Source organism: Pristiophorus japonicus, chromosome 7, assembly GCF_044704955.1.
Source record: "Pristiophorus japonicus isolate sPriJap1 chromosome 7, sPriJap1.hap1, whole genome shotgun sequence".
In the NCBI taxonomy this organism is placed as follows: domain Eukaryota; kingdom Metazoa; phylum Chordata; class Chondrichthyes; family Pristiophoridae; genus Pristiophorus; species Pristiophorus japonicus.
The window spans coordinates 164,890,480-165,034,658 of record NC_091983.1 but is presented as its reverse complement, the minus strand read 5'-3'; positions in this window follow the sequence as shown (position 1 = coordinate 165,034,658).

The window sequence follows — 144,179 nt, the reverse complement described above, 5'->3', positions numbered from 1 at the left end:
GAGGAGTTAAACTAATATGGCAGGGGGATGGGAACCAATGCAGGGAGACAGAGGGAGACAAAAGGGAGGCAGAGGCAGGAGACGGAGGGGAGATGGGGGGGGGGGGGGTGGGGGACGGAGAAACCCAAGGCAAAGAACAAAAAGGGCCACAGTACAGCAAAATTCTAAAAGGACAAAGGGTGTTAAAAAACAAGCCTGAAGGCTTTGTGTCTTAATGCAAGGCGTATCCGTAATAAAGTGGATGAATTAACTGTGCCAATAAATATTAACAAATATGATGTGATTGGGATTACAGAGACGTGGCTCCAGGATGATCAGGGCTGGGAACTCAACATCCAGGGTTATTCAACATTCAGGAAGGATAGAATAAAAGGAAAAGGAGGTGGGGTAGCATTGCTGGTTAAAGAGGAGATTAATGCAATAGTTAGGAAAGACATTAGCTTGGATGATGTGGAATCTATATGGGTAGAGCTGCAGAACACCAAAGGGCAAAAAACGTTAGTGGGAGTTGTGTACAGACCTCCAAACAGTAGTAGTGATGTTGGGGAGGGCATCAAACAGGAAATTAGGGGTGCATGCAATAAAGATGCAGCAGTTAAAATGGGTGACTTTAATATGCACATAGATTGGGCTAACCAAACTGGAAGCAATATGGTGGAGGAGGATTTCCTGGAGTGCATAAAGGATGGTTTTCTAGACCAATATGTCGAGGAACCAACTAGGGGGGGGGCCATCTTAGACTGGGTATTGTGTAATGAGAGAGGATTAATTAGCAATCTCGTTGTGCGAGGCCTCTTGGGGAAGAGTGACCATAATATGGTGGAATTCTGCATTAGGATGGAGAATGAAACAGTTAATTCAGAGACCATGGTCCAGAACTTAAAGAAGGGTAACTTTGAAGGTATGAGGCGTGAATTGGCTAGGATAGATTGACGAATGATACTTAAGGGGTTGACTGTGGATGGGCAATGGCAGACATTTAGAGACCGCATGGATGAACTACAACAATTGTACATTCCTGTCTGGCATAAAAATAAAAAAGGGAAGGTGGCTCAACCGTGGCTATCAAGGGAAATCAGGGATAGTATTAAAGCCAAGGAAGTGGCATACAAATTGGCCAGAAATAGCAGCGAACCCGGGGACTGGGAGAAATTTAGAATTCAGCAGAGGAGGACAAAGGGTTTGATTAGGGCAGGGAAAATGGAGTACGAGAAGAAGCTTGCAGGGAACATTAAGACAGATTGCAAAAGTTTCTATAGATATGTAAAGAGAAAAAGGTTAGTAAAGACAAACTTAGGTCCCCTGCAGTCAGAATCAGGGGAAGTCATAACGGGGAACAAAGAAATGGCAGACCAATTGAACAAGTACTTTGGTTCTGTATTCACTAAGGAGGACACAAACAACCTTCCGGATATAAAAGGGGTCAGAGGGTCTAGTAAGGAGGAGGAACTGAGGGAAATCCTTAGTAGTCGGGAAATTGTGTTGGGGAAATTGATGGGGTTGAAGGCCGATTTATCCCCAGGGCCTGATGGACTGCATCCCAGAGTACTTAAGGAGGTGGCCTTGGAAATAGCGGATGCATTGACAGTCATTTTCCAACATTCCATTGACTCTGGATCAGTTCCTATCGAGTGGAGGGTAGCCAATGTAACCGCACTTTTTAAAAAAGGAGGAGAGAGAAAACAGGGAATTATAGACCGGTCAGCCTGACCTCAGTAGTGGGTAAAATGATGGAATCAATTATTAAGGATATCATAGCAGCGCATTTGGAAAGAGGTGACATGATAGGTCCAAGTCAGCATGGATTTGTGAAAGGGAAATCATGCTTGACAAATCTTCTGGAATTTTTTGAGGATGTTTCCAGTAGAGTGGACAAGGGAGAACCAGTTGATGTGGTATATTTGGACTTTCAGAAGGCTTTCGACAAGGTCCCACACAAGAGATTAATGTGCAAAGTTAAAGCACATGGGATTGGGGGTAGTGTGCTGACATGGATTGAGAACTGGTTGTCAGACAGGAAGCAAAGAGTAGGAGTGAATGGGTACTTTTGAAAATGGCAGGCAGTGACTAGTGGGGTACCGCAAGGTTCTGTGCTGGGGCCCCAGCTGTTTACATTGTACATTAATGATTTAGACGAGGGGATTAAATGTAGTATCTCCAAATTTGCGGATGACACTAAGTTGGGTGGCAGTGTGAGCTGCGAGGAGGATGCTATGAGGCTGCAGAGTGACTTGGATAGGTTAGGTGAGTGGGCAAATGCATGGCAGATGAAGTATAATGTGGATAAATGTGAGGTTATCCACTTTGGTGATAAAAACAGAGAGACAGACTATTATCTGAATGGTGACAGATTAGGAAAAAGGGAGGTGCAACGAGACCTGGGTGTCATGGTACATCAGTCATTGAAGGTTGGCAGGCGGTTAAGAAAGCAAATCGCATGTTGGCCTTCATAGCGAGGGGATTTGAGTACAGGGGCAGGGATGTGTTGCTACAGTTGTACAGGGCCTTGGTGAGGCCACACCTGGAGTATTGTGTACAGTTTTGGTCTCCTAACTTGAGGAAGGACATTCTTGCTATTGAGGGAGTGCAGCGAAGGTTCACCAGACTGATTCCCGGGATGGCGGGACTGACCTATCAAGAAAGACTGGATCAACTGGGCTTGTATTCACTGGAGTTCAGAAGAATGAGAGGGGACCTCATCGAAACGTTTAAAATTCTGATGGGTTCAGACAGGTTAGATGCAGGAAGAATGTTCCCAATGTTGGGGAAGTCCAGAACCGGGGTCACAGTCTAAGGATAAGGGGTAAGCCATTTAGGACCGAGATGAGGAGAAACTTCTTCACCCAGAGAGTGGTGAACCTGTGGAATTCTCTACCACAGAAAGTTGTTGAGGCCAATTCACTAAATACATTCAAAAAGGAGTTAGATTAAGTCCTTACTACTAGGGGGATCAAGGGGTATGGCGAGAAAGCAGGAATGGGGTACTGAAGTTGCATGTTCAGCCATGAACTCATTGAATGGCGGTGCAGGCTAGAAGGGCCGAATGGCCTACTCCTGCACCTATTTTCTATGTCTATGTCTATGTCTTTCCTCCCCTCCCCCCTTTCCCTGCTTCTGTACTTGCTTAAAACCTGTTACATCTCTAACTTTTTCCAGTTCTGACGAACGGTCATAGACCTGAAGCGTTAACTCTGTTTCTCTCTCCACAGTTGCTGCCTGACCTGCTGAGTATTTCCATCATTTTCTATTTTTATTTCGAATTTCCAGCATTCTCAGTATATTGCTTTTGTAGTAGTGGTGAACGGTTGCTTTTCAGACTGGAGGGAAGAATAGTTTTTTTTCCAAGGAGCCTGTATTAGGACCACTGCTCTTTTGATGTATATTAATAATCCAGACATGGATATATAGGGCATAAATTCAAAGTTTGCAGATGGAAAACTTGGAAATGAAGTAAACAATGAGGACAGTAACAGACTTCAGGAGGACATAAACAGATTGGTGAAATGGGCAGACACAGGACAGATGACATTTAACACAGAGAAGTATGAAGTGATCCATTTTGATAGGAAGAATGAGGAGAAACAATATAAACTAAATGGTACAATTTTAAAGAGGGTGCAGGATCATAGAGGCCTGGGGTGTATGTACACAAATGCTTGAAGTTGGCAGGACAAGTTAAGAAGGCTGTTAAGAAAGCATATGGAATCCTTGGGTTTATTAATAGAGGCATAGAATACAAAAACAAGGAAGTTATGCTAAACCTTTATAAAACACTGGTTAGGCCTCAGCTGGAGTATTGTGTACAATTCTGGGCATCACACTTTAGGAAGGATGTCAGTGCCTTCAAGAGGGTGCAGAAGAGATTTACTAGAACGGTACAAAGGATGAGGGACTTCAGCTATGTGTGAGAATGGAGAAGCTGGGGTGGTTCTCCTTAGAGCAGAAAAGATTAAGAGAAGATTTGATAGAGGTGTTCAAAATCATGCATGTTTTTTATAGAGTAAATAAGAAACTCTATAGAATGGTCAGCAACCAGAGGAAACAGATTTAAGGTGATTGGCAAAAGAACCTGAGGAGACATCAAGGAACATTTTTTTAGACAGTGAGTTGTTGTGATCTGGAATGCATTGCCTGAAAAGGGTGCTGGAAGCACATTCAGTAGTAACTTTCAAAAGAGAATTGGTTAAATACTTGAAGGGAAAAAAAATGCAGGGCCATGGGGAAAGCGTGGGGGAATGGGACGAGTTAGATTGCTCTTTCAAAGAGCTGGCACAGGTATGATGGGCTAAATGGCCTCCTTCTGTGCTGTATCATTCTATGATTCTAGGATTCTAAATGGTGTGAAAGGTCAAACCCAGAGGGCTGGACTGTTAAATCTGTCACTGATTAGGCCTTACCTCTTAAGGTGACATATAGCTTCCTTTGAGGAATTGTTCAAACAGGGTGCATTGAACGTAGAAACACAGGAACATCAGGAACAGGAGTAGGCCATTCAGCCGTTCAAGCTTGCTTCGCCATTCAATGAGATCCTGTCTGATTTGCACCTCAATTCATTTACCTGCCATTGCAACATATCCTTTGATACCCTTACCTAACCCAAGCCTATGGGAGAGAAATTGGCCTGGTTTGCGCCTCCTGTTAACGCCCGTGGGGGGGCGGTAACAGGGCGCTCAGGGGTTACTGACTGGGTGCGTTGAATTCACCGACACCCGCGAACTTCCCTGGCGGTTTTATGCTGGCGCTAATACTTGCCCCGTAGATCGTCATGTCATCCAGTACGCAGCACCCCGTTAGTGCCCCGGATGTGATATTCATTCCTGCCCCCAACAGCATCATTGGGCGTTAACAATGGCACTGCAGGAGGTGTTGTCACCTCGGCTGGCCACTTGGGGAACGCTAATTAAAGACAGTGGTGGTCAGGAAGGGCAAAATTCATTAATCTACCCAGTCTGGTGTCGTCTGCTTTTTTGGACCCCGTGATTTGTCAGCCCTGCACTCTCTTAGAGTGCTTGGGGCTGTTATGCACACAGCACAGGTGCCGTAACCCAATGCAGCATGAAAAAAAATCATTCACCCTTCCCTTTAAGTGAGGGAAGGCATCTGTACAGACAGCAGCACTGCATTGAACATTGCTCAGCACTCTGCCGATACCGCCCCTCTCATTCCCTTTAGCTTGATTTAGCTCTCCACTTCCCTCCTGGAGTGCTAAGTGGAAGTTCCCAGCAGCAGCAAATCTTTTTTGCCCGGTGATACTTTTATGCGTCGCGTCTCCATAGAGACAGAGCTTAGTGTTGCGCATGCGCACAGACCAGGGTGTGGTCTATTCTGCTTTGATGTCACCCAGCAAAGTTGTGTGTGCTGTGCTTCAGTAAATCTCACAATAACAAGAATAACAAAGTTGTGAATAATAATTATGGGTGCACATTTTACTATGCCGCATGTAGTAAGATTGGTTTACATACTTGGCATGTGGAGGTGATGGCTACGATGATGCCAATATCGCGCAAACCAGATCGCTCGGCCATTAATGGGGAGGAGGCCATACCCTGATCAAATCCCTGATCAGGGACAGGCGCTCACACCTACACCTTAGTGAGGCAGACTGTATTCGTAGACTGTGATTTAGAAAGGAGGTCATCACCGAGATCTGTCAGCTAATCAGGTCAGCCATGCAGCCAAGAAATGGCAGGAAGATTAACTGTGGAAGTGAAGCACTTGCCTTCTATGCTTCTGGCTCATTTCAAACAGCAACTGGGGACATGTGCTGCATCTCGCAGCATGCCGCACATTGCTGCATTCAACAGGTGACTGCTGCACTGTGTGCCAATTTCCCTATGACCATGAAGGCAATGCGAGACAGGGCTGTGGGGTTCTCCAGAATTGCTGGCTTCCCAAAGATACAGGGTGCGATTGACTGTACCCACATCGCTTGAGAGTACCTTTGGACGACTCTGAGGTTTATCGCAACAGGAAAGGGTTCCATTTCATAAATGTGCAGCTCATCTGCAATGATCTTCAGTGGATCATGGCAGTGGTTGCCAAATACCCAGGTAGCATCCATGATGCTTTCATCCTATGCAGGAGCGTTATATCTGTGATGTTTCAGGAGCTACCAGAAGGGTACAGCTGGTTGCTCGGGGACAAAGGGTACGGGCTCGCCATCAGGCTTATGACCCCTCAACACAATCCCCGCACTGAGCGAGAGCGTCGGTACAACATGTCACACATAACGACACGGAACATCATAGAGAGGATGATTGGCATACTGAAGCAGCGTTTCCGATATCTGGACTACCCTGGAGGCTACCTGTAATATGCCCCTCACCACGTCGGTCAGTTCACTGTCGTGTGCTGCATGCTGCACAACTGACAGTCAGTCAGTCAGCCAATCAGTGTGCAGGGGGCCTCGAAGAGCCGGTGGGCCTAGAAAAGTCGGCGGGCCCCGGCTGGCCGAGAAGAGTCGGCCTGACCCCGCCCCCCCCGGAGGGAGCGTTGTGGGGAGGAGCAGCCGACCCGAGGACTGTGGCTGCAGGAGTTCCAGCAGGGCGACGAGGAGGAGGCAGCCGATTGAGAAGAAAGATTATATTGGTGAGTAGGATTTTGATGGTCGCATTCTGCGTACGCGCCACCCGACGGCCGGGAATAGTTCCAGACAAGGGGTGATGCTGGATAAGGGAGTCCCGGATAAGAGAGGTTCAACCTGTATTGCTTTCATTCAAAAAATAATGCTGTGTTGGTTTATGTTGCTTTAATTCAAAAAATAATGTGCAGGATTTTGCTTAAATTTTAAAAATAAGTCGGTTTAGTAAACATTTGTACAGTTTTTCTTAACTTTAATAAAAATATTTGTATCAAACGTTTTAACTTTTCAATGAAGAAAATAACAAGTAGCAACACAAACAAACAAACAAACAAACTCTAGCTGCAGCCATCTCTCCTCTCCCTTATTCAAAGACCTGAGCGCTGTGCTCCACTCTTGCCCCTGTTGTTGCCTCTACCCCTACCCGTGCCCGTTGTCTCAGACTTCTGCTTCCTCAGCCCGATCCCAAGGTTTTTTCTGCTTTCTGCGCGAAGACGCATTTGTTGTTGGTGGGGTTGGACAGGGACAGACCTAGCAGACAGCATTATGGAAGAACCGGGTTCATCGTCGGACTCTCCTTCTGTATGTGGATGAATCCCTGGCACACGACCTGAGGTTGGTCTGTGGATTGTCAGCAGTTGATGCTGCCAATTGCTGTTGGGCAATGACAGTCTGGGTGTGTCCACTTATTGTAGCAGCTATCTCCGACATTCCCTCCCTAATCTGTCCTGACACTGCACCAGCTGCCTCCGACATTCCCTCTCTAATCTCCGACTCCTCTCCCTCATCTCCGACATCCCCTCCCTCATCTATCCCGACACTGCTCCCTTTCCTCCAGACAGTGTTGCTACTTCTACTGAAAGTCCCCCGAATTCTACCCTCACCCCACCCATGGTGTCCAGGAGCGATCTCGTTACATAGAAACATAGAAACATAGAAAATAGGTGCAGGAGTAGGCCATTCGGCCCTTCTAGCCTGCACCGCCATTCAATGAGTTCATGGCTGAACATTCAACTTCAGTACCCCATTCCTGCTTTCTCGCCATACCCCTTGATCCCCCTAGCAGTAAGGACCTCATCTAACTCCTTTTTGAATATATTTAGTGAATTGGCCTCAACAACTTTCTGTGGTAGAGAATTCCACAGGTTCACCACTCTCTGGGTGAAGAAGTTCCTCCGCATCTCGGTCCTAAATGGCTTATCCCTTATCCTTAGACTGTGACCCCTGGTTCTGGACTTCCCCAACATTGGGAACATTCTTCCTGCATCTAACCTGTCTAACCCCGTCAGAATTTTATATGTTTCTATGAGGTCCCCTCTCATTCTTCTGAACTCCAGTGAATACAAGCCCAGTTGATCCAGTCTTTCTTGATAGGTCAGTCCCGCCATCCCGGGAATCAGTCTGGTGAACCTTCGCTGCACTCCCTCAATAGCAAGAATGTCCTTCCTCAGGTTAGGAGACCAAAACTGTACACAATACTCCAGGTGTGGCCTCACCAATGCCCTGTACAACTGTAGCAATACCTCCCTGCCCCTGTACTCAAATCCCCTTGCTATGAAGGCCAACATGCCATTTGCTTTCTTAACCGCCTGCTGCACCTGCATGCCAACCTTCAATGACTGATGTACCATGACACCCAGGTCTCTTTGCACCTCCCCTTTTCCTAATCTGTCACCATTCAGATAATAGTCTGTCTCTCTGTTTTTACCACCAAAGTGGATAACCTCACATTTATCCACATTATACTTCATCTGCCATGCATTTGCCCACTCACCTAACCTATCCAAGTCGCTCTGCAGCCTCACAGCATCCTCCTCGCAGCTCACACTGCCACCCAACTTAGTGTCATCCGCAAATTTGGAGATACTACATTTAATCCCCTCATCTAAATCATTAATGTACAGTGTAAACAGCTGGGGCCCCAGCACAGAACCTTGCGGTACCCCACTAGTCACTGCCTGCCATTCTGAAAAGTACCCATTTACTCCTACTCTTTGCTTCCTGTCGGACAACCAGTTCTCAATCCATGTCAGCACACTACCCCCAATCCCATGTGCTCTAACTTTGCACATCAATCTCTTGTGTGGGACCTTGTCGAACGCCTTCTGAAAGTCCAAATATACCACATCAACTGGTTCTCCCTTATTAACTCTACTGGAAACATCCTCAAAAAATTCCAGAAGATTTGTCAAGCATGATTTCCCTTTCACAAATCCATGCTGACTTGGACCTATCATGTCACCTCTTTCCAAATGCACTGCTATGACATCCTTAATAATTGATTCCATCATTTTACCCACTACTGATGTCAGGCTGACCGGTCTATAATTCCGTTTTCTCTCTCCCTCCTTTTTTAAAAAGTGGGGTTACATTGGCTACCCTCCACTCCATAGGAACTGATCCAGAGTCAATGGAATGTTGGAAAATGACTGTCAACGCATCCACTATTTCCAAGGCCACCTCCTTAAGTACTCTGGGATGCAGTCCATCAGGCCCTGGGGATTTATCGGCCTTCAATCCCATCAATTTCCCCAACACAATTTCCCGGCTAATAAGGATTTCCCTCAGTTCCTCCTCCTTACTAGACCCCCCGACCCCTTTTATAACCGGAAGGTTGTTCGTGTCCTCCTTCGTGAATACCGAACCAAAGTACTTGTTCAATTGGTCCGCCATTTCTTTGTTCCCCGTTATGACTTCCCCTGATTCTGACTGCAGGGGACCTACATTTGTCTTTACTAACCTTTTTCTCTTTACATATCTATAGAAACTTTTGCAATCCGTCTTAATGTTCCCTGCAAGCTTCTTCTCATACTCCATTTTCCCTGCCCTAATCAAACCCTTTGTCCTCCTCTGCTGAGTTCTAAATTTCTCCCAGTCCCCAGGTTCGCTGCTATTTCTGGCCAATTTGTATGCCACTTCCTTGGCTTTAATACTATCCCTGATTTCCCTTGATAGCCACGGTTGAGCCACCTTCCCTTTTTTAGCTCAATGCTCTCCCTACTCATTCCCATGATCAGTCCTATGTCCTCTGCATCCTGAATTTCAGGTTCAGCTCTTCTTCCCACCCTCCTCGGCCGTCTCCCAGGTGTGGCTTGCTGCAACCCACTGGGACCCGCAGCCTCAGATTCTACCCCATGAAATGTCACGTTGGTTGTATCCTCAGGGGGTTCACCGGCTCCAGTTTCAATGTAACCATCTCATTATTGGGGTCTTCCTGCTGCCCTTCGTTGTCCAGCTGATCCTCATCCTGAAGTTGATGAAGAATATCTGGACTGACAGCTTCCTGATCGTCTGCTTCAGCTTCTGTCTCTTCCTGATGTGCAACATCTGCAAAACATAACAGAGCAGATGTTTGGTTAGCAGCAGGGGAGGGGGCAGAGGGGCAGGGTGACATGAGTACGCGGCACATTGGTGGTTGATTTTCTCTTGTGAGATTTAATCATATCAGCGATCCTCTGTTCCACGGCTGTTAGTCGCAGCCTACTTGGCGCACCGCCTCCAGTTTTTGACCTTTCTCGGTTGATCTGTGACACCTTCCTCTGCAAAGATGAAAATAGAACTTTTTAAGAGAGGGTCCTTCTTCTGTGGTGGCCACACACACACACACACACACACACACACACACATATTAGTCACATTTACAAATCTAATTGCAGTGAATAAATACTTACAGTAACTGCTTGGCCAAGGTCCTGCCACTTGTTTTTGACCTGCGTGCTGCTTCTCGGGGTCATGGCCACTGCATTAAACCCTTCTGCAACTTGGTCCCAAAATGAAGCCAGTGGAGAGGGTTTCAGTTTCTTTTGTCCCATTCTTCCTTTGTTCTCAAGCACATCCCATCTCTTCTCAATGATTTCTACAAGGGGCTCAATTTCTTCTGCTAGAAATCTCTTGGTCCTTCCCCCTTGCCTCTTCCCCTTCTCCTTTTCGTTCCCTAGGATCCATCTTTTGGGGCTAAGATAAAGGCCCCAAGTTTCCACATGATTTGCTCCTGATTTTTAGGAGCAACTGGTGTAGAACGGAGTATCTTAGAAATCGGAATTCTCGTCATTTAGTTTGCTCCAGTTCTAGTCAGTTAGAACAGTTTCACTTTGGAACAGAATTTGTTTTTCAAAAGGGGGCGTGTCCGGCCACTTACGCCTGTTTTCAAAGTTTCGTCAGTGAAAACTTACTCCAAACTAACTTAGAATGGAGTAAGTGAAGATTTTTTACGCTCGAAAAAACCTTGTCTACACTTTAGAAAATCAGATGTAGGTTACAAATCAGGCGTAAGGAATGGGGGGAGGGAGGGGGTTTAAAGGGAAGTTTACAAACATTAAACACTTCAGTTTTACAAATAAAGAGCCATAATCAATAATAAATGATAAATACATCAATAAATCAACCAATAAATCAATCAAAAAAAATTAATAAGAAATAATTTTTTTTTAAAATCAATAAATAAAACATTTTCTACTTACCGACTGCAGCACCGGGAGCCTTCCAACAGCGTGCTGGGATGCCCCCCTCCCAGTGTGTCTCTGTCAGTGTCTCTATCTCTCTGTCTGTCTGCGTGTGTGTCTCTCATTCTCTGTCTGTCAGTGTCTGTGTTTCTGACAGCGAGGGGAGGGGGAGGAGGGGGGTAGAGGGAGAGAGGGGGGGAGCAGAGGGAGGGAAGGGGGAGGGATGGGGAGAAGGGGGAGGGATGGAGAGAAGGGGGAGGGGGGAGAAGGGGAGGGGTGGAGAAGGGGATAAAGGGGAGATGGGGGCGAAAGGAGATGGGGGGGAAAGGAGATGGGGGGGAGGGAAAGGAGATGGGGGGGGAGGGAAATGAGATGGGGGGAGGGGAAGGAGATGGGGGGGAAGGAGAAGGGGGGGCGAAAGGAGAAAGGGGGGGAACGGAGAAGGGGGAGGGAGGCTGAACGGGCCAGGCCCGAGACTTCGGGCAGGGCCCGTCCCCAGCACCAGATTTACAGGTAGGTGGCGTTGGGTCGGGTCAGGGGGAGCGCGGGTCGGGGGGTGGTGGGAGGGAGGTCAGTTCGGTTCGGGTCGGGGGGAGGGAGGGAGAGGGAGGTCAGGTCGGGGGGAGGGAGGTCAGGTCGGATCCAGTCCGGGGGTGGGGGGAAGCGGGAGTCAGGTCGGTGTCAGGTCCGGTCCGGGGGCGGGGGGGGGGGGAAAGCAGGAGTCGGGTCGGGTCCAGTCCGGGGGGTGGGATCGGGTCCGGTCCGGTCCGGGGGCGGGGGGTGGGGGGGGGTGAAGCGGGAGTCAAGTCGGGTCGGTGTCGGGTCCGGAGGCGGGAAGCGGGAGTCGAGTCGGGTCGGGAGGAAGCAGGAGCTGGCCATGGGAGGAGCCTTATTCACGCAGCCCCAGTGAGGCCATTGGGCCAGGGCTAGGGGCTGCGTGCTTCGGCCCCTCCCACACAGTTTTGGGCGCCTGGAGCTACTGCACATGCGCGCCCACTGTAGCGCGCATATGCAGAGGACCCGGCAATGTTTTCAGCGCAGGGACCTGGCTCCGCCACCTACAGCTCCTGCTGCGCTGCGCCGAGGGCCAGAGGACCTGCAGGGAGCTGGAGAATATGAAGGTTTTTTTTAGGCGCACTTTGTGGCGTGAAAAACGGGCGTCCAGGTCAGGACTGCGCCGTTCTAGGCGCGGCTCGAAACTTGGGCCCTTAATGTCTAGATCCAGCTCCGATCCAATGTGTTCTCACAAGCTGCAGAACCAGATCAGGAAGTTCACCGTAGATGCACAGACACACCTGGCATGTGGAAAAAAAAAAATTTTCCCGGCGTATGCTCATTGACTTTTCAGCGCACACTTGAAGCTCCACCCCTGGATTTAACTTCGGGTACGGCAGCGCCAAAATAAAATTTTACTTGACAAAAATTGTATTTTTTTTCCCAGCACAAACACACAAAAAAATCGGCCGTACATCCTCCTGGGCACCAAAAATCAGCAAAGAGAAAAATAGAGCCCTAAGTCCCCTCGTTCTTCATTATCCCAACAAAGGAAATTGTTTTTCTGTATCTACCCTATCATAGAAACATAGAAACATAGAAAATAGGTTCAGGAGTAAGCCATTCAGCCCTTTGAGCATGTATCACCATTCAATATGATCATGGCTGATCATGCAACTTTAGTACCCCATTCCTGCTGTCTCTCCATACTCCTTGATCCCTTTAGCCGTAAGGGCCACATCTAACCCGCTTTTGAATATATCTAACGAACTGGCCTCAACAACTTTCTGTGGTAGAGAATTCCACAGGTTCACAGTTCTCTGAGTGAAGAAGTTTCTCCTCATCTCGGTCATAAATGGCTTATCCCTTATCCTTAGACTGTGACCCCTGGTTCTGGACTTCCCCAACATCGGGAACATTCTTCCTGCATCTAACCTGTCCAATCCCGTCAGAATTTTATATGTTTCTATGAGATCCCCTCTCATTCTTCTAAATTCCAGTGAATATAAGCCTAGTCGATCCAGTCTTTCTTCATATGTCAGTCCTGCCATCCCGGGAATCAGTCTGGTGAACCTTCGCTGCACTCCCTCAATAGCAAGAACGTCCTTCCTCAGATCAGGAGACCAAAACTATACACAATATTCAAGATGTGGTCTCACCAAGACCTTGTACAACTGCAGTAAGGCCTCCCTGCTCAAATCCTTTTAAACACCCAATCAGATCACCCCTTAATCTTCTGTACTCAATGGAATACAAGCCAAGTTTAAGCAACCTGTCCACATAATTTATCTCTCGAAGGCCTGATATAATTCTGGTGAATCTGCACTTTACCCAATTCAAGGCGAATATATCCATCCTGAGGTGTGGTTCCCAAAACTGAATGCAATACTCCAGATAGCATCTGACCAAAGCTTGTACAACAAGAGGAAGCTAAGACAAGAGGAAGCTAAGATTAAACACATCCATAAACGGGTAAATGTGACACGCCTTGTACCTTAAGGAGCAGATTCTGCAAGGTGACGTGCCGCGTGATGTCAGGAGGGACGATGTTGGGCATGACCGGCAGCTACACCTGGTTAATTGGTCCCATAGGACCTGTTATTACATGTACAGGAGATGGTTAAATGACTGCAGTAATATTAACAGGAGAAAATCTGAGGGGCATACCAATATAAATTCTGGACATTTAAGAAACACAGACAATGCATAAATAACTGAGGGGAGGTAAGGCAAGTCTGAAATTAAAACAGGAGGGGCTGGCAAAGTGGAACAGAATCCAGCAGCATGAGATGAAAAAGCAGGCTGACAGTAAGGTTGTGCACTGTTCTGCCAGCACTACGCTTGGACAGAACAACCCTCCACCCCTCATCCCCGCCCAACTTCTCTGGTACCTGACTGCCACAGCATGATAAAAGATCCAGCAATGCCCTGATACTGAGGCATTTGCCAGGATGGGAATGGATATGTGTGAACTATAGACTATCTCCCAATGGGGAATGTAAAATGGGACTGAGGGAGGAAATAGTTAAGGAAGTAGATAGAATCTGAGAAGAAGGTGTTGAAGAACTGCGACGGGATGAGATAGATTTGTCACTCATTACTGGTAATCAGCAAAATGTCTCTGGGGACATGCAGAAACCCTCAATGAAAATCAGGAACTTTTTGACTGGCTAGTCACTAATTAAGATTAGTAATTAGTTTGATGATTACTTTTTCAGTTATTAATGAAACAAAAGCATTTAATCACTGTCAGAGTGCACGCAATTTTCTTTGCAATTTGTGGGTAAAGTCAATCATAAGCATTACCTTCAATAAAGCCAGAAAAAAGAGCATTTACGCTATATACAGTTGAATTTCCTCTTCAATTATGTTGGTGTAACCTGGTTGTGGAGAAGGGGGGGCAAAACTTGGGCAAGGAATCGTTCCACCGCCTTCAGTCACCTGATGCCACTTCTGCGATTTACAACCAGAAGTGGAGTTGTTATGTACAATATATCTTCCCAAATGTAGTTTGGCAAGTGAAGTTTAATGAGATGCAAATGCACCTGTCTTTTGTGCCTTAGCAATGCTGGACGCTTGGAAAGACCTAGGGGCTAAAAATTCAGAAGTCCAGTTTGAGGCGGTGACACCGGCCAGCACTTTAGTGCTGGGCGATGTTTACCTCCTCCAACCAGGATATTCACTCTTAGTGTCCTCTGGGCGCTAGCCCTGATTCCTGGGGCTCTATCGCGGGAGCGCTGTTGAAGTTCTGGCGCTAAGAAACTGGCATCCTAGTGCCTAAAGGTGAGGCCAGCTGGATCATCCCAAAAGTTAAAGAAAAGACAAGGCAGCTAAACAACAGTGTCCAGCATCTAGGAGAGATGCATTAATGGAAAAAAAAAATCATATTAACTGGCCACCTACCCCCCCCCCCCCTCGGACGTATCGCCCCGGCAGCTTCTCCGTGATGCCTGCTTTCCCTGTAGGAAGTAGCGGCAGACAGCCGAAAGCAGACAAGTTCGTGACCACGGCACTACGGGAACGGTGCACACACTTGGCGTCACCGAGTGGGTGGTGCTAAAGCGGGCAGCGCTAACTATTAATGCCGCCACTAAACTGCCACTGAAGTTCGTGGGAGGCACTGACAGTGCGGCACTCGGGTGGTAAGCGCTTAAACGGGTGGTGCTAAATGAATTAATTTCTAGCCCATAGATTCTAAACAACTGCAGGGTGATTCACAAATGGAAAAGCTGCTTTATCTAATATAATCAATGGCAGAATGATTGATTGCTCTCCTCCAACCACGATTGTCTGCGGACACCTCTCGTCGCACTTACCTGATGGCAAGGACCATTCCCTTGGGTCTCTGGCAGGGCTGCTGCCACCTGATATTCTGCTCTCGCCCACTGGTCGGGTATTGATCAAATGGGAGACTCACCTGCAATTGTGGAAATGAAGCCAGGGAGTTAAAATGGTCCGGGCCTCCCACTGTCTAATGTAGCAAGGAGAGCTTGACACTCACTGCGCCACCCCAAAGCTAAACCCGCACCCCAAGTTAAAACCAGGACTACGCTGTCACGGCCCCGAGGAAATCAGTGCTATCGCGGCAAAAAAACATTATTTTTTAATTGGTATGAAGCAACAGAAATGGTAACTCAACAAATACAGAAAAGGACAAAAATCTGATGACAGATGGGCAGGAATCTGATGACCTCCCCAACCCCCTGGGATCCTCTCCTAGAACCTTTAGCATTCACAATCCCCAGTATAAAAGCCTTTTGAAACTGCCGCAAAAATATTTTATTTACAAGATTTTCTGGACAGCAGCAATGTTCAAAATACATTCAAAATCAGACTAAACAAAATATTGTCTGACACCTTGTGTGTGTGTGTGTGTGGGGGGGGGGGGTGGGCGAGGGGTTGAAGAGGGGGAAATACTTTACCTATTTAAATATAGCTTGACATTGAAGAACTTAACAACTCCCTCACGGGCATCCGTATCATATTTTGTTGTTAGTCTGACTCAAATCAGTTCAAATTGTGTGGATGATTTTCATTATTATTTTCAATGTGTTGCACAAATATTGTCATATATCTTAGAGGCATAAATATATTTTTCCAAATTCCATTATTATGTAAAAGTCATCTATTATTCCATAAAAAATTGTTCATCCGAAGATTATTAAATGTATCAGCTTCCTGTTTGCCACACTGGTTTAAAAACTCTATTGGAAACAGAATCCATTTGTCTGACCCAAGTCCAGAGAATACAGATTTTGTAGAGTGTCTGTATAGAAAACGATAAACAGTAACCCTATAGTTTTAGGAACAGATGTTAACTTTCATTTCCCAAAAAGATCACTTTTCATGGTCAGGTCAAACTTGTATTTTAGAGCTTTCACAAAAGTTAGATACATCTTTTCATTTGTCACAATTTTATTTTCTTAAGCAGATGCTGGAAACCTAGTAAACTATAGAATGATACAGTACAAAAGGAGACCATTCAGCCCATCATGCCTGTGCTGGCTCTTCGAGAGAGCTATCCAATTAGTCCCACTCTCTTGTTCTTTTCTCATGCCCTACAAATTTAGGCTGGGTATTCTGCGGTGAGTGTCTCACCTCCTGACTCCCCAAAGCCTTTCCACTGTCCACAAGACACAAGTCAGGAGTGTGATGAAATACTCTCCAATTGCCTGGAGGAGTGCAGCTCCAACAACACTTAAGAAGTTCAACACCATCCAGGACAAAGCAGCCCGCTTGACTGACACCCCATCCACCACCTTAAACATTCACTCCCCTTACCACTGGCGCACCGTGGCTGTAGCGTGTATCATCTACAAGATGCACTGCAGCAATTCGCCAGGGCTTTTTCAACATCACCTCCCAAACCTGCAACCTCTACCACCTAGAAGCACATGGGCAGCAGGCGCATGGGAACACCACCACCTCCAAATTCCCCTCCAAGTCACACACCATTCTGACTTAGAAATATATCGCCGTTCCTTCATCGTTGCCGGGTCTAAATCCTGGAACTCCCTCCCTAACAGCACTGTGGGAGTACCTTCACCACACGGACTGCAGCGGTTCAAGAAGGCGGCTCACCACCACCTTCTCAAGGGCAATTAGGGATGGTCAATAAATGCTGGCCTTGTCAGCGATGCCTTCACCCATGCTCGAATTTAAAAAAAATTTCAATGGCCCAAAAATTGCGGTTGGTGGCGTACCTCCGGAGTACACCGCCAAGCTGTGAAAAGAATACGAACCTACCTGATGGCGGCCCTCCTGTGAAAATATGCGGTCTGATGCTGTGAGTAGGGGGGCAACGTAATGGCCCACGGATCCCAGGGACGCAGCCTGTGCGGAGGTGTACCTGGGATCACGTGGGTCTGGTCCTCCAATCAGAAAACAGAGTTAAATTTTACATATTTCAGAAGGGAATCCCATAATCAGATTTAATTACAATTTAGAGGATTGGAATTTACTTCCTAATTAGTTTCATTTCACCAAATTCTGCTGATAATTTTATCGACATCATTAAAAGTCTAATATTTGCAGAAACAAGAAAAACTAATTTGATACAGTTAAACTATATGATTTCCAAGATGAAAATATTTAAATCACGCCTGAGGTATCTCCTATACTGATGCAAACAGGCCCTGTACCTGTTTACATCAACCGTAACATTTCTGTACGCAATTGCTGGACGTTGGTAGGCAAATAGTCCAACTCTGCATCAGCAATTGCTTTTTTGTGGGCCATGCGGATGATCTGTCAACAAGTATGCTGACAGACCGCAGGTTTGGGATTTAATAGCCTTAACTACTCTTTCAGGCGGATGCCCATGACGACTAAAGAGTGCTTGAACCAACATGGCATCTGCTGAATTTTCAGTGTGGATCGAGCGCGCATGCTCAGTACACCTTTTTGATGTGTTCAACGCCCACTTCTTGCCCGAAAATGGGTACAGCGCAAAGGAATTTCTCGTCCTTTGTTTCTGGGTTTAATACCTGTAGTTCCCACTAACAAAGAGTCTTAACCTGAAACGTAAATTTGTCTTTCCTTTTTTCAGATGCTGATGGACTTGCTGTGTAATTCCACCAGCTTCTGTTTTTGTTTCCGATTATTAACCATTCTTCTTCATATCTGTAAGGACTTCCCACAAGACTTCTTTTGATTACTTTGAGGGAAGTGGGACTAATTGGATAGCTCATTCAATGAGCCAGCAGAGGCAAGATGGGCTGAATGTCCTTCTTCGGTGCTGTATTGTTCTATGATTCTATGGGTTGTTTGATTTAAATCTACTTACCAGTTGAGTGTTCCTAAGGCCTGGTTTGGACAGCCTCTTATATAGATTTTATCTTGATTTTATAGATCAACTATGTTCCCCAGGGTTTATAAAGAAGCACATAAAGTCCTGTGTGCAATATACTTACAGCACTGTCCTTTGGCTAGTAGTTCAAATACCACAGTCAAATCTTGATAAACTCATTTTCCAGGAAATGGTATGTTATGCTTGGATTGTGATTTCTGTAGACGACATCTAAAAACTGACCAATCTCCAACATTTTTACCTTAGCCCATTTTAGAACATATTTTGCAACATGATCTAAATTTAAACAATATACCAATTTCACTCATTTTTTTTAACCTGTAATGACTTTGTGCAAAATAATGTTGAATGTGAGTTTTGTTTTACTTTGGTTATGACTTTGATCCAAATTTGGGTATTTACGAATAAAGATAAATAGCACAACCAGGTCACTTTCCATCACAAAGTGACTTCAGTACTCATCCTATTCTATCCCCTCTGCATATCTCCCCTTTCCTCCACTGTTTTCCTATTTTGAATAGATCTGACCTTCTCAAGATGTGAGAGTAGACTTATTTAATCAACATAACCCAGTGAGACTGCAGGTCGTGTTTCCATTCTTGATCTGGGAGAAGCAGGTCACTGGGAGGAGGATACTGGCCAAGCCTCAGGGGATATATTTTACTCTGTGTAAAGTTAAATATATACATATATTCTACTGCACTGGGTAGGTTTATAAGGGCTGATTTTCTGATCTCAGCAGGGGCCTCATCTGCTGCGAGCACATGGACATGATTTTTCATTTTCCATTCTTAGCAGGCGAGACTACCTCCAGGAGTGCAAAGATGGATAACTACTCCTTTGATGACAGTTCAGTAAAATAATTCACTTTACGCACAGAGCAAAATATACCCTTTGGAAAATAACTATTATTCTTTGCAACTATGGCTATGAAAGCTTTATCATCTATCAGAAGATGGGCCATGGTTTAAAAACTCATATGGACAACAACAGCCTATGAGTATTGCATTAGGAAGGCAAGATTAGGGATGGTCTCCTGTTCCCCAGGCAGTGCATAAAATCACAGCCGCCTTGTCCAAAAGCAAGAGCATAACAACTGGAGCCAATTGGTACCTGTTCACACAATGGGACACCAGCCCGACACACCACATTCAGCAAGTATACATCCTGTGTCAGCTTTTCCCCTCTCTCCCCCCACCCCAACTCGTTTGCAAATCCAAACTACCAGGCTACTAGCCTTCTTTAAAACAGCTGTAACTAACACAGTCTGTGAACTTCAACCAAGTTTTATAAATATTACAGAGCCCACAGATAATAAGCTTGTGTTATTCTAAACTGGACGGGTTGCTCCAGTGAAAATAATGATGATGGTGCGTGTACGCAGAATCAGAAGTAATTCACTTCAAAGTGGGACTGCATTCTTTCAGAGACACACAGTGTCATGCCCATCATAGTTTTGTGAGTAATAGATACAGTTATTAGTACTGTAGAAAGCAAAAGTGTCTCATGATAACAATACATTATTCTGAATTGGAACAAAAGAGATTCCAACCCTCAGCTCTCAGATACTCCATGAGATATAGCAAATGAAGCTACAAAACTATTTGACTTGGCACCAAACAGCAGACACTGTACTTTATTATCACCACCATGAACAGTAAAGAAAAACAGGCCTTATGTTCTCATGTTTATAATTTAGTAATGGGCTTTTCAGCTCAGAGCACATCTAACAACAAATCAACAGACACATGGGTTTAAGGTTATTTTTGGCTAGTATTGAATAAATGAATTTGCCAAATGTTTTTGAACCAATGCCAAGCTTCAACAAGACTGAAGTGCAGGAGGTTTATTTCCAGGAAGTCTTGAAGTTAGCAGAGATTTATATCCAATGTGGTGTCATCTTTTTTACAGAGTAAAAAGGCTTGGGAGCAATAAGGTTGACGTGGGACATTTGAACCTTTTACACTGTACAAACCTGTATCATTAGGTGCCTATATATCGGTCGGCTTGTACTGAAGTCCTAAAACTAAACACAGCTGAGATGTAAATCCCATGATGAATAGAGATTGTGTACAAAGATCGTGTATAACGTATGGCAAATGGAATTTTTAAAACACCATCCCACTTTGTCACATGCACCTGATAAATGGAAATGTTAAATAATAACATTAAATGGTCAATTAGTGTGATCCCTATGAGGCTGGAACATCAGAGAATCAGACAGCAAAAGTCTGGAACATCTGAACAGACATTTTTTAAAGGTTTTAAAATGACATGCCTCTAACTTAACCTTTCTGCACTTCTAATTGGATTGGTGCAAGATGCGATTTCTGCTAATTGAATGCTCAAGGTGTTGCTTTATTACAGCCTAGCAACTGTAGTTTAACACAACTGAAAGGTTCCTAATCTTAAGTTACATAGAAGTTACAACGGCTGTTTATGCTGTTTCTCCAGGGGCTGGGCCGGTCTCCTGCCGCAGTTACCATGGGAGACTGGGAGAACCCCGACAGAATTTCAAGGCTGCTGTGAATATGCACACAGTCAGTACATACTTATGTGCCTACATTTTCTGATTACATTCCAGTGGCAAGGGGCCTTGCCTGCCCTCTGCACATATTGGAAAATTGCGGGCTTACACCTCGGTAAATTCAGACCATATATTCTACCTCCTTCTCCTGGAAAAACACATGGTACAGAGAGAGAGAGAGAGAGAGAGAGAGAAAGAATGATTACACATAGAGCTTGGTTGCTGATCTGTGTTGAACATCTGGCAGGTACTTTAACATTGTGGCAAACACTGCTCAATACTTGCAGCATTCTGTTTATTCACACATCATAGTACTCGTAATTGGATGTGCATTCAGCATTAGGTCCTTGTATTACAAGGCTGACTACTCCACAACTAAATGTTCTACCATGACCCAGTGTGGTCGTTATGCATATTGTATGCTTGGAGCCTGTGCTGATACTGTCCATAAGGCTCATTGTAACTCCAATTTCATTTAAATGAGGGGCCCTCTTTGCGTGTGATCAGGAGATGGGAGCAGCACTTGGTAGCCTGGTTGCCTCTTTAAATCCGATGGTGCTCGGGAGACCTGTTCCCCTCAGTTGGGCCCACTGATTGTCTGTATACCTGTAGTTGTGAAAGAGCTCATTACCTTCCATGTAAGAGTATTCCTATGGAGGGTAAAGTCTGCCAGAATTCAACATGAGGACCTTAGTATCTCTCTTATCAGGTTCTCTTTCTATGAAGCTACCAGACAGTAATGAGCTAGGAATTTCCTCTTGAGTTTGCCTGGAGAACACTCAGTTGTGAGATGCAGAAAACAGTAAAAGAGGAGAAAGGGTTACAAAGATTAATGAAAGGTGAAAGATATAAGCAATTTTTATTTATTAAGGACTTGTTGAAGCTGAATCATGAAAAGTGTGTGCAGAATTACTCACACTCCCAGTGAAGAGCACTGTATATCATAAAATCAAGGTGGGAGTGGTACTGTACATGAATTTCCAGCCCCTAATTGAAATGGTTGTAAAATCATACGCAGCGCACGCCCAAATATCCAAAATGTACTCACAATGGGAAATCAGGCAGAATACTCAGCTGAACACTTTTCATTCAAATTGGGCTTTTAATGGTATAAGACATTTGTGGTTACATAAACATCCAATTTAGCATAGACAGTTATTAAAACATGGAAAAAAATCAGTTTCTGCAGCTGGTTACCACTTACTCTCACATTGTAGAACAGGAAATACTCTGTCAAATTGGAATTCACACCATTAATCAATTCCATTATTATTAAGCTCCCTCTCTAGATTGCACATAACTCTGTTAATATCATTGCCCAGTTTTATTCTGACTTCACGCAATACGACAGGTCTCCTCAAGTCAACTTTCAAAATCTTTCTCATGGACAGAAGATGAGAGGATTAATTTAACATTAATATGTTCTCTTGGTATATAGAGATTCTCCTCGCACTATGGAACAAAACACTATGGAAGATATTCATAATATAAGACAAAAGGCATTTGGGACAGCAGTAATCACTGACCACTCGCCCATTTATGCTGAATATTATAGTTCAATTTTCATCTTAACGTGACACCACCAGCAAATTAAGGCATCCAGCCATTGCACAATCATGATAGTTATAATAATCCTTGAAGGCATTGCCTTGGTAAATAAATTTCAATGCTGATTACTGATTTCAAGGATGATTGATGTCTTAGAAACATAGAAACATAGAAAATAGGTGCAGGAGAAGGCCATTCAGCCCTTCTAGCCTGCACCGCCATTCAATGAGTTCATGGCTGAACATGAAACTTCAGTACCCCCTTCCTGCTTTCTCGCCATACCCCTTGATCCCCCGAGTAGTAAGGACTTCATCTAACTCCCTTTTGAATATATTTAGTGAATTGGCCCCAACCAATTTCTGTGGCAGAGAATTCCACAAGTTCACCACTCTCTGGGTGAAGAAGTCTCTCCTCATCTCGGTCCTAAATGGCTTACCCCTTATCCTTAGACTGTGACCCCTGGTTCTGGACTTCCCCAACATTGGGAACATTCTTCCTGCATCTAACCTGTCTAAACCCGTCAGAATTTTAAACGTTTCTATGAGGTCCCCTCTCATTCTTCTGAGCTCCAGTGAATACAAGCCCAGTTGATCCAGTCTTTCTTGATAGGTCAGTCCCACCATCCCGGGAATCAGTCTGGTGAATCTTCGCTGCACTCCCTCAATAGCAAGAATGTCCTTCCTCAAGTTAGGAGACCAAAATTGTACACAATACTCCAGGTGTGGCCTCACCAAGGCCCTGTACAACTGTAGCAACACCTCCCTGCTCCTGTACTCAAATCCCCTCGCTATGAAGGCCAACATGCCATTTGCTTTCTTAACCGCCTGCTGTACCTGCATGCCAACCTTCAATGACTGATGTACCATGACACCCAGGTCTCGTTGCACCTCCCCTTTTCCTAATCTGTCACCATTCAGATAATAGTCTGTCACTCTGTTTTTATCACCAAAGTGGATAACCTCACATTTATCCACATTATACTTCATCTGCCATGCATTTGCCCACTCACCTAACCTATCTAAGTCACTCTGCAGCCTCATAGCATCCTCCTCGCAGCTCACACTGCCACCCAACTTAGTGTCATCCGCAAATTTGGACATTTAATCCCCTCGTCTAAATCATTAATGTACAATGTAAACAGTTGGGGCCCCAGCACAGAACCTTGCGGTACCCCACTAGTCACTGCCTGCCATTCTGAAAAGTACCCATTTACTCCGACTCTTTGCTTCCTGTCTGACAACCAGTTCTCAATCCACGTCAACACGCTACCCCCAATCCCATGTGCTTTAACTTTGCACATTAATCTCTTGTGTGGGACCTTGTCGAAAGCCTTCTGAAAGTCCAAATATACCACATCAACTGGTTCTCCTTTGTCCACTTTACTGGAAACATCCTCAAAAAATTCCAGAAGATTTGTCAAGCATGGTTTCCCCTTCACAAATCCATGCTGACTTAGACCTATCATGTCACCATTTTCCAAATGCGCTGCTATGACATCCTTAATAATTGATTCCATCATTTTACCCACTACTGAGGTCAGGCTGACCGGTCTATAATTCCCTGTTTTCTCTCTCCCTCCTTTTTTAAAAAGTGGGGTTACATTGGCTACCCTCCACTCCATAGGAACTGATCCAGAGTCAATGGAATGTTGGAAAATGACTGTCAATGCATCCGCTATTTCCAAGGCCACCTCCTTAAGTACTCTGGGATGCAGTCCATCAGGCCCTGGGGATTTATCGGCCTTCAATCCCATCAATTTCCCCAACACAATTTCCCGACTAATAAAGATTTCCCTCAGTTCCTCCTCCCTACTAGACCCTCTGACCCCTTTTATATCCGGAAGGTTGTTTGTGTCCTCCTTAGTGAATACTGAACCAAAGTACTTGTTCAATTGGTCTGCCATTTCTTTGTTCCCCGTTATGACTTCCCCTGATTCTGACTGCAGGGGACCTACGTTTGTCTTTACTAACCTTTTTCTCTTTACACAACACCCAGTCTAAGATGGCCTCCCCCCTCGTTGGTTCCTCGACATATTGGTCTAGAAAACCATCCCTTATGCACTCCAGGAAATCCTCCTCCACCGTATTGCTTCCAGTTCGGCTAGCCCAATCTATGTGCATATTAAAGTCACCCATTATAACTGCTGCACCTTTATTGCATGCACCCCTAATTTCCTGTTTGATGCCCTCCCCAACATCACTGCTACTGTTTGGAGGTCTGTACACAACTCCCACTAACGTTTTTTGCCCTTTGGTGTTCTGCAGCTCTACCCATATAGATTCCACATCATCCAAGCTAATGTCTTTCCTAACTATTGCATTAATCTCCTCTTTAACCAGCAATGCTACCCCACCTCCTTTTCCTTTTATTCTATCCTTCCTGAATGTTGAATACCCCTGGATGTTGAGTTCCCAGCCCTGATCATCCTGGAGCCACGTCTCCGTAATCCCAATCGCATCATATTTGTTAACATCTATTTGCACAGTTAATTCATCCACCTTATTGCGGATACTCCTTGCATTAAGACACAAAGCCTTCAGGCTTGTTTTTTTAACACCCTTTGTCCTTTTAAAATTCTGCCGCACAGTGGCCCTTCCTATTCCCCGCCCCGGGCCTCTCCGCCCCTCACCCCACCCCCCCCCCCCCATCTCCCCTCCGTCTCCTGCCTCTGCCTCCTTTTTGTCTCCCTCTGTCTCCCTGCATTGGCTCCCATCCCCCTGCCATATTAGTTTAACTCCTCCCCAACAGTACTAGCAAACACTCCCCCTAGGACATTGGTTCCGGTCCTGCCCAGGTGCAGACCGTCCGGATTGTACTGGTCCCACCTCCCCCAGAACCGGTCCCAATGCCCCAGGAATTTGAATCCCTCCCTGCTGCACCACTGCTCAAGCCACGTATTCATCTGCGCTATCCTGCGATTCCTACTCTGACTAGCACGTGGCACTGGTAGCAATCCCGAGATTACTACTTTTGAGGTCCTACTTTTTAATTTAGCTCCTAGCTCCTTAAATTTGTTTCGTAGGACCTCATCCCTTTTTTTACCTATGTCGTTGGTACCAATGTGCACCACGACAACTGGCTGTTCTCCCTCCCATTTCAGAATGTCCTGCACCCGCTCCGAGACATCCTTGACCCTTGCACCAGGGAGGCAACATACCATCCTGGAGTCTCGGTTGCAGCCGCAGAAACACCTATCTATTCCCCTCACCATTGAATCCCCTATCACTATCGCGCTCCCACTCTTTTTCTTGCCCTCCTGTGCAGCAGCGCCAGCCACGGTGCCATGAACTTGGCTGCTGCTGCCCTCTCCTGATGAGTCATCCCCCCCAACAGTACTCAAAACAGTGTATCTGTTTTGCAGGGGGATGACTACAGGGGACCCCTGCACTACCTTCCTTGCACTGCTCTTGCTGCTGGTCTTCCATTCCCTATCTGGCTGTGAACCCTTCTCCTGCGGTAAGACCAACTCACTACACGTGATACTCACGTCATTCTCAGCATCGTGGGGCAGGACAGTCAGGAGCAATGCCATGGCAACGTGGAAATAGGGGTTCAGCAAAGTAGGAGAATTGAGTGGAGGAACACAATGATAGTAGTAGATTCAACAGTGAAAAGATTAGACAGTTGTCTTTTTAACTGTAAATGTGAGTCACGAATAGTTTGTTGCCTTTCTGATGTAAGGGACATAACAAAGAGGGCGCAGAAGATTTTGAAGAAGGAAGTCGCCTGGAAGTCATGTTTTATATTCTACAAGAACAACTTATAGGGGCAAAAAGGACTCAGATCCTGCAAAAGGAGTTCCTGGAGTTAGAGGATGGATTAAAAAGCAAAACCTCAAAACCTAGGAATCGGCGACTGGGGGATCAGTGGCTGGGACATCCAGAAGAATGAGACATACCAGCCCCAGGAATAGCATTTTTGACGATCTAGAGCCAGACTGAGGTCTTGACCCCAAAATACTTATTGAGAAAGTAGGATTATTTCAGCCCCATTACAAAAGGGACTTATATATAAAGCAAGGTTTGTCTTGGAGACCCAAACTCTGCCACCCCTCCTCCCAGCAAACCCAGCAGACCTGTGGGTGATTTTCCAGCCTGTGGATGCAAATGGGCATCCCAGTGGTATGTGTACCTGTTGGTATCATTCTAATGAAGGGACTTCCAAAAAGCCTTGCGAACTTTAATAGGGTCAACACTGGGGGTCTCAGGCAAACGTATCCCAGGCATGTCTTCCAAGGTATGCCTGCCATGGATTTTCCAATATCAAAGCACTAAAGCAGAACAATTTAAATAGAGAAATGGTCTAAACAGAATCCATTTGGAGTGAGCTGAGCAATAGTCACATTATTGGGAAAATATTATAGATTGCCAAATAGTGGAAAGGAAATTGAGGATGAAATTTGTAGACAAATTACAGAGGATAATGGAGTCATAATTGTAGGAGATTTTAACTGTCCATAAATAGATTGAGTTGCAGAAAATGCTGGTGGTGAGAAAGAGAAGATTTGCATTGCAGTATGTTCAGAACTGTTTTCTCAATCAATATGTTGCTGTTGGAACAAGTACGGAAGCATTACTTGACTTGTTTGTGGGTAATGAAATGGAGTGAGTAAGTGAAAATTTGGGAAACAGTAACTGTGATACAATTAGGTTCAGTGTAAGAACAGAAAGGAAAAAGAAAAGTCAAAGAAAAGCATACTTGACTGGGAAAAAGCAAATTGTAGTAAAATATGAAGCGACCTTTCCCAGATTAAATGGAGGGAACTATTGGCGCATAGAGCCATAGATACACAACGGGAAATACTTAAACAGGAGCTGGAAAGCGTGGAGTGAGTGTGGCACCCTCCTTAGAATGGAGGCATGGGAGCAACCTGAAGACAGTCTACAGCAGCCAGAATGTCCAAGATCAGTGGACCAGGAGTGCGCTGCCGGACTCTCAGACCTACAGCTAGGCACCTGCTTTTACCCCTATTTCTAGAGCAAGGCCCTGCTGGGGCGGCCATACTACTGGGCAGGGGTGGAAGATTTGGGTGAGCCAGTTCTTTTCAATCGCAGTCCAGCTTGGGTACATCGTACTCGACAAGGTGGCGGGGTAGGGGAAGGAAAAGCAAAATCAGCCCTCTCGAGTCTATAATTTGGAATTAAATTCCTAACCACTTGGAAAAACAGAGTGAGTCAGCAGCGATTTCTGAAAGTCAGGTTGTGCCTGACCCTCATCAAATTCTTAGAAGGAATAAAAGGACAAAGTAAATCTGATGACAATGGTTGATATAGATTTTCAAAAAGTATTTGACAAGGTATCAACTAAAAGATTTATGAAAAAGATAATGGCATATAGAATTAAGTGGAATGTGACCACATGGATAGAAAGATGGTTGAAAGGCAGAAAGTAAACGGTAGGAGTAAAAGGAAGATTCTCAGACTGGAAAGTGTGGTGAGAGGTGTTCCACAGGAACCCGAATTGAGACTCATTGTACTATATATATATATAAATGATGTTGACTTACGAAGCGAAGGAACAGTATTGCCATTTTCTGATGTCACCATTTTCTTGGTGCAAATGTGAACATAAGAACGTAAAAAACAGGAGCAGGAGTAGGCCATACGGCCCCTCGAGCCTACTCTGCCATTTAATACAATCATGGCTGATCTGATCATGGACTCAGGTCCACTACCCTGCCGCTCCCCATAACCCCTTATTCCCTTATCTCCATCTTAAATTTATTCAATGACCCAGCTTCCACAGCTCTCTGAGGCAGCGAATTCCATAGATTTACAACCCTCTGAGCGAAGAAATTCCTCCTCATCTCAGTTTTAAATGGGTGGCCCCTTATTTTAAGATTATGCCCCCTAGTTCTAGTCTCCCCCATCAGTGGAAACATCCTCGCTGCATCCACCTTGTCAAGCCCCCTCATAATCTTATACATTTCGATAAGATCACCTTTCATTCTTCTGAATTCCAATGAGTAGAGGCCCAACCTACTCAACCTTTCCTCATAAGTCAACCCCCTCATCTCCGGAATCAACTTAGTGAACCTTCTCTGAACTGTTCCAAAGCAAGTATATCCTTTCTTAAATAGGGAAACCAAAACTGCACGCAGTATACGAGGTGTGGCTTCACCAACACCATGTATAACTGTAGCAAGACTTCCTTGCTTTTATACTCCATCCCCTTTGCAATAAAGGCCAAGATTCCATTGGCTTTCCTGATCACTTGCTGTACCTGCACACCAACCTTTTGTGTTTCATACACAAGTACCCCCATGTCCCGCTGTACTGCAGCACTTGGCAATTCTTCTCCATTTAAATAACAACTTGCTCTTTGATTTTTTTTCTGCTAAAGTGCATAACCTCACTCTTTCCAACATTATACTCCATCTGCCAAATTTTTCCCCACTCACTTAGCCTATCTATGTCCTTTTGCAGATTTTGTGTGTCCTCCTCACACATTGCTTTTCCTCCCATCTTTGTATCATCAGCAAACTTGGCTACGTTACACTCGGTCCCTTCCTCCAAGTCGCTAATATAGATTGTAAATAGTTGGGGTCCCGGCACTGATCCCTGCGACACCCCACTAGTTACTGATTGCCAACCCGAGAATGACCCATTTATCCCGACTCTCTGTTTTCTGTTAGTTAGCCAATCCTCTATCCATGCTAATATATTACCCCCAACCCTGTGAACTTTTATCTAGTGCAGTAACCTTTTATGTGGTACCTTGTCAAATGCATTCTGGAAGTCCAAATACACCACATCCACTGGTTCCCCTTTATCAACTCTGTTTGGTACATCCTCAAAGAATTCCAGCAAATTTGTCAAACATGACTTCCGGAGATTACTACCTTTGAGGTCCTGCTTTTTAATCTCTCTCCTCGCTCCCTAAACTCTACCTGCAGGACCTCATCCCTCTTCCTACCTATGTCATTGGATCCAATGTGGACCACAACATCTGGCTGTTCACCCTCTCCCCCCAGAATGCCCTGCAGCTGCTCAGTGACATCCTTGACCCTGGCACCAGGGAGGCAACATACCATCCTGGAGTCACGTCTGCGGCCGCAGAAACACCTGTCTGCTCCCCTGGCTATAGAATCCCCTACCACTATAGCTCTTCCATTCTTATTCCTCCCCCCGTGCAGCTGAGCCACCCATGGTGCTGCGGACTTGGCTCTAGCTGCACTCCGCAGAGCCACCATCACCTCCACTGGTACTGAGAACAGATTACTGGTTGGAGAGCGAGATGGACTGAGGGGACTCCTGCACTACTAGCCTAGTCCTCCTCTTTTATCCAAACGGTCACCCAATCCCTCTCTGCCTGCACACTCTTAAGCTGTGAGGTGACCGCCTCTAGAAACGTGCTATCCACATTACTCTCAGTTTCACGGATGCATCGCAGTGACTCCAGCCGCCGCTCAAGCTCCAAAACACGGATCACGAGTTGGTGCAGCTGGAGACACCTCCTGCACGAAGCATCCAGGATTTCCCACATGCCACAGGATGTGCAATCCATGGGACTGAGCTACCCTGCTATCCCTCCAGTTACATTCGGAACTATCAAGTAGAACCTCTAACTTCTAATCCTTAGCAAAACACTCCCAGCCGTTACTCAGCAAACAGCCAATTTAATTAATTGCTTCTCCTTTGACAATAAAGATCACATATATTGAATTGCAGTTCCTAACCTACAACAATGCTAAAGGTTTCCTAAAGAAAAAAAGAAAAAGAAAAAAACTAAGAAAAAATACTCACCAATCCATAAGCAATCACTTACCTGCTTGGCTGTGACATCACACTTCGATTTTGATTTTTCTTTACTTTCTGCCACTGCTCCAAGCTGCCGCTGCCCTTTATATTTTGTGCTGGTTTACTTTCATACTATATCTTCCCTTTTTTAATCATTTTTTTAGTCATTCTTTGCTAGCTTTTAAAAGCATCCCAGTCTTCTGTCCTCCCACTAGTTTTGGCCACTTTGTGGGCTAAAGTTTCGGGCCGCGCCTAGAATGGCGCAGCCCCAACCTGGACGCCCGTTTCTCGCGCCACAAAGTGCGCCTAAAAAAATTTTACAGATTCTCCGGCTCCCTGCAGGTCCTCTGGCCCTCGGCGCGGTGCAGCATGAGCTGTAGGGGGCGGAGCCAGGTCCCTGCGCTGAAAACAGTGCCGGGACCTCTGCACATGCCGCTGCAGTGGGCGCGCATGTGCAGTAGCTCCAGGCGCCCAAAACTGTGGGAGGGGCCCGAAGCACGCAGCCCCTAGCCCTGGCCGAATGGCCTCACTGGGGCTGCGTGGATAAGGCTGCCTCCCATGCCCAGCTCCTGCTTCCTCCCGACCGGACCCGACTCCCGCTTCCCCCCCTCCGCCCCCGCCCCTGGACCGGACCCGACCCCGACACCGACCCGACTCCCGCTTCCCCCCCGCACCAGACCGGACCCGACCCCCCCCTCGCCACCCGACCTGACCTCCCTCTCACCACCGCCCCCCCCCCCGACCCGACCCGCGCTCCCGAGTCCCCCCCACAACCCGGACCGGACCCGACCTGACCGCCCTCCCCCCGCCCCCGACACAAACCAAACCGATCCGACCCTACCTCCCTCTGCCCCCCACACCCGACCCGAACCGAACCGAACCGAACCGAACCGACCAGACCCGCGCTCCCTCCCTCCCCGAACCAACCCGACCTCCCTCCTCCCCGCCCCCCCGAACTAACCCGACCTCCCTCCTAGTCACCCCCCTCCACCCCGTGACCCGACCCGACCCGTGCTCCCGACCGCCCGCCCCCCTGACCCGACCCGACCCGCGCTCCCGACCCCAGACCCTGGACCCGACCCAACGCCACCTACCTGTAAATCTGGTGCTGGGGACGCGCCCTGCCCAAAGTCTTGGGCCCGGCCGGGCCCGGCCCATTCAGCCTCCCCCCCCCCCCCATTCTCCTTTCCCCCCCCCCCCATTCTCCTTTCCCCCCCACCCCCGTCTCCTTCCTTCGCCCCCCCCTCTCCTTCCCCCCCTTCTCCTTTCCCCCACTTCTCCTTCCTCCCCTTCTCCTTTCCCCCCTTCTCCTCCCCCTTCTCCTTTCCCCCCCTTTTCCTTTCCCCCCCTTCTCCTTCTCCTCCCCCCTTCCCTCCCTCCCATCCCTCCCCCTTCCCTCCCTCCCCCTCTGCCTCTCTCCCTCCCCTCCCCCCTGCTCCCCCCTCTCTCCCTCTACCCCCCTCCTCCCCCTCTCCTCGCTGTCAGAAACACAGATACTGACAGACAGAGAGTGAGAGACACACACAGACAGACAGACAGAGAGATAGAGACACTGACAGAGACACACTGGGGGGGTGGGCATCCCAGCACGCTGTTGGAGGGCTCCTGGTGCTGCAGTCGGTCAGTAGAAAATGTTTTATTTATTGATTTAAAAAAAAAATTATTTCTTATTAATATTTTTTGATTTATTTATTGGTTGATTTATTGATGTTTTATCATTTATTATTGATGATGGCTCTTTATTTGTAAAACAGAAGTGTTTAATGTTTGTAAACTTCCCTTTAAACCCCCCCCCCTCCCCGCCCATTCCCTACGCCTGATTTGTAACCTACGCCTGATTTTCTAAAATGTAGACAAGGTTTTTTTGAGCGTACAAAAATCTTCACTTACTCCATTCTAAGTTAGTTTGGAGTAAGTTTTCACTGCCGAAACTTTGAAAACAGGCGTAAGTGGCCGGACACGCCCCCTTTTGAAAAAAAAATTCTGTTCCAAAGTGACTAGAACTGGAGCAAACTAAATGCCGAGAATTTGAATTTCTAAGATACTCCGTTCTACACCAGTTGCTCCAAAAAATCAGGAGCAACTGAGGCCGAAACTTGTGCCCTGTATGCCCTTATTTTTAATTGGATACTGTCCTTTATTTCTTTAATTACCTCCTTAAATGTACACCACTGTTCATCAACCGTCATACACTTTAATCTATTTTCCCAGTCCTACACTTTAATCTATGTTCCCAATCCACTTTAGTCCTTATACCTTTGTAGTCTCCTTTATTTAAGCTGGTTTGAGATCCAACTTTCTCACCCTCCCTCTGAATTTGAAATTCAACCATGCTATGATCACTTATTCCAAGGGGATCCTTTACGAGGAGATTGTTTATTAATCCTGTCTCATTACACAGGACCAGATCTAAGATAGCCTGCCCCTGGTTGGTTCCATTACATACTGTTGTGTATGGAGAAAGAGTCAGACTGAACACTGTGAGCTCAAAGTAAAGTGTGACCTTAATCTTTTATTGCAGGTCTCCAGAGTGTCTCTCCAACCTGTGAAGCCTCCTTAAATACCTGTACTCCCAAGGGATTATGGGATCCCTTGGGACTCCAGGGGATGGGCCCTCTGGTGGCTGTACAGAGTAAATACAAGCATACATATATAAAAGCACTCCCCCCTCCCCCAAAGTCAATAGTGTAACTATTTACAATGTGAGTTGATCTGGGGCCCTTCTTGCCCTGGTTGATCGTCTCAGTGTGAAAGCTGGTGTTGTTGAATCATTTGTTGGGCCCTCGCTGGACTGCGGTGCAGCTGGCTTGCTGGGTTGCCTGGTATGTTGGGTCCTGCAGGGCTGCTGTGGATGATGGGTTCTGCTTCGTGGTCAACCGTGGTGCCGGTTGCCACTGGTGTGTATGTTGGGGGATCAAAAAAGGTAGGGTCCAAGGTGGGTTGCTCAGGATGGTCCGTGAATTTGAATTTGATTTGGTCCAAGTGTTTCTGGTGAATTAGTCCATTTGAAAGTTTGACCCGAAACACCCTGCTCCCCTTTTTGGCCATAACACCCTGTTCCCCTCTTTGGGAAGCCACTTGGGACCTTGTCCATAATTTAATACCAATACAGGAGCATTGATTTCAATCTCGCGTGACACATTTGCGCTATCATGGTATGCACTTTGTTGAAGCCGCCTGCTCTCTACCTGTTCATGTAGATCAGGGTGAACTAATGAGAGCCTTGTCTTGAGTGCTCTTTTCATGAGCAGTTCAGCAGGTGGGATCCCAGTGACTGAGTGGGGTCTCGTGCGGTAGCTAAGCAGGACTCGGGATAGGTGAGTCTGCAGTGAGTCTTCAGTTAGCCTCTTCAAGCCTTGCTTGAAGGTTTGCACTGCTCTCTCTGCCTGACCATTGGACGCAGGTTTAAACGAGGCAGATGTGACATGTTTGATCCCGTTACGGGTCATAAATTCTTTCAACTCAGCACTGTTAAAACATGGCCCGTTGTCACTCACCAGGACATCGGGTAGGCCGTATATGGCAAACATGGCCCGCAGGCTTTCAGTAGTGGCAGCGGACATGCTCGCCAACATTATCTCACATTCAATCCACTTGGAGTACACGACTATAACCACAAGGAACATTTTACCCAAGAACGGGTCTGCATAGTTGACGTATATCCTAAACCACGGTTTGAAGGGCCAAGACCATAAACATAGTGGCACCTCCCTGGGTACATTGCTTAACTTCGAGCATGTATTACATCTGTGAACGCAGGACTCTAAGTCCGCATCGATACCGGGCCACCACATGTGGGATCTGACTATCGCTTTCATCATCACGATGCCTGGGTGGGTACTGTGGAGGTCATTGATGAAGGTGTCTCTGCCCTTCTTGGGGACCACACCTCGATTGCTCCACAGAAGGCAGTCTGCCTGTATCGACATTTCATCTTTGCGCCACTGGAACGGCTTTATCTCTTCCTGCATTTCCACTGGGACACTGGACCAGATCCCGTGAAGCACACAGGTTTTGACGAGAGATAACAAGGGGTCCTGGCTTGTCCAGGTTTTGATCTGCCAGGCAGTGATGGGTGATTGCTCACTCTCAAATGCTTCCATAACCATGGCTAGATCTGTGGGCTGTGCCATTTCCAGCCCTGTGGTGGGCAATGGCAGCCTACTGAGAGCATCGGCACAGATTTCTGTGCCTGGCCTGTGGCAGATTGCGTAGTTGTATGCGAATAACGTGGGCGCCCATCTCTGGATGCGAGCCGATGCGTTGGTATTTACCCTTTTACTCTCGGAGAACAGGGATATAAGTGGCTTATGGTCAGTTTCCAATTCGAATTTTGGCCCAAACAGGTATTGATGCATTTTCTTTACCCCATAGACACACGCTAACACTTCTTTCTCAATCATGCTGTAGGCTCTCTCAGCCTTAAACAGACTCCTGGATGCATAAGCAACCGGTTGCATTTTCCAGAAAACATTATCTTGTTGCAATACACACCCGACGCCATATGACGACGCTTCACATGCTGGTACCAAACGCTTACATGGATCACACAACACAAGCAATTTGTTTGAGCATAACAATTTTCTCGCTTTTACAAAGGCATTTTCTTGGCTTTTGCCCCAAAGCCATTCATCCCCTTTTCGTAGTAAGAAATGAAGTGGTTCTAACAGTGTGCTGAGACCCGGTAAGAAGTTACCAAAGTAGTTCAGGAGTCCCAGAAACGACCGCAGCTTCGTCACATTCTGTGGCCTCGGTGCATTCTCGATTGCCTCTGTCGTCGCGTTGGTGGGCCTGATGCCGTCCGGCGCAATCCTCCTTCCCAGGAACTCCACTTCAGGCGCCAGGAAAACGCACTTCCAGCATTTTAACCTCAGCCCCACGCGGTTGAGTCGACTAAGAACCTCCTCCAGGTGCTGCAGATGCTCGACTGTGTTCCCAGTAACCAAGATGTCGTCCTGGAAGACCACGGTGTGCGGGACCGACTTCAGTAAGCTTTCCATGATCCTCTGGAATATCGCTGCCGCCGATCGGATTCCAAACGGGCATCTGTTATAAACAAAATGACCTTTGTGCGTGTTGATGCAGGTGACGGCCTTCGATGATTCCTCCAGTTCCTGCGTTTTGTAGGCTGAAGTCAGTTCCAGCTTCGTGAACGTCTTTCCTCCCACCAGCTTTACAAAGAGATCGTCGGCCTTTGGTAGTGGATATTGGTCCTGCAGGGAGAAACGATTGATAGTTACTTTGTAATCGCCACAGATTCTAATGGTTTTGTCTCCCTTGAGGACTGGGACGATGAATTCAATCGGTGAAATGATGCCCTCTCTTTGCAGCCAGTCTAGCTCGATCTCTACTCTTTCTCTCATCATGTATGGTACTGCTCTCGCCTTGTGATGGATGGGTCGCGCCCCCGGAATTAGATGTATCTGCACTTTTGCTCCTTGGAATTTCCCGATGCCTGGTTCGAACAGCAAAGAAAATTTGTTTAAGACCTGGGTACACAAAGTGTCGTCAGCGGGCGATAGCACTCAGACATCGTCTCAGTTCCAGCGTATCTTTCCCAGCCAGCTCCTGCCGAGCAGCGTGGGACCATCGCCCGGTACCACCCAGAGTGATAGCTTGTGCAGCGGTCCATTGTAGGAGACCTTTACAATAGCACTGCCAATTACAGGAATCAGTTCTTTCGTGTGAGTTCTTAATTTCGTGCAAACTGGAGTTAAGACTGACCTTGAGGCCTTGTTGCACCACAGCCTTTCGAAAGTCCTTTTTGCCCATGATGGATTGGCTCGCGCCCGTGTCCAGCTCCATTGACACTGGGAGTCCATTTAGTTCAACATTCAACATTATCGGGGGACAATTCTTGGTGAATGTGTGCACCCCATGTGACTCTGCCTCCTCGATCTGAGGCTCTGGTTCGTCGTGATCCTCCGTGGATCTGTCCTCCTCTGCAACATGGTGGTTTGCAGGTTTAACAGGCTTTGTAGCTCGCCTGCACATATGTTGGAGGTGTCCCATTGTTCCACAGCCCTTGCAAATGTATCCTTTGAATCAGCATGAATGGAAACGATGATCACCCATGCAGTGCCGACAAGGTGTTAATGGCCTTGCATTCATCACCCTTGATGGTGGAATCTGAGACATCTGCGGACGTGTAGCTGCGTGTAGCTGTGTGACCTGCCCTGTACGTTATGATTCGAAAACAACATCACTTTGTTCACAGTAATTGTAGCAGCACTTGTGTACTGAGAGATTTGCTTCGTATTGTCACTGGTGGCAATGAACGTCTGGGCTATCGCTATGGCCTTACTCAAGGTTGGGGTCTCTACAGTCAAAAGTTTGCGAAGTATGGTTTTGTGGCCAATGCCAAATACGAAAAGTCTCTGAGCATGTGCTCCAAATGTCGTTCAAATTTGCAATGTCCTGCAAGGCATCTTAGCTTGGCAACATAACTTGTCACTTCCTGGCCTTCAGACCTTTTGTAGGTGTAGAACCGGTATCTTGCCATCGGAATACTTTTCTTCGGGTTCAAATGCTCTCGGACCAGTCTGCACAAATCGTCATACGATTTCTCCGTGGGTTTCGCTGGAGTGAGCAGATCCTTCATGAGGCCATACGTTGGTGCCCCACAGATGGTGAGGAGGATCGCCCTTCGTTTGGCAGTGCTTTCTTCCCTATCTAGCTCGTTGGCCACGAAGTATTGGGTCGAGTCACTCCACAAAAGTTTCCCAATCTTCTCCTTCCGAGAATTTCTCCAGGATACCCACTGTTCGCTGCATCTTTGGGTTCGCTATTTGTATCTCGTCATCAGTTGTTGTGTATGGAGAAAGAGTCAGACTGAACACTGTGAGCTCAAAGTAAAGTGTGACCTTAGTCTTTTATTGCAGGTTTCCAGAGTGCCACTCCAACCTGTGAAGCCTCCTTAAATACCTGTGCTCCCAAGGGATTATGGGATCCCTCTGGTGACTGTACAGAGTAAATACAAGTATACATATATAACACATACCTCTCAAGGAACCCGTCCCTTATGACCTCTCCCTCAAGGCTACCCAGACCAATTTGATTTGTCCAATCAATATAGAGGTTAAAATCACCCATGATTATTGCTGTTCCCTTTTTACAAGCCCCCACTATTTCCTGGTTTATACTCCAACCAACAGAGTTGCTACTGTTAGGGGGCCAATAGACTACGCCCACCAGTGACTTATTCCCGTTATTAATCCTTATCTCCACCCAAACTGTTTCAACATCCTGATCATTTGAGCCAACATCATTTCTCACTATTGCAGTGATTCCATTTTTTATCAATAGAGCTACGCCACCTCCTTTTCCTTTCTGTCCATCCTTCCGGATTGTCAAATAGCCCTGAATATTTAATTCCCAGTCCTGGTCACCTTGCAATCATGTCTCTGTAATTGCTTTGAGATCATACCCATTTGTATCTATTTGTGCCATCAACTCATCTATTTTGTTATAACTGCTACCTTCATTTAGACAAAATTCCTTTAAATTTGGTTTTTTACCCTTTTTACCTGCTTGTTTACTCTCTCCTTCAAACTCACTTTCTTTATTTTTGCTTTCTAATTCCAGTTTTACTCCCTCCCTACTGAATCTATTTTCAGGTTCCCATCCCCCTGCCAAGCTCGTTTAAACCCTCCCCAACAGCACTAGCAACCCCCCCCCACCCCCACCCCCACGAGGATATTGGTCCCAGCTCTGTTGAGGTGCAACCCGTCCGGTTTGTACAGTTCCCACCTCCCCCAGAAGCAGTCTCAATGCCTCAGGAAACTAAAGCCCTCCCGCCTGCACCATCTCTCTAGCCTCCTATTTCTGTACTCACTAGCTCGTGGCACTGGGAGTAATCCGGAGATTACTACCTTTGAGGTCTTGCTTTTTAATTTCTCTCCTAGCTCCCTAAACTCTGCCTGCAGAACCTCATCCCGATATGGACCACGACCTCTGGCTGTTCACGTGATGTGATGCGGGGCTGTGAAAGACCGCAGGAGGACACAGATAGGTTAGGAGAAAGGACAAATGTAGAAGAATGAAGAAAAATGTGAACAATACGTTTTAGAAATAAGAATCGGAAAGGAAATGCACTTTAAATGGCAAGATTTTAAATGGAATAGATGTTCAGAAGGACTTTGATGTAGAGATTCACAAGTCATTAAAACTGGCAGCACAACTGGATAAGGCCACAAAATAAGCAAGTGGAATCCTTGATTTTGCAGGCATAGAATATAATAGCAATGAGGTAGTGTTGAACTTGTACAAGACTTTAGTCAGACCACCACCGGTGAAGTGAGAGTTGAGAAGTTAAAGCTTTTTTCACTGGAGCTGAAGTTAATAGGTAACCTGATAGAGCTCTTCAAGATATGAAAGGTTATGATAAGATAACATGAGTCTAACCTCCTCTTAAATTCTTTCTTTACAAATCACAGACACCACTCTTGTAAACACCAGCATAGAGGTTACAGCATCTGCATTAATATGGTCTACTGCTCTGTCATCATAGGAGCACTTACCTAGCACAGAGATTTATCCAGTGCAGGATGGCAAATTGGAGAGACTTGTGTTTCGTGCGCTGCACAACACAGTGGGTTAGAGATGGAAGCAACAGCTTTAAGAAGCTTAGGTACATTCTTCGGTCTGATCTCAGCCAGAATAGTTTCTTGAAATAAAAAGAGAAAATGCTAGAAATACTCAGCAGGTCAGGCAGCATCTATGGAGCAAGAAACAGATTTGACATTTTAGTTCAATGACCTTTCGTCAGAACTGGAAAAAGTTAGAGATGCAAGATTTTTTAAGCAAGTGCAGAGGCAGAGAAAGGGTGGAAGGGGAGCAAAGAACCACAGGGAATGTCTGTGATAGGGTGGAAGACAGGAGAGATTAAATGATAAAAGTGATGATGGTGCAAGGCAAAATGGGGTGGTAATGCGACAAGTAAAGAAATTCCGGGTTGGATTTTCGGCTAATGTGCGCCTCGTTTAGCGACCTGGTGGGGCATTAAATGTTGTTTTTGGGCGTGATGCCGGGTGTCCAGGATTTAGTGCCCGGCCGGAGGATTCGGCTATTGGTTTGCGCGGCGCAAAAACCTAGCGCCCTGCCCTCTGTTTTCAGCGTGATTATAACGTCAATCGTTGCGCAAGGCTGCGCTAGTGCCCCAGATGGAACTTTCAGCCTTCACGCCTCATTTAAGGCCCGCCCCAGGAAACGGCAAATAAAACAGGTGGTCCCAGTGTGCAGTGGACGCAATTGGTGGCTTATTTAAACGGAGGCTGGAGAATCTTCTGTCGCAGTTGTCAGTGACGGCTACGGTTGCGCGCAGAATGCTGCGTGAGGGTCCGAGTTGCAAACGGCACTTTTATGTGCCATGACACTTTGCTTACAAGATCAATAAGAGATTTCAATGGCGGCAATGCTAGTTCACCAGAAAATCATGCTGGTTCCTATTGGCAGACAACTTCAAGCTGGAAGAAGGGTTCTTGGCCATGTTGGGCCACGAATTCGAAAAGGTCGCAGACGTTTGGGGTGGAGGCCTTACCGCCATTGGTTTACAGGGAACATCGCTCATACCTCCACATCTCTGAGGCACAGTGTGTTGGAAGGCTGCACTTCAGAAAATAAGTGCTGACAGAGATATGCCAGCTCCTGCAGATATGCCAGCCTACCAGCGCGAACAGGACTGCGCTGCCCGTTGAGGTGAAGATGACTGTGGAGATGGCCTTCTATGCCTCCGACTCCTTCCAGGCAGCAGCAGGGAACATTTGCACCATAAGAACATAAGAACATAAGAAATAGGAGCAGAAGTAGGCCATACGGCCCCTTGAGCCTGGCCCGCCATTTAATACGATCATGGCTGATCCGATCATAGATTCAGGTCCACTTCCCTGCTTGCTCTCCATAACTCCTTATTCCCTTATCGTTTAAGAAACTGTCTATTTCTGTCTTAAATTTATTCAATGTCCCAGCTTCCACAGCTCTCTGAGGCAGCGAATTCCACAGAATTACAACCCTCTGAATGAAGAAATTTCTCCTCATCTCAGATTTAAATGGGCGGCCCCTTATTCTAAGATCATGCTCTCTAGTTCTGGTCTCCCCTATCAGTGGAAACATCCTCTCTGCATCCACCTTGTCAAGCTCCCTCATAATCTTATACGTTTCGATAAGATCACCTCTCATTCTTCCGAATTCCAATGAGTATAGACCCAAGCTATTCAATCTTTCCTCATTAGTCAACCCCCTCATCTCCGGAATCAACCTTGTGAACCTTCTCTGAAGTACCTCCAAAGCAAGTATGTCCTTTCGTAAATATGGAAACCAAAACTGCACGCAGTATTCCAAGTGTAGCCACACCAATACCATGTACAACTGTAGCAAGACTTCCCTGCTTTTATACTCCATCCCCTTTGCAATAAAGGCCAAGATTCCATTGGTCTTCCTGATCACTTGCTGTACCTGCATACTAACCTTTTGTGTTTCATGCACAAGTACCCCCAGGTTCCACTGTACGTCAGCAATTTGCAATCTTTCTCCATTTAAATAATAACTTGCTCTTTGATTTTTTTCTGCCAAAGTGCATGACCTCACACTTTCCAACATTATACTCCATCTGCCAAATTTTTGCCCATACACTGAGCCTGCCTAGGTCCTTTTGCAGATATTTTTTGTCCTCCTCACATATTACTTTTCCTCCCATCTTTATATCGTCAGAAAACTTGGCTACGTTACACTCGGTCCCTTCCTCCAAGTCGTTAATATAGATTGTAAATAGTTGGGTTTCCAGCACTGATCCCTGCGACACCCCACTGGTTACTGATTGCAAACCCAAGAATGAACCATTTTCCCTACTCTCTATTTTCTGTTCGTTAGCCAATCCTCTATCCATGCTAATATATTACCCCCCAACCCCCGTGAACTTTTATCTTGTGCAGTAACCTTTTATGTGGCACCTTGTCAAATGCCTTCTGGAAGTCCAAACACCACATCCACTGGTTCCCCTTTATCCACCCTGTTTGTTACATACAAAGATGAGAGGAAAAGCAATGTGTGAGGAGGACATAAAAAATCTGCAAAAGGACATAGACAGGCTAAGTGAGTGGGCAAAAATTTGGCAGATGGAGTATAATGTTGGAAAGTGTGAGGTCATGCAGTTTGGCAGAAAAAAATCAAAGAGCAAGTTATTATTTAAATGGAGAAAGTTTGCAAAGTGCTGCAGTACAGCGGGACCTGGGGGTACTTGTGCATGAAACACAAGAAGATAATATGCAGGTACAGCAAGTGATCAGGAAGGCCAATGGTATCTTGGCCTTTATTGCAAAGGGGATGGAGTATAAAAACAGGGAAGTCTTGCTACAGTTGTACATGGTATTGGTGTGGCCACACTTAAAATACTGCGTGCAGTTTTGGTTTCCATATTTACGAAAGGACATACTTGCTTTGGAGGTACTTCAGAGAAGGTTCACAAGGTTGATTCCGGAGATGAGGGGGTTGACTTATGAGGAAAGATTGGTGTTGTTCCTCGGGCTTCCATTGAGCTTCATTGGAACAGTGTATGAGGGCGAGTACTGAGATGTCAGAGTGGGAGTGGGATGGAGGATTAAAATGACAAGTGACCAGAAGCTCAGGGTCATGCTTGTGGATTGAACGGAAGTGTTCAGCAAAGCAGTCACCCAATCTGCATTTCATCTCCCCAGTGTAGAGGAGACCACATCATGAACAGCGAATGCAGTAAATCACTGTTTCACCTGGAAAGAATGTTTGGGGCTCTGGATGATGGGAAGGGAGGAGGTGAAAGGGCAGGTGTTGCAGCTCCTGCAATTGTATGGAGAAGTGCTGTGGGATGGGAGCAACTGGTGGAAGAGTGGACCAGGGTGTCGCCAAGGGAACGGCCCCTTCGAAATGCTGATAGGGGAAGGGAAGATGTGTTTGGTGGTGGCATCGCACTGGAGATGGCGCAAATGGAGGAGGTTGAATTTGGAAGCTGCTGGGGTCAAAGGTGACGACAAAGGGTACCCTATCGTGGTTCTGGGGGGTGCGGACTTAAGTGCAGGAAATGGAATGTACATGGTTAAGGGCCCTGTCAACCACGGTGAAGGGTAATCCTTGGTTGAAGAATAAGGAAGACTTATCAAAAGCTCTGGTGTGGAAGGTAGCAGCGTTGGAACAGATGCGATGGGGATGGAGAAACTGGGAGAATGGTAAGAAAAATAGTGAGGTCACATATTACTTAGAAACTACAAATCTAAGTGGGATAGAAGAGCAAAGGGATTTCGGAGTACAAATACAAATATACAAATCAATGAAGTAAGGTTAACAAGGCCATAAAAATGTAAGCCAAGCAATAGGCTTTATTTCGAGAGGAATTGAATTGAAGTGCAGAGGGGGCCCTTGCATAAGCTCCATTACCGCCTCTAAGAGGTGGTAATGGAGCGGAGAGGCCTTACCGACTGGGGGCAAATGGATGGGCCGACCCTTCCTATATTGCCCCCGGGTCAGGAACGGCGGGAATGGATTTCTGCGCCGCCCATGCTGCCGCCCGTCGGACACGTGCTGACCCCCTTCTGACCGGCGGTGACCCCTTTCCGACCCCCGCGAGAAATTGCCCCGTGGGAGCGACGCAGATGCTGGTTGGTGCCGCAGACAGCTTCCCGACAGAGAAAGTTGTCGGCAGTACCGACCGGCGGCGCCGCGCACCCGTGGGGCAATGCCGCGCGAGGGGCGGAAAGGGAGTCGCCGCCGGTCAGAAGGGGGTCGGCACATGCCCGATGGGAGGGAACGTGGGCGGAGCGGAAACCCGTTCCCGCCGCTTCCAGACCGGGGCAATTTCAGTCAGGTTGGCCCATCCGTCTGCCCCTGGTCGGTAAGGTCTCTCTGCTCCATTGCCACTTCTTAGAGGCGGCAATGGAGCTTATGGAGGGGGCAATTTCTGTAGTGTCTCTGCACCTTGTTGCAAACTCACACGAGGCATGTATATATCAGGCATGGTCACTCTGTGACCTTCACTTTATTCCCAGGACCAAGGAGTGCTGACTCTGGGTGGGACCTACCCTTTTATACCTGGAAACCCAGGTGAGGAGTGTCTTCCGCAAGCTCACCCCCTGTGGTCAGGGTGTGCATTTCAAGGGTACAGGTACAGTGTGCATTAGTTACAGTTACATAACTATTGTCATTGCAAGATGGTGAAATACATGACATCACCTCCCCCCTTAAGTCTTTTAGTTTCAGAGGTTAAGTCTATCGGGTGGTCGACGCTCTCTCGTGGAGCGCCGCAGTTGTGGCTCTGGTGGCTAAGCCTCAGCATGCGTCTCTGTCACTTGAGGTGATTCCGGCCTGTCCGGGCTGGCCGCAGGGACTGTGCATGCTGTGGGCTGTCTTTGTTGCTCATATGCTGGCAGTGGTGTGGGTGCTATCTCATCATGCTCTTCTTCCGGTTCCTCCGTGTCTATGCTGAACCTTGTCTTTACTTGGTCCAAGTGTTTGCGGCATATCTGCCGATTGTTTAGTCTGACCACCATGACACTGTTTCCTTCTTTGCCAATTACGGTGCCCTCAAGCCATTTGGGTTCCAAAGCATGGTTAAGAACAAATACCGAGTCATCTATTTCTATACAGCTCCCCCTTGAGCCTCGATCATGGAGCTCGGTTTGGGACTGGCGCTTGCCCTCAACAATGTCTGCCAGGTCTGGGTGAATGAGGGACAACCGCGTCTTGAGCGTACATTTCATGATGAGTTCCACTGGCAGGACTCCCGTGAGCGAGTGCGGGCAGGACCTGTAGGCCAGCAGGAGGCATGATAGGCGGTACTGAAGGGAGGGTCCTTGGATGCGTAGCATGCCCTGCTTTATGACTTGGACCACCCGTTCCACCTGGCCATTGGAAGCTGGCTTGAACGCCGCTGTCCGGACGTGCTTGATCCCATTGCCCGACATAAACTCCTGGAATTCATGGCTGGTGAAACACGGGCCATTGTCACTGACCAGGATGTCCGGCAAGTCGTGGGTCGCGAAAACCGTACGCAGACTCTTCACAGTGATGGGTGTCGTGCACGAGTTTAATATGATGCACTCGATCCACTTCGAGTATGCATCGACAACGATCAAGAACATTTTCCCCATGAACGGGCCCACATAGTCTACGTGAATGCATGACCATGGCCCGTGGCACCGGCCAGGCACTGAAAATTGCGCAGACGCACTCAGCAGGCTCCCACTGGCCAGTACCGAGGGGGCGTTGGAGCAGAGCGCCGAGATGGCCATGGTCTGAGTGGAGCCTCCCTGGGGGCATTGCCCAGCTGGGCACACGTCGTGCACCTGCGAACCCAGTGTTCCAGGTCTGAGTCAATCCCTGGCCACCATACACGTGGCCGGGCAATGGCTTTCATTAACACGATGCCAGGGTGCTCGCTGTGGAGTTCCCTGATGAATGCTTCCTTTCCTTTCTGGGGCATGACTACCCGGCTGCCCCATAACAGGCAGTTGGCTTGAATGGAGAGTTCATCCATCCGTCTCTGAAACGGCCTGACTTCCTCGGGGCATGCCCTGTGTGCGGGCGCCCAATTCCCAGTCAGGACACATTTCTTTATCATGGATAGGAGGGGGTCCCTGTTGGTCCAGAGTTTGATCTGTCGAGCTGTGATGGGGGAGCCCGCAGTGTCAAAAGCCTCAACGGCCATGACCATCTCAGCGCTCTGCTCCGACACCCCCTCGGTAGTGGCCAGTGGGAGCCTGCTCAGTGCGTCAGCGCAATTTTCAGTGCCTGGCCGGTGCCGTATCATGTAGTCATAGTGGCCAGTGAGAGCCCATCGCTGTATGCGAGCTGACGCGTTAGTGTTGACAGCCTTGCTGTCGGACAACAGGGATGTTAACGGCTTGTGGTCCGTCTCTAGCTCGAACTGTCTACCAAAAAGGTACTGATGCATCTTTTTCACACCATACACACACACACGAGTGCCTCCTTCTCGACCATGCCGTATCCACACTCTGCCTGGGAGAGCGACCTGGAGGTGTAAGCCACCGGTTGGAGTCGGCCATCATTGTTACTCTGCTGCAACACGCACCCAACCCTGTAGGGTGACGCATCGCATGTTAAAACCAATTTTTTACAGGGGTCATACAAAGTCAACAGTTTGTTGGAACACAGCAGGTGCCTCGCCTTATTGAAAGGCCGTTCTTGACAATCCCCCCAAAACCATTCACACCCCTTACGGAGGAGCATGTGTAATGGCGCCAACAATGTGCTTAAGTTCGGCAGAAAGTTCCCAAAGTAGTTCAAAAGTCCCAGGAATGATCACAACTCCGATGTGTTGCCGCGCCTGGTGAATCGCCTCAGTTTTTGATTCAGTGGGCCGGATCCCATCTGCGGCAACCCTCCTGCCCAGGAACTCGACCTCTGGGGCCAAAAACACGCACTTGGCCTTTTTCAGCCGCAAGCCTACTCGGTCCAATCGGCGTAGCACCTCCTCCAGGTTGCAGAAGTGTTCCTCGGTGTCTCGACACGTTATAAGGATGTCGTCTTGGAATACGACCATTCCAGGGATGGACTTGAGCAAGCTTTCCATATTCCGCTGAAATATAGCCGCTGCCGAACGAATGCCAAACGGACACCTGTTGTAGACAAATAATCCTTTGTGCGTCGTGATGATGGTCAGAAGCTTGGAATCTTCCGCCAGATCCTGAGTCATGTAGGCCGAAGTGAGGTCCAGCTTCGTGAACAGCTTTCCACCTGCCAGCGTGGCAAAGAGGTCCTCCGCTCTCGGAAGCGGGTATTGGTCTTGCAGCGACACTCGGTTGATGGTGGCTTTGTAGTCGCCACAAATCCTGACCGAGCCATCTGCTTTGAGGACGGGAACGATGGGACTTGCCCAGTCGCTGAATTCAATGGCGGAAATTATGCCCTCTCTGAGCAGCCTGTCCAGTTCACTTTCAATTTTCTCATGCATCACGTACGGCACCGCTCTGGCTTTGTGGTGCACTGGTCTGGCGTCCGGAGTGATGCGTATCACTACTTTAGTGCCCTTGAACGTTCCGTCACCGGGTTGAAAGAATGACTCGAATTTTTGCAATACCTGCGAGCATGAACTTCACTCCACAGATGAAATGGCGTGCACATCCTCCCATTTTCAATTCATCTCAGCTAGCCAACTCCTCCCCAAAAGCGCAGGGCCATTTCCCGGAACAATCCAGAGTGGCAGCCGGTTCTGTAATCCATTATGCGTTACCACCAAGTTTGCACTGCCCAGCACTGGGATTATCTCTTTGGTGTACGTACGTAGCTGCGTCTCAATGCGTTCTAGTTTGGGCCTGCTAGCTCTGTGTGGCCATAGTCTCTCAAATTGTTGGCCGCTCACGAGTGACTGGCTAGCTCCCGTATCCAGCTCCATGTGCATTCAGTAAGACTTTCAACATCATGGGTGGCGTTTTAGTGTATGAGCTGTGGATGTCAGCCACATGAACACTCTGAACTTCAGCATCCATGCTTGTTCCCCAAGCCTCATCCTGAATTGCAGACCCCTCGTCTGGTTCCTCTGTCTCGCAGACTAGCCTCGCTGCTGCCTTTCTGCACATCCTGGCCAAGTGTCCACTGACATTACAAATCCTACAGGTATAAAGCTGGAACCTGTAGCTTTTGGCAGTGTGTCTAGCCCCACACCTCCAACATGAGCTGAGATTGCTGTTAACAAAAGGACTATTCCCAGGCATTCCTCTCTGATGGCCCGTTTGGCTGTTTCTAAGCACTCTGATGGAGGGTGTTAATGGTCCCATCACGGGATGCATTGTTCCTCGTGATGGCGTGAATTGCTGATCCCTGGAGCTTATTGCTGCCTGAGCGGTGTCGAATTGCCCTTGCCTGCCTGCCTGGGCGGTGTCAAATTGCCCTTGACTGCCTGCGGGGTTCTGTATCACTTTTACAACATTAACTCCCTGGTTCATTGCAACGTTAAAACCAGGGCTGCGTGCGTAAATTAGCTTGGTCTCCTCTTCCCCTGCCATAAAGGTCTGAGCTATCAACGCTGCCCCTTCTAAAGTCAAGTCCTTAGTCTTTATGAGCTTCCTGAAAATGTCGGCATGATTAATGCCTTCGATGAAAAAGTCCTTTAACATCTCCCCTCTGCAGGCATCGGAGAACTTACAGAGACTGGCCAAATGCCGCAGTTCCGCCATGAAGTCCGAGACGTTTTAACCCTCCCGACGCCGGTGAGAGTAGAACCGGTGCCGGGCCATGTGTATGCTACTTGCTGGCTTGAGATGCTCACTGATCAGCTGGCTGAGCTCTTCGAAGGACTTGTCCACTGGCTTTTGGGGTGCGAGCAGGTCTTTCATCAGCGCATACGTCTGTGGACCACAGCTGGTCAGTAGATGCGCCCTCCGCTTGTCTGCCGCTGTCTCTGCCAGCCAGTCCTTCGTGACAAAGCTCTGCTGGAGTCTTTCCACAAAGTCGTCCCAGTCCTCACCCACACAGTAGCTATCCTCTGTGCTACCGGTGGCCATCCTCGTGGTTCGGTGATTCCCGTTTCTCGTCGCCAAACTTACACGAGGCATGTGTATATCAGACACGGTCACTCTGTGACCTTCACTTTATTCCCAGGACCAAGGAGTGCTGACTCTTGGTGGGACCTCCCCTTTTATACCTGGAAACCCAGGTGAAGAGTGTCTCTCACAAGCTCACCCCCTGTGGTCAGGGTGTACATTTCAAGGGTACAGGTACAGTGTGCATGAGTTACAGTTCCATAACTATTGTCATTGCAAGATGGTGAAATACATGACATCTTCGGCCCCAGTGTGTGTTTCTGTTGTGTATCTGTAAAGCATGCACTCCCATGTTCCGCCACCAGGGACCGCATCCCCTGAAGTCCCAAGGGATCCTAGCATCCCTTGTGAGCATTGTATATAAGCCGGCCCCTAAGGCCTGTTGCTCACTCTGGAGTGTCTTAATAAAAACTGAGGCCACTGTTACTTTAACCTCCCTGTGTGCAGTCTCATCTGTGTTAGGAACACAATAGTTTCCACTTGTGGGGAAACACCAAAACTAGAGGCTATCAATATAAGATCGTCACCAAGAAATCAAATAGGGAAATCAGAAGAAACTTCTTTACCCAGAGAATGGTGAGAATGTGGAACTCGCTACCGCAGGGAGTGGTTGAAGCAAATAGTATAGATGCATTGAAGGGGAGGCTAGACATGAGGGAGAAGGGAATAGAGGGTTATGCTGACAGAGTTAGATGAGGAAAGACGGGAGGAGACTCGAGTGGAGTATAAATGCCGACATGGACTAGTTTGGCCAAATGGCCTGTTTCTGTGCTGTACATCCTAAGTAATCCTATGCAAGAGACCTTACAGGAAATGGGGTTGGAGGAAATGTAATCAAGGTAGATGTGAGAGTCAGTGGATTTATAGTAGATATTGGTTGGCAGCCTCTCCCCAGAAATGGAGACAGAGAAGTCAGGGAAGGAAAGGGAAAAGTAGAAGATGTACCATGTGAAGGGAAGGGTGGGGTAGAAATTAGAAGCAAAGTTGATGAAATATTCCAGTTTGGGGCAAGAGCAGGAAGTGGCACTGATACAGTCATCAATGTATGGGAAAAAAAGGTGGAGGGGACCTGTGTAGTACTGGATTTTGCGGTCCTTTGCACTCCGTGTTTTGCCACGGGGTAGTGTGAAAGGCGACGTTGAGGTCTCCTGCGCCCTATCGCGATGCTCCGGTCTGGTTTTGCAGCAGCACTGAGCAGCACTGCCGGGAAGAGCTGCGCCGGGTGTGCAACACCTCTGGTTGCAGCACCGGCACGAGTTTGGACTCTTCCCCGATCCGTCCACCCGGAAGTGAGCCTGCAATGGCCGCCTGGTAAATCAGTGCAGCCCAGCATAGCCGGCGGCGCAGAGCAAGGTAAAGTACTCCAAAGGTAAATGCGAGTGTTTGTTCTTTAACTTTTCTTCGCGATTTGTGTAGTGGTGGCGTGGGCAATGTTTTGGGAATGTTTCTGTGGGGTTTTTTAAGGTTTCCCCCCCCCCCCCGCCCCAGGCCTCACTCAGAGCGCACACGGGACATTTTAGTTTGCGAGTTTCCCATCCTTGCACCATGAAAAGTGTACAATGCCTCCCTTAGCGCTGCGCACCCTGACACGGGGCCCAGATGCCGAAACTTCCATACTAAAGTGCAAACTAGTCCCGGCCGGTTACTTTCCCAACCTGCCTTCATTTTCGCCCCCGAAACAGAAAAACCTAAAATTTAGCCCTAAGAATGTTCCACACATCCTACAAAAAGGCAAGTATAGCTAAGACCTTTAACGTGCCGCGCGGCCCATTCAAAAGTCCTCCAAGCATGTTTTTTTTCAATTTAAAAGTCAACTCACCAGCTGCACATGACCCCTGGAGCACTGGGCAGCCACGCAGCCAGTCAGCTTGAAGGGAACATTGGCTAGCACCCATATGGGTTCCCATAGCGACACCTTTTATTTGGAGGAAGTCAGTAGAATCAAAGGAGAAGTTGTTCAATTTAAGGCAAATTTCAGCCAGGAGGGTGGTGATGGATGGGTACTGGTTGGGCCTCTGTTCAAGGAAGTAGCGGAGCGCCCTCAGGTTATCCTGGTGAAATATGGAGGTGTAGAGGGATTGGACGTCCATAGTGAAAAGGAGATGGTTAGGCTCAGGAAACTGGAAACTGCTAAAGTGGCAGAGGGTGTGGGAGAGTCGTTGATGTAAGTCAGAAGAGATTGGACAAGGGGAGAAAAAAATAATTGAAATAGGAAGAAATCAGTTCCGTGGGACAAGAATAGGCTGAAATGATGGGGGTAAAATTCAGTAGTGCCCTGTTTGGGACGGTAATTTTTTACTTTGAGAAAATTTAGCACCCAGCTGGATGCCTTGTCAAATTGTGGCAAATTGGGCATTTTCAGGAGTGAGGGGGGGTGGGGGGCGGTAAATGAGATGCTAATGGCCTCAGCTGGGCGCTGCAGGGGGCGCTATTCTCAGCCACTTTCCCAATTTCAGCTGAGTTCCATTCAGCAATCCGTCTTCAATCCTTGACTCCAGCTTCATCAGGCTCTTAAAGGGGAGGTCATTTGAACCTGCTGCTGCTCATTTTCAGCTTTGCTGAAGTCATTCACTCATCTCGAGCTGAGGAAGCTTGTGAAATAGCTGCTGGAAATCCCCCTGCAAGGGACATAGAAACATAGAAACATAGAAAATAGGCCCTTCTAGCCTGCACCGCTATTCAATGAGTTCATGGCTGAACATGCAACTTCAGTACCTCATTCCTGCTTTCTCGCCATACCCCTTGATCCCCCGAGTAGTAAGTACTTCATCTAACTCCTTTTTGAATATATTTAGTGAATTGGCCTCAACAACTTTCTGTGGTAGAGAATTCCACAGGTTCACCACTCTCTGGGTGAAGAAGTTTCTCCTCATCTCGGTCCTAAATGGCTTACCCCTTATCCTTAGACTGTGACCCCTGGTTCTGGACTTCCCCAACATTGGGAACATTCTTCCTGCATCTAACCTGTCAAAACCCGTCAGATTTTTAAACGTTTCTATGAGGTCCCCTCTCATTCTTCTGAACTCCAGTGAATACAAGCCCAGTTGATCCAGTCTTTTTTGATAGGTCAGTCCCGCCATCCCGGGAATCAGTCTGGTGAACCTTCGAAGCACTCCCTCAATAGCAAGAATGTCCTTCCTCAAGTTAGGAGACCAAAACTGTACACAATACTCCAGGTGTGGCCTCACCAAGGCCCTGTACAACTGTAGCAACACCTCCCTGCCCTGTACTCAAATCCCCTCGGTATGAAAACATCTATTTGCACAGTTAATTCGTCCACAGGGGTTAATTCATTAACAGGGCCACAAGATTCAGCAATGTGGCTGTGGAGGTATTGGTGGGGGCACTCGAGACCAGGAGAGAGTCCCTGTTCCCTGCATTAGATAGGGGCCTTCACTGCAGGTTTTCCATACCATGTGACAAGAGTTGGCCCAGGAGGTGTCAGCCAGCACTGTGGTGCAGAAAGCCTCACCCATTGCCGCAAATAATTCAACGACCTCTGTCAGGTGGTGAAGGTGAGTTCAAGCTTCCACACCTCCTCCATAGAGCCTCTCAACCTCTGTCTGCGCTCACTGTGCAAAGCACCACTTCCACACCACTCAACCACCAAGCATCTGCAGATACTTACACTCACATCCTCATCTCACTCCTTGCCTATAGTTACAGCTATTCAACTGTGGCGGGCATATCTTCCACGTTCGTTACTGGATTCTTACTTACACGAGTTCCTTTCTTTTGCCGGTACATAACAGACAGGAGCAGCAGAGGACTGGAGGAGGGGAACTTAACTTGAACTCCCTCTCTGACCTTGAGGTGCAAGTGCTGAGGCTCATTGGCCCGCAGGTGGTAGGCACCATTGCCGGCAGAGTCATCGACCCCGCTGGGGGCAGCAACGGTATCTTTATCGCCTCTCGTTTTCTCATACTGCTTCCCTCCCACACCAGAAGGCTTTATCACTTTCCAGCTCCTGATACTGTCTGCATTCCTTGCTCCATTCCTGACCCACTGTCCTCACGTTAATGTGAGTCTTGTGCCATTTATGCTTCCAAATATCCTGCACCTGAGCCTTCCCCCTCCCAAGACGTTGTGGAGGGAGAGGATGAGGAGGAGAAGGAGGAGGAGCCAAACACTGCATCATTGCTTCTCTCACCTGCAGGCACTAGCTCAGATATTGGCACTGTGTTCCTTAGAGGTTAGGCTAATAGAGGCGTCTTCATTGGACGATGCACTGGGGCCTAATGGTCTGCAGCAAGGCCAAGGGGAAAGGGAACCTTGGGAGCCATCTCCCCGGAGGGCGAGTTCGCAAGCAGGTTCTGCTCCACAGGACTCAGATGAGGACCTCGATGGGGAGGCATTCGCACAAAGGGTGATGACCATGCACTCTGACATCATAGGTGCAATGGCGCAGGTGCCCGAGAGGCTGTTGGCAGTGGCACGGAGTGTGGAGGAGTCTGCCTCCAACATTGCACAGAGCTCTGTGCACACCATGGAGCCCATCATTTCCACTCTGCAGAGGATAGTGGACTCCCAGAGAGACCGTGCGGACCCAGATTTCATGTCGCATGTCATGGGCAATGTGGCAGCTTCCATTGCAGCACAAGCGGAAGCAACGCAATGTCTTAGAGCTGTAATGCAGACAATAGTTGGTGGCATCGAAGATCAGGCTGCACTCATGTAGTCTCAAGTTGATGCCTTGCAACGTCTTGGTGCTGCCATGAGTCAATGATTGCTGGCATCCAGTCTCAGACTGCTCTCATACAGTCTCAGCTGGATGCCAGGCATGCTCTGACTGCTGCAATTGCCGCTGGGTCCACCACAGTCCAGCGAGGATCTCACGGCGTCGCAGCAGCCCACCCAACTGTGCTCCAGCAGATTGGTGGGGATGCTGAGGTGCTGCCCCGGTGGGGTGACTGTGGGTCAGTGGAACAGGAACCTACTGTCCTCTCTCAGGATGACCGCATTCCTGAGCCCACCGCTGCCACTCTACCATTGCACTTGTCACTGGCCGTCACTCAGCCAGCCCAGACTGCCGCTGCCCATCATGAGGTGGTGCAGCCTTCCAGGTCCAGAGCTAGTCGAGGGCATCCTACAGGGTAGATGCAAACAGGTATTCCCCTTCATGGGGGAATCTAGCACTAGGGGGCATAGTTTCAGAATAAAGGGTTGCCCATTTAAAATTGAGAGGAGGAGGAATTTTGTCTCTCAGAGGGTCGTGAACCTTTGCAATTCTCTACCCCAGAGAGCTGTGGAGCTCATTGAATATATTGAAGGTGGAGATAGAGAGATTTTTGAATTATAGGGGAGTCAATGGTTATGAGGAGCAGGCAGGAAAGTGGAGTTGAGGCTAAGATCAGATCAGCCATGATCTTATTATGTTATGTATGTAACTATGTAATACTTGCCACCAGAGGGCGTGGCTGTTGTAGTCCTAATGGTCACCTGCACACACATGCAGAGTCAGAAAAAAGGTTGGCTGCCATGTTGTTCAGGCACTCTGGAGTTGTAATAAAGACTAAGGTCACACTAAGTTTAGCTCACAGTACTCAGCCTCGTGTAGTTCTTCTATGCAGAACAATTGGCGACGAATAACAGAATACGAACCTTCACGCAACCATGGCTGCCGTTGGAATATTAGAAAGATTCATAGAGGGGGAAGCCTTTGTCGAGCGTGTCGACCAGTACTTCATGGTCGACGAGCTGGAAGGAGACACTAACGCGGCCAAGCACAGGGCAGTTCTCCTCACCGTCTGTGGGCCTAAAATATACGGCCTCATCAAGAATCTGCTCACACCGACAAAACCAACGGAGAAGGAATATACAGAGTTGTGCACGCTGGTTCGGGACCACCTGAAGCTGAAGGAGAATATCTTTATGGCCAGATATCGTTTTTACAGGCACCATCGCTCTGGGGGCCAGGACGTGGCGGATTATGTCGCCGATCTGAGACACCTCGCGGGACCTTGTAATTTTTGAGCTGCATTGGGGCAAATGCTGCGGGACTTTTTCGTGCTGGGTCTCAGCCACGAGGTCATTCTTCGTATGCTGTGAAGCCCTAGACCTGAGCAGGGCCATCGCGATCGCCCAGGCATGCATGGCCATGGACGATAACACCAAACAGATATCTTCTCAACATCGAAGCTCACCGGCAAGTACTGTGCATAAAATGATGTCGCTAGCAGGCTGTACTGCATATGGCAGGGTCGATACGTCTGCGGCTGCAAGACCTGTGATGACTCAGAGTCCGCCATTGGGGGTGAACGTGAATCCATTAGCACCGTGTTGGCGCTGTGGGGGTAATCATCAGGCCCATCAATGTCGATTCAGCACTACGTGTGCAAAGGCTGCACAACGATGGGCACCTCCAGCGAATGTGCAAACATGCTGCGACATACCACGCGGCAGAGGATGATCGATTCGGCGCGGATCGCGCAGCACAGCCAACTCAATCCGAGGAAGAAGTGTATGGTGTACATACCTTCACCACCAAGAGCCCTCGTATAATGCTGAAAGTCAAATTAAATGGAGTTCCAGTATCCATGGAGTTGGACACGGATGCGAGTCAGTCAATAATGAGCCAGAAGGCTTTCAAGAAAATGTGGGGCAATAAAGCACAAAGGCCCAAACTGAGCCCGATTAATGCAAAGCTGTGTACCTACTCCAAAGAGCTCATGCCAGTCACTGGAAGTGTGGCAGTGAAGGTATCGTATTTTGGAGCTGTGCATGACCTATCACTGTGGATTGTTCCAGGCAATGGCCCAATGCTGTTCGGCAGAAGCTGGCTAGAAAAGATTAGATGGAATTGGAACGACATCAAAGCACTATCTTCAGTGGATGACGACTTGTGTGCTCAAGAGCTAGCAAGTTTCCTTCGCTGTTCGAACCAGGCATTGACAACTTCATATGCACCAAGGTGCAGATCCACCTAGGCCCCAATGCACGGCCCATCCATCACAAGGCTCGGGCGGTTCCGTACACTATGAGGGACAAAGTCGAGATCGAACTGGACAGACTCCAACGCGAAGGAATCATATCGCCAGTCGAGTTCAACGAGTGGGCCAGTCCAATTGTTCCAGTGTTGAAAAGCGATGGCACGGTCAGAATCTGCGGAGACTACAAGGTAAAGATTAACCCGCTGCTCAAGGCGGATGATATGTTCGCAACGTTAGCGGGGGGGGAAGTCATTCACCAAGTTGGACCGAACCTCCGCCTACATGACACAGGAGCTGGCTGAATCTTCGAAAAGACTGACGTGCATCAACATACACAAAGGGCTGTTTGTATATCACAGGTGCCCTTATGGGATTCGCTTAGCTGCAGCCACTTTCCAGAGAAACATGGAGAGTTTGCTGAAATCTGTTCTGCACACCGTTGTGTTTCAAATCGACATCTTGATAACTGGTCATGATACCATCGAACATCTACACAACCTGGAAGATGTTCTAAGTCACCTAGACAGAGTGGGACTCAGGCTGAAATGCTCCAAGTGTGTTTTCCTGATGCCAGAGGTTGAATTTTTGGGGAGAAAGATTGCAGCAGACGGCATCAGGCCCTCGGACTCAAAGACAGAGACCATCAAGAATGCACCCAGACAACAGAATGTGACGGAGCTGCGTTCGTTCCTGGAACTCCTCAATTATTTCGGTAACTTTCTACCTGGGTTGAGCACGTTGTTAGAGTCTTTGCACATGTTGCTACGTAACGGTGATGACTGGGTTTGGGGCAAATCTCAAGACACAGCCTTTGAGAAGGCCAGGAACCTGCTATGTTCAAATAAGTTACTTGTACACTATGACCCATGTAAACATTTAGTGCTGGCTTGTGACCCCTCATCATACAGGGTCGGTTGTGTGTTACACCAAGCCAATGTATCGGGCAACCTCCAACCGATTGCATACATGTCTAGAAGTTTGTCTGAGGCTGAGAGAGCCTATAATATGGTCGAGAAAGAGGCGTTATCATGTGTATATGGGGTTAAGAAAATGCACCAATACCTATTTGGACTTTGGTTTGAGCTTGCAACTGACCACAAGCCGCTCATTTCACTGTTTTCAGAGAGCAAAAGTCTAAATACCAATGCTTCGTCCCGCATCCAAAGATGGGCACTAACATTATCCGCCTATGACTATGTTATCCGCCACAGACCAGGCACTGAAAACTGTGCCGGTGCTCTCAGCCAGCTACCATTACCACACCACTGGGGCTGAAATGGCGCAGCCCACAGACTTTCTACTGGTCATAGATGCTTTTGAGAGCGAGGGGTCATCCGTCAAAGCTCGCCAGATCAGGACCTGGACCAGTCAGGATCCTGTGCTATGATAATAAAGAGTTGCATCCTAAATGGGAACTGGTCGGCCGTTCCCAGGGAAATGCAAGATGAAATTAAGCCGTTTCACTGACGCAAAGATCAGTCGGATTGTCTCTTATGGAGTAATCACGTGGTTTTGCCAAAAAAAGGCAGGGAAATGTTTATACGCGGCCTACATAGTACCCACTCAGGCATTGTCATTATGAAGGCAATTGCCAGGTCGCATGTTTGGTGGCCCGGCATTGCCTCGGACTTGGAGTCATGCGTGCATCAGTGCAACACTTGCTTGCAACTGAGCAATGCACCAAGGGAGGCTCCACTGAGTCTGTGGTCATGGCCCTCCAAACCGTGGTCCAGGATCCAGTAGATTTTGCCTGTCCCTTTTCATGAAAGATGTTTTTAGTAGTTGTAGACGCTTACTCCAAATGGATTGAATGCATAATCATGCCATCCAGCACGTCCACAGCCACGACTGAAAGCCTCCAGGCCATGTTCGCCACCCATGGCTTGCCCGGCGTCCTTGTCAGCGATAATGGATCGTGTTTCACCAGCTCGGAATTCAATGAGTTTATGACCAGCAATGGCATCAAGCATGTCAGGTGTGCTCCGTTTAAGCCCGCGTCTAATGGTCAAGCGGAGTGGGCAGTCCAAACAATCAAGCAGAGCATGAAACAAGTGACGACGGCTCCCTGCTGACCCACTTGTCTCGCATTCTGCTCAGTTACCGGATGCGACCCCACTCACTCACCGGGGTTCCACTGGCAGAATTGTTAATGAAGAGAGCCCTCAAAACCAGGCTCTCCCAGATCTTAATGATCACGTGGAAACCCGGCGACACCGGCAGAACAGAGAAACATAGAAACATAGAAAATAGGTGCAGGAGTAGGCCATTCGGCCCTTCGAGCCTGCACCACCATTCGATACAATCATGGCTGATCATTCCCTCAGTACCCCTTTCCTGCTTTCCCTCCATACCCCTTGATCCCCTGAGCCATAAGGGTCAAATCTAACTCCCTCTTGAATATATCCAATGAACTGGCATCAACAACACTCTGCGGTAGGGAATTCCACAGGTTAACAACTCTCTGAGTGAAGAAGTTTCTCCTCATCTCAGTCCTAAATGGCTTACCCCTTATCCTTAGACTGTGTCCCCTGGTTCTGGACTTCCCCAACATCGGAAACATTCTTCCCGCATCTAACCTGTCCCGTCCTGTCAGAATCTTGCATGTTTCTATGAGATCCCCTCTCATCCTTTTAAACTCCAATGTATAAAGGCCCAGTTGATCCAGTCTCTCCTCATATGTCAGTCCAGCCATCCGGGAATCAGTCTGGTGAACCTTCGCTGCACTCCCTCAATAGCAAGAACGTCCGTGCTCAGAGTAGGAGACCAAAACTGAACACAATATTCCAGGTGAGGCCTCACCAAGGCCTTGTACAACTGCAGTAAGACTTCCTTGCTCCTATACTCAAATCCCCTAGCTATGAACGCCAACATACCATTTGCCTTCTTTACCGCCTGCTGTACCTGTATGCCAACTTTCAATGACTGATGAACCATGACACCCAGGTCTCGTTGCACCTCCCCTTTTCCTAATCTGCCACCATTCAGATAATATTCTGTCTTTGTGTTTTTGCCTCCAAAGTAGATAACCTCACATTTATCCACATTATACAGCATCTGCCATGCATTTGCCCACTCACCTAACCTGTCTAAGTCACCCTGCAGCCTCTTAGCATTCCCCTCACAGCTCACACCGCCATCCAGTTTAGTGTCATCTGCAAACTTGGAGATATTGCACTCAATTCCTTCATCCAAATCATTGATGTATATTGTAAAGAGCTGGGGTCCCAGCACTGAGCCCTGCAGCACTCCACTAGTCACTGCATGCCATTCTGAAAAGGACCCGTTTATTCCGACTCTCTGCTTTCTGTCTGCCAACCAGTTCTCTATCCACGTCAATACATTACCCCCAATGCCATGTGCTTTGATTTTGCACACCAATCTCTTGTACCACGAACATGTACCACGATCGCGCGGATGTTTCACGTGACATTGATGACAACGACCCTGAGTTTGTCCTGAGTTACGGTCATGGTCCCAAGTGGGTTGCTGGCACTGTTTTGGCAAAGGAAGGGAATAGGGTGTTTATAATCAAACTGTTAAATGGCCAAACATGCAGAACACGTTTAGAACAGTCCAAATTGCGATTTACTAACAACCAGGAATGACTTACATAAGAACATAAGAACATAAGAAATAGGAGCAGGAGTAGGCCATAAAGCCCCTCGAACCTGCTCTGCCATTCAATAAGAGAATGGCTGATCTGATCATGGACTCAGCTCCACTTCCCTGCCCGCTCCCCATAACCCCTTATCCCCTTATCGTTTAAGAAACTATCTATTTCTGTCTCAAATTTATTTAATGTCCCAGCTGCCATTGCTGAGGTAGCGAATTCCACAGATTCCCAACGTTCTGAGAGAAGAAATTTCTCCTCATCTCAGTTCTAAATGGGCGGCCCCTTACTCTAAGATCATGCCCTCTAGTTTCAGTCTTCCCCATCAGTGGAAACATCCTCTCTGCATCCACTTTGTCAAGCCCCCTCATAATCTTATACATTTCCATAAGATCACCACTCATTCGTCTGAATTCCAATGAATAGAAGCCCAACCTACTCAACCTTTCCTCATAAGTGAACCCACTCATCCCCGGGATCAACCTAGTGAACCTTCTCTGAACTGCCTCCACAGCAAGTATATCCTTTCGTAAATATGGAAACCAAAACTGCACGCAGTATTCCAGGTGTGGCCTCACCAATACCCTGTACAGCTGGAATAAGACTTCCCTGCTTTTATACTCCATCCCCTTTGTAATAAAGGCCAAGATTTCATTGGCCTTCCTGATCACTTGCTCTACCTGCATGCTACCTTTTTGTGTTTCATGCACATGTACCCCCAGGTCCCACAGTTTTCCAATCTGCTGGGACCTCCCCAGAATCAGGGAATTTTGGTAAATTACAACCAATGCATCCACAAACCCTGCCCCTACTTCTCTTAAGACCCAAAGATGCAAACCATCAGATCCTGGAGAGTTATCTGTCTTTAGTCCCATTATCTTACCGAGCACCGCCTCCTTAGTGATTGTGATTGTGTTAAGTTCCTGCCCCCTTACAGCCCCTTGACTTTCCACTGTTGGAATATTGTTAGTGTCCTCTACTGTAAAAACTGATACAATATACTTGTTTAGAGTTTCTGCCATCCCCATTACTAATTCTCTGGTCTCGTCCTCTAAGGGACCAAAATTTACTTTAGCCACTCTTTTTCTTTTTATATACCTATAGAAACATAGAAAATAGGTGCAGGAGCAGGCCATTCGGCCCTTTGAGCCTGCACTGCCATTCAATATGATCATGGCTAATCATTCAACTTCAGTACCCCACCCCAGCCTTCTCTCCATATTTCCTGATCCCTCTAGCTGTAAGGGCCACATCTAACTCCCTTTTGAATATGTCCAATGAACTGGACTCATCAACTTTCTGTGGCAGAGAATTCCACAGGTTCACAACTCTCTGGGTGAAGAAGTTTCTCCTCATCTCAGTCCTATATGGCTTACTCCTGATCCTTAGACTGTGTCCCCTGGTTCTGAACTTCCCCAACATCGGGAATATTCTTCCTGCATCTAATCTGTCGAGTCCCGTCAGAATTTTATTTGTTTCTATGAGATCCCTTCTCATTCTTCTAAATTCCAGTGAGTATAAGCCTAGCCGATCCAGTCTTTCCTCATATGTTGGTCCTGCCATCCCGGGAATCAGTCTAGTGAACCTTTGCTGCACTCCCTCAATAGCAAGCATGTCCTTCCTCAGATTAGGAGACCAAAACTGCACACAGTACTCAAGGTGTGGTCTCACCAAGGCCTTGTAGAACTACAATAAGACCTCCTTGCTCCGATACTCAAATCCCCTCGCAATGAAGGCCAGCATGCCATTTGCTTTTTTACTGCCTGCTGTACCTGCATGCCTACCTTCAATGACTGATGTACCATGACACCCAGGTCTCGTTGCACCTCCCCTTTTACTAATCTGTCACCATTCAGATAATAATCTGCCTTCCTGTTTTTGCCACCAAAGTGGATAACCTCACCCTTATCCGCATTATACTGCATCTGCCATGCATTGCCCATTCACCTAACCTGTCCAATCCCCCTGCAGCCTCTTAGCATCCTCCTCGTAGCTCGCACTGCCACCCAGCTTAGTGTCATCTGCAAACTTAGGGATATTACATTCAATTCCTTCGTCTAAATCATTAATGTATATTGTAAATAGCTGGGGTCCCAGCACTGAACCCTGCGGCACCCCACTAGTCACTGCCTGCAATTCTGAAAAGGACCCGTTTATTCCCACAGTTTGCTTCCTGTCTGCCAACCATTTTGCTATCCACGTCAATACATTACACCCAATACCATGTGCCTTAATTTTGCACACTAATCTCTTGTGTGGGACCTTGTCAAAAGCCTTTTGAAAGTCCAAATACACCACATCTACTGGTTCTCCCTTATCCACTCTACTAGTTACATCCTCAAAAAACTCGAAGATTTGTCAAGCATGATTTCCCTTTCATAAATCCATGCTGACTTGGACCCATCCTGTCACTGCTTTCCAAATGCGCTGCCATTACATCTTTAATAATTGATTCCAACATTTTCCCCACCATCGATGTCAGACTAAAATTACCTGTTTTCTCTCCCTCATTTTTTAAAAAGTGGGGTTCCATTAGCTACCCTCCAATCTATAGGAACTGATCCAGAGTCCATGGAATGTTGGAAAATGACCACCAATGCACTTACTATTTCTAGGGCCACTTCCTTAAGTACTCTGGGATACAGACTATCAGGCCTGGGGGATTTATCGGCCTTTAGTCCCTTCAATTTCCCTAACACCATTTCCTGATTAATAAGGATTTCCCTCAGTTTCCCCTTCTCACTAGACCCTCGGTCCCGTGTATTTTCGGAAGGTTATTCGTGTCTTCCTTAGTGAAGACAGAACCAAAGTATTTGTTCAATTGGTCTGACATTTCTTTGTTCCCCATTATGAATTCACCTGATTCTGACTGCAAGGGATTTACATTAGTTTTCACTAATCTTTTTCTCTTCACATATCTATAGAAGCTTTTGGAGTCAGTTTTTATGTTCCCTGCAAGCTTACTCTCATACTCTATTTTCCCCCTCCTAATTAAACCCTTAGTCCTCCTCTGCTGTGTTCTAAATTTCTCCCAGTCCTCAGGTTTGCTGCTTTTTCTGGCCTATTTATATTGTTTTTCCTTGGATTTAACACTTTCCCTAATTTTCCTTGTTAGCTACAGTTGAGCCACCTTCCCTTTTTATTTTTACGCCACACAGGGATGTACAATTGTTGTAGTTCATCCATGTGATCTTTAAATGTCTGCCATTGCCTATCCACCGTCAACCCTTTAAGTATCATTCGCCAGTCTATCCTAGCCAATTCAAATCTCATACCGTTGAAGTTTCCTTTCTTTGAGTTCAGGACCCTAGTCTCTGAATCAAATGTGTCACTCTCCATCTTAATGAAGAATTCTACCATATTATGGTCACTCTTCCCCAAGGGGCCTTGCATGACCAGATTGCTAATTAATCCTCTCTCGTTACACAAGACCCAGTCTAGGATGGCCTGCTCTCTAGTTGGTTCCTCAACATATTGGTCTAGAAAACCATCCCTAACCTTAACCCTAACCCTCGAAACTCTTACTATCTGTTTTCATATTTTGTGCTAGTTTCCTTTCATAGTCTATCTTCCCTTTCGTAATCATTTTTTTTCGTTATTCTTTGCTGGCTTTTAAAAGCTTCTCAATCTTCTGTCCTCCCACTAGTTTTGGCCACTTTGTATGCCCTCGTTTTTATTTGGATACCGTCCTTTATTTCTTTAGTTAGCCATGGATGGCTTTCTCTTCTCTTGCACCCTTTCCTCCTTACTGGAATATATTTTTCTTGAGAGTTGTGAAATATCTCTTTAAATGTACACCACTGTTCATCAACTGTCCCACACTTCAATCTGTTTTCCCAGTCCACTTTAGCCAACTCTGCCCTCATACCTTCATAGTCTCCTTTATTTAAGCATAGTACGCTGGTTAGAGATCCAACTTTCTCACCCTCCATCTGAATTTGAAACTCAATCATACTATGATCACTCATTCCAAGGGGATCCTTTACACGGACTTTGTTTATTATCCCTGACTTGAAGAGGACATCACCATCGACAATCCACCAACACACACCCAACCAGCAGTCGACCTCACTGTCAATCACGAGGATGAACCCACCATTCCTGACAGTCTGGTCAGACCAGCCGCAGTGCAGTGCAGCAATGGTCCGAACAACTCACACACGCCAGGGTTTGAACTTAGATGATAAACCAGGGAGCGAAGGACTCCGGATCACCTAAACTTGTAAATAACTTTTACCAAAGACTTTGGGGGGGCGGGGTGGGAATGTGGGGGGCAGTGGGGATGGTGGAATGATGTTATGTATGTAACTATGTAATACTTGCCACCAGAGAAAGCGACTGTTGGAGTCCTAATTGTCACCTGCACACACATGCAGGGCCAGTATAAAAGGTTGGCTGCCATGTTGTTTAGACACTCTGGAGTTGTAATTAAGAAGACTAAGGTCACACTAAGTTTAGCTCACAGTACTCAGCCTCGTGGAGTTCTTCTATACACAACATATTGAATTGTGGAGCAGGCTCGTGGGGCCAAATGGCCTACTCCTGTTCCTAATTCTTATGTTCTTATGATATAAATTTTGATTGGAATGTTTAATCTTTGCTGTTGTCTCTCATTTCAGTTTTGATGCTTTGGAGTGGAAGGGAAAATGGATGTGGTCATGGAGATGTGCAGAGGATTCAGGAAGTGGGCTGGAATTCACTGGAACCAAACTCTGATGAGACGGTCGCCCGCCTTACCTTGCAGAATTGCAATGGGGCTCGCTGCCTCATTCATTGCTGTTGTTGCTCCTCTTGCTCCTCCTCGTCCTCGTCCTCCTCCTCCTCATTCTCCTCCTCAGGTGGTGTGTCTATGCTTGGTGACATTGGTTGTGCCCTCATGATGGCCAGGTGGTGCAGCATGCAGCAGACGACAATGAATAGGGATATCCACTCAGGCGACTTCTGGAGTACCCCTCCCGAGTGGTCAAGGCAACGAAACCATTGCTTCAGCATTCTGATAGTCTGCTCAATGACACCTGGGAGTCCCTGGCCAAAGACCGCCTTAAGTGGAGGAAGAACATCTGGGAGGGCGCTGAGCACCACGAGTCTCATCGCCGAGAGCATGCAGAAAACAAGCGCAGGCAGCGGAAAGAGAGTGCGGCAAACCAGACTCCCTACCCACCCTTTCCTCCAATGACTGTCTGTCCCACCTGTATAAGAGACTGTAATTCCTGTATTGGACTCTTCAGTCACCTGAGAACTCACTTTTGGAATGGAAGCAAGTCTTCCTCGATTTCGAGGAACTGTCTATGATGATGATGGTCTGCTTAATGATGTTTCTGGTGGCGGCACAGCTCTCACTGTATGAGTGCTGGGCAGGAGTGTTGGAGTTGCGGAGGGGAGTCATGAGCCAGATGGATAGCGGAAAGCCTTTGTCTCCGAGCAGCCAGCCGCGAGCTTGATGTGGTGGCTGGAACAGAGATGGCACACCAGTCTGGCGCAGGATGAAGGCATCGTGGGTGCTGCCAGGATAGCGGGCATTGACGGTGAGGATCCTCCATGTGTGATCGCAGACCAGCTTCACATTAGTGAGTGATAGCCTTTGCAATTACGGAAGATCTCAGGATTGTGATGTGGAGACCGCAAAGTGATGTGGGTGCAGTCAATGGCATACTGCACCATGAGGAAGCCCGCTATCCTGGAAAAGCTACATGCACACTCGTGCTGTCTCTATCTGCTCTTGGGGAAGGAGATGTAGCCCCTCCTCCTCATTATGTGACCTCGCGGATGGAGCAATGGACACCAAACTGGGAGATGTTGGAGATGTCTCCTATCGCTCCCTGGAAGGATCCATTGGCATAGAAATTGAGTGCGATGGTGACCTTGACTGCCACTGAGAGAGCTGTCCTCACCCTGGTCTGAGGCTCGAGGTCTGCAGCAAATGGCAAAGCTCTGTGACTACGTCCTCCCTGAAGCGCAGCCTTCGAACACACTGTTCTTCAGTGAAATTGATGTAGGAGAACTGCTGCTGGAATACCCTGGGAGGGCAAGGCCTCCTGTTGCCAATCCTGTTGGGCCTTTTGCCTCTTGCCACATTTTGCTACCTTTCTCCCAGTGCCTCTCCCTGTGCTTCTCCCAGTGTTTCTCCCAGTGCCTCTCCCTGTGCTTCTCCCTGTGCCTCTCCCAGTGCCTCTCCCAGTGCTTCTCCCAGTGCTTCTCCCAGTGCCTCTCCCAATGCCTCTGCCTGTGCTTCTCCCAGTGTCTCTCCCAGTGCCTCTGCCTGTGCTGCCCCCTGTCTTGCCCCATATCCTGAATTTGTCTTCGCCTAAGTATCCTCTAATGGTGACTTTGGAGCAGGGGGTCAAGTGCCAACACAGCCCCATGAAACGAGGGAAATGCCAGGATTTGAAATCTTCCCTGAATAATACAGGGGAATAGTTAGGAGGAGGCAGAACAGTCCTTGAAGTCAAAATCACTGTGATCTGTCCAGCAGCCACTCTGCCTATGTGTTAGCAAGTTGCAAAGAGTAATGGCGGAACAAAAATGTTTTTTCAAGTTGGCGCTTTTAAATAGCGTTGCTCCAGCCGACTCCTGACTGCATCTCGACAGCTGAGGTTGTTGTTGTCACCGCCAGGCGGTAAGTGAGGGTGCGCAGCCGAATTTCACTTCCAGGGTGGTAACGGGTCGCTGCGCACGACGATGATGTAATTATCGTCATCCACAGCTGAGCGGGGCACTTCCAGCAGGAGCCAGGAACTATCCTGTACCGCCTTCGCAAAACCCCCTCCCAATTCCGCAGGGGGCACTTTTATCACTGCGCCCCGGCAAAAAGCATTTTGCACCCCATTAGTGCCTCCCGAAGATGCAACAGCAGGTGCACAAGAGGCCAATTTATCTACCAAGGCAGGCCTCTTTGTGGATCTTAGGAAGGAGGTAGAAGCTGGCTGTTTGGGGTTGGCTGACTAAGAGGTTGGAGACGGTGGGAGGAAGATCTCCAGAGGAAATTAGGTCAATGACAATTTGGGAAACAATGGCTTGATTTTCGTTGGTGTGGTCATGGCCCAGGGGGAGTTAGGATGAGGTGTTGGAAAGATGCCGTTTAGCTTTCACAAGGTTGAGGTCATTTCGCCAAACAACAACAGCGCCACCTATGTCAGTGGGTTTAATGACAATGTCAGCGTTGGACATGAGATAATGGAGTGCTGCTAGTTCAGAAGGAGGTAGGTTGGAGTAGAGAGATTGGGACGGCCAATGTCATGCAGACAGTTCCCAATGAAAATATCAAGAGAGAGGTGTGCAGGTGGAATGAGAATTCTGAAGATGGGAGAAAGGGGGAAGACTCCTGGCTAAAGAAGTAGGCGTGGAGGTGAAGGAGACCAAAGAAGAGCTCAGGAAGTGCCAGGTTCAAAATTCATTGAGGTTGGTGCATAAGGGGATGAAGCTGAGGCCGTTTCTGAGGACTGATTGTTCAGGGTCAGAGAGGGGAAGCTCAGAGGGGATAGTGAAAGCAAGACAAAGGCTGAGATTTGAAGGAGGGATGGGGTCAGAGGAAAGTGAAGGGAAAGAAAGATCCCGAGGAGCATTGGAATCTAAGAGTTATTGAAGATTGCGGTCCTTGACACCTGAAAGGAAGAAGGGGGATAGAACATGTCCAGAGAATTATAGATCAGTCAGCTTAACATTGGTGGTAGGAAAAATAATGGAATCCTTACTAAAGGAAAAAATAGAAGAACATCTAGAAACCAAAAATATAATAATGAATGGTAAGCATGGATTTCAAAAGGGAAAGTCTTGCTTGACTAACTTCATTGAATTTTTTGAAGCGGTAACAGAGAGAGAAGACAATGGTAATGCAGTAGATATAATTTATCTAGATTTTCAAAAGATCCCATAATAGACTGATGAACAAGGTCAGAGAATACAGAGTCAGGGGACAAGTAGCAGAATGGATAGCTAACTGGCTTCAAGACAAAAAGCAAAGAGTAGAGGTAAAAGGTAGCTATTCACAGTGGCAGAAGGTGGGTAGTGGTGTTCCACAGGGTTCAGTGCTGGGACCACTGTTGTTCACAATTTATATTAACGATTTAGACTTTGGAAACGAAAACAATTTCTAAATTTGTGGATGACACTAAATTGGGGTGATATTCAATACTAAGGAGGACTGCAACAAATTACAGGAGGACATTAATAAACTTGCAGAATGCGCATATAATTGGCAAATGAAGTTCAACACAGATAAATGTGAGGTATTACATTTTGGTAAGAAGAATAGGGAGGTTACTTACTACTTGGAGGGTGAGAGTCTAGGTGGGGTAGAGGAACAAAGGGATCTCTGAGTACAAATACACAAATCACTAAAAGTTGCGACACAGATTAGCAAGGCCATCAAAAAAGCAAACCAAGCACTGGGGTTTATTTCTATAGGAATTGGGGCCGAAATTGACCCTTTCTTTAAGAACCATGACCGTCTAAAAGAGGTGGCCACGGGTCGCTAAGGACTCTCCACCTCGTCGGCGCAGAGTCCAGCAACATTTAATAAATTGCCCTACCTGATTTTCAATGCGATGATCGTCACCATGCACCCATGTTCTCGCCCCATCAGGCACGCGCTGACCCCCCACCGACCAGTGGCGACCCCCTTTCCGCCCCCTGTGGGAAATTGCCCCTCGGGAAATTGCCCTGCGGGAGCAGTGCAGCTACTGGTCGGTGCCACTAATAGCTTTCCCCTGCGGGAAGCTGTGTGTGCCTGGGAGGCACGTCCGCCCTTAAAGGGGAGAGCGCGCTGCCGGCGCCTCCATTTTATTTTATTTTTTGGCTGACTCCGAGGTCGGTCCGATAATGATGGCCACAGGTTCGGCTGGGCCGCCAACAGGTAGCCTGGCACTCCCACTTGGGTGCCAGGACGCTGGTCCGGCCCAAACCCTCCCTGGTGGTCCAGTGGGCCTAACTAAACTACATGCTTAACTCTCAGCGGCCCTCCCCTTTAATTGAAGGGGAGGGAAGTTGTGACGTGTCCGTGGCGCTGATGACTAGGAGCGATGGCTGATCCATTGCTACGACACTTCTGCCCTGCAGCCGACCAGACATCCACTCCGACCGGGAAAAAAAAGATCTGAAAATCGCACAATTCTCCGTCCCATGAATTGGGGCGAAGAAAAATCTTAAAGAATGGTAGGTGCGCCTGCTATTAGTGAGGGGGCAATTTCAGCCCCATAGAATTGAAAAGTATGGAAGTTATGCTAAACCTGTGTCGAACCTTGGTTAAACCACACTTGGAATACTGCATACAGTTCTGGTCACCAAATTATAAAAAAGGATATAGAGGTACTGGGTAGCATGCAGAGAAGATAAACAACTCAACTTGGGAGCAGCAAGGCAGCATTACAGATGGCTTAAGGCCGAGGTCCAACAAAAAACTCGGGACCTAAAGAACAGATGGTGGATGTAGAAAGCACAGGAGATACAGCAGCTGGCCGACAACCATGATGTGTGAGGATGCTTCACCGCAGTCAAGGCCACCTACGGGTCAAACACCCAAGGCCCCACCCCATTGCTGGCCAAGAACGGGGAAACACTCATCAAGGACACCGAGGCAGTCATGGCCTGCTGGAAGGAGTACTTCGAAAATCTCCTCAACCAAGACTCTGCCTTTGACTCGAGTGTTCTCGACTCCATCCTGCAGCATGCTAACCGCCACCACCTCAGTAAAACCCCAGCCCTGCACGAGGTAGAAAAAGCCATAAGACAGCTTAAGAACAACAAGGCTACGGGAGTGGATGGCATGCCCGCTGAGACACTGAAGTATGGTGGAGAGGCACTGTTGGCGCAAATGCATGACCTCATCTCTCTCATCTGGAGGGAGGAGAGCATGCCTGGAGATCTCAGAGGTGCATTGATCGTGACCATCTTTTAAAAAGTGGCAAGTCCGACTGTGGCAACTACAGAGGAATCTCCCTATTATCAGCCACTGGGAAAGTCGTCGCGAGATTCCTCCTCAAGAGTCTTCTCCCTGTGGCGGTACAACAGACATGATTTTTACAGCGTGACAGCTGCAAGAAAATTGCAGGGAACAGCACCAACCATTGCACATGGCCTTCTTTGATCTTACAAAGGCCTTTGACACTGTTAAGTATGGAAGAACTCCACAAGACTGAGTACTGTGAGCTAAAACTGATGTGACCTTAGTCTCTTTAATATAACTCCACAGTACCTGAGCAGCATGGCAGACAACCTTTTATACTCCCTTGCACGAGGTGTGCAGGTGACCCTTGGGCCTCCAACAGTTGCGCCCTCTGATGGCAAGTTTTACACAGTTACAATGTTTACATACATAACATCACTCCCCCCCTCCACCCCCCAAAGTCTTTGATACAAATTATTTACAAATGGAGACGATCCGGGGCCCTACGCTCCCTGGTTGATCGTCTGAGTTCAAACTCTGACATGGGTGAGTTGGTCGGACCATTGCTGCACTGCGGCGCGGCTGGTCTGACAGGATTGTTGGGAATGGTGGGTTCATCCTCTTCATTGTCAGCGAGGTCGATTGCTGGTTGTGTGTGTGTTGGTGGGTCGACGATGGTGATGTCCTCTTCAGGTTGTTTCTGGTTGTCGGTGAACCGCAGTTTGGTCTGATCCAAATGCTTTCTGCACGTTTGTCCATTCAATAGTTTGACTATAAACACTCTATTCCCCTCCTTGGCCAAGACAGTGCCAGCGACCCACTTAGGACCATGACCGTAATTAAGGACAAACACAGGGTCGTTAACATCAATGTCACATGATACAGCCGCGCGATCGTGGTACGTGTTTTGCCGGTGACGCCGGGTTTCCACATGATCATTTAGATCCGGGTGGACTAGAGAGAGCCTGGTTTTGAATGCTCTCTTCATTAACAATTCTGCAGGGGGAACCCCAGTGAGCGAGTGTGGTCATGTCCGGTAGCTGAGCAGAACCCGAAATAATGGGTCTGCAAGGAGCCTTCCATCACGCGTTTCAAGCTGTGCTTGATAGTTTGGACTGCCCATTCCGCTTGACCATTGGATGCGGGCTTAAATGGGGCAGACCTGACATGCTTGATGCCATTGCGGGTCATAAACTCGTTGAATTCTGAGCTGGTGAAACACGGTCCATTGTCACTGACAAGGACATCGGGCAAGCTATGGGTAGCGAACATAGTCCGGAGGCTTTCAATGGTGGCAGTGGATGTGCTGGATGATATGATTACGCATTCGATCCATTTAGAGTAAGCGTCCACTGGAACTTAAACCATCTTTCCGAGAAAGGGGCCAGCAAAATCTACGTGGATCCTGGACCATGGTTTGGACAGCCATGACCACAGACTCAATGGAGCCTCTCTTGGTGCACTGCTCAATTGTGAGCAAGTGTTGCACTGGTGTACGCATGACTCTAAGTACGAGTCAATGCCGGGCCACCAAACATGCAACCTGGCTATAGCCTTCATCTAGACTATGCCTGGGTGGGTATTGTGTAGGTCGCATATGAACGTTTCCCTGCCTTTTTTTGGCAAAACCACACGATTACCCCATAAGAGACAATCCGACTGGTTGGACATTTCAGCTTTGCGTCACTGAAACAGCTTAATTTCATCTCGCATTTTCCTGGGAACGGCCGACCAGTTCCCATTGAGGACTCAACTTTTTACAAGTGATAGCACAGGATCCTGGCTGGTCCAGGTCCTGATCTGGCGAGCAGTGACGGGTGACCCCTCGCTCTCAAAAGCATCCATGACCAGAAGCAAGTCTGCGGGCTGCGCCATTTCCACCCTGATAGCGGGCAATGGTAGCCGACTGAAGGCATTAGCACAGTTCTCCGTGCCTGGTCTGTGGCGAACATAGTCATAGGCGGCCAATGTTAATGCCCATCTTTGGATGCGGAACAAAGTATTGTTGTTTCTACCTTTGCTTTCTGAAAACAGCGAAATGAGCAGTTTATGGTCGGTTTCAAGCTTAAACCGAAGTCCAAATAGGTATTGGTGCATTTTCTTAACCCCATATACACATGCTAACGCCTCTTTCTCAACCATACTGTAGGCTCTTTCAACCTTAGACAGACTTCTAGATGCGTATGCAACCGATTGGAGTTTGCCCGATACATTGGTTTGCTGTAACACACAGCCGACCCCATACGAAGATGCACCACAAGCTAGCACTAATCGTTTACATGGGTCATACAGTACAAGTAACTTATTAGAAGGCTGTCTCTTGAGATTTACCCCAAATCCAGTCATCACCTTTACGTAGCAACATGTGCAATGGTTCCAGCAAAGTGATTAAACCGGGTAGAAATTTACCAAATAGTTGAGGAGTCCCAGGAACGAACGCAGCTCCATCACATTCTGTGGTCTGGGTGCATTTTTGATGGCCTCTGTATTTGAGTCCGTGGGTCTGATGCCGTCTGCTGCAATCTTTCTCCCCAAAAATTCGACCTCTGGCACCAGAAAAACACACTTGGAGCTTTTGAGCCTGAGTCCCACTCTGTCTAGTCGACTTACAACATCTTCCAGGTTGTGCAGGTGTTCGGTGGTGTCACGACCGGTGATCAGTGTTGTATATGTAGACTTGTATTTACTCTGTACAGCCACCAGAGAGCTCATCCCCTGGAGACCCAAGGGACCCCATAATTCCTTGGGAGCACAGGTATTTAAAGAGGCCTCACAGGTTGGAGAGGCACTCTGGAGACCTGCAATAAAAGACTAAGGTCACACTTTACTTTGAGCTCAGTGTTCAGTCTGACTCTTTCTCCATACATAACAACTGTCATCTTGAAACACAACGGTGCGCGGAACCGATTTCAGCAGATTCTCCATGTTCCTCTGGAAGATGGCAGCAGCCGAGCGAATCCTAAAAGGGCACCTGTGGTATGTGAACAGTCCTTTGTGTGTGTTGATGCACATCAATCTTTTAGAAGATTCAGCCAGCTCCTATGTCATGTAGGCGGAGGTTAGGTCCAACTTGGTGAACGACTTATCCCCCCGCTAATGTTGCGAACAGGTCAACTGCCTTGGGTAGTGGGTACTGGTCTTGTAACGAGACTCAGTTGATCGTTACCTTGTAGTCTCCGCAGATTCTGACCCTGCCATCGCTTTTCAATACTGGAACAATCGGACTGGCCCACTCGTTGAACTCGACTGCTGATATGATTCCCTCTCGTTGAAGTCTGTCCAGTTCGATCTCGACTTTCTCCTTCATCATATATGGAACCGCTCGAGCCTTGTGATGCCTTGCATCGGGGACTAGATGGATCTGCTCTTGGCGCCTGTGAAGTTGCCAATGCCTGGTTCAAATAGCGACAGAAACTTGTTCAGCACGAGGCATCATCCACTGAAGATAGTGCTTTGATGTCGTCCCAGTTCCATCGAATCTTTCCCAGCCAGCTTCTGCCGAATAGCTTTGGGCCATCGCCTGGTACAATCCACAGTGATAAATCATGCACAGCTCCATCGTACCATACCTTAACTGCCACACTGCCAATGACTGGTATGAGCTCTTTGGTGTAGGTGCACAGCTTTGTCTGAGTCGGGCTCAGTTTGGGCCTTTGTGCCTTGTTGCCCCACAGTTTCTCAAAAGCCTTCTGGCTCATAATTGACTGATTCGCCCCTGTGTCCAACTCCATTGATACTGGAATACCGTTCAATTTGACTTTCAGCTTGATAGGAGGGCTCTTGGTGGTGAAGTTGTGTACCCCATACACTTCTTCCTCGGGTTGAGTTGCTTCTCTTGTTTGTTCTGTGTGATCCGCGCCGGATCGATCATCCTCTGCCAACTCTGCCACATGGTGATTTGCAGCACTCTTGCACATTCGCTGGAGGTGCCCCATTGTTTTGCAGTCTTTGCACACGTAGTGCTTGAATCGACATTGATGGGCTCGATGATTACCCCCGCAGCACCAACATGGTGCTAATGGATTTGCATTCACACCCGATGGCGGACTCAGTCATCCTAGGTCTTGCAGCTACAGACGTATGATGAGGGAGAAAGTCAAGATCGAAATGGACAGACCAACGAGAGGGAATCATATCACCATATGCAGTTCTGCCTGCTAGCGACGTTATTTTATGCACAGTACTTGTCGGTGAGCTTCGATTCTGGGAAGATATCTGTCTGGTATTATCGCTCGTGGATATGAATGCCTGGGCTATCGTGATGGCCTTGCTCAGCTCTAGGGATTCGGCGGAGAGCAGCTTGCAAAGAATGACCTCATGGCCAATGCCAAGCACAAAAATGTCCTGCAGCATTTCCCCCAAAAATCTAGAAATTCCCAAGTTCCCGCAAGGCATCTCAGGCCTGCAACATAACTCGCCACGTCCTGGCCCTCGGAACAGTGGTGCGTGTAGAAGCGATACCTGGCCACTAAGGCACTCTCCTTCGGCTTTAGGTGGATCCAAACCAACGTACACAACTCTGTATATGCCTTCTCCGCTGGTTTCTCTGGTGCTAGCAGATTTTTGATGAGGCCATATATTGTGGACCCACACACGGTGAGGCAAATCGCCCTGCCCTTGATTGCTTTATCGACCCCATCCAGATCATTGGCCATAAAGTACTGGTCGAGACGCTCAATGAAGGCTTCCCAATTATCACCCTCTACAAATCTCTCTAAAATACCAACGGCAGCCATGACCACATGAAAGTTCATAATCTGTTACTCGTCGCCAATTATTAAGCATGGAAGAACGCCACAAGACTGACTACTGTGAGCTAAACCTGATGTGACCTTAGTATCTTTAATACAACTCCTGAGTGCCTGAGCAGCATGGCAGACAACCTTTTATACTCCCTTGCACGAGGTGTGCAGGTGATCCTTGCGCCTCCAACAGTTGTGCCCTCTGGTGGCAAGTCTTACACAATTACAATGTTTACATACATAACAGACACTGTCAACTGCGAGGGTCTATGGAGCGTCCTCCTCCATTTTGGCTGCCCCCAAAAGTTCATCACCATCCTCCGCCTGCTCCACAACGACATGCAAGCCATGATCCTTACCAACAGATCCATTACAGACCCAATCCACGTCCGGACCAGGATCAAACAGGGCTGCGTCATCGTGCCAACCCTCTTCTCAATCTTCCTCACTGCCATGCTCCATCTCACACTCAACAGGCTCCCTGCTAGAATGGAACTAAACTACAGAACCAGTGGGAACCTGTTCAACATTTGTCGTTTCCACGCCAGATCCAAGACCACCCCAACATCTGTCGTCGAGCTACAGTACGCGGACGACTCCTGCATCTGCGCACATGCAGAAGCTGAACTCCAAGTCATAGTCAACATATTCACTGAGGCATACGAAAGCATGGGCCTTACACTAAACTTCCCTCAGACAAAGGTCCTCCACCAACCACCCCGCCGCACAACACTGCCCCCTAGTTATCAAGATCCACGACATGGCCCTGGACAACGTGGACGATTTCCCATACCTCGGAAGCCTTTTATCAACAAGGGCAGACATTGACGATGAGATTCAACACTGCCTCCAGTGCGCCAGTGCAGCCTTCAGCCGTCTGAGGAAAAGAGTGTTCGACGATCAGGCCCTCAAATCTGCCAACAAGCTCATGGTCTACAGGGCTGTAGTAATACCCACTCTCCTGTATGGCTCAAAGACATGGACCAAGTGCAGTAGACACCTCAAGTCACTAAAGAAATACCAAGATCCTGCAAATCCCCTGGGAGGACAGACACACCAATGTCCGTGTTCTCGATCAGGCCAACGTCCCCAGCATCGAAGCACTGACCATACTCGATCAGCTCCGCTGGCCAGGCCACATTGTTCGCATGCCTGACACGAGACTCCCAAAGTAAGCGCTCTACTCAGAACCCCTTCATGGCAAACGAGCCAAAGGTGGGCAGAGGAAACGTTACAAGGACACCCTCTAAACCTTCCTGATAAAGTGCAACATCCCCACTGATACCTGAGTCCCTGGCCAAATATTGCCCTAAGTGGACGAAGTGCATCCGGGAGGGTGCTGAGCATCTCGAGTCTTATTGCCGAGAGCATGCAGAAACCAAGTGCAGGCAGCGGAAAGAGCGTGCTGCAAACCAGTCCCACCCACGTTTTCCCTCAATGACTGTCTGTCCCACCTGTGACAGGGACTGTGGTTCTCGTATTGGACTGTTCAGTCACCCAAGAAACTTTTAAAGTGGAAGCAAGTCTTCCTCGATTCCGAGGGACTACCTATAATGATGATGATGAAGGTGCAGAGAAGATTTACAAGGATGATACCAAAAATGTGAGAGCATAATCAGGAATGGATCAACAGGCTGGGTCCCTTTTGTCTTGAAAAAAGAAGGCTGAAGTGTGTAGGGAGACATGTGGCAGGGAGAATGAGAAGATGCCATGTTTAAAATGACCAACTGCAGCCAACAGCCTGTAAACCGCGGAGGATGATGGGACTCTGGCCACACTGTACAGTAACAGACAGTGTTGCAGGAGTACGGAACCGGACGGGGGATGAGCCAGCTACCGTAAGGGGGAAGAGTGTACATTCGGTTCTTCCAGGAAAATGGATACAAGGCAACTTTATATTTTAAAAGGACATTTCTCCAGCTTTTCATGTAAAATCTTCACAGAAGAGGCAGCATGTCCAGGCAAAATCTCCCCAGTAATACACAAGGCAACACAAAGGGTATCAGTTTGAATAATTAAACAAAGGCCCATTGGTCTGATGCAATCATTTTGGCCAGCCCAGACAGAGTGATACCTCTGTCGAGATAGTGAATAATCATCTTCATTCACCCCATCAGTGAGCAACAGGATACAGGAGGTGTGGCTAATCTCCCATTCCAGACAGATCGCTACACATCGAACTGCCATTCACATCCTATTTTATTCAAAGAAGACCCAAGACAATGGCATGCAGTTTTGGCGCAAAGATGAACGGACTATAAGAAAAACTGCAAAAACACACAGGGAGGTTGGAAGTTGGAGGTTTTGGAGGTTGGAGTTTGGAGGTTGGAGGTTGGAGTCAGCTTTTTGCATTGAGTTGCAAAGTTGAGTTAAGAAGTTGGGAGTCAGTTTTCGTTGTGGTTGAGTTGAGTTAAAGGGGAGTTAAGTCAACTCTTCACAGGGCCCTCGCTCTGGGGAAGGTGTGCTTAACTCCAGCAGCTTTTTGCTTAGGAGCCAACCGAGAGGCAAATAGAAGAAACCGACGCAACATCGAGGAGGAAAACCGAACTGACCAACAACGTAAAACCCACCCCAGAGGGACCCCGAGCTGGAATAAGTGCCCCCCCCCCCAGAACCCCAGAGTTGATAGGATTGTGAGTAGAGCCCAAACCCCCTCACAGACTCAATTTAGGATAGGAATTGGTAAGAACGGTGGGAGTGGGAGGTGTGGTTGTGTGTGAGTGTAATGTTTCAACCTCTTATCTTCTCCTTCCCTGTTGCGAGAATTTTTCATGTTGTTGAGTGAGATTGTGCCATTACTGCTATTTACGACCTCTTCCTATGCCCACTATCTTTGTGCTTACTATTCTAAATAAACAACATTAGCCATTTTGCACTCTTACCCACTGTGTTGGTGCCTCATTACTCACCCATCCTCATAAATCGCATGTACAGAACCTCAGGGGAGTGTGATTCGAACCCACACCCCAAGCTCCCTTTACAGGGGTGGCCTAATAGAGGTCTTTAAAATTGTGAAAGGCTTTGATAGAGTGGACACAGAGAGTGTTTCCACTTGTAGGGAAGAACATAACTAGAGGTCATCAATATAAGATAGTTACCAAGAAAACCAATAGGGAATTCAGAAGAAAATTCATTACCCAAAGAGTGGTGAGAATGTGGAACTCACTACCACAGGGAGTGGTTGAAGTGAATCGTATAGATGCATTTAAGGGGAGGATAGACAAGTCTATGAGGGAGAAGGGAATAGAGGGTTAAGCTAATAGATTTAGATGAGGAAAGATGGGAGGAGGCTGTTGTGGAGCTAAACGTCTGCATGGACTGGTTTGCCACTGCCGTATATCCCATGTAATCCTATGTAAAAAAAATTCTTGAGTAGCTGCAAAGCAAATCTCTGCAAATTTGCAACCTCAGATACAGGATGTTAGGGAGTAGAGTTTCCACTTTGGGTGAAATCAGGAAATCGTGCCAAAGTGCACTTGGAATTGCATCACCCTGGACAACATCCAGGCTTGGGCTGATAAATGGCAAGTCATTTTCACGCCACACAAGTGCCAGGCAATAACCATTTCTAACAAGAGAAAGTCTAACCACCTCCCCTTGACATTCAATGGCATTACCATCATCGAATCTTCCACCATCAACATCCTGGGGGCTCACCATTGACCAGAAAGTTAACTGGACCAGCCACATAAATATTGTGGCTACAAGAGCAGGTCAGAGGCTGGGTATTCTGCAGTGAGTGGCTCACCTCCTGACTCCCCAAAGCCTTTTGAATGGCACCCCATCAACCACCTTAAACATTCACTCTCTCCACCACTGGCGCAACATGACTGCAGCACGTACCATCTACAAGATGCACTGTAGCAACTCATCAAGCTTTCTTTGACAGCATCTCCAAAACCCACACCCCCTACCATCTAGAAGGACATGAGAAGCAGACGCATGGGAACACCATTACCTGCAAGTCCCCCTCTGACTTGGAAATATATTGCCGTTCCTTCAACCTTGCTAGGTCAAAATCCTGGAACTCCTTACCTAACAGCACTGTGGACTGCAGCGGTTCAAGAGGGTGATTCACCACCACCATCTCAAGGGCAATTAGGGATGGGCAATAAATGCAGGGCTTGCCAGCGACACCCACATCCCGAGAATGAATACATTTTTTAAAATCTCCATTATCCACCATAATGGAACTGTCTCCGTCGAGATTGCAAATTGGCACAGAATATCAGGTCCCCAAGTGTTGGGGATAATTTTAATTTTAATTGCTCAGCGAAAAATGGGTGATGGTGAAAAATGGGTGATAGCGAATTGACAACTTGTCAATGAAAAAAAAAGTCAGTCGAGCTGTAAAACGGACTGCCGATTCACTACCGTCTGTTTTTCACCCAGCGATAAAAGTTAAAATTGCACAAATGGAGGTAAATTTTCGTCCTCGCCGCCTGGGAGTTAATCTAGCAGAGCAGATTGGCCGGCCATTGTAGAGCCCGACCAATTCTTATTCCATTGAATGAGGCAAGTAGCACAATGGGTGGACAATCTGCTCTGCAAGATTACTGCCCAGGCGATGAACATGAAAATTTACCCCAGTAATACACTTGGTACAGGAAGAAAGACAAGTAAAATACAGGTAACATCAATTGAATTTAATCTTTAACTGTGAGGCTGATTTATATTGGATAGAAAAAGAGTAGTGTCAGATGAGATATACAACATGGTAAAGATTTGTTCAGCAAAATTACTGGTGAATTATCACGGAAGTGAATAATTATCACGTGGCTAATTGAGGTTCTCCTGTACATAGAATCTCTTTCAAACCTTGCCCCCTCCTGCCTCTGCAAACTCTTCTAACACTATATGCTTGTCACATCCTTCAATCTTCCAACTCTGGTCTGTCAGCCATCTTGCTGCTGCATTCTGGAACTATTTCTTTAAGCCTCTCCAACTTGCTACCTTCAAAAGACTCTTTAAAACCTTTTGTTTCCACTACATTTTCAGTCACGCTTCCTAAATTCCCTCCTATTCCTGTTCAGGTCTGGTCTCCAACTATGAAGCACTTTGGGATATTTTGCCATGTTAAGTGCAGGTTGTTGTAGACTGAGGCCCAGAAGTTTCTGGGGAGGCTTTACGGGCAGACCTTGAGTGGAGTGAGGTATCTGCCTGACGCCGTCAAAATGCCAGCATCAGGCTACTTTGAATATTTTGGGCAGGTGATAATGCCATTTCCAGCACATTTGGGCACTTGTCTATGGGGTAATATCCCCTGGGGCTTTAATGGGAAGCATTCAAATGAATAAACATTGCCTGGTTCCTTCTTCTGCCCACTTCAGCAGTGCAATTGATCCCGCTTCAATCAATTTTTCCCCGGGGTTCCACCCCAAATTCCAGTTCCTGTGGATAAAGAACTACCCAACCCTTGGAATTTTGCATCCTGATTTATTTTACTAGTGAGGAATTTAACCGTTAATTCTGTACACTGCTTTTGTTATTATTGTTTAAGTTTAGCTTTGTGTATTACGTGTAGAATGGAAAGAGGTTTACGGCCATGAAGTGCAATGTTCTTTAGCAATCTTGCATTTTCATTGGTTCTCATTGAATAATTCAAACAGTCTCAATGAAGCAGTGTTTTGAAAAACCTAGATGGCTTCAGAAATTATACCCTGATCTTATTACCCAATCAACGCACTTTGAAAGAGGAATGAAACTCAGAGGTCTAGCTATGCTGAAATCTAGTTACTACTGGGTGGTCAAGGAATGAGGTGAGACTAGATTCTTCTGCTACATTTAACTGATCTGGCCTGTGCAAAATGGAATATTGCAGACGAAACTGAAAACAGCTTTTTTGCATCTGTTAGCATGGACACAAACCACAGAAAGTGTTGTAATAAAAGCATATTTTCACTTACCTTACCTGTTTGCCAGACAGTTGGTGAGGCTCCACAACATTTGCACAGTTCTGGACAAACTGAAATCCAGTGCATTTAGAAAACTGCAATAATGCTTCACTCACTGAGCACAGCTCTTTTTAAAAAAAAATATATATATCCAAGACTGAGAAACGAGCATATTTACATGAAGAATATTTATTGTAACATTTCCAGCTGCTGATGTAAAGAAGATATTTCCTTCTCCTCATGGCTACCCCACAATCATATAGCTTCAAAAATAAACGAAGCATTATCACTTCCAAAACATCACAGTGGGTCTTAATTTTAAATAAGGGCAAAACATATATATTTGAAAAAATATTTGATAAGCTTTAGTGCTTATTATATGAAATGGTAGATAATAACCATTGACAATATTTCACAGAAGCAAACAAATCCTGACAGTACTATCATTGTTAGCAATAGGGCATGAAGACCTTTAATCTGCCACAAGTAGTCCAGAGAGAGCTGATTTATATCTCTGCTAGTTGCACTATGTCACAGCCCAAGACTTCAATTGAAAAGGAAGTGATGCGGGCAGAATTTTTCCAGCTGCTGTACTCAGACGCCAGCAGGTTCTCATCAGTGGACAGCCAAATGGGCCTATGCACAGGCAGCAATGGAAGGTCAGCACCAGCATCTGCTCCCAATGCACAGTAGCAGAGGTTTGTTGGACAGCAATTAACACCAGCACAAATAAGATGAACTATTATATACATGACCTTCACAAATAATGGGGCTGAAAAGATGATTGGGTCTGCAACCATGAGGCACTGTATTGGGACAGGAAAGGCTCTCTTCACAATCACATTGCACTTTCCATATTTGTAGGAATAACTGCCGAGTAAATACTAAACTCCAAATGTAGTATTACAATATTTATAGCATATTCTTCACAATTAAATCATTTGTCAAGATTTCACGATTTATATAATAAATAACACGAGAAATGCATATTGTGAACTTAACCATGTAAAATTAGAGGAGTTTTTTTTAGCTTACAGAGAAAATCTGGGAATTGATTCATTTCAAACTTATAGAAAATAAACTTGTTAAATGTCTTGTTATTTATTAAGATTTTTAATGTAGCTAAAAAATAGGAAATAGCTCTGAAGATCAAAACATTGCTTCTATCCCAATTGCACATATTTGGATTTAACCTCGACGTCATAAGGTAGACTTTCTGACAAATGGGTGCAAACTGGGTGGAACCAATCAAAAATATAAACACAGATCACTTCAGTCAGATCTCCATCCATTTAGTGTCCCACTTAATTTTCTGGTTGGAGTTTCAAGTGCCAGTGGAAGCACCCAGCAATTTCCCAGTTGCACAATCAAATGAGGCCCTAATGGTATCATTTAAATATCTGTCATGTATCTTACATTATTATATATAACTGTATCCTACCATGCTATACATGACTGTAATAAGTTATGACCTGTAACCACCAGCATACCTTACCACCAGGGGTGCACTTGCAAGAGACAGGTATATAAGGACAGGTCTCAGGCAAGTGCAGCATTCCAGAGCTGTGAAATAAAGGTGCAGGTCCAGAGTGACCTTGACTTCACTACATGCCTCGTGTGAATCTGTACTGAGGGGACAGGACTTTACAGTGGCGACGGGTTACGGGATTACAGAATCCACAGAATGGCGAACAACGGATCAGATGAAAAGTACAATGCGGGAGACAATTGGGAGGACTTTATAGAAAGGCTCCAGCAAAGCTTTGTAACCAAAGACTGGTTAGGCGACGATAAGGCAGACAAGAGAAGAGCCCATCTCTTGACCAGCTGTGGCTCGAAAACATACGCTTTAATGAAGGATCTGTTGGCACCCGAGAAACCAGCAAGCAAGTCGTTTGAAGAATTGAGCACACTGGTAAGAGACCACCTGAAGCCAGCGAGCAGCCTATACATGGCCAGACACAGGTTCTACAACTACAGACGCTGTGTGGGCCAGAGCATACCCGACTTCGTGGCGGAACTTCGGAGGTTGGCTAGTTTATGTGAGTTCTCCGATGAACTGAGGAGAGAAATGCTGAGAGACTTTTTCATTGAAGGAATAGGCCACGCAGGCATATTCCAAAAGCTCATAGAGACCAAGAACCTGACCTTAGAGGCAGCAGCACTGGTTGCACAGACATTCTTGGTAGGGGAAGAAGAAACGATTTACAATGCAGGTACGACAACTAACGAAATATCGGAAGAAGTTCACAGCACTAAACAAGCTGCTACCCCCACACACAGACAAAACCGAGAGAACAGGCTCTCGACAGCAGGCAGAAGCCATCAAGCTGCTACCCCCACACACAGACAAAACCGGGAGAACAGGTTGTCGACAGCAGGCAGAACCCATCAAAGACCACAGGAACGGCCGTTCACACCTCATCAACCCACAATGCGAGCAATCAACTACAAACTGAGAGAAGCTCAAGAGAGATCAGCCAAATGCAGCTCATTCTTTGGGAACACTTTAAACAATAGAACAGGTCTGTGCTGGAGGTGTGGGGGTGGGCACTCGTCAAGAAGTTGTCGATTTCAGCAGGCTGTTTGCAGAAATTGTGAATATACAGGGCATTTGGCCCGCATGTACAAAAAAATGGCAGCTCGGCTGGTATACGAATCGGATGGGTCGGCAAGCGGACCAGAAGACGGTGGGGACAGTACCGGTGTACAGCGGGTCAACACGATCAATGGCCGCTGCTCCTACAACAGGATGCCTCCTATAATGATGAGAGTCCTACTCAACGGGATATCTGTCAATATGGAGCTGGATACGGGAGCGAGTCAATCTCTCATGGGCGCTCAACAATTTGAACAACTGTGGCCGCATAAAAGAGACAGACCAAAACTCACAAGGGTCGACACCACACTAAGGACCTATGCCAAAGAAATCGTACCAGTCCTCGGCAGCGCCATGCTCTCTGTCACACACAAAGGGACAGTGAACTGACTTCCCCTGTGGATTGTCCCCGGAGACCCCCCAGCACTGCTGGGAAGAAGCTGGCTGGCAAAACTAAACTGGAAATGGGATGTTGTCCATGCTATGTCATTAGAGGAACGGACCTCCTGCTCAACAGTTATAAAGGAATTTGAACATCTCTTTCAGCCAGGTGTGGGCACTTTCAGAGGGGCCAAAGTCAAAATCTACATCACACAGGATGCTAGACCGGTCCATCACAAGGCCAGAGCTGTACCCTATGTGATGAGGGAAAAGATTGAACACGAACTAGACAGGCTTCTGCGGGAAGGCATTATATCACCTGTGGAATTTAGCGACTGGGCAAGTCCCATCGTCCCAGTCATGAAGCCTGATGGATCCGTACGAATCTACCATAAAGAGAGTCTCCCTACAGGACCAGTACCCGCTGCCCAGAGCGGAGGACTTATTTGCCACATTGGCTGGAGGTAAACTTTTCTCAAAATTAGACCTCACATCTGCGTATATGATGCAAGAATTGACCGAGGAATCCAAGCTACTCACCACCATCAATACACATCGAGGCCTTTTCATGTACAATCGATGCCCATTCGGCATCAGGTCGGCAGCTGCCATATTCCAGCGCAACATGGAGAGTCTGCTCAAGTCTATCCCGGGGATGATTGTATTTCAAGACGACATACTTATCACGGGCAGGGACACCGACTCCCATCTCTGTAATTTGGAGGAAGTACTAAAGCGGTTCGATCAGGTAGGCCTACGAGTCAAGAAATCCAAGTGCCTGTTTCTTGCACCCGAGGTTGAATTTTTGAGCAGAAGGATTGCCGCTGATGGAATCCGCCCGAGAGAGTCCAAAACAGAAGCAATTCGCCTGGCACCCAGGCCCCGGAATGTCTCAGAACTACGCGCCTTTCTTGGGCTACTCAATTACTTTGGGAACTTTATGCAGAACTTAAGCACGCTGCTCGAGCCTCTCCATGTGCTACTCAGGAAGGGGTGCGATTGGTTTTGGGGGGACGGCCAGGAACGCGCCTTCAATCAGGCACGCAACCTTCTGTGTTCCAACAGTGTTTTGACTTTCTTTGACCCAGGTAAAAAGCTAATTCTCACATGCGATGCGTCAGCGTATGGGGTCGGGTGCGTTTTGCAACATGTCAATAGTGCGGGCAAATTACAACCCATAGCTTATGCCTCCAGGTCACTTTCGCGGGCGGATGGCGTGTACGGAATGGCAGAGAAGGAGGCGCTCGCGTGCATGTACGGTGTCAAAAAGATGCACCAATACCTTTTCGGGGCCAAGTTCGCATTAGAAACCGACCACAAGCCCCTCACGTCCCTCCTATCCGAGAGCAAGGCAATAAACGCCAATGCCTCAGCGCGAATTCAAAGGTGGCCACTCATGCTGGCGTCCTATGACTACACAATAAGGCACAGACCAGGCACAGACAACTGTGCCGACGCGCTCAGCAGGCTACCCCTGGTGACCACGGAAGGGTCTGATGAACAGGACTGTGAGATAGTCATGGCAATCAATGCCTTTGAGTCCACAGGTTCGCCCATGACGGCTCGCCAAATCAGAGCCTGGACGGCCAGCGACCCCACGTTATCCTTAGTAAAAAGATGTGTCCTAACCAGTGACTGGGCAGAGGCTCGCGATGCCTGCCCCGAGGAATTAAATCCCTTTCACAGGCGCATGCATGAGCTATCACTACAAGCAGACTGCCTGATGTGGGGCAGCCGAGTCGTCATGCCTCTGCGAGGCAGAGAGGCATTTGTCCGGGAGCTCCACCGCGAGCACCCGGGGATCGTTCTCATGAAGGCCATAGCCAGATCCCATGTCTGGTGGCCTGGTATTGACGCGGACTTGGAGCTCTGCATCCGAAGGTGCACCATTTGTGCCCAACTCAGCAATGCCCCCAGGGAGGCTCCACTGAGCCCCTGGCCCTGGCTTACCAAACCGTGGTCACGGGTGCACGTAGACTATGCGGGCCCATTCATGGGCAAAATGTTCCTCGTAGTTGTAGATGCATTTTCAAAGTGGATCGAATGCACCATTTTAAACTCGAGCACAACCTCCACCACTGTGGAGAGCCTCGCAACCATGTTTGCAACACACAGAATCCCTGACACATTGGTCAGTGACATTGGTCCGTGCTTCACCAGCGCAGAATTCCAAGACTTTATAATTGACCACCGCATAAATCACCTCAAGACACCACCGTTCAAGCCGGCCTCCAACGGCCAGGCGGAGAGAGCAGTGCAAATCATTAAACAAGGCATGCTTAAAATCCAAGGTCCCACGCTGCAGGGTCACCTGTCGTGACTGCTGCTGGCCTACAGATCTCGTCCACACTCACTGACTGGGATCCCCCCTGCGCAACTGTTGATGAAAAGGACTTTAAAAACAAGGCTCTCATTAATCCTCCCAGACATGCACAAAATCGTTGAGGCAAATCGCCGTAAGCTGACTGAGTACCATGACAGAAATTCGAGGGGGAGATGGAATGAGATAGGGGACAAAGTGTTTGTACTAAACTATGGCAGGGGTCCCAAATGGCTTGCAGGGACAGTAACGGGCAAGGAAGGAAACAGGCTACTGGTAGTACAAATGGACAATGGCAAAACCTGCCGGAGGCATGTAGACCAAGTCAAAAGCAGACTTACCAACAACACTGCGGAACCAGAGGAAGACTACAATGTGGAACTCGCACCACACCTGGTGGACAGACAGAGGGAACAACCTGAGGAAAGGGCAATCCCAACAGACAGCTCAGGCGAGTCAACAACAAACACAACAATCAAATCAGACAGCCCAGGCGAGATACCAGCAACCACACCCAAAGAAAAACAGACACCAAGGCAAACAACTGAACCACAACTCAGACACTCCACGCGAGAGCGTAGACCACCTGAGAGACTGAACCTATAAAGACAATAAGACCTTGGGGGAGGGTGATGTCGTGTATCTTACATTATTATATATAACTGTATCCTAACATGCTATACATGACCGTAATAAGATATGACCTGTAACCACCAGCATACCTTACCACCAGGGGTGCACTTGCAAGAGACAGGTATATAAGCACAGGTCTCAGGCAAGTGCAGCATTCCAGAGCTGTGAAATAAAGGTGCAGGTCCAGAGTGACCTTGACTTCACTACATGCCTCGTGTGAATCTGTACTGAGGGGACAGGACTTTAGAATATCCACATAATTTCTCAGAGCACTGGGACAAAAACTTGCCCTTAAAAATAGAATTCAGGCTTGTTAGTGGCTGTATTTTGAAGATGCTTATCCAGCTTTTTTTATCCTGTTAGAAATTAGTTGCTCGGGAAGCTTTTTATCAAATGTTTTGGCACTTCCCCTTTTTTGGAATGTCCACAATATTGGTACAATGGGCTGTCCCTTGGTAATCCCCTTTTACTTATATATGTTGAGGAAGATGAGTAAGAGCAAAAGATAGCAGGAAAATCAGGCTACCCTGGTCGCAGGTTGGCCTACCCAGCAGCACAGGCAGAAACACATCTTTCTGAACTTTGTAGAGGAGCTTTGCCTGCAGATTCTCCAAAACACAAGGGAGACAATAATGAGTCTGTGCTACTTTCTGCAGAAACACCTGCAGCTAACAGGGACTAGCATAGAAAATGGGAGGAACCGTTAGCTGGTTGTACAGTTCTCTGCCTTTGTCGCCTCCCAGCCATGCTTCAATGCTTTTCTGTGGAAAGCAAGCCGTAGAATGGCAAACAAGGCTGCCACCACCCTCGCTATCACCCTGTGGAGCACCTCCTCCACTTTGGCAGCCATCAAACAAGGGGTTGGTGTGTTGCACTGGACCAAGACCGAGCTATGTTAAGCCCATTTGGTAGCTGATGTGCAACGGCCACCACACGATTAAAAAATCCACGCACGGGCATCTTCTACCCTTCAAAATGTAGTTCGGGACTTGGAATATTAGATCCTTCATTGAAACACCTGTGAACTCATTGAACACATCCCTTTTTGGTGTGGAAGCAAGACATTCTCGATTCGAAGGACCGCCTAAGAAGAAGGTGTGTTGCACTGCTCTATCACTGGGCCACAGACTCACTTTCCTGCCTCCGCATTTATTGTGCCAGCCATTCTTGTTACCCAAACAACCTTTTTGAAAAGCTAAAATATACATTCAAAATATTAGAAGCCTTTGTTAAGGTCGACAACATTTTGTTCCCATTTACAGCGTTTACCATAAATTCCTTTAATTTTACCCTTCATCGCCTATAAGCAGCCTCTCCTCTCTGGTGAGCTCCCAAAGCCAGCTTCACATTATGAAAATGAAGTTAACCTTGCAAAATCAGACAGGGTCAGTATACTAATGCTTGGGCAAGTGCCAATAATTCACCGCCCGGCTAACACACAATCATAGGCCCGATTAGAAAAACTGTGCTCATGTGCTGAAAACTGTAGAGCTATTTTTCTTGTCTCCATACTTGTGGTACCATAACAACATAAACCTTGATTAAAAACTCTATTTTAAAGCAAAGGAAGGATAATTTGTCATGCAAATATGAAGGGCTGCAATATTTTTCAGGCATTAGCAGCATGATATCCAGCTGTCAGGAAGTTAAACGAACCAATCAGAACTCATGATCATCACAGTTTGGCACCTTAGCAAAAAGGAAATGAGCCTCTTGGCCCCTAGATGACACAATCTGTCCAAGAATCCAGACATGTTGAATAAAAATTTGCGAACTGCATCTGCAAAAAAAATAAGAGGTGCATTTTACAGAAATGAAGATCTTCTTCAAGAGGATGATGAAGACCAGTCCAGGACTGCTCCCTCTACCAAGTGCTAGGAAGTGTGACTGGGAGGAAATAATGAGCTGAATACCAACTCTCCAAGTGTTTATTGACTTCATTTTCAAAGATGAGTGGGAATACAAGTCTGCTCCTCAGTTGTCAAAGATGTTTGTGTGTCTTTCTAGTGTCAGACTGAGGAGAGGTGCTGAATGGGCTACTGCAAAGGTCACTGCTTGGAGCCCTGTTGTTCATTATGTATATAGGAAACCAACTGTAAACTTGTTAAATTTTCAAGCAAAACTAAAACAAGAGGTTATTAGGGATAAAAGATATAGCTAATGTTTCTCAGGAAGATTAAAATCAGTTTTGTAAATTGGGGAGACAAATGGCAAAGTTTGGGTATTGTGGAAAAGAATGTATTCATTGAAGGGAATAGATTTAGCACAGTGGGGCTATTTTAAAGTAGTGCCCAAAATGGGTGCAAAGTTGGCAGAGTGACTGCTCCACCCATCTGTTTATGCCATCATGAGGCCCAAGCTATCTTGAGGCCTGGGTCTTCATTAGCATGCTGCCAGAAGCGTTTCTGTTGGAGGGAATGTAGGAGAAGAAAAGTGGCACGTTAAATGTAAAGTTTGTGTCACATTTGCACACAATTGGCTTATATTCAAATTTATTGAACCTGATTATCAGATATGCATGTGTGATTTATATGCAATTTTCTAAACAAGGAGAAGGTGAACCATTCTAAACACTCAAAATACAATTTGAAAGCTTTTTCAATTGCCATGCTTCCCTCAACAAGCCAACGACAGAAATATATAACTTGTAATGTAACAATTATACAAGTGAAAAAAATATAACAATTAATTTCAACGTGCAAATAAATTGCTTCATTCTTGTTGGAAATGCATCCATTATATTTTACCCCAACGTATAAGCTTTGTCGGGGCCTGGAGCTTGACATTGGCTGTGAGGCTGCTATCCAAACATCTGTACAGCCTTAAGCAATGCCTCAGGAGGAAGTCTGCTATATATTTTAAAAGCCATTGTTTCACTTGTTTCCTGTGGCTACTGAACTAGCCCAAGCCCTTCCAAACCTGGTGTGGTCTGATCCAGCCCATTCCATATCCCATTTCCAGTCACTAGGCCCCCTGATCTGTCCATAGCCCAGACCCACCCACCAAGTGCCATCCTCCGAATAGAACACAAGAACATAAGAATTAGGAACAGGAGTAGGCCATTTAGTCCCTCGAGCCTGCTCCGCCATTCAACAAGATCATGGCTGATCTGGCCGTGGATTCAGCCCCACTTACCCGCCCGCTCCCCGTAACCCTTAATTCCCTTATTGGTTAAAAATCTATCTATCTGTGACTTGAATACATTCAATGAGCTAGCCTCAACTGCTTCCTTGGGCAGAGAATTCCACAGATTCACAACCCTCTGGGAGAAGAAATTCCTTCTCAACTCGGTTTTAAATTGACTCCCCCGTATTTTGAGGCTGTGTCCCACACAAGAGATTAATGTGCAAAGTTAAAGCACATGGGATTGGGGGTAGTGTGCTGACATGGATTGAGAACTGGTTGGCAGACAGGAAGCAAAGAGTAGGAGTAAATGGGTACTTTTCAGAATGGCAGGCAGTGACTAATGGGGTACCGCAAGGTTCTGTGCTGGGGCCCCAGCTGTTTACATTGTACATTAATGAGGGGATTAAATGTAGTATCTCCAAATTTGCGGATGACACTAAGTTGGGTGGCAGTGTGAGCTGCGAGGAGGATGCTATGAGGCTGCAGAGTGACTTGGATAGGTTAGGTGAGTGGGCAAATGCATGGCAGATGAAGTATAATGTGGATAAATGTGAAGTTATCCACTTTGGTGGTAAAAACAGAGAGACAGACTATTATCTGAATGGTGACAGATTAGGAAAAGGGGAGGTGCAACGAGACCTGGGTGTCATGGTACATCAGTCATTGAAGGTTGGCATGCAGGTACAGCAGGCGGTTAAGAAAGCAAATGGCATGTTGGAGTTCATAGCGAGGGGATTTGAGTACAGGGGCAGGGAGGTGTTACTACAGTTGTACAGGGCCTTGGTGAGGGCACACCTGGAGTATTGTGTACAGTTTTGGTCTCCTAACTTGAGGAAGGACATTCTTGCTATTGAGGGAGTGCAGCAAAAAATCACCAGACTGATTCCCGGGATGGCGGGATTGACATATCAAGAAAGACTGGATCAACTGGGCTTGTATTTACTGGCGTTCAGAAGAATGAGAGGGGATCTCAGAGAAACGTTTAAAATTCTGACGGGTTTAGACAGGTTAGATGCAGCAAGAATGTTCCCAATGTTGGGGAAGTCTAGAACCAGGAGTCACAGTCTAAGGATAAGGGGTAAGCCATTTAGGACCGAGATGAGGAGAAACTTCTTCACCCAGAGAGTGGTGAACCTGTGGAATTCTCTACCACAGAAAGTTGTTGAGGCCAATTCACTAAATATATTCAAAAAGGAGTTAGATATCGTCCTTACTACTAGGGGGATCAAGGGGTATGGTGAGAAAGCAGGAATGGGGTACTGAAGTTGCATGTTCAGCCATGAACTCATTGAATGGCGGTGCAGGCTCAAAGGGCCGAATGGCCTACTCCTGCACCTATTTTCTATGTTTCTATGTTTCTAGTCTCCCCGACCAGTGGAAACAACTTCTCTGCCTCTATCTTGTCTATCCCTTTCATTATTTTAAATGTTTCTATAAGATCACCCCTCATCCTTCTGAACTTCAACGAGTAAAGACCCAGTCTACTCAATCTATCATCATAAGGTAACCCCCTCATCTCCTGAATCAGCCTTGTGAATCGTCTCTGTACCCCCTCCAAAGCTAATATATCCTTCCTTAAGTAAGGTGACCAAAACTGCACACAGTACTCCAGGTGCGGCCTCACCAATACCCTATACAGTTGCAGCAGGACCTCCCTGCTTTTGTACTCCATCCCTCTCGCAATGAAGGCCAACATTCCATTCGCCTTCCTGATTACCTGCTGCACCTGCAAACTAACTTTTTGGGATTCGTGCACAAGGACCCCCAGGTTCCTCCGCACCGCAGCATGTTGTAATTTCTCCCCTTTAAAATAATATTCCCTTTTACTGTTTTTTTCCCCAAGGTGGATGACCTCACACTTTCCGACATTGTATTCCATCTGCCAAACCTTAGCCCATTCGCTTAACCTATCTAAATCTCTTTGCAGCCTCTCTGTGTCCTCTACACAACCCGCTTTCCCATTAATCTTTGTGTCATCTGCAAATTTTGTTACACTACACTCTGTTCCCTCTTCCAGGTCATGTATGTATATTGTAAACAGTTGTGGCCCCAGCACCGATCCCTGTGGCACACCACTAACCACCGATTTCCAACCCGAAAAGGACCCATTTATCCCGACTCTCTGCTTTCTGTTAGCCAACCAATTCTCTATCCATGCTAATACATTTCCTCTGACTCCACGTACCTTTATCTTCTGCAGTAACCTTTTGTGTGGCACCTTATCGAATGCCTTTTGGAAATCTAAATACACCACATCCATCGGTACACCTCTATCCACCTTGCTCGTTATATCCTCAAAGAATTCCAGTAAGTTAGTTAAACATGATTTCCCCTTCATGAATCCATGCTGCGTCTGCTTGATTGCACTATTCCTATCTAGATGTCCCACTATTTCTTCCTTAATGATAGCTTCAAGCATTTTCCCCACTGCAGATGTTAAACTAATCTGCCTTTTGTCTGCCCCCTTTTTTAAAATACTGGGCTCAATTTTCCCCAAGCCCATTTTCTGGCGTATTGCCAGAGTTAAGCCCGTTTTTCTAGGCCAGAAATGTGCCAAAAATATTTTGCCGAAGTTTCCCTGATGTATAATTCGAATTTGGCGCCGCACAGTGTATCCAGTCGCCTCAGTGGGTGGAGCCTGCTGTCTGCGCCAAAAAGCAATGCCGCACCTTCTGCGCATGCGTGGGAAAAAAAAGTTACGTTTTTGATGTGGTTCCAATGGACACGCATGCTCAGTACAGCTCGGATTTGGCAATCAGCCATTTTTAAAGAGCCAGTTGTGTGTGTTACAAGTGAGAGCATTGAAAAAATCGCAGCTGCAGCTGTACAAGATGCAACGCAGTGCAAGGACTAAGAATTTCTTACAGGAAGAAGTGGAGGCACTAGTTACTGTGATTGAGAACAGATGGGAAGAGCTGGACACCAGCAGAGGTTACATAAAAGTTCTACCAAAAGAAATGAAGAAACGCTGGAACCAAGTTGCAGAAGATTACTGCGCAGTGGCGAACACCACGAGATCTGGAGGCCAGTGTAAAAAGAAATGGCAGGACCTTGGTCAAGTAGTTAGTGTAAGTAATATTTTCATTTATTCAATGTAATTGTAAATGTGACCAGCTGTCTATGATCCACCCAGCAGAAAGATACCCTTTCTAAAAAGTTGCATTTTCATCTTTGCAGAGGAAAGTGGCACACAACTCGAACAGGAGGAGGTCCAGCAAATCTGCACCCACTGATACCCTTGGAAGAGAGGGTCACTGCTTTGATGGGTCCTGCCTGAAGTAAACAATCAGTACTGCACAAGCTGGGCTCACACTCGAGGGAGAGGGTAGGTCCTGCAAATTCAACGTGGCCCTTCAAATCAACCTGCTGCCTGGCCTGTGATGTGTGAGACTACTCATGCCACCCATCCTGCCCCCTCCTCTGCTGCTAACCATTTGACTGTTCTGTTATATTTTGCAGAACTTGAGGCCAACCCTGACGATGCAGAAGAAGATTCAGATGCGGATGAGCCAGAAGAGGAGAACATCTTGCAATCCATCCATGGGGGTGAGGGGGAGACGATGGAGCTGGATGTAGCTCCCACTGTTGTACCTTTGGAGGAGGTGCTGCTCATGGAGGTGACAGTCCCTTCCGTGATTAGTGGTTTGAGTGTTGGTGGGACTTTTCATGGTTTCACACCTTCCGAGGTTGCGGGTCCCAATGGTGGGGTGCAGTGAGGCACACCCAGGGCCCCACCTTCCCAGGCTGCAGGTTCCATTGTTGGGGTGCAGCGAGGCACACCCAGGGCCCCACCATCCCAGGCTGCGGGTTCCATTGTTGGGGTGCAGCAAGGCACACCCAAGGCCCAGAACATAGTGGGGCAATGCACCTGACGGCCAGGAATAGTACAGAAACAGGTCAAAACAGATTCTCCCAGGATCTCCCTCCCCAGTGCTCTGAGATGTTGCGACCCCTCAGTGTACCCAGACCAGAGGATCTCCTTCCCCGCCTTCAGACCCCAAGAACCCCCTCCATAATACTCCCAGACACAGGGAAACTTTCTTCCATGTTCCCAGACCCCATGACCCCACTCCCCAGTGCCACCATCCCCCAGTGCTCCACATCTCATTTCCCTTGAGTCCTACTGCACCCCAGGACTCTATGCCACCAGCACTGACAGATCCCAGTGTCTCTGGTCTGACTGACCCACAGTGCTGCCATACCCCAGGAGCTACCCAATGTTCCAAGCTCATGTGACTCACATCTAAGCTAATTTGAAATGTGCCTGAGTTATATGGTCCTTCAGCAATAATATTGCATTTATGGAGCAAACCATACAAAACATAGAACACCTCTGTGGTCCCTCGCCAGATCTTCTTGTGCTGCTGTGGCATTCGTGCTGCAGTCCTGATGGGATTCTCACCTTTGCACTGACATTGCCCTTCTGTACATTGGGAATCCTGCCAATAGCCCACTGTGCACATGTAATGAGCCTGGACCCATGAAAATGAGTCAAGGCCGAGGCCAGAAGTTCCATCCCACTGTGGGGTGGGCCAGAAGTTCCATCCCACTGGAACTCCTCTCCAAATTGGCAAAACCCCCTTAAAACACCCCATGGCACTATCTGAAGATAAACTGTGAATTATCCTGGCCAACATTCTTCCCTTTACCAACACTATCAAAAACAAATTAACTTGCCATTCATCTAATTTGCTGTTTGTAGTACATATACGGCAACAATTATTTCTGCCTGATTGTATATAAAATAAAATTCATTTGATATGAAGCATTTGGGACATCCTGAGAGATGTGATAAGGTATTATATAAATCTAGATTCTTTCTTACTCATCTTGACTCATAAGAAAACATGGCGACTTTCTAGCACTGTAAAAAACTGCAATAAAGTACTTAAAGCTGGCCATGAAATACCTAGAGGCAATTGTTATCATGATGCTGTACATTTATGAAGTATTTATACTCTACTTGAAAAAAGTGAATGTGATTGCCAGGCTCAGTACATTCATGATTTATTTATTATGTTAAAGTATAACAACCAGTGATGAGACAAATAACGTTAGAAAGTTTATTGGGAGAATTCTGGAATTTTATAAGGTTCCCGAGCATTATTGTTTGCTTGTGTGCTCCAAGAGCACAGATGGCTGTTTCTGTTGTTATTGAACATATACAGGGGCTACTCAATGGGTAATTGTTGAATAATGTTTTTATCCCATTTGTGGGGAGACTACAAAAATGAGTAAGCCATTTAGGACTGAGATGAGGAGAAACTTCTTCACTCAGAGAGTTATTAACCTGTGGAATTCCCTACTGCAGAAAGTTGTTGATGCCAGTTCATTGGATATATTCAAGAGGGAGTTAGATATGGCCCTTATGGCTAAGGGGATCGAGGGGTATGGAGAAAAAGCGGGAAAGGAGTACTGAGGTGAATGATCAGCCATGATCTTATTGAATGGTGGTGCAGGCTCGAAGGGCCGAATGGCCTACTCCTGCACCTATTTTCTATGTTTCTATGTTTCTATGTAAAGAAGTTACAATTGTGGATCAGGTTAGGCTAGTGGGCAAATACATGGCAGCTGCAGTATAATGTGGATAAATGTGAGGTTATCCACTTTGGGGGCAAAAACATGAAGGCAGAATATTATCTGAATGGCGGCAGATTAGGAAAAGGGGAGGTGCAGTGAGACCTGGGTGTCATGATTCATCAGTCATTGAAGGTTGGCATGCAGGTACAGCAGGCGGTGAAGAAGGCAAATGGTATGTTGGCCTTCATAGCAAGGGGATTTGAGTATAGGAGCAGGGATGTCTTACTGCAGTTGTACAGGGCCTTGGTGAGGCCCCACCTGGAATATTGTGTTCAGTTTTGGTCTCCTAATCTGAGGAAGGACGTTCTTGCTATTGAGGGAGTGCAGCGAAGATTCACCAGACTGATTCCTGGGATGGCAGGACTGACATATGAGGAGAGACTGGATCAACTGGGTCTGTATTCACTGGAGTTTAGAAGGATGATTGGGGATCTCATAGAAATATATAAAATTCTGACGGGACTGGACAGGTTAGACGCAGGAAGAATGTCCTCGATGTTGGGGAAGTCAAGAGCCAGGGGACATAGTCTTAGGATAAGGGGTAAGCCATTTAGGACTGAGATGAGGAGGAACTTCTTCACTCAGAGAGTTGTTAACCTATGGAATTCCCTACTGCAGAGAGTTGTTGATGCCAGTTCATTGGATATATTCAAGAGGGAGTTAGATATGGCCCTTGCGGCTAAAAGGATCAAGGGGTATGGAGAGAAAGTAGGAACGGGGTACTGAAGGAATGATCAGCTACGATCTTATTGAATGGTGGTGCAGGCTCGAAGGGCCGGATGGCCTACTCCTGCACCTATTTTCTATGTTTCTATGTTTCTATCACTCTATGTCAGAAGGTCATACTTTACAGTATGCTCCCCAATTGCTGAGCCGGTAAATACACTGTCCCATGTGGTACTGAGTCACATAGACCCGAAAGATTCAAAGTCGAGGCCCAGAAGTTCTGTGGGTGTTCTGCCAGTCTCTTGCCTTGGCAGTGGTGGAGCCTCAGGGAGAGCAGTAGAACCCATGTGAAATATCAGGGCCTTGATCTCTGCTAAGGTGATTAATTTCAGTTGAGGAGTTAGCTGAATTCAGAGCACCTTCAACTGAAATATACGGGGTCAAATTCAATTTTGGCAGGGGCACAAAACAGGCCATAGCGGATTCGTTGTCTATTATCATAGAAAATTATGACATAGAAGGAGGCCATTTGGCCCATCGTGTCTGTGCCAGTCGAAAAAGAGTTACCCAGACTAATCCCACCTCCCAGCACTAGGTTCGTAGCCGTGTAGGGCTACATCCAAGTACCTTTCAAATGTGATGAGGGTTTCTGCCTCTACCATCCTTTCAGGCAATGAGTTCCAGACTCCCACCGCCCTCTGGGTGAAGAAATGTTTCCTCATCACCCCTCTAATCCTTCCAACAACTACTTTAAATCTATGTCCCTGGTTATTGACCCCTCTGTGAAGGGAATCCTCAAGGACACCCTCAAAGTCTGCTTGAAAAAATGTAACATCCCCACCGACACCTGGGAATCCCTGGCCCAAGACTGCCCAAAGTGGAGAAAAAGCATCCAGGAAGGCACTGAGCACCTCGAGTCTCATCGCTGAGAGCAACTAGGGGGCACACCTGTGGGAGACCTATGGGTCACCTGTGCACCCTGGGGCAAGCAGGTATAAAAGGTGATTCACCATGCTGCTTCTCCACTCTGGAGTCTGAATAAAGAGACGAAGGTCACAGCAGTTTGAGCTTATAATACAGTCCTGTGGATTTATTCTGAACACAACAAATTGGCGACGAGTAATGAATCATGAATTTTCATGCGGTAATGACTGACGTTGGTATTCTTGAGAGATTTGTTGAGGATGATGATTGGGAAGCCTCTGTTGAGCACCTCGACCAGTACTTTGTGACCAACGAACTGGACAAGGCTGAGACAGCGATCAAGCGCAGGGTGATCCTCCTCACCTTATGTGGGTCTTCGATATATGGCCTCCTCAAAAATCTGCTGGCACAGGTCAAACCAACAGATAAGTCTTACACAGAGCTGTGCACGCTGGTTCAGGAACACCTCAAGCCGAAGGAGAGCATCTTAATGGCCAGGTATCGCTTTTACACGCACCATAGCTCCGAGGGCCAGAACGCGGCGAGTTTTGTCGCCAACCTAAGATGCCTTGCAGGACAGTGCAAATTTGCAGGATCCTTAGGCGAAATGTTGTGGGACCTTTTCGTGCTTGGAATCGGCCAAGAGATCATTCTTCGCAAACTGCTGTCTGCCGAATTCCTAGATCTGAGCAAGGCCATCATGATAGCCCGAGCCTTTATATCCACGAGCGATAACAAATAACAGATATCTTCACAGAATCGAAGCTCACCAGCAAGTACTGTGCATAAAATAATGTTTTCAGCAGGCAGAACTGTACAGGGCAGAGCCCACACGACTGCAGAGGCCAGACCTAGGCCTAGAGTGACTCAGAGTCCGTTGTGGGGCGTGAATGCGTATCCATTAGCAACATGCTGGCGCTGCGGGGGCAGTCACAGAGCTCATCAATGTTGATTCAAGCCCTATGTGTGCAAGGGCTGTGGAACAATGGGGCACCTCCAGCGAATGTGCAAAGGACCTGTGACTCACCACGTGGCAGAATCAGGAGAGGACGACCGATCCAGTGAGGATCATACTGAACGAGCAGGAGAGGCAACTCATCCTGAGGATGAAGAGAAAGTATATGGGATACACACCTTCACCACCAAAAGCCGCCCGATAACGTTAAAAATTGAACTCAACGGCACTCCAGTCTCCATGGAATTAGACATGGGGCGAGTCAATCAGTTATGAGCCAGAAGGCATTCGAGAGGCTGTGGGGCGACAGAGCACAATGACCCAAGCTGATCCCGATTGAGGCAAAGCTGCGCACCTACACCAAAGAACTGATACCAGTTATTGGTAGTGCGGACATAAGAGTATCCCATGAGGGAGCGGTGCACGATTTACCACTGTGGATTGTTTCAGGTGATGGGCCAACGCTGCTTGGTAGAAGGTGGATGGGGAAGATTCGATGGAACTGGGAAGCCCTCTGCGTACCTTCTCCGGCCTATGACATCTCCCCTGCTCAAAGGCTGAGCAAAACCCCACCTTCAGCTGAACCAGGCATCGAAGTGCAGATCCATTTGCAGATCCCCGAGGCACAGGCTGCTCATCACGACCATGAGAAGGTGAAGATCAACCGAGCAGCGGTACAGGCACGGTACCCACCACCCAAAGCCGACGACCTCTTCGTTACGATGGAAGAGGCTCCAGGTCGACCTTGCAGAGAGGAAATCCGGCCGGAACGATCCGAATGCGTCTTCCCGACGCCAGAGGCAAAATCCCTGGGGAGGAAGATCACGGCACTCAGCATCACGGACACGGACGAGAGTACGTCCAGACCACGGGATAAAAGTGCGTCCAGACCACGGGACGAGAGAGAGTCTAGACCACTGGAGGTCGCCGCAACGGAACAGAGGCATGTGTTGCCCAGCAAAGAAGATGACTGGATTTGGGGCAAAGATAAAGGGACGGCCGCTGAGAAGGCCAGGAACCCACTACGTCCCAACAAGTTGTTTGCATTATGTAACCCACCTGAGTGTTCTTTCGCGGCCAATGATGTACTATCATATGGGGTCAGGGGGGTCTTACAGCAAGCCAAAGTAGCGGGCGGACACCAACTGGTCGTATATTTATCTGACAAAGTACTTATAACAAGTGATGTGTTATCATACGGGGTCGGGCGGGTTGTACAGCAAGCCAAAGTAGCAGGCGAATCCCAACCAGTTGTATATGTATCTAACAAAGTATTCGCAGCAAGTGATGTGTTACCACACAGGGTCGGGCATGTTGGGCAGCAAGCCAAAGTAGCGGGCGAGCCCCAACCAGTTGTACATGTATCCAATAAGTTAACCAAGGCAGTAGCTTGGATTCACAGGACAAAAGAGACGTACCAAAGAGTGTCCCAATATTTGCTCAAGTCAGACAAGCTGCCCATCCCACAGTTTTGAGAGAGCAGAAGCACCATTATCAATGCTTTGTCTCAAATAGGTCTAACACCATCTTTGCACTGTAACATAATCCGCCACGGGCCAGGCACTGAGAATGGCGTTAATGCCCTCAGTTGACTACCGTTGCCCACCATCAGGGTGGAAACAGTGCAGCCTGCAGACCTACTCATTGTCATGGAAGTGTAGAAAGTGAGGGGTCAACCGTAACGGCCCTCCAATTTAGGACCTGGACCAACCAGAATCCCACATTACCGGCTGCCAATGGTGAACTGCAAGACGGGATGTTGCAGCTCATCCGTCGCAAAGACGAAAGGCTCATCCCACCTGATTGCCCCCTATGGGGCAACCCTGCAACGTTGCAAAGAAAGGCAGGGAGGCTACACATAGTGGTCCGGGGCCTCTATAGCATGGCCCAGGATCCACGGGGACCACAAGGCCTCCTGCCACTACTGAAAGTCAAGGCCATATCGGCCATCCTGGGCTTGCCAGACCTTAGGGTCAGCGACAATAGTCCGGAGCGGGCAGCCCAAATCACAAAGCCAAGCACCACACGTGTTATGGCAGACTTCCTACAGACCCGGTTATCCCAGGTGCTATGCAGTCACCAGGCAGAATCACTCAGAACTGAGCCTTCTGTATGCTATCAGCAGAGAGTGCACTATGATCGCACAGCTCCTCCACGCGACATCAGAATAAATGATGTAGACCATGTTCAGGGCCCAAGATGGGCCGCTAGCACTGTATTAGCCAAAGGGGAGTAATGGAGTTTGTATGATGAAAATAGAGTCTTTGATTGGAAACCATGTACTGGGCAAACGCAGAAAGCATTTGGACCAGACCAAACTGCAAATTACAAATAACCAGGAACTACTGTGAAAGGACCTGGCCCCCAGCGACCCACTAACACAATCGACCTCGTCATCAACCAAGAGGATGAACCCACCACATCAGGACTTCAACTCAGGCGATCGACCCGGGGACGCAGGGCGCCAGATTGCGTCAACTTGCAAATAATTTGTACATAAGACTTTGGGGGGGGTGGTGGGGGAGTGATGTTATGTATGCATGTAAACCTCACCAAGAATTGCCACTAGGGGGCACACCTGTGCAAGACCTATGGGTCACCTGTGCACCCTGGGGCAAGCAGGTATAAAAGGTGATTCACCATGCTGCTTCTCCACTTGGAGTTTGAAAAAAGAGACTAAGGTTACAGCAGTTTGAGCTTATAATACAATCCTATAAATTTATTCTGAACACAACAGTCGCCCCACATGCCACAGGATGCGCAATCCATGGGACTGAGCTGCCCTGCCATCCCTCTAATTACACTCGCAACTATCGAGTAGAACTAAACTCTAAACCTTAGCACAACACACCCACCCGCTACTCAGCAAACAGCCGATTTAATTAACTGACTCTCCTTAGATAATAAGGATCACATATATTTACTGGCAGATGCTACTTACCAATGCCAAAGGTTTCCTACTGAAAGGAAAAAGAAAAATACTCACCAATCCACCAGCCAATCACTTACCCGTTTGGCTGTGACGTCACACTTCGATTTTGATTTTTAAAAAATTTTTGTCCCTGCCCTGTTCTAGCATAATTTCCCTGTTCTTGTATTCTACACCTCGACTAATAAAAGAAAGCATTCCGTACGCCTTTTTAACAACCTTATCGACCTATCCTGCTACCTTTAAGGATCTATGGACACATACTCCAAGATCCCTCTGTTCCTCCACACCTCTCAGTATCCTCTCATTTATTGTGTATTCCCTTTACTTGTTGCCCCTCCCCAAATGCATTGCCTCACTCATCTCCGGATTGAATTCCATTTGCCACTTATCTGCCCACCTGACCAGTCCATCGATATCTTCCTGCAGTCTAGAGCTTTCCTCCTCACTGTCAACCACACGGCCAATTTTTGTATCATCTGCAATTTTCTTTATCATGCCCCCTACATTTAAGTCTAAATCATTAATACACCCTGCCCGATATTCCTTTCCATTGACTTCAACGGAAAGGGAAATTTTGATGGGACGCATAATTGCCGACCGATACGCCATTTTATCCCCATATTGCCAAACCATTTCTGTTAGAGGTGTTCCTGCAATATAAAAACTGCATTAAGAAGGCCACTGCAACTGTCTAGATGTGCCACTGTTCTAACTAGGGACAAGTTGGGATGAATTCTGTACCAATTTGAAGCAATATCAATTTACATTTTAATGTATATTTGTTGTCAGTTATCTTCTTTCCAATGGAGTTATTAGAAAGTAATCTGTGCCTTTCCCATTAGCTTTCCATAGCAGCATATCAGTACTCATTTATATAAAAACATTTATATCATTCATCATTGTAACAACAAACACTCACAGTTATATTGTTACCACATCAGAGAGAATATACTTTGACCCCCAAGATTACATCATAAATCCAATGGGAGTCTGCTGGAGTGGGCCCAAACTCAGTCAGGAGCCAACTAAGCTGGGTCCTGGCCTTAATATTGAGTTTCCAACATAGTCTTATGGAGGAATGAACTCTCCTTATAAGGCTATGGTGGGGGCAGTGTAGGGAACACCCTAACTCAGGAGATCCCACACCCTGGCCTTCAGTCAGGACCCAGCGTACTGTCAACGCAAGTGCGGTGCAAGTTGGACCCACCTGGGGGTCCTAGCTAGGGTCAGGTCCTGGAGTCTCAAAATGAGGAGGGCAGAAAATGTCTGGAAAGGTTTGACGTGACCCTGCAGATTGTTCTTCTGGGAATGGAACCTGGCACCACACCGCCGCCCCCCCGCTCCCCCGCTCCCCCGCTCCTCCAACCCCTTTGGCCTTGCATCTATTGCTACTGATTCCCAGGTCTTCAGCTAGGGGTACTGTTGCTGTGCCCACATGCCTGCACACCCCGACATCTGACCCCGCAAAATTCAACCGTGTCAGTGGTGCAGTTAACTAGGGCCCAAGTTTCGGCCTCAGTTGCTCCTGATTTTTTGGAGCAACTGGTGTAGAACTGAGTATCTTAGAAATTCAAATTATCGGCATTTAGTTTGCTCCAGTTCCAGTCAGTTAGAACAGTTTCACTTTGGAACAGAATTTTTTTGCAAAAGGGGGTGTGTCCGGCCACTTACGCCTGTTTTCAAAGTTTCGGCAGTGAAAACGTACTCCAAACTAACTTAGAATGGAGTAAGTGAAGATTTTTATACGCTCGAAAAAAACCTTGTCGACACTTTAGAAAATCAGGCGTAGGTTACAAATCAGGCGTAGGGAATGGGGGGGGGGGGGTTTAAAGAGAAGTTTACAAACATTAAACACTTCAGTTTTACAAATAAAGAGCCATCATCAATAATAAATGATAAATACATCAATAAATCAACCAATAAATCAATCAAAAAAAATTAATAAGAAATAATATATATTTTTAAAATCAATAAATAAAACATTTTCTACTTACCGACTGCAGCACCGGGAGCCCTCCAACAGTGTGCTGGGATGCCCCCCGCAGTGTGTCTCTGTCAGTCTCTCTATCTCTCTGTCTGTCTGTGTGTGTCTCTCATTCTCTGTCTGTCAGTGTCCATGTTTCTGAGAGCGAGGGGAGGGGGAGAAGTGGGGTAGAGGGAGAGAGGGGAGGAGCAGGGGGAGGGGAGGGGCAGAGGGGGAGGAAGGGGAAGGGCGGGGGGAGAGAAGGGGGGGGAGAGAAGGGGGAAAGAAGGGGAAGGGGGAGAGAAGGGGAAGGGGGGGAGAGGAGAAGGGGAAGGAGAGGGGGGAGGAAAGGAGAGGGGGGGAAAGGAGAGGGGGGAAAGGAGAGAGGGGGGAGGAGAGAGGGGGGAGGAGAAGGGGGAGAGGAGAAGGGGGAGAGGAGAGGGGGCGAGGAGAGGGGGAAAGCAGAGGGGGAGAGGAGAGAGGGGGAGGAGAGGGGAGGAAAGGAGAGGGGGGGAAAGGAGAGGGGGGAAGGAGAGGGGGGAAAGGAGAGGGGAGGAGGAGAGGGGGGGAGGAGAGGGGGGAGGAGAGGGGGGAGGAGAGGGGGGAGGAGAGGGGGGTAGGAGAGGAGAGGGGGAGAGGAGAGGGGGGAAAGGAGAGGGGGGAAAGGAGAGGGGGGAAAGGAGAAGGGGGGAGAAGGTGGGGGAGAAGGGGGGAGAAGGGGGGGGAGAAGAGGGTGGGGGAAGGAGAAGGGGGAGGGAGGCTGAACGGGCCGGGCCCGGCCAGGCAAGATTTCGGGCAGGGTCCGTCCCCAGCACAGGTATGTGGCGTTGGGTCGGGTCGGGACCGGGGTCAAGGGTCGGGGGGAGCGCGGGTCGGGTTCGGGTGGGCGGATGGAGGTCGGGTCGGGTCGGGTCCGGGGGGGGGGGGCGCGGTCGGGAGCACGGGTCGGATCGGGTGGGGGGGGAAGGAGGGAGGGGGAAAGGAGAGGGGGGGAGGAGAGAGGGGGGGAAAGGAGAGGGGAGGAGGAGAGGGGGGCAAGAGAGGGGGGGAAAGGAGACGAGGGAGGAGAGAGGGGAAGGAGAAGGGGGGAAAGGAGAGTGGGAGGAGAGGGGGGAAAGGAGAGGGGTGGAGGAGAGGTGGGGAGGAGAGGGGGAAAGGAGAGAGGGGGAAAGGAGAGGGGGGGAGGAGAGGGGGGAGGAGAGGGGGGAAAGGAGAGGGGGGAAAGGAGAAGGGGGGAAAGGAGAAGGGGGGAGAAGGTGGGGGAGAAGAGGGTGGGGGAAGGAGAAGGGGGAGGGAGGCTGAATGGGCCGGGCCCGGCCGGGCAAGATCCGTCCCCAGCACAGGTATGTGGCGTTGGGTCGGGTCCGGGGTCCAGGGTCGGGGGGAGCGCGGGTCGGGGTCGGGCGAACGGAGGGAGGTCGGGTCGGGTCCGGGGGGGGTGGGCGCGGTCGGGAGCACGGGTCGAGTCGGGTGGGGGGGGAAGGAGGGAGGGGGAAAGGAGAGGAGGGGAGGAGAGAGGGGGAAAGGAGAGGGGAGGAGGAGAGGGGGGGGGAGGAGAGGGGGGAAAGGAGAAGGGGGGAGGAGAGAGGGGGAAAGGAGAGGGGAAAAGGAGAGAGGGCGGAGGAGAAGGGGGGGAAAAGGAGAGAGGGGGGAGGAGAAGGGGGGGAGGAGAGAGGGGGAGGAGAGGGGGGGAGGAGAGGGGGAAAGGAGAAGGGAGGAGAAAGTGGGGGAGAAGGGGGGGAGAAGAGGGTGTGGGGAAGGAGAAGGGGGAGGGAGGCTGAACGGGCCGGGCCCGGCCGGGCAAGATTTCGGGCTGGGTCCGTCCCCAGCACAGGTATGTGGCGTTGGGTCGGGTCGGGTCCGAGGTCCAGGGTCGGGAGGAGCGCGGGTCGGGGTCGGGCGGGCGGAGGGAGGTCGGGTCAGGTCGGGTCCGGGGGGGGCGCGGTCGGGAGCACGGGTCGGGTCGGGTGGGGGGGAAGGAGGGAGGTCGGGTTGGTTTGTGTCGGGGGCCGGGGAGGGAGGGAGCGCGGGTCGGGTCGGATCGGGGGGGGGGGCAGAGGGAGGTCGGGTTGGTTCGTGTCGGGGGCGGGGGGAGGGAGGTCAGGTTGGGTCGGGTCCGGTCCGGGTACGGGGGGAGGGAGTCAGGAGCGCGGGTCGGGTCGGGTCCGGGCGGGGGTTGGGGGGGAGCGGGAGTCGAGTCGGGTTGGGAGGAAGCAGGAGCTGGGCGTGGGAGGCAGCCTTATACATGCAGCCCCAGTGAGGCCATTCGGCCAGGGCTAGGGGCTGCGTGCTTCGGGCCCCTCCCACAGTTTTGGGCACCTGGAACTACTGCACATGCGCGCCCACTGTAACGCGCATGTGCAGAGGTCCCGGCACTGTTTTCAGCGCAGGGACCTAGCTCCGCCCCCTACAGCTCATGCTGTGCCGCGCCCAACTCCAGAGGACCAGCAGGGAGCTGGAGAATCTGTAAGTTTTTTTTAGACGCATGTTGTGGCTCGAAAAACGGGCATCCAGGTCGGGGCTGCGCCGTTCTAGGTGCGGCCCGAAACTTGGGCCCCTAGTGAGTGCAATCCTGGCATAATTGCTGGGATTAAGCCCCAAGGATTTTCCAGGCTTTTATGATACATTGATTCTGTTCACCAATTAATGAAATTGAGGAATCGACATTGTTTTTTTAAATTCTAGAGCCAAGGCTTGAATCCAGACCAAACTAATTGGTCCCTACTACATATGTACAGTTGACATCACTCCAGCAATGGTTGACTGCATGTGCAACCTTTGACTTCACCCCTACAACAATTAACCTTGGGGAGCAGCATGACTAGAAGCAGTATATGACTGCAATAGCAGCAAGCTCAGTGGCAGTGACATTCAAACGAGTTTCATGAAATACAGTCATTTCCACTGAAATAAAAATGACACTTCAGCAAGCAAAAAAATCACTCCATCCATCAACCAAACCTAAATCCTAACCCCAAGTTCTAGCCCTCAAGTCCTCGCCTTCATTGCAAATCCTTCCCTCCACTCTAACTCTTAACCCTCAGCCCATTCCAAGCCCTTCACCCAAACACTAACTCTCAGCCCAAGCCCTAACTCCCATCTCATCTTAAGCCCTCCACCCAAATGCTAACCCTTAGCCCAAACCAACTTAAAAAGACCAAGGCCTAGAAATTCAAGTAGGCCAGAAACCTGCCGGTAACAGTGCAGGGGGTAGCAACTCCACTGATGGCCCTTGTGGGTTGAATCATTGTGTGTTGTGGCACATCATGGGGCATTTGATTGTCCACGGCTGCCCTCTTACTTTCTGGGTCTTCTGTGGAATCCACAAATGGATGTCAGACTGCCTGCTACTCCCACATTCCCTGGCTGCCATAGCTCCACAGACCTTTCACCCAGATGGTTGCTGTGTGGAGGTTTGTGCTCCACCATGGTGCTGGATAGGGAGGAGGATGGGATGCAATGCCTTGCAGCTCACAGTGACAGTGCATTAGCCTACATATTACACAGGGGATTCACTCCCTGGTGAGTGGCTCTTAAAGAACAGGCTCAGATCTGGAGGGACTCTGACTGGCACAGATGTCCTTAAACTGTTGCAGCAACAACACCAACTTGTATTTATATAGTGCCTTTAAAACATCCCAAGGCACTTTACAGGAGTGTCATACAACAAAGATTTGACACCAAAGCGCACAAGGAGAAATTAGGGCAGATGACCAAAAGCTTGGTCAAAGAAGTAGGTGTTAAGGAGCATCTCAAGGAGGAGAGAGGGATAGAGAGGTGGAGATGTTTAGGGAGAGCTTAGGGCCTTGGCAGCTGAAGACACGGCCATTAATGGTTGAGAGATTAAAATCAGGGATGCTCGAGAGGCCAGAATTAGAAGAGCGTAGACATCACAAATGAAAATACATTTTTTTAAAAGGGCACATGAACCCTTGGTCAGGAGTTTACTGGTGTAAATCGTGCAGAAGAGAGTTCAATTACATTGTTAGTAACAGCAGACTTTAGAAGAAGTCTTGGTGAGAATATGCTGTCAAACCTTTTAAGTGGAGACTTCCAAACTTTGCATATTATTTTATCAGTTCCGAAGCCAGAAAACTCCAATGTATAAAATTTAAGGAAATGCAGTTTTCATTTTTTTTCCTGACATTATCACAACTGTAGTGCAGTACAGTTTATTTTAAAAGTATTTATCTCCTCTAGGGCCCGATATTGGTGGCCTTGCCGCCCACTGTCGTCTGCTGCCGCTGACTGCCGTCGAGTTTTCCTGCCGTTTTCCTCTCGCTCCCAGTTTCCATTGGGCTGGAGCGGGTGGGAGGGAAGCACTGTCAGGACCCGCCCGCTAACATCCTCTGGCGGCCAAGTCGCGTAAGTGGCCTCCCGCCCGCCAAGATGCCAGATTGGTGCGGGCGGGAGTTGGCGGGTGTCGGCGCCAGCAGGGGGAAGGACCGCTGCGCGGAGGCTGTTCTTACCCCGATGGTAGGTATGAACACCTGCAAAAGAAGGTTAGTGAACATCTTTTGCATTTTTTTTACAGTGACTTACCTGGATGGGGTCCCTGCAGGTGTTCCAGTGATTTATTTTTCAGGTCTTCCGCCCTCCCTGGGCCCAACTCCATCCTTGGCGGCACTTGGGTCACCCAGATTGACAGCGTAAGCTGTTATTTTGCCACAAGGTGGAACTGCCACTCTTTTAGAGGTACCTTTCAGGCAAAGTACTGCCCGGTCTCCCGGCGGCCATTGGCGGTCCTTTGGGAAGCAAATGGGTGGGCCTTGCAGCTCATGAAAACCGGGGCCATAGTGTTTGACTCACCGGGGGGAGATTTGATGCAGCTCATTGGAGGCAGTTTTCACTTCAATTACATAGTCTGAGCTCTCCATAGTTAACAGTTATCCTATTAGCTGTTTACTGTATGTGTTATGTATGAATAAAGAGTCTGACCAGATACTGTGAGCTCAAGGTAAAGTGTGACCTTAGTCTTTTATTCCAGGTCTCCAGAGCGCCTCTCCAGCCTGTGAGGCCTCCTTAAGTACAGATGCTCCCAAGGGATTGTGGGATCCCTTGGGACTCCAGGGGATGAGCCCTCTGGTGTTTAAACAAGGTATTTACAGGTTTAAATATATAACAACACTTGCCCCCCCCAAAGTCAATAGTGTAACTATTTACAAGGTGAGTCGATCTGGGCCCTTTCTTTCCCTGGTTGATCGTCTCAGTGCAAATGCTGGTTTTGGTGAGTCGTTTGTTGAGCCCTCACTGAGTTGCTGTGCAGCTGGCCTTGCTGGGCTGCCTGGTGTATTGAGTCCTGCTGGGCTGCTGCAGGTAATGGGTTCTGCTTTGTGGTCAACCGCTGTGTTGGTTGCCACTGGTATGTGTGTTGGGGGGGTCAAAAAAGGTAGGGTCTATTGTGGGTTGCTCTGGATAGTCCATGAATCTGAGTTTGGTTTGGTCCAAGTGTTTCCTGTAGGTGAGTCCATTTAAAAGTTTGACCCAAAGCACCCTACTCCCCTCTTTGGCCACAACAGTGCCAGGAAGCCACTTGGGACCTTGTCCATAGTTCAACACAAATACAGGATCATTGATTTCAATTTTGTGTGACACATTTGCGCTATCATGATATGTACATTGTTGAAGCCGCATGCTCTCTACCTGTTCATGTAGATCAGGATGGACTAATGAGAGCCTTGTCTTGAGTGTCCTTTTCATGAGCAGTTCAGCAGGTGGAATCCCAGTGAGCGAGTGGGGTCTTGTGCAGTAACTAAGCAGGACTCGGGATAGGCGAGTCTGCAGTGAGCCTTCAGTTACCCTCTTCAAGCTTTGCTTGATTGTATGCACTACTCTCTCTGCCTGACCAATAGATGCTGGTTTGAATGGGGCAGATGTAACATGTTTGATCCCATTGCAGGTCATGAACTCTTTGAACTCGGCACTGGTGAAGCACGGCCCGTTGTCGCTCACAAGGACATCAGACAGGCCGTGCATGGCAAAAATGGCTTTCAGTGGTGGCAACGGACGTGTTTGCCAACATTATCTCACATTCAATACATTTGAAATATGCATCTACAACCACTAGGAACATGTTACCCAAGTAAGGGCCTGCATAGTTGACATGGACCCTACACCACGGTTTGGAGGGCCAAGATCATAAATTTAATGGCGTCCCCTGGGTGCATTTCTTAACTGTGAATATGTGTTACATTTGTGCACGCAGGACTCTAAGTCCGCATCGCTACCGGGCCACCACACGTCTGGCTATCGCTTTCATCATTACAATGCCTGGGTGAGTACTGTGGAGATCACTAATGAAAGTGTCCCTGCCACTACCCGATTGCCCCACAGAAGGCAGTCTGCCTGTATAGACATTACATCTTTGCGCCGCTGGTACGGCTTTATCTCTTCCTGCATTTCTAATAGGACACTGGACCAGCTCCCATGAAGCACACAGTTTTTTTTACTAAGGACAGTAGGGGGTCCTGGCTCGTCCAGGTTCTAATTTGTTGGGCCATAACAGGTGATTGCTCACTCTCGAAAGCTTCCATTACCATGACTAAATCTGCGGGCTGTGCCATTTCCACCCCCGTGGTGGGCAATGGCAGCCTTCTGAGAGCATCGGCACAGTTTTCTGTGCCTGGCCTGTGGCAGATGGCGTAGTTGTATGCGTACAACGTGAGTGCCCATCTCTGGATGCGGGCCGATGCATTCGTATTTATCCCCTTACTTTCAGAAAAGAAGGATATCAGTGGCTTATGGTCAGTTTCCAATTTAAATTTGAGCCCAAAAAGATATTGATGCATTTTCGTTACCCCATAAACACACACTAACGCTTCTTTTTCAATCATGCTGTGGGCCCTCTAAGCCTTAGACAGACTTGTAGATGCATAAGCAACTGGTTGCAATTTCCCAGATTCATTAGCTTGTTGCAATACACACCTGATACCGTATGACAACGCATCACATGCTAGTACCAAACGCTTACATGGATCATACAACACAAGCAATTTGTTTGAGCATAACAGTTTTCTCGCTTTTACAAAGGCATTTTCTTGGCTTTTGCCCCATACCCAGTCGTCTCCTTTATGCAGTAAGGCGTGCAGTGGTTCTAACAGTGTGCTGAGACCCAGTAAGAAGTTACCAAAGTCATTCAGGAGTCCTAGAAACGACCGCAGTTCCATCACATTCTGTGGCCTCGGTGCGTTCTCGATTTCCTCCGTCTTCGAATTGGTGGGCCTGATTCCGTCCACCGCGATTCTTCTCCCCAGGAACTCCACTTCAGGCACCAGGAAAACGCACTGCGAGTGTTTTAACCTGAGCCCCATTCGGTTGAGCCGACTAAGAACCTCCTCCAGGTTCTGCAGGTGCTCGACGGTGTCCTGACCTGTAACCAAGATGTCATCCTGGAAGACCACGGTGCGCTGGACTGACTTCAGTAAGCTTTCCATGTTTCTCTGGAATATCACCGCGGCTGATCGAATCCCAAATGGGCATCTGTTGTAAATGAAGAGGCCTTTGTGCGTGTTGATGCAGGTAAGGCCATTCGATGATCCCTCCAGCTCTTACGTCATGTAGGCCGAGGTCAAGTCCAGCTTCGTGAACGTCTTTCCTCCCACCAGCATCGCAAAAAGGTCATCTGCCTTTGGTAGTGAGTATTGATCCTGCAGGGAGAAACGATTGATAGTTACTTTGTAATCACCACAGATTCTGACGGTGCCATCTCCCTTGAGGACTGGAACAATCAGATTGGCCCACTCATTGAATTCAATCGGCTAAATGATGCCCTCGCATTGCAGCCGGTCCAGTTCGATCTCCACCCTCTCTCTCATCATGTACGATACTGCTCACACCTTGTGATGGATGGGTCGCACCCCCGGAATTAGGTGAATCAGCACTTTTGCTCCTTGGAACTTCCCGTTGCCTGGTTCAAAAAGTGAGGGGAACTTGTTTAAGACCTGGGCACACGAGGTGTCATTGACGGACGAGAGCGCTCGGACGTCGTCCCAGTTCCAGCGTGTCTTACCCAGCCAGCTCCTGCCAAGCAGCATGGGGCCATCGCCCAGTACCACCCAGAGTGGTAGCTTGTGCACCGCTCCATCGTTGGAGACCTTTACAGTAGCCACAATCAGTTCCTTTGTGTAAGTTCTCAGTTTAGTGCGAATGGGAGTCAGGACTGGCCTTGATGCCTTGCTGCACCACAATTTATCGAAAGTCTTTTTGCTCATAATGGACTGGCTTGTGCCCGTGTCCAGCTCCATTGACACCAGGAGTCCATTTAATTCAATCTTCAGCATTATCGGCGGACATTTTGTGTTAAATGTGTGAACCCCAAAAACCTCTGCCTCCTCGGCCTGAGACTCTGGGGTTCGTCGTGATTCACTGTGGATCTGTCCTCCTCTGCAACATGGTGGTTTGCAGGATTAGCAGGATTTGCACATACGTTGGAGATGTCCCATTGTTCTACAGCCCTTGCAAACGTATCCTTTGAAGCAGCATGAATGGAAACGACGATCACCCCCGCAGTGCCAACAAGGTGTTAATGGCCTTGCATTCATCACCCTTGATGGTGGGCTCTGAGACATCTGCGGATGTGAGGCCTGCCCTGTACATTGCGATTCGAAAACAACATTACTTTGTTCACACTACTAGTAGCAGCACTCGTGTGCTATGAGATTTGCTTGGTATTGTCACTGGGTGGCAATGAATGCCTGGGCTATCGCTATGGCTTTACTCAAGGTTAGGGTCTCGACAGGAAAAAGTTTGCAAAGTATCATTTCATGCCCAATGCCAAATACAAGGAAGTCCCTGAGCACATGCTCCAAATGTCCTTCAAATTCGCAATGTCCTGCAAGGCGTCTTAGCAAGGTGACATAGCTCGTTACTTCCTGGCCTTTAGACCTTTTGTACATGTAGTACCGGTACCTCGCCATCAGAACACTTTCCTTCGGGTTCAGATGCTCCTGGACCAGTGTGTACAAATCATCGTACGATTTCGCTGTGGGTTTCGCTGGAGCAAATGGATTTTTTATGAAGCCATAAGTTAGTGCCCCGCAAACGGTGAGGAGAATCGCCCTTCGTTTGGCAGCGTTCGCTTCTCCTTCCAGCTCGCTGGTCATGAAGTATTGGTCGAGTCGCTCCACGAAGGTTTCCCAATCATCTCCCTCCGAAAATTTCTCCAGGATGCCCACTGTTCTCTGCATTGTTGGGTTCGTCATCTGTATTTCATCACCAGTTATGTATGAATAAAGAGTTTGACTAGATACTGTGAGCTCAAAGTAAAGTGTGACCTTAGTCTTTTATTCCAGGTCTCCAGAGTGCCTCTCCAGCCTGTGAGGTCTCCTTAAGTACAGGTGCTCCCAAGGGATTGTGGGATCCCTTGGGACTCCAGGGGATGAGCCCTCCAGTGGTTACACAAGGTAGTTACAGATTTACATATATAACAGTATTTTTTATTTCAGCGACGCTTTCTCCCGCCTGTCCACGCTGTCAACAGCTGCTTTGGGAAGGGCAGTAATAGAAACAGCGAACTCCAAAATGGATAAGCGTGCATCAATCAAATGCTTGCCGCGAGTGCAGGCAACAGCAGCGCTGCCAACCTGCCGAAAATGGCGGTCGCCGCTAGATCCACCGGAAGTGGGTGGAAATGAGGTGGTCGCCACTTTTTCAACAAAACAGGCCTCAACAGATATGTTAACACCTCCAATTTCTACGCCCATGTTCCCCCAACCATGATCTTACTGAATGGCGGAGCAGGCTCAAGGGGCCCAATGGCCTACTCCTGCTCCTATTTCTTATGTTCTTATGTTCTTATTAACCCTAACACTGGAAGGTTTTCTTCAAGGGCAGATTGCAAGGCTGCCAGGAGTGCCAGAAAAATGGAACAAAGTGGTAAAAGGGCCATGGACCACAGTGGCAAAGCAGGAGACAGAAGTGGCAAGACAAGATGGCTCAGCAACAAGATTCAAGATCAAATTACATGCTGGTTCGGGAGTGTGTGACAGGAAATTACATGAACATATGAAAAAGGGCAGTAAAAGGCCAACTAGTCTAACCTGCTGTCCCATCCAGACTTGTTGTTCCCAAATTCACAAATTCACAAAAAATTTAGTGATAAAACACAAAAATAATTTTACAAATCTACAGTATATAAAAGCAAGTTCTTATTGTTGTCGGAATTCTGAAGATCATTTCCTGGACTTCCAACTCAAAAGCTTGGATTGGAAACCCCTCACCTAATTTATCCCAAGATCCTTTACCTGAGCTCAAACGGAAAATCTGAAGTTCAATTTTCTTTAAATTGCAAACATGCTTCGTCCAAATGCAAATAGATCAGAAGGGGGTGACCACAGAAACATCCAAACTCAGGCTGTTTGGATCTGTTTGGATTCAGATGAAAAATTTGATGCTCAGCCCTCGTAATTGAATAATTGTTTTCATCTGCACATTGTATTATAAGACAGCCTGCTGTAACTTTTAAAGGACAGGGCAGAAAAGTTATTTCCATGACTAGTTATTTATCACTTTTTGTGAATAGGACTTAAGGCTTACTCTTATTCTGAAAACATGCATGAAAATGTTCCATCTGTGTATTTTAGGAGCTAATGTGTTTTGGTGAGTGCATCATTAAACATTACATTTATGCTGCAAAGGCATTAGGTTCAAAGTGCAGTTATTTACACTAAATTTAAAAAGCGAAGTTTGCACTGCAACTCCTCAAGCCTGACATTTGTAGTTGGTATTTATGTTACTGTATTAACAAACTAGAAGTTGGAAAATAATAATGAACATTAAAATTCTAATAAACCAAAGGTTTTTAAGAATTAAAGTACCTCTTCAAAATCAGCCTCTTACCATTATTAATAGCCCAAGGGTTGCTGGCTATTTGTTGGTCATGACATTGCCACCCCTGTCAAACCCCATTTATTCACAACAGCTTGACTACACAATAATTAGCTCATATTCCTGTGGATTTTGGTCATGGTGATAACACTGTGCATTCAAACTGTGGCTCCTTAGATCACCCATCACTTCTTCTTCCACCACTTAACCATCAGATAACGCTAAAATTTATCACCCAGTTCATTTTGCAAGGCAGCAGTATTAACTAATGCACATTTTATTTATGGGTCTGGAACTTTTCAGTTCTTTGTTGAAATGTAGTCATTTTACTTTTTAATCAGTTCAATTCTCTTAGTTCAAATGCTTTCTATTTAAATCCAGCTCTTTCACATCACACAGGTATATTTGTTTTATATTTAGTTAATCCTTAGGGAATCACAATAGTAGTTTTACATGGAATTTTATAAATATAGAATGCAACATAATGGGCTCAATTTTCCTCAAGCCATTTTTGGCATACTGCAAGAGTTACGCCCATTTTTTTGGCCCCGACTACTCCAAAAAAATAACAAAAAAGTTTCCCTGTTCTATTTTCTGAAATTGGTGCCGTGCAGCCTCTCCTTTAGCTTTGGCGAGTGAAGCCTAATGTCCGCACCGAAAAAACGATGCCCCCCCTTCTGCACATGCGCGGGAAAAAAAGCACATTTTTGACGTGATTGCTGTGCATGCCCAGTACAGCTCCCGGTCTGGATTCGGCCATTTTTAAAGAGCTAGTTGTGTGTGAGAACTTTCATTCTCAGTGGAAAAATCGGAGCTGAAATACAAGATGCAACGCGGCTCAAGGACCAAGAATTTCTTACAGGCTGAAGTGGAGGCACTAGTTACTGTAATTGAGGCCAGATGGCACGAGCTGGACACCAGCAGAGGTCACATAAAGGTTTCACGAAAAGAAATGAGGAAACGCTGGAACCAACTTGCAGAAGATTACTGTGCAATGGTGACCACCCCGAGGTCCGGAGGTCAGCTCAAAAAGAAGTGGCAGGACCTTGGTCAAGTAATTAGTGTAAGTAATATTTTCATTTATTCACTGGAATTGCAATTATAATGTGACCATCTGTATGTCCCATCCAGCAGAAAAACACCTTCTCAAAAAAGTTATATTTTCATCTTTGCAGAGGAAGGTGACACACAACAAAAGAGAGAACTCGAACAAGAGAAGGCCCGGCAAATCTGCACCCACTGACACCCTTGGAAGAGAGGGTCGCTGCTTTTCTTCAGGCAGGACCCATCAAAGCAATCACCACTGCACAAGCTGGGCCCACATTCGAGGGAGAGGGTAAGTCCTGCAAATTCCACAGTCTAGCTTTGCTAAATGTTAAGTACTGCGCGGGCTAGCCATGCTTCGGCTCATGGGGATGTCTCCGTCAGCTACGCGTCGGTTGATGCAATGTGCTATCATTCATCATGGTCCTTCAAATCAGCCTGCTGCCTGCGCAGCCTACTCATGCCACCCTGCCCCCTTCTCTGCTGCTAACCATTTGTCTGTTCAGTTATATTTTGCAGAATTGAGGCCAAATCTGATGAGATTGAAGCCGATGCAAAAGAAGATTCTGAGCCTGAAGAGGGTAACATCTTCCAATCCCACCTTCCAAACCAAGAGCATGGGGGTGAGGGGGAGGGGGAATGGGAGGTGATGGTGTTGTGTATGTATAACATAAGGATACTCCTTGTATACTCAATGTACAGTTACATAAGACTACTGGATGTACCTTCACATTGTATACACTATGCTTGTACCACCAGAGGGTGCAACTGGTGGAGACCTAGGGGTCACCTGTACACGACAGGTAACCGGGTATAAAAGGGAGCTCACCATGAGTTGTAATAAACGGACTAAGATCACCACAGTTCAAGTACAATACCTTGCCTCGTGGATTCATTACTAAAGTACTTACAGACACAATAACTGGTGACGAGATTACGAATTTCCACGCGAAAATGGCTAACCTTGGCATGTTTCAACAATTCACCGATAGGGACGATTGGGAGACCTTTGTGGAAAGGCTCGACCCCTTCTGTATTGCGAACGACCTGGCGGGAGATGACCCGGCCTCGCTGGCTGATAAGCGCAGAGCTATCCGGCTCAGTAGCTGTGGGCCTACCGTCTATCGCCTCGTCAAGGACTTGCTAGCCCCAGCGAAGACAACAACCAAAACATATGAGGAGCTCGTAATGCTTATACAGGAACAACTCAAACCTAAACAGATGACTCACCCGCAGGACTCTAACCCGACCAGTACAGTGAGCCGACTGGCGCCTTTTAGAGGCAGGGCTGCTGAACGCAGTCTCTCTCAGGGGAGAGAGAACAGAACCCGAGTCCCGCAACCCTGAGTCCACCACATGGGGCCAACAGGCTAACCCCATGCTGGCGCTGTGGAGGAAATCACAGGTCCCACCAGTGCCGCTATAAAGACTACACACGCAAAGGCGGTAACACGAAGGGCCACCTCCAGTGAATGTGCAAGAGAAAGTGTACTCACCGAGTCAATGAAGAGTTGGCTGATCATCCGGACTCCAGCGATGATGAAGAGAGAGTCCATGAGGCAGCTCAGCCCCACAATGAGGTGTACGGAGTGTTTACCTGCACCACCGAGATTTCCCCGTTGAAGATGGAGGTTGAAATCGACGGTGTTCCAGTCTCGATGGAGGTGGACACAGGGTCGAGCCAGTCACTGATGAATCGTGCAGCCTTTGAGAAACTCTGGGACAATCCAATCAAACGACCTAAAATGATCCCAAGCCAAGTTAAGCTTCTCACCTACACAAACGACACCATCCCAGTCGTTGGCAGCGTCGATGTCCAAGTGTCCCATAACGGCGCGATGCACAAGTTACCTTTGTGGATCATTACTGGTGATGGTCCAGCGCTGCTAGGAGGAAGATGGATGAAAAGGATCCATTGGAGCTGGGAAAACCTGCAACCTCCAGCGATCGGTGTCCTCCGTGGCCCCGAAGTTGGATCCAGCACAGCACCTGAAAAACCAGCTGCTCAACTCGACTGAGTGGAGACGACCCAGACCGCTCAACCCAACTGCGAGATGATCCAGCCGAAACGACCCAACCTCACTTTCCAGCTCCAATGGCAGGACTCCAGAGGAAGAAAATTGGCACAGAATGCAACTTCCCTGCTTCCGTAGCAGAACCTGGGGAGAAAAGGATCACCGCAGCCTACCTCGTGGAGAGAAAGATGGCACCCAAACCATGAGGTGAAGCGCATGAAGTAAAGATGGCGGCGGCCAGATCACGAGGGGCAACGTTGATGGAGCAACACGTGATGCCGAGCAGTGAACCGGATTAGGGTAAAGATTGCAAGGCCCTCTTAAAGGTGCCCAGCAACCCATCACAATTAAAGGGACAGTGCCACTCTTTATACAACGATGCTGGTGATACATATGTAAAAGATGTAACTGACAATTTCAAGTTTGTAAATGTAAACTAACCATGATAAGTTGGGCGATTGCAGTCGGAATCAAGGTATTGTGAGAGTAAACGAAGTGATGATGTGCGATGCTGAGATTTACATGCATGCAGACAAAACTAAGGGCAACCTCCCGTCGGAAGCACCCAGGTCCAACGGGCTACCTGACCATGTAGCCTGTGCCTCCAGGACCAATGTGATGCCCCAGGGAGAGTGGCCACACACAGAGGGAGCATACCAGCTGCAGGGCCAGCGATCAGCGGATGGCAAAGGCACCACTACCGGTACCCTGCCCCCGATCAGCTCTACCTCTCTGGCCACCAGGGCCAGTACCGGGAGCAAGAGGCTAGCACCCTCCAGCTTTCCCAATGGGACCTGGGATGGCCAGGCTCCTACTATCACTGAAGAGCAGCAAAGAAACACCGCAGCCCTCAAAGGAGGACAGGGAGGCCATGCACTCCTGTGGCTCTGCCCACCACTAGGCAACAGCAAAGGCCCTGAGACTCAGCCAGGTGAGCGATCCGCACCCACCCAGCTGGCAGGGGGCGCAGCGCCGCCATCAGACAAGCTGGACACAGTCCAGTTACTCTGGAACTAACGTCCTCACCCACCTGCACCTACACAACCCAGGGGCAAGACTGTGATACCACGTATGTACCTTACCTGTAAAATGTACTTGTTCCACTACTGCAGAACCCAAACAGTGATTTAATTAATCCTATGTTTTTTTGTTCTTTCGTTCTGTACATGTATGCACATGCAGGTGTTGAGCCACATACATGGTCTATGTATGGGGGGGGGGGGTGACGGGGTGGGTGGGGGCGGAAATGGATGTACGTAGCCATGGACACACATGGATCACACCCAGAACCCACTCAACCCCCACTACAACCTCAAACCATCCACTGCTGACCATTTTCCAACGTTATGACAATAAGGACTTGGGGGTCAACAGGGAGAGAGCCTAGCCAAAGCATAGACAAGGTGCAAGAGCTTTGGGCACTCAAGTCTAGGGCCAGAGCACACAATGCAAAGGCCAGTGGCACAAGACTTAGGGGAGAGTGATGTTGTGTATGTATAACATAAGTATACTCCTTGTACACTCAATGTACAGTTACAGACTACTGGATGTACATTCACACTGTATATACTATGCTTGTACCACCAGAGAGTGCAACTGGTGGAGACCTAGGGGTCACCCATAGACAACAGGTAACCAGGAAAAGGGAGCTCACCATGCTGTACCCTCACTCAGAAGCTGTAATAAACAGACTAAGGTCACCACAGTTCAAGTACAATACCTTGCATCGTGGAATCATTACTAGAGTGCTTACAGACACAATAGATGGATGAAGCCCACACTCTTATGCTTACTCTGGAGGAGGAGCTGGTGCCGCCCATTGAGGTGCCAGCCCCTTTCCTGAGTGGTACGAGTGCTAGTGGGACATTCCATGGTTTCCCACAGTCCGAGGCGAGGGATTCCAGTGGGGTGCAGCGAAGCACACCCAGGGTCCCAACTTCCAAGGCTGCAGATCCTAGTGGGATGCAGCAAAGCACACCCAGGGCCCCACCGTCCCAGGCTGCGGGTCTCAGTGGGATGCAGCAAAGCACAACCAGGGCCCCACCGCGGCTGCGGGTCCCAGTGGGATGCAGTGAACTGTCATGTATGTAACCTTTATGTAACAACACTGCAATACTGTATATACGTAAGAAATGCACACCTTGACCACAGGGGGTGAACTTGTGGGAGACACTCCTCACCTGGTCATCCAGGTATATAAAGGGAGGTCCCACGCAGGGTCAACACTTCTTGGTCCTGTGAATAAAGGTTTAGGTCATGGAGTGACCTTGTCCATAGAATGTGCCTCGTGTGGATTTGTGGTATTGCGTAAGAACTTTACATGAACCACACCCAAGGTGAGGAGGGGAAGGAGAGCTTGACAGCGTTCTCCCGAGGTGCAGGATCTAACAGATGTGGTTCAGATGATGTCAATGAGTGCGGAGAGCATTGATCTTACATGATCACTCCTGGACACCATCAGTGGGGTGGGTGATGAGGTATCGGCACTGTTGGGAGAAGGAACAACACTCTCACGAGAAATGGGAACACTATCCGGGAACATGCAGGAGTGAATGTCTCAGGCAGCTGGCACAATGTCGGTGCATATAAGGGAATGTCACACTTAGCTGAGGCGCTGTCAGTGAGCATGAGGGAGGGGGTGTTGCAGATAGTTGAGACACTGTCAGAGCACATGAGGGAGGGAATGTCAGAGTTAGCTGCTGCAATAAGGGAACATGCCCAGACCTCACGCCCATTGACAGAATCAATTGCCACTCCCACTCCAATCCCCAGACCAGCCTTCTACATTACTGCTTGCCATCCTCCACCACCTCATCCCCCCCCCCCCACCCCCCTGCCCCTCCCCACCCCGCCAACAAGAAGTGCGCATTACCCGAGATGTTTAAAAGAATAAGTTTGGTACCAACCCGAGAAACGCTGCGCCACCGCCTGCGGGCAGGGGTGGCATCAACAAGACCAAGCGCAGCTGGCGGTCTTAGAATAAGGTGAGATAGGTACAACCTTTCTTTGCTGCTGTTGTTGTTCTTCTTATTATTGTTACTGTTGTAACTATTCTCAAATTAAAAGTTTTTTGTAATTTATGTAAATTTACAAGTTTAAAAGTTTGTAAGTGCTCTTAACTGAAAACTTTAAAGTTTGATACAAAAATATTTTTATTAAAGTTAAGCTAAGTACAAACAAATATTTGTTAAACTTTTGAATAAAGTATGTTTTAAATTATAACTGAATCATTTCCATTATTTGTTCCATATTAACACAACTTTTTGAAGTAAAGAAGCCTTCTCACACAGTCTGCATCAATCAGGTGCAGGTATGAAAGGCTGTCTCAATATACCCGATGTGGGTAAGGCCTCCTACCCATCATCCTATGTGCTCTGAGGTTCCTCCGCAGCATCATCATGCAGAAGGCTTGCACAAGGTGTGGCATTGTCAGTATTGCCCCCGTGATTAAATTGTACCTTTACAAGAAGCTCAAAATATCAGGACAAGCTTCTTTGTTGTCTCTCTCCCCAAGATCGACGCCCTATTATGGACCACACCCAGGTCTGGGCATGCATGATGGGCTTGCTTAGATTGGGAATCACCCCCGCCAACCCCCCGGGCTTCATTTGATGCTGCTGTTGCCTAGTGTAAGGGTTCTCACCCCTTCAGTTCAGCTTCCACACACCGCCACACCGCCCCCACCCCACCTGGGCTTCATTTGATGTTGCTGCTGCATTGTGTAAGGGTTCTCAGCCTTTCAGTTCAGCTTCCACACCCCCCTGGGCTTCTTTTGAAGACGAGCCCCGAGCCCCTGTGTCCGTGCGAGGGACCGATTCTGCCGGCCGACGCTCCAACCTTCAAGCCCGATTTGGAGACTTTCGGTGGTTGAGTGGCACTTTGAAAAGAATCCAAAATGAAAGAATTGCATTAAACTTCCATTTTCTGCATTTTAAGTTTGAAAAAAATTAAGCTTCATAAGAACATAAAAACTTAAGAAGTAGGAGCAGGAATAGGCCATATGGCCCCTTGAGCCTGCTCCGCCATATAATACGATCATGGCTGATCTGATCATGGACTCAGCTCCATTTCCCCGCCTCCTCCCCATAACCCCTTATTCCCTTATCGTTTAAGAAACTGTCTATTTCTGTCTTAAATTTATTCAATGTCCCAGCTTCAACAGCTCTCTGAGGCAGCAAATTCCACAGATCCACAACCCTCTGAGAGAAGAAATTTCTCCTCCTCTCAGTTTTAAATGGGCGGCCCCTTATTTTAAGATTATGCCCTCTAGTTCTAGTCTCCTCTATCAGTGGAAACATCCTCTCTGCATCCACCTTGTCAAGCCCCCTCAGAATCTTATACATTTCGATAAGATAACCTCTCATTCTTCTGAATTCCAATGAGTAGAGGCCCAACCTACTCAACCTTTCCTCAGAAGTCAACCCCCTCATCTCTGAAATCAACCTAGTGAACCTTCTCTGAACTGCCTCCTTTCGTAAATATAGAAACCAAAACTGCAGGCAATATTCCAGGTGTGGCCTCACCAATACCCTGTACAACTGTAGCAAGACTTCCCTGCTTTTATACTCCATCCCTTTGCAATACAGGCCAAGATTCCATTGGCCTTCCTGATCACTTGCTGTACCTGCATACTATCCTTTTGTGTTTCATGCACAAGTACCCCCAGGTCCCGCTGTACTGCAGCACTTTGCAATCTTTCTCCATTTAAATAATAACTTGCTCTTTGATTTTTTCTGCCAAAGTGCATGACCTCATACTTTCCAACATTATACTCTATCTGCTAAATTTTTGCCCCATCACTTAGCCTGTCTATGTCCTTTTGCAGATCTTTTGTATTCGCCTCACACATTGCTTTTCCCCCCATCTTTGTATCGTCAGCAAACTTGGCTACATTACACTCAGTCCCTTCCTCCAAGTCGTTAATATAGATTGTAAGTAGTTGGAGTCCCAGCACTGATCCCTGATTGCTGGTTACTGATTGCCAACCCGAGAATGAATCATTTATCCCTACTCTCTGTTTTCTGTTCGTTAGCCAATCCTCTATCCATGCTAATATATTACCCTCAATCCCTTGAACTTTTATCTTGTGCAGTAACCTTTTATGTGGCATCTTGACAAATGCCTTCTGAAAGTCCAAATACACCACATCCACTAGTTCCCCTTTATCCATCCTGCTCGTTACATCCTCAAAAAATTCTAGCAAATTTGTCAAACATGACTCCCTTCATAAATCCATGCTGACTCTGCCTGACTGAATTTTGCTTTTCCAAAAGTCCTGTTGCTGCTCTTTTAATAATGGACTCCAGCATCTTCACAACCACAGATGTTAGACTAACTGGTCTATAGTTTCCTGCTTTTTGTCTGCCTTCTTTTTTAAATAGGGGCGTCTTCGTGACGCATATTTAATGTTTTCTTGACTCCCTCCAAAACTTGCCTAAAAACAATGGTGTCTTTCTGTGCCGTTTTTTGATGTGTGCTGGTTTTTCTTATGTGCCCAGAAGGTTTTTTGGGAGTGGTCACATATGCCGTCCTAGTAAAAATGTAAGTTGGCCAAACTTGCTTAACTGTGTAAAACTGGCGCAGACATCAGGTTACGCAAAACAATACTAACCTAAAAAAATCATAACTAACTGAGTTACGCTGGCGCAGAAATTTTGGGGAAACTTGGATGTTTTAATTTACGCCAAAAAAAGCAACGGGCACCCAAAAAACGGCGCAAATCATTGGGGAAAATTGAGCTTAACATTTCTGACTTTCCAGTGGGGTAACTCACTAGCTGACAGCGCATATTGAAATTGTGGGCAGCTGTGCTCGGATTTCTGATCTGCAGTGCCAGTGGCAAAGCTCCTCATTGGAAGGGGAGAAGCAGAAAGTTACCCCTCATACTCCGGTAATGTAATTTCAGAGTCAAAGCTGCTGCATTTTAAATATTCTGTTGCTTGTTGCAAGCTCTCAAGTTCCACTTTTTGTAAATGGACATCTTCTTTCCATTGCAGTTAAGATGTTAGTTGTACTATTGGTACCGGTTTTAGTCTGGTAACTGCTCTGAATGATAAATGACCCACAGTCCTGAGTTATATTGTCAGCGCTGCAGTGTTCTCTAGTTATTAATTCTAAAATGTTTACATGTACAAAACTCGGCCAATTAAATGTTACATGTTACTGAACAGCCAATAGGACAAGTTGACATTAAAGAGGTTAAAACTGACATTTAAAAAGTTTCCAGGAGGTCTATGTTTTACCCATCACTTCACCCCCATTGTACTTATCACCATAACTCAATATGAGCTACTATGAGTCACCAAACAGTTATGAATGTATAGTGTTTGATAGAGGGGCAATGTTCATAATTAATAAGTAGTTACACTGCAATGGATGTGAAGGCGAACTGGTATCAGACTGCCTCCATCATCTAGTCTCACAACACCTTCCTAAAAATATTTGAATTGATTGACACCAGAATACTAACATTCATTTTGCATCAGTGCAAAGCTGAAACTAACCACTTCGTAACAATGCAAAATGATGCAAGAGCTGCAAAGAGGTTTCAGAAAGGGTTAATAAAACTACCGCTATTATTTTGCTTCAAGATACAACAGAATGTCTATGTAAATTTGGTTGATCGATAAGGCATCTCTATTTTTTTCTAAATCATCAATAGACTTACATAAAGTAGGCATAAATAGTGGCACAAATCTGTTGTAAAATACAAATTTATTTAAATGGGTGTTGTAAAGGGGCATCGCCAGAGCAGAATGCACAAGATTTCAATTACTTACATAGATAAATTGACAAAAATGCCCTTGACAATGGACAATTGCCACACTAAGGCAGTGTGGTACGACTCTTCTGTAGGTGGGACTAAAGTAGGGCAGAGTGAATACAATATTACTGGATAATTACAGATGAGGGAAGCCATTTGACCCATCTCAGCTCTATCCTGAAGGACACTGAAATTCCCTCATTGCAGAATTCAATTGGTTAAGTTATTCTATGGTTTTGTTGCCATTACTCCAACTGGGAATCCATTTCATGCATTGATCCTGTTTGTGCGAGGAGCAGTATTGATTCCTCCAGTGCTGCTATTTGACTCTTTAAGTAGCAGCAGATTTTGTATCCTGCTTCTGCACCAGGTTTATGTCTCTCCTTCAGGTATTTTACAGCCCCCATCCCCTCATTCCCCTCCCCATCTCTCTGCCTTCCATCTCACGCCACACTCTTCCATCCAGCTATTTTTATGGCCCAGTTACAGCCTAACCCCACTTCTGCACTGCAGCCTATATATTTCTGCCTATTGAAATTAGCTGAAGCCGCAATTTATGGTGGGGTCAGCGCCATGACCTGAAGGCTGGCAGGCTCTGCTTTTTCAGTAAGGTTGTACTATCAGAATGTTGGACCCATCACATAGTCCTCTCCTCTAAGTCATGCGTTCACAGAACCTTGAGACTGTGAAACACCTTACCATTCTGTCAGACTTTTAAAAAACACAAAATTACTTCCACAAATTTCCCAAATCGCCATTGAAATTTTCAAATGTGGTGGTTTCTGCATTGTGAGCCTTGGCCTTGCCACTTGGCTTTTCAAAAAGCAGTTATTTTACCTCCAAAGCCAGATTATTCCAGTAGAGCAATATGATTTTTACTGTGTCCCCCATACTCCATTTGTACAGTCAGTTCCTACGACTTGATGGCAGATGATGTAATTAGTGTCTGATGTATGAACTAATGAACGAGAAATTCCAACTCTACTGAAAAAGCAACAAATTGACCTGTTTTAAAGAGATTAATGGACACTGTCTACCAAGTCACGGATTTTCAGCAAAGCTATACTAATAGTATATCACTGCTTTCCAACTTCCTGCATTGTGTAACTATCAGAATTACAGCAGAAGATTACAGATGTGTTACATCTGTGGTTCAGTCCACAATGCAAAGTCAGAAATGCAGGTGCAATACTCTGGCATTGGACCAATAATAAAGTCTATTTAAAATCACTAAATTGAAGCTCAGATTTTCACCGCGTTCTCCATAACTGCATGTTCATTATGTACAAACAAAATTATTTTCTCTGATGTCACTTTTTTTTTGGTCCTTTCAAAACTTTTTACACTATTATTAGATCCGCTTAAACCTTCTCTGCTCCTTTGAAAACAGATTTGGTACATCAAATTTCTAAACAAAACCAAATAATCTTCTTTTTGGTACCATCCTAGTGAATCTATTTTGTACTGTTTCCATGGCTTCAACATCCTTTATACAATGGGCCCAAAATAGTACAGAGAACTAATACTGTTTTCTAGCCAATGTCTTCCTATTTTTATAATCAATACCCTTAAATATATAAACCATTTGCCCTTTTAAAGATCTACCCCCAAGAGCAGCTGAACCACATTGGCAGAATAGCAGTGCCAGGAATCTCCATGGGGGCTCTCTTGATTGTAGGCCGTAACTTCGATGTAACATCAGCAGGAACCTATGTTTTATCAGTTGATGTCATTCTGGTTTTATTTGCATCTGAATTTCTCTACAGGTAAGTTTATGTTTTAAACTTCACTTTATAGTTTAAATACTTTGTTTGTTTGTTACTGCTGATGTTTTCTTCCCCCAGTCAGAGTTTACTCCAGGCCTGACCTATCACCTGCTGGCTTAACTGTCAGATACCCACCTCAAACCGCAACTCTCCCTGCACCAGTTTCTCACTTTCCCTGTGCTCAGTATGTTTTACCTTTTTTTCCTTTGCTTTGAGCTACCAGATCAATTCTTAATCAATCCCAGATTGGGACTCCAGACCAGCCACCCATATTGTCTCCCAGTCCTGACTGCCACCTCCGGGGACTTCTAGTCCCAGTGTCCATTAATGGAAAGAAAATTAAGTGGATTTGTTTGCCCACCAAACCGCCCAATATTTCAATATTTTTTGAAAAAGCGTTTCACATTTGCAACCCTCAAGTCCTCTGAACTATTTTCCTTTCCACAGAATATTGGTAAATTACTGGGCACAGACCCAGGAATATCTCCCTTAAAAGCTATTTTGTAATGTCAAATTTTACTTAAATTCAAAATCATTAGACCATAATCAAGAGTATCCAAATTTAAGGTCAACCACCTGTCTTCCATGTCGTACCAGAATAATGTAGGGGTCCTCAAGCATTGGTTCTTGGCAACCTACACCTATGTTTTCTGAGCTCAGGTAAGGGAAATGAGTCCCAATGAGAACCACGTGTGTATGCATATTTCATCAGCGACCAACACTCTACTTATACAAAAGCACTGAAGTGTTTTTCTCTTTGGCATGGACCTGAGATGCTATCAGAGTGGTGGAAGCAGATTTTGTTCTGTTACTATTACTGCTGCTGTAGGCCCCTTAGGCTGGCTTTTTGACCTTGATTGTGGGCTCAACTGTCCAGCCTCCAACAATCATAAACATTATAAGAAGTTGCAGAAATCATGGGAGGAGTCAAGTACATAGGAGGAGTCAGGATACCTCTGCCATTACAGATATCGCATACAATCTGGCCTTCATAGGATCGGCCTTTCCTGTTGGAGAACATGATTTAACTGATTTAATTTTGTGCTGGTACTCACAGAGCTCACAAAACAGTCAAGATATCAAATAAAAAATACAAACCGTAAGGAACATAATAGAGTAAATGAAAATCAAATATACAATTCAGCAAGCTAAAGCTGGTGGAACTGAAGCAATAACTGAATTATTGCAGCTTAGTAAATTATAATTGAGGACTGTGTGGCCTGCAATTACTTTAATTCGATTAGTTTGTCTATTTGCAATTCTCCTGTTACAAAAGCTAAAGTCTGACCCCATGCCTGTCCACCCAAAGAGGTTAGAATCCCTCACACTTAATCCCAAATGTCACTTGCTGGTTAGATGAAAGGGTATATTAGATACTTTGGCTACGATTTCCCTCACCTCAGGTCCGGGGCGGGCGACATCGGTGGCAGGTCCAAATTTCACTGCTGGCTCCATCCCATTCTGGAAAATAATTTCACATTATTGGGGCTTGCTAAGCCCCACCCAGCGCGTTTTCCAGTCCAATTAGAGAAAGCGGTTCTGGTGACGTCATTCATGATACGTCATCAGCCGCTTTCCTTAAAGGGACCATTGCCAACTTTCTTTTAACATTTGTGCTGTCAGTGTTCTACAGCATTGAGGTACTGCAAACACTGACAAGCACTGCACAGAGGTGCAGGGCTGCACCCAGATTCTTCCATGACTCCCTCCAATGCTTATGGAGGGAGTCAGAGCACGCAGGGAGATTCTCTTCTCTTCCCATGGGCAGAAGAGACCTCCTCAGGAGACTAAAACAGCTTGGTTGAACATTTCAGAAGATAGCACAAGCAGCAATGTCGTCAGGAGGACCTGGGTGCAGTGGTGCAAACCTTTCAATGATCACGAACGTTAGTACAAAGCCACACTCACCTTCATCCTGCTGTCCCTCATCACATCCCCATCACTTTGCCTTCCCTACCCTACCCCTGCACATCCATACTCACACCAACTTATCCTGCACCTCCACCCATCCCTCTCTTTCGATTTGTGACTGGTTAGGATCTGAAATTCACTGCCTGAAAGAGTGGTGGGGGCAGATTCAATTGCGGCTTTCAACAGGGAATTGGATAAGTACCTGACAGAAATAAAATTGCAGGGCTACGGGGAAAGGGCGAAGGCGTGGGACTAGCTGAAGAGCTTTGCAGAGAGCCGGCACAGGCTCGATGGGCCGAATGGCCTCCTTCTGTGCTGTAACCATTCTATGATTCTATCTACATTAGCACATCCCCATCTCACTAGCCACCCCTCACACTCACCCTCATTCTAGTGCAATCTGACCAACTAATGACACACAAGGGTAGGCACTTGGGTATTTTATGCAATGTTTATGTAACGTTTCAGTTAATGTGTTGTCAAACATTGAAACCTTTATTTTCAACACTTTTGCATTCTTGGACAGCTTTGTGTGCACCTTCAGAAGTGGCTTAATTGCAGTGAGTGGTGAGACATAATGGTACTTACCCCCACTCCGGCCCCCAGTGGTGATGAGTGTGAAAGGAATAGCTTGGGCATTGTAGGGATGATTTATGGTCTTGGTGTGGGGTGGTGCCAACCTAGCACATCATGTGGCAGCCAGGGTGAACAGCATCAAGTGAAGTAAGTCTAGCCATGGTGAGGCCATCCCTGGCCTCCCAAGCAGCAATGTGCTCAGGTCCTGATGCCCTTTGTCCTGCATGGTTCCCATGGCTCTGAAGTTAAAGTGAAAAGGTAAGTTTAAAAAGCCTGTTAATGATCCGTCAACTTGCTGGTAATGGTTATAATTGGGGCCCCTGCCGCTGCCTGTTGGGTCTGCTCAGCGCTGACAGACCCAACATTGGGAAAGACGCATTGCGGCGGGTTGACTGCGGCTTCCTCATCAGCTGTCAAAAAACAAATTTCCCATCCGACCCACCACTGATCCTGCCCATTGACCCTCAGAAAATTTCCGGCCTCTGTGACTGGATCATTCTATGCTAAAGGACAAAGGTGCTGCTGTCATTATTGCCTGGGTACTTTAACTAATCCAAGAGCTGTCCTTGCTCTACTTGAAAGAAATACAGTACTCCTACTTTTAAAATGCCTTTCTGTCCAAATAGAATTAGTAATTTGGCATTGAAAAAAGCTGGAATTTAAGTATAATGAGTATGCACACAAACTTTTAATCATGCACGAGAAGCAACTGAATTATTTAAGTATCGGGAAAGTTTCCAACATATGAATCATGCAAAAGCATGACAATGGAACTATTGTAAATAGAGCAATACTTAATTACATTGAGATGCTTAAAATTCAAATTCTAATTGAGAATAGGCTGTCAGTGTAAAACAACAGCATTGTATTTTCTTCCTGCTTCCCATTAACTCCAATGTGCCTCCTAGTTGCTATCACACAATAACTATCCATTGGGTAACTTCAATAATCTGGACGGTACAGATTGCGTGCTGTATTTGGTTGCAAAAGTCACCTGAAGTATGCTCAGGCCATCTCCAGAAGGTAGTCTCACATCACGTTTGTTTTGCATCAACAACAGTATAACTGCAGCCCAATGTGAAGCTAAGTTTAGAAAGTTTTGCTTGTGCAGTGCTCCATTGACCTTGGGCAGAGACTGACGCAGGAGCTAGCAGAATAAATTAGGCTGGCCTTCCCCTCATCATTCTACACAAGGCCAGTTCATGTCATGCAATGAAGACCTATGGCAGACTGCAACTTCTGATTGAAGGAGGCAAAACTATTCTTTCAGATACTATTCTTAGATTGCTGTGGTTATTCCTATACAATCAATGTCACTTTTATATGAGGCATTTATTTTTCTTTTCTTCCTAGAAACATTCACTATATATAGGAAAATTGATGAGTGGCAGTGATTTACAAGACTGTAATTCAACTGAGTAGTTCTGATAACATCATAAACTGTGGGGAGGAAGATGAAACAGTTTGAGAATGTCAGCAGAGCCCTAAGAGACTTGATTACAGCTTTAAACTCACTGCCAACAATTTTTTCATTCTTCACAGTAATTCAGTGATTTTTATATAATATTTATTTTCCACTTTATTTGCCATTAGGTCCGAGGCACACTGAGAATAATTGAGGCAATGTTTTACAGGTGTATGGGTGATACAATTGTTAATGACATACATCTAGTAATGATATATAGCTTGATAGTGATACATTACCTGAAAGCATTATGAAGCCTTATTGTGATGTGTAACCGAATAGCTACAGCCCAATAGTTTATAGCCTAATAACAACATTATAACCTCATTAAGCTATGTAATTTGCTAGTGATGTATATCCTGATAACAACATATAACCAAATAATGATACATAACCTGATAGAAATATATAACTCTATAGAGATGTATAATCACACTGAGGATTATAACACATTAGCCATATATAAAACATGATAATGACATACATAAACTAATTGTGATGTATAACGTAGTAGAGATGGCCTTCAATGCCTTCCCCAGTAACATTTAACAACTTTGAGTAAAAAAGGACAACGTGACTTATCTTAATTTGTAACGTGGGTCCCACAATATTTGAACACAGCACCGCAGTGAACCATTTGTCACTTCTCTTCATAATCTTCAAAACATCATCTCAATGCCCCCTTTTCCAAAGCAAACAAGTCCAATTTCCTCAATCTTCATAACTTAATTTCTGATATCCAGAGTGATCTATGTTGCTGACCTCTCTAGAGCAATAGAATTTGTAATCTTTTTAGGTGGCTAGAACCACACACTACTCCAGATGGAGTCTGATCATTGCCTTATACAGTAACGATACAATCTCTTTTGATTTGGGCTCTGTCCTTCTGCTAATACAATATAGTACCATATTTTTTTCGTTTTCACTCGAACTAAGCACTGGGCTGATGGTTTTAAAGATTTATTGATTACAACCTTAGTTCGCTTTCCTAATTAGCACACTATACAACTATTCCACTTAACACAGAGGAGGTGAATTTGCACAGAGGCTCTCCTGGACATCTGCCATTACCTTGATGGAAGAGCTGCAGAAGCCCTGCAAAATACAACATAAACAATGGGGTACCTTGTCATTGGCACTGTGCCACAGCATTTTTCCTCTCTCATCCCCAGCTGAAACAGCCACCCCAACTATGTTGCCAATGAAACCTGCACCCAACAAGTGGACCAGGCTCAAGGGGTGAAAATAATGGAAGGGCAGGCAGAAGTTCTAACTCTCTGTACTTCTGCCACAGTGCAGGACCAGAGGAAATTCACCTCTGGAGTACATGACCCTATGATTATGAAAAGGAAATTGAAGGTCTGTAAGTATATTGAACTTGCATTTCGTGTTACTGGTCTCTGCCACTAAAATGTTAATATCGTCCTAGGTTTAACCTACTTTGGCACTGCCACAGATGTCGGATGTACATTATATGCACCTATAAATTACGCAATTCTAAAATATATTTACAGTGATTAGTAAAGGTTTTGTGGGAACCTTGACATGGAAAACAAAAAGGATTTGTGAAAACAAAAATGAATCAAAGATGCTGTGAGAATATAACTCTGTTTAAAATGATTGATATTAAGAACATAAGAACATAAAAAGTAGGAGCAGGAGTAGGCCATTCGGCCCCTCGAGCCTGCTCCATCATTCAATAAGATCATGGCTGATCTCCTACCTCAACTCCACTTTCCTCCACTATCTCCATATCCCTTGATTCCCTTAATAACCAAAAATCTAGTGATCTCTGTCTTGAATATACTCACTGAGCCTCCACAGCCCTCTGGGTTAGAGAATTCCAAAGATTCACCACCCTCTGAGTGAAGAAGTTTCTCCTCATCTCAGTCCTAAATGGGCGACTCCTTATTCTGAGACTGGTTCTAGACTCTTCAGCCAAAGGAAACATCCTCCCTGCATCTATCCTGTCAAGCCCTGTAAGAATTTTATAAGTTTCAATGAGATCACCTCTCATTCTTCTAAACTCTAGAGAATATAGGCCAAATCTATTCAGTCTCTCCTCATAAGACAATCCCCCCATCCCAGGAATCAGTCTGGTGAACATTTGTTGCACTCGCTCAATGGCAAGTATATCCTTCCTTAGGTAAGGAGACCAAAACAGTACACAATACTCCAGGTGTGGTCTCACCAGGACCCTATATAATTGCAGTAAGACGTCTTTAGTCTTATACTCAAATCCTTTCATAGTAAAGGCCAAAATACCATTTGCTTTCTTCATTGCTTGCTGTACCTGCATGTTAACTTTCAGTGATTTGTGTACAAGGTCACCCAGGTCCCTCTGAACATCAACATTTCACAATCTCTCACCATTTAAAAAATACTCTGCATTTCTATTTTTCCTATCAAAGTGGATAACTTCATATTTCTTCACATTATATTCCATTTGCCATGTTCTTGCCCACTCACTTAGCCTGTCTATATCCCCTTGAAGCCTCTTTGCATCCTCCTCACAACTTACATTCCCACCTAGCTTTGTATCATCAGCAAACTTGGATATATTACATTTGGTCCCCTCATCCAAATCATTGATATAGATTGTGAATAGCTGGGGCCCAGGCACTGATCCTTGCGGTACCCCACTAGTTACAACCTGCCAACCTGAAAATGACCCGTTTCTTCCTACTCACTGTTTTGTGTCCGTTAATTAATCCTCAATCCATGCTAGTATATTACCTCCAATCCCATGAGCCCTAATTTTGTTCAATAACCTCTTGCGTTTTAAGGACTGAAATCACCAAGTATAATGACAAAATGAGAACAGGTGCAATTCAAAATTGCCCCTTCACTCTTGCCCCCACATTCCTCTTCCCCCAAAACATTCGCAAGCACACACACGCATGCACACACACACACACACAAGCAAACTACTGGTAAACATTTAAGTAAGAAGCGAGAAGGAAGAACTGAAGGAAATCCTTATTAGTCAGGAAATGGTGTTAGGGAAATTGATGGGATTGAAGGTCGATAAATCCCCAGAGCCTGATAGTCTGCATCCCAGAGTACTTAAGGAAGTGGCCCGAGAAATAGTGGATGCATTGGTGATCATTTTCTAACAGTCTATCGACTCTGAATCAGTTCCTATGGACTGGAGGGTAGATAATGTAACACCACTTTTTAAAAAAGGAGGGAGAGAGAAAACAGGGAATTATAAACCGGTTAGCCTGGCATCGGTAGTGGGGAAAATGTTGGAACCAATTATTAAAGATGAAATAGCAGCGCATTTGGAAAGCAGTGACAGGATCGGTCCAAGGCAGCATGGATTTATGAAAGGGAAATCATGCTTGACAAATCTTCTAGAATTTTTTGAGAATGTAACTAGTAGAGTGGACAAGGGAGAATCAGTGGATGTGGTGCATTTGGACTTTCAAAAGGCTTTTGACAAGGTCCCACACAAGAGATTAATGTGCAAAATTAAACCACATGGTATTGGGGGTAATGTATTGACGTGGATAGAGAACTGGTTGGCAGACAGGAAGCAAAGAGTAGGAATAAATGGGTCCTTTTCTGAATGGCAGGCTGTGACTAGTGGGGTTCCACAGGGCTCAGTGCTGGGACCCCAGCTATTTACAATATACATCATTAATTTAGGTGAAGGAATTGAGTGTAATATCTCCAAGTTTGCAGATGACACTAAGCTGGGTGGTGGTGTGAGCTGTGAGGAGGATGCTAAAAGGCTGCAGGGTGACTTGGACAGGTTAGGTGAGTGGGCAAATATATGGCAGATGCAGTATAATGTGGCTAAATGTGAGGTTATCCACTTTGGTTGCAAAAAGATGAAGGCAGAATATTATCTGAATGGCGGCAGATTAGGAAAAGGGGAGGTGCAACGAGACCTGGGTGTCATGGTACATTTGTCATTGAAAGTTGGCATGCAGGTAGAGTAGGCGGTGAAGAAGGTAAATGGCATGTTGGCCTTCATAGCTAGGGGATTTGAGTATAGGAGCAGGGAGGTTTAACTGCAGTTGTACAGAGCCTTGGTGAGGCCTCACCTGGAATATAGTGTTCAGTTTTGGTCTCCTAATCTGAGGAAGGACGTTCTTGCTATTGAAGAAGTGCAGCGAAGGTTCACCAGACTGATTCCCGGGATGGCAGGCCTGACATATGAGGAGAGATTAGATTGACTGGGCCTGCACTCACTGGAATTTAGAAGAATGAGAGGGGATCTCATAGAAACATATAAAATTCTGACGGGACTGGACAGGTTAGATGCAGGAAGAATGTTCCCACTGTTGGGGAAGTCCAGAACCAGGGGTTACAGTCTAAGGATAAGGGGTAAGCCATTTAGGACCGAGATGAGGAGAAACTTCTTCACTCAGAGAGTTGTTAACCTGTGGAATTCTCTACCACAGAGAGTATTTGATGCCAGTTCGTTAGATATATTCAAGTGGGAGTTAGATATGGCCCTTATGGCTAAAGGGATCAAGGGGTATGGAGAGAAAGCAGGAAATGGGTTCTGAGGTGAATGATTTTATTGAATGGTGGTGCAGGCTCGAAGGGCTGAATGGCCTACTCCTGCACCTATTTTCTATGTTTCTATATTTCTAAACCTACTGCACCTCAACTTTAGTCCTCACTGCCTTGATTCAGTAAGATACAAGATCATACTCAGCTACCCCAGTTAAACAATAACTATGGGCTTTATTTTAAAAGTTGAAGTGCACCTCTTTGAATATTAATAACAATTTTGGAACACTTCGGTATTACAGTCAGTATTATTTGTACCTGTAAATGACTATTATAAAACTAGCACATATACAAGACATTGTATGGATCAGTACCAAGCTCCAAATTAAGATGTACATTGCGCTACTATGAATCACATTACATCACATAACTTTAAGTTAGGATATCACCAAACAGCGACATCCCATCCATTACCCACACTATGATACTCAGGCTGCTGTCAACTCCCGTTTCAGACAGATCCGACTCATCGTTAAGCTGCTAAGCCAGACTTCTTCTCAAAGTGATGTCAACCAAAAGTTAAAATTTGCTATGATCATTTGTTTATGTATTCTTATAAAGAAATACTTTGCAATATATTTCAAGGCTGTAAGACATCCAGCAGGTCAGATGCTATTATGCTGCTTGAATTTGCTCCCTCAGTTTATGATGTGAAATGAACCCTTCAATGCATTACAGCCCTGTAAGTATCTATTATTCCCTTCACCCAACAAGGTTAAAACAAGTACAAAGAAACAAAATTGTCTTTTGTAATGCATGTATTTTAATAACATCCTGTGGGATTTGAACACTGGCCTGAGCTGTCTCTGCAAAATAGTTGTTCACATTTATTTTGTAGATTAGACGACTCTGAGTTACTAATGAGAAGCTCCAATTTTGATGAGGAAATTTTTCCTGGAATATTTCAAGGGGCCTGCAACCTTTGGCTGACACCCAACAAGGCTATTAATTCAGCCATGAGATACACTACAAAAAATAGAAGAGTCAGCAATTCATCTCTGTGGACCAGCTCGTAACCTTCACCAAGAACTCTTTGGAACATGGGAAGTGCGGATAAAATAGGAGACAAGTATCGAGAATTACTTAACAACTTCCGACGGCTGGCACAGCGTCAGCCCCCACATTTTCCATGGACATGGTAAGTATAACAACTCAAATCCAATTTAAATGCCTTGCTTTCTGCTCAATAAACATGTATCATTCACCACTAAATATTTATATTTGAACTGTTAGGACTAAGGTCTTTGCCAAGGGTGGGGGGATTTGTTCCATTCAAAGACTTTATATATGATGGATTTCTCAGTGGAGTAAACATCCCAGAAAGGGTCAAGCTGTGCCAGACAATACATGCACAAAAAGCTTCTTTTCTGCTGAATTAAGTTCAGATCATTCAAAACAGTAGCCTACATTGGATTTGAATTAACGTGCTCTTTGCGTAGTATATCAGAATGTAAAGCAGCATATACACTACAAATACTTTTGATTTATGTCTCAAGAGTCTCTAGACTTCTGAAGAAATGTGATGCAGGTCATGAGTCAATTTAAGTGCACGGGTCCCTCACTACAGTACCCTGACTCACCACAGCCTCGAATGTAACACGTATTGTTTATCTCCAACATAAAATAGGAACACTTCCCTCACTATAGTGTCACTATTGCAGAGCTCCCAAAGACAGTGCTGTGGAGAAGGATTGGGGTTATCCACAGGTATTTCAGGAATGATTGTCACATGCAGAATATCTCCGTAGCTCATCACCCCCTCCATAGCCTGTAAGTATTTTCATAGAATTAGCAAATTTCCATGATTTTACTGCAACTTAAAATGTCCATGATTTTTTGAGGCTGGTGGATTTCTGTAAACTATTAATACTAATCTGTGGTCACATCAGTACAATGCACTGCTGCAAATTACAATTTGTGGTGTTTGTAGTTTCCATTACTTTTTAACCAACAAATTTAAAGAATGAGTCACATTGCTATTGAGTTCTCTTCTGATGTCATGCCGTAGACATTCAGATGGGTTTTGGACGCGGGGAACAATCCCTGTGCCGGAATAGTGAGGACCGAGGCACCCCCAATATTGGGCCTCAGGTAGGGTTGCCAACTCTGTTTGGACGTATTGCTAGAGCTTTTATCACATGACCTCCTGCCTCCATCCGCCCACCCCTCCACTCCTGCCATTGGTCACCTGACAAGTGCACAGCTTTCCTATGCCAATCGGAAAGTGAAGAGACTCTTCATTACCCGATTGGATGATTCTTGACTGTCAGTCAAACAACACTTTTTCCCATGACTAATATTCTTATAAATAGTTACCAAAAATATTCTTTTTTAAAAACAGTTTTTTAATGCCCCTATGATTTTTCTCCTGGGTTGCTTGCAGCAGTGTCTGAGAGATTAGTCTTAGATTCCTGGAGACTCCTTGGGCCTAATTTCCAGCAAGCTGTGGCGAGTAGGAAACAGTTCACCAGCAAAGTATGATTAAAGACCAGGCCCTCAGGTAAGTGAGGAAGGAAGCAACTGGTACAAGAGGGAACAGTGGCCAGAGGCGGAGGGGGCAGCAGAGAATGGAGGAGGGGTGGTGGGGGAATGAAGGGGCAGTGATGAAAGGTGGGGGCAGAGTGGTTGTGATCAGAGTAGGGTCAGACCAGTGAGGATTGGGGGAGAGGGCCTGTATACTTTTAATGTGGGATCAGGAGGAGTACTCCTACTCATCCTGGATCCACGTTCTGGTATATATATTTTTAAAACTTATCTTTTTGTTTGCAGCCTAACAGGTGGTCCTTAAGGGTTGCATCTAGGCCTGTCACTGGTGCCAGCTGCCTCAGGCCAAAGCAATCTTGCATTGGAGGTCTTAAACAGGTGTTAGTCCCCTAGGCCCAATATTTATGGGGTTGCGGGAAAGGTGCGGGGGAGGCCAAAAATGGCCGAAGGAACGGGCAAGGCCCGGGATGCGGCAAGTCTGCAAAACTTAATAATAGGACCTCATAGAACCAAAGAATAGTACAGCACAGAATGAGGCCATTCAGCCCATCGGGTCTGTGCCAGCTCTTTAGAAGAGCAATCCAGTTAGTCCCACTCCCTCATATCCCTGCATTTTTTCTCATTCAAGTGTTTAACCAATTCCCCTTTGAAGGCTACTATTGAATCTGTATCCACCAACCTATCAGGCAGTACATTCTAAATCCTAACCACTCGTTGCGTAAAAGAGTATTTCCTCAAGTCACCTCTTGTTCTTTTGTCAATCACCTTAAATCTGTGCCCTTTGCTTATTGACCCTTCAGGCATTGGAAATATATTTACTCTATCTAAACCCTTTAAAAATCTCTGTCAAATCTCTTCTTAGCCTTCTCTGCTCTAAGGAGAACAACCCCAGCTTCTCCAGTTTGTTCACATATTTGCAAATCACATCCCTGGAACCGTTTTAGTAAATCTCTTCTTTACCCTCTCCACAGCCTTCACGTCCTTCCTAAAGTGTGGTGCCCAGAATTGGGCACAATGGGCCCAAATTTCCCCCCCCCCGCCCCCCCGTAAAAACTGCGCACCTCCGTGAAGTGTGCCGACTTTCTAGACTAAAAGTTACCTTCTAATTCTCCCCGCTCCTCAGGATGTCTTCGGCCTTGGCGTGGTGCAGCACATCCAGTGGGGAGCGGAGCCAGGTCCTGGCGCTGAAAACAGTGCCGGGACCTCTGCACATGTGCGCTAGAGTGTGCACGCATGTGCAGTAGCTCCTCGCAGCCTGAATCTCTGCGGGCTGTGTGGGAGGGGCCCGAAACATGCCGCCCCTAGCCCTGGCCGAATGGGCTCCCTCATCGACAGCCCGCTGCGTTCCCTAAGGTAGGACTTCTATTTTTTATTTGTTATTTATTGATTGATTAATTGCTTATTAATTTGGTTTTGGTGCTTTAGGTGCAGGGTTCCTTCTATTTTTTATTTGTTAATTAATTGCTTATTACTTTTTGTGCTTTGTTTAGTGCTTTGTAAGTCTTGGTGCTAGGTGCAGGTCCTCTCAGCTTCCTTGTATTTTTTGTTTGTTATTAGATGCTTATTTTTGTGCTTTGTTTAATGCTTGGTGCTTTAAATGTGTTATGCTTCTTTAATGTTGTTGTGAAGGTGTTTAGTGCTTTGCAAGGTCCTCTCACTTCCCTCCGCCCCCCGCCGCCCGCACCCCGCCCCCGCCATCTCTGGCTACCTGCGCTGATTTCTAAGCACACCACAAAGTTTTTCTGTGCGGACACAAGTGGCCACCTACACTGACCTAATTCAGTCTGGAGTAACTTTTAGTTGTCTAAACTTGCTTAAATGGCCAAAGCAGGCGTAAGTGGCTGGTAACGCCCTCTTTTGAAAAAAAAACGAAACTAAAAAAAAACAGAATTGCGATTTTTAAGATACTCCAAAAAAATCTAGTTGCTCCAAAAAAAACGGAGCAACTCCTGGGGAAACTTGGGCCCAATACTCCAACTAGGGCCAAACTAGTGTTTTATAGGTTTAGCATAAATTCCTGACTTTGTACTCTTATGCGGAGAATTTTAACCCCAAATATCAGGTAGGTTGGGGTTGGGAGGGAGGTTAACGTATAAAAAGTCTGAATCATGACCCTAACCCGCTTCCAACCCACTCACCTCTAGATTTAACGGAGGCAGGATGGAGGCTGGGCAGCCAACCCACTCCCAGGAGGCAGGTGGGCACATTAAATATTATAATCAGGCTGGAAGCCTCAGATTTAACCTGCTGTGCAGGTTTAACTGCAGCTGGCTGGGGTTCCGGGGCCTTGGGATTCCCGACAGCTGCAGCAAATTGAGGACTGCCTCGGGGAACAATCCTTGTGGGGCGGGAGGAACAGGAGTGTTTCCTCCCAACCCCTCAAGCTCCTCCACCATCAGCCGGTTCCAATCCCTCACGATCAGGACCCTCCCCCCCGCTCCCCGCCCCCACCGCCAGCCTCCGGGATTGGGGCTCGCACCTACCTGCTCATGCGGCCTCCTGTTCAGGGTTCCCCCGCTCGACTGGAAGCCAGCCTTTCAATCAAGCTGGTTTCTGGGCGGGGAACCTACCGGTGATGTCACACACATGCTGTGGAGTTAAAACTCCAAGGCGGGCGGAGAAACTCGGACTTCTAGGTTTCCCGCGCTCTACCGGCCCTCGCGCTCTCGGGGGGTCTAAACTTCAAAATTCCGGCCTTTGTCTCCATTTATAAAGCCCAGGATCCCATATGCTTTATTAACTGTTTTCTTAACCTGTCCTGTCACCTTCAAAGATTTGTGCACAAGCACCCGCAAGACTCTCTCTTCTTGCACCCCTTTAAAATTGTACCATTTAGTGTGTATTGTTCCTCCTCGTTTTTCCTACCAAAATGTATCACCTCATATTTTCTGCATTGAATTTCATCTGCCATGCGTCCGCCCATTCCACCAGCCTAGCTATATCTGCTTGAAGCCTATTACTATCTCCCTCGCTGTTTACTACACTTTTGTGTTATCTGCAAATTTTGAAATTGAGTCCTGTACTCACAAGTCCAAGTCAATAATGTACATCAAACACTACCATATTTTTGTACCATTGACCACCCGGCAGCCGGCCAAATTGACAGCTTGGTTGTGGCCAGGAGGGAACAGCAGCAGCGGGAGGCCGCAGTCGGACACCTTCGGATACAGTGCCCGGCAATCAGGATGTGAAAATGTCGGTAATTGAAGCTGGTGGGGAGGCCACGATATGGAGGAGGACAGAGGTTGTTGATTGGGTGGATAAAGAGAGATCAGCGATTGGGTGGGTAAAGAGAGGTCGGCGATTGGTGGGTAAAGAGAGGTCAGCGATTGGTGGGTAAAGAGAGGTCGGCGATTGGGTGGGTAAAGAGAGATCAGTGATTGGGTGGGTAAAGAGAGATCAGTTATTGGGTGGGTAAAGAGAGATCAGCGATTGGGTGGGTAAAGAGAGGTCAGCGATTGGGTGGGTAAAGAGAGGTCGGCGATTGGTGGGTAAAGAGAGGTCGGTGATTGGGTGTAAAGAGAGATCAGTTATTGGGTGGGTAAAGAGAGATCAGTGATTGGGTGGGTAAAGAGAGGTCAGTGATTGGGTGGGTAAAGAGAGGTCAGTGATTGGGTGGGTAAAGAGAGGTCAGTGATTGGGTGGGTAAAGAGAGGTCGGCGATTGGTGGGTAAAGAGAGATCAGTGATTGGGTGGGTAAAGAGAGATCAGTGATTGGGTGGGTAAAGAGAGATCAGTGATTGGGTGGGTAAAGAGAGATCAGCGATTGGGTGGGTAAAGAGAGATCAGCGATTGGGTGGGTAAAGAGAGATCAGCGATTGGGTGGGTAAAGAGAGATCAGTGATTGGGTGGGTAAAGAGAGATCAGCGATTGGGTGGGTAAAGAGAGATCAGCGATTGGGTGGGTAAAGAGAGGTCGGCGATTGGTGGGTAAAGAGAGATCAGCGATTGGGTGGGTAAAGAGAGGTCGGCGATTGGTGGGTAAAGAGAGATCAGCGATTGGGTGGGTAAAGAGAGGTCAGTGATTGGGTGGGTAAAGAGAGATCAGTGATTGGGTGGGTAAAGAGAGGTCGGCGATTGGTGGGTAAAGAGAGATCAGCGATTGGGTGGGTAAAGAGAGGTCGGCGATTGGTGGGTAAAGAGAGATCAGCGATTGGGTGGGTAAAGAGAGATCAGTGATTGGGTGGGTAAAGAGAGGTCGGCGATTGGTGGGTAAAGAGAGATCAGTGATTGGGTGGGTAAAGAGAGGTCAGTGGTTGGGTGGGTAAAGAGAGATCAGTTATTGGGTGGGTAAAGAGAGATCAGCGATTGGGTGGGTAAAGAGAGGTCAGCGATTGGGTGGGTAAAGAGAGGTCAGCGATTTGGGTGGGTAAAGAGAGGTCGGCGATTGGTGGGTAAAGAGAGGTCAGCGATTGGGTGGGTAAAGAGAGGTCGGCGATTGGTGGGTAAAGAGAGGTCGGTCATTGGGTGGGTAAAGAGAGGTCAGCGATTGGTGGGTAAAGAGAGGTCGGCAATTGGGTGGGTAAAGAGAGGTCAGTGATTGGGTGGGTAAAGAGAGATCAGTGATTTGGTGGGTAAAGAGAGATCAGTGATTGGGTGGGTAAAGAGAGATCAGCGATTGGGTGGGTAAAGAGAGATCAGTGATTGGGTGGGTAAAGAGAGGTCGGCGATTGGTGGGTAAAGAGAGATCAGTGATTGGGTGGGTAAAGAGAGGTCAGTGATTGGGTGGGTAAAGAGAGGTCAGTGATTGGGTGGGTAAAGAGAGGTCAGTGATTGGGTGGGTAAAGAGAGGTCAGTGATTGGGTGGGTAAAGAGAGGTCGGCGATTGGTGGGTAAAGAGAGATCAGTGATTGGGTGGGTAAAGAGAGATCAGTGATTGGGTGGGTAAAGAGAGATCAGTGATTGGGTGGGTAAAGAGAGATCAGCGATTGGGTGGGTAAAGAGAGATCAGCGATTGGGTGGGTAAAGAGAGATCAGCGATTGGGTGGGTAAAGAGAGATCAGCGATTGGGTGGGTAAAGAGAGATCAGCGATTGGGTGGGTAAAGAGAGATCAGCGATTGGGTGGGTAAAGAGAGATCAGTGATTGGGTGGGTAAAGAGAGGTCGGCGATTGGTGGGTAAAGAGAGATCAGCGATTGGGTGGGTAAAGAGAGGTCAGTGATTGGGTGGGTAAAGAGAGGTCGGCGATTGGTGGGTAAAGAGGGGTCGGCGATTGGTGGGTAAAGAGAGATCAGCGATTGGGTGGGTAAAGAGAGATCAGCGATTGGGTGGGTAAAGAGAGATCAGTGATTGGGTGGGTAAAGAGAGATCAGTGATTGGGTGGGTAAAGAGAGATCAGCGATTGGGTGGGTAAAGAGAGATCAGCGATTGGGTGGGTAAAGAGAGATCAGCGATTGGGTGGGTAAAGAGAGGTCGGCGATTGGTGGGTAAAGAGAGATCAGCGATTGGGTGGGTAAAGAGAGGTCAGTGATTGGGTGGGTAAAGAGAGGTCGGCGATTGGTGGGTAAAGAGGGGTCGGCGATTGGTGGGTAAAGAGAGATCAGCGATTGGGTGGGTAAAGAGAGATCAGTGATTGGGTGGGTAAAGAGAGGTCGGCGATTGGTGGGTAAAGAGAGATCAGTGATTGGGTGGGTAAAGAGAGGTCAGTGGTTGGGTGGGTAAAGAGAGGTCAGTGGTTGGGTGGGTAAAGAGAGATCAGCGATTGGTGGGTAAAGAGAGATCAGTGATTGGGTGGGTAAAGAGAGATCAGTGATTGGGTGGGTAAAGAGAGATCAGTGATTGGGTGGGTAAAGAGAGGTCGGCGATTGGTGGGTAAAGAGAGATCAGCGATTGGGTGGGTAAAGAGAGGTCAGGGATTGGGTGGGTAAAGAGAGGTCGGCGATTGGTGGGTAAAGAGGGGTCGGCGATTGGTGGGTAAAGAGAGATCAGCGATTGGGTGGGTAAAGAGAGATCAGTGATTGGGTGGGTAAAGAGAGGTCGGCGATTGGTGGGTAAAGAGAGGTCAGCGATTGGGTGGGTAAAGAGAGGTCAGCGATTGGTGGGTAAAGAGAGGTCAGCGATTGGTGGGTAAAGAGAGGTCAGTGATTGGGTGGGTAAAGAGAGGTCAGCGATTGGGTGGGTAAAGAGAGGTCAGCGATTGGGTGGGTAAAGAGAGGTCAGCGATTGGGTGGGTAAAGAGAGGTCAGCGATTGGTGGGTAAAGAGAGGTCAGCGATTGGTGGGTAAAGAGAGGTCAGCGATTGGGTGGGTAAAAAGAGGTCAGCGATTGGTGGGTAAAGAGAGATCAGCGATTGGGTGGGTAAAGAGAGGTCAGCGATTGGGTGGGTAAAGAGAGGTCAGCGATTGGGTAGTGGGAGGGGGAACACTTCTACTCCTCTTGGCCAACACAACCCAGCCGCTTTGGCCTTCCTTTCACTGTCAGGTTCCCTGATTCCTGGGAAACCCGTGCAGCAGTCAATTTTAAAAACTGTGGGAGCCCGATTTAAATATGCTAATCTTCTTCTTTCATATGGTAGCAGTAAAGCAAATTAAACATCAATATCCAAATTGGATATCAGGACAAAGCTTCCGGTGTAACAGCATGGATATCTTGTAGGCTGCCTGCAAATTTCCTCTGAGACTAGTGCTCAGTGATGTGCTCCAGGGTCTGATTATAGGAGCTCCACAGTCTCATGATGGAGAAAGTGGCAGCATCTACCATGACCAGTTCTGAGGCGGTTGATGGTTGTCCACTGTTTGCGAGGAAGGTTTGATCCTTCAGGTTGTACTGTGGGGTCCTCTATAAGGAATCCATTCCGTATATCGCAGTTCTTCCAAGCATTTTGCCATCGGTCATCAAAGCTGAGGGGAGATCGCTGAAGGGCTTCGGCAACGGTCTAAACTGGCCTTCTAGATTTGAGACGAGTTGGTGGGAGGTTGTTCAAGTCGGCCTGGATTGGCAAGTCTTTGCTGGTGTAGCTGTTGTATTCTCTGGAGACTGCATATTCGCAGCATAGATGTGGTGGTACAATGTTTACAAGCATGGGGAACCAAGGTGTTGGTGTTGATAAAAGTTTACTGGTGATAATTATCATAGTAGAATACAGCTGGACATCAACGGATTTGACATGCAGACTTGATAGCCATGCCGGAGAGCAGTACTCTGCTGTAGAGTACACCAGGGCGAGTGCTGCCATATGAAGGGTTTGAGTGTCTGCTCCCCATGTGGATCCGATGAGTTTCTGGATCAAGTTGACCCTACTCTTTAGTTTTTTCCCAAGGTTCTGGAGATGTGTGATCAAGGTGCGATCAAGCGTGACTCCTAAATAAAAGGTTTTTTTTGGCATGGTTTACCTCTATGCTGCAAAAGGAGACTTTCAAAGCTTGGTTTGCTTGATGGGTGTTGAGGTGGAATGTCGAGGTGACGGTCTTTTGTGGGTTTGGCCAGAGTCACCGTCGGCAGAAGTAGGCCTCCATCCTCTGTAAATCAATGGTCAGGGTCTCCTCGGTGATGGACAGATTCATGTTTTGCGTGGCCAAGGCGATGTCACCAGCGTATACGAACTTACGGGACTCTGTTTCGGGCAGATCACTGGTGTAAACGTTGACTAACATGGGTGCCAGGCCAGAACCCTGTGGGAGTCCATTGTTCAATGTCCTATATCTGCTCTTCTGGGTGCCAGAGTACACACGGAAATGTCGGTTGCTAAGCGTGGAGTTGAGAAGATGGATGTTGTTCTGCAGGGTAAAATGGTGGAGAGTTGAAAAGCAGTCCATGCTTCCATACTGTGTCATACCCACCGACAGGTCCACGAGTGCTACGGCAGCCCGCTTCGACATGCGTTGTTAAAGTTACCACTTGGTCGCAGCAGTTACGGCCGGTCTGGAAGCCCGCTTGCTCCTTAGGGATGGTTGGCTCGATGATGGGGACTAGTTTGTGGAGTAATAGCGTCTCCAGCACTTTATAAAAAGTACAAAGTAAGGAGATCATGTGGTAGCTGGAGGCTTCAGAAGCATTCTTCCCCAGCGTCAGGAAGGCAATTATTTTAATCTCCCTCCAAATAGGTGGATTTTACCTCAGTGCCTCAGAGAAGAAGGAGGTCTTTTGAAGAACTTTGCACTGCAACAGATACAGCAGGGGTAAAATTCAACTTTGGCAGGGGCATAATACGGGTAGTCGCAGATCGGCTGCACATTATCCACCCTGCACCGATTGTCATTAATTTGGGCAGATATATAATGGGCAGCTGATCCACTACCTGCTCGTTTTGTGCCTCCATCAGAGTTAAATATTCCTGCAGCATCTGTTACAACTCAACTTTAGGTCAATGAGTAATATCACAGGACTTGAGCTGAGGTTTCAGAGAATTTCTTTTTGTCTCCCATTATTACTCTTTTTTTTTAGCCATGTTAGGCCTTCGCTCACCATGCACATATCAGGTTGATGCAGATGGTAACACACTTGTTTTGAAGTTGAAGGTTGTGGGTACATGTCACACTACAGTTGAGCGCATTTAGGGCCCAAGTTTCCGCCCTCTGTACGGTGTGCCGATTTTCTGGAATAAAAAGGGCGCCAAAAACTTACCTTGTGATTCTGCGAGCTCCTCAGTGCTTGGTGTGTCGCAGCACAAGGGGTCGGGGCGGAGTCAGGTCCCGGCGCTGAAAACAGTGCCGGGATCTCGGCACATGCGCGCTAGAGTGTGTGCGCAGGTGCAGTAGCTCCAGGCCCCTGAGGCTGTGTGGGAGGGGCCCGAAGCACGCCGCCCCTAGCCCTGACCGAATGGGCCCACCGGGCGATGATCGGACTCGGGCCACCCTCCCGCTCCCCCGCCCCTCCCGTTCAGCACCTGCTCCCCCCCCCTCCCGTTCAGCTCCTGCTCCCACCTCCCTCCCTCCCGTTCAGCCGTTCCCCCTCCGCCCCCCTCCTCTCCCCCCCCCTCCCTCCCTCAACATCGTCAGTGGGGCCCGTCCGCCCGGCATCTTGCTGGGGGCGGGCCCCGCCCGAAGTCTTCGGCGGCCTGGCTTCCACTCATCGGCGGGGCCCGTTCAGCCTCCACCTCCTCTCCCCCCCCTCTTCCTCTCTCCCCCTCTCCTCTCTCCCCCTCTCCTCTCCTTTCCCCCCCTCTCCTCTCCCCCCCTCATCTCCTCTCCCCCTCTCCTCTCCTCTCTCCTCCCCCTCTCCTCTCCCCCCTCTCCTCTCCCCCCTCCTCCCCTCTCCCCGCCTCTCCTCTCCCCTCCCCCTCCCTCCTCCTCTCCCCTCCCCCCCTCCTCCTCTCCCCTCCCCCCTCTCCCCTCCTATCCTCTCTCACCCCTCTCCCCTCCTCCCCCCCTCCTCTCCCCTCTCCTCTCTCCCCCCCTCTCTCCCCCCTCTCCTCTCCTCTCCCACTTCTCCTCTCCTATCCCCTCCCCCTCTCCTCTCCCCTCCCTCCTCTCCTCCCCCCTCTCCTCTCCTCTCCCCCCCTCTTCTCTCCTCTCCCCCCCCTCTCCTCTCCTATCCCCCTTCTCCTCTCCTCCTCCCCCTCTCATCTCCTCCCCCCCTCTCCTCTCCCCTCCCCCTCTCCTATCCCCTCCCCCCTCTCCTCTCCCCTCCCCCCTCTCCTCTCCCCTCTCCACTGTCTCCTCCTCTCCTCTCTCCCCCCTCTCCTCTCCCCTCCCCCCTCTCCTCTCCTCTCCTCTCCCCCCCTTCTCCTCTCCCCCCGCTCTCCCCCTCCCCCCCCGCTCTCCCCCCTCTTCTCCTCTTCCCCCCGCTCTCCCCCCTCTCCTCTCCCCCTTCTCCTCTCCCCCTCCTCTCCCTCCCCCCTCTCCCCCTTCCTCCCCTCTCTCCCCTCCCTCCCCCTCTCCCTTCCCACGCTCTCCCTCCCCTTCCCCATCCCGCTCCTCCCTCCCGCCCTCCCTCTCCTCTTCCCCCCTCCCTCGCCCCTCCTCTTCGCCCCCTCCCTCCCCCACCTCTTCCCCCTCCCTCCCCCCTCCTCTTCCCCCCCTCCTCTTCCTCCCTCCCCTCTTCCTCTCCCCCTTCCTCCTCTCCCCCCCTCT